At 33.2% G+C, this 144,179-nt stretch overlaps 2 protein-coding genes across 2 annotated transcripts; one reads left to right on the forward strand and one right to left on the reverse strand.

The window, feature by feature from the left end:
* Positions 1-2,221: 2,221 nt before the first annotated feature.
* On the reverse strand, positions 2,222-81,734 carry LOC129228466 (eukaryotic translation initiation factor 4E-binding protein Mextli-like). Its single transcript, XM_054863147.1, has 17 exons — positions 81,648-81,734; positions 73,458-73,594; positions 68,178-68,312; positions 66,929-67,095; positions 65,321-65,469; positions 55,524-55,585; positions 55,361-55,432; positions 44,999-45,059; positions 44,180-44,234; positions 43,007-43,219; positions 36,185-36,238; positions 33,004-33,059; positions 25,967-26,132; positions 24,389-24,464; positions 17,489-17,574; positions 2,341-2,511; positions 2,222-2,281 (listed from the first exon to the last, which is right to left on the reverse strand). The coding sequence occupies exons 2-17, from the start codon at positions 73,591-73,593 to the stop codon at positions 2,222-2,224; spliced, it is 1,719 nt and encodes a 572-aa protein (XP_054719122.1). The 5' UTR covers position 73,594; positions 81,648-81,734.
* A 23,897-nt stretch (positions 81,735-105,631) lies between these two features.
* On the forward strand, positions 105,632-122,152 carry LOC129227608 (kelch-like protein diablo). Its single transcript, XM_054862196.1, has 9 exons — positions 105,632-105,883; positions 106,670-106,942; positions 108,711-108,869; positions 111,498-111,708; positions 113,012-113,195; positions 115,081-115,224; positions 118,258-118,391; positions 120,063-120,271; positions 121,527-122,152. Exons 1-9 carry the CDS (start codon positions 105,632-105,634, stop codon positions 121,716-121,718), a joined length of 1,758 nt encoding a protein of 585 aa, XP_054718171.1. The 3' UTR covers positions 121,719-122,152.
* The last annotated feature ends 22,027 nt before the right edge of the window (positions 122,153-144,179 follow it).

The following is a 144,179-nucleotide window of genomic DNA, read 5'->3' on the forward strand; positions in this document are numbered from 1 at the left end:
TGCAGTTACTGAAAAAAAAAATGACAGTTAACTGAATTAAAGTATTCTTTTTTAAAGTAGGAATGTGGGGCAAAGTGAAATTAAGATCACTTACCTTTTCCAAAAGAAAATTGGAAATTTGTTTTGAAAATTACAGTACATAAAGAAAGAACAATGTGTTTCATAAAAAAACTTGCATTGAAAATTATTTTTCATTTTTGGCTAAAAATTTGAACCTTCAAAAAAAAAGGTGGAAAATCCCCCCGCCCCCTCCTTTTTTTCTTCATGGGGCAAAGTGAAAAATAAAATATTTTTCTAATGAAATATTTTCTACTTGATTATTAAAATATTTTTGATCAAATGAATGTTCAATAGACGAAAGAATAAATAAATTAAAGACTAATGAAACAATAAATGAATGAATAAATAAATGTAAATTTTTATGAGAAAAAAATAATGAGTGAATAAAATAGTGAATGAGTAAGAAAATCAATAAATGAAGGAAAGAAAATCAATTAATAAATGAATACATGAGTGATGGATAAATGACTGAATAAGTAAACAAAGTGAATTATTTCACTTGACTAATTGTACTTAACATTTAAAATAAAAATCAGCTTAATATTAAAAAAATAAATACTGCACCCAGTATTAGTAGGTCTCAATTAATATTTAAAATTTTAATAACAAGACCTTTCATTATATAATAACAAAAATTGACATAAAACAAAGAATTACAAAATAATTACTGATTTTTAAAAATTGCTAAAAACAGCAAATATTCCACCACTTTACTTTGCCCCATATTTCTTACTTTTCCATACATTTTGTTTTGATAATACTTTCCAAAGCTGTAGTCTAACAGGTCTAGTTATAAATTTCAACTTAACCAAAATTCTCAATTCTTTTAATTACACAAGATATGTATATTCAATTATTCTGAAACCTAAACTTGTACAGTTATTGTTAAAAATGAAAATTTTGAATATGAACTTGCAAAAGTTTCAATCTTAGCACAATGATAAATAGAATACCTAAAATGTTTTCCAAAAAGTTACTCATTTTAAATTTATATACAAATGCCTGGCATTTGTGTAAAAAAAGTAGAGATACATGCCATTTTCTTTTCCTAAATATATCTAATAAGATCACCTTTTGATAACCTGAAATGTTTTCTAAAAAATACTCAGTTGAAATTCATATAAAAATGCCTGGTATTTGTGTAAAAAAAATAGAGGCACGTGTTATTTTCTTTTCCTAGATATAACTAATAAAATCACATTTTAATATTCAATATTTTTTTAACTTCAGAAAATGCAGACTGAAAGAGCTTCAGCTCTTAAGCTTCCCCCCCCCCCCCCCCCCCTAACATTTAACGTAATTTTTTCACTTGGAAGTCTTGACATTTCAAGTCCGTTATCAACTTTAATATAGTTACAGACATGAAGAAATTTTTTGAAAATTATTCATAATCCAAATAATTTTCTCATATTAACCATACTTTTATTAAGGTGTTCATAAAAACCATGGCTTTTCTAAAGAAATTGAGTTGTGAGTTACAATTATGGGGAACAATACAGTATTTTTTTTTTTAATAATAACTCAGAAAAATTGGAGACTGAAGGTCAGTAAGAAGTCATTGTAGAAAAAGTTTCAGAGAAAAGCACTGATCCACACTAGGCTGTCAAATAGAAGCATGTTTATTACTAAATCATGATTGATTCTAAATAATTCTGAACTTAAACAGTAAATTAAATAAGCAAATTTCAGAATTATTGTTAGTGTTTTCCTCCGAAGATCTTTTCCAATATGACTTCTTTCTTGAATTCTTCTCAGGAACTGATAGATAAATCTGATTGCATTATATCAACACGTCTGAGTACTGGCTGGCCACTCGTTCCAGTTACAGTAAATTAAAATTACAGTAATTTCATATTAATATCAAATGGGCCATCTAAAATGCAATCAATTTATTTATTTATTTGGGATGACAAGTTGTTTATATTGTCTGCATCTTCAAAGTTACATCTCTTTCCCCAAATGCTCGTATTCAAATCACAAAGGACCCTTCATTTAATTTATTTTAAAAGTTGTATTAATTTTCCTCGAGTTTACTTATTTGCAAATCTCAAAAACAAACTTATCTTTTCTAAAACTAGGGCAAATTACTTTTATTCTCTACATAGTTGTGCGGTTAGAGTTTACTTCAATATATTTTTAAGAAGCTACGCTGGCTAAAATATCAACAGTATTCAAGACAAAGCTGGTAGTATGCTGCAAGACTGAACATATGTTTTGATTCCTATAATGAATATTTCATAATGACAATATATCATCCATTTAAAAATGACTTTGGTTTACCTGGCATATGATTTCAGGAAAACTCTGATGAATCTCAACATAATCAGCAGGTTGCTTATGACTGAAAGGCGAATTTGCACATTGTAAAAGGTACTCTCTGCTATAGATGTGCTTCTTATAGGAAGGTGGAGGAATTGGAGGGGCCTCTGCATCCAATGAAGGTGAAAGTAGCTATAAAAATGCAATAGATTTAAAATTAAAATACAATAGATATTGGAAAAGAATATAAATGTTTACATAGTCAACATATTCAACAATTATTTATAACATATTTCTAAGAAAGTTCTCCAACAAATGTCTCGCTTATTTTATCTTATTTCTTCTCAGATTTAAACTTTTAAATGACATAAAGTGAGTGGGGGAGGGCAGGGGCGTAGCTAGGGGGGGGGTTGGGGACAACCCCCCCCCCAAACGTTAGTCTCAAAAAAAAAGGGAAAAAGAAGAGAGAAAAAAAAGAAAAAAAGAAGAAAAAGAAAAAAAATCAAAACAACTTTTTTCTGAGTAACAAAGGTCAAAAATTCACTTCGCTCCCCCCCCCCCCCCAATGCCATTGAAAATCTGCTCCATGTGTGACCCTCAAGCATAAAGACGCCTCCCTCTGCTGCGACAATTTTTTGATAATTGAGTGAAATTTGACACTTCGCTTTAGAAATGAGATTGATTTATTAAATCCACGTATATGCAGCCTTTCTTTGTCATAGATTCTGCAAATCGTTAAATATGTTTAATTTTATGAGCCGCGCAGTGGGAATATTGCATACAGTCGAATCTATATATATCGAATTTCACATTAAAGAAAAAAAATCGAGATAAAGAGATTTTGAGATACGGGGGCTTTAAGAAACTTTTTATAGAAGTTTGAAATATGATGGTGAAAATTTGAAATCGATACTAAAGACAATATGGGCTCTTGATTAAAATTCCTCTTTATTAGGTTTGTTAGGTATTTATTCTATTATACATTATTAAGTGCTTTATTGCGAGTTTAAGGAATCATTTTGACATTAAAAGAAACTATAAGCATATCTTTTTCAAGAAAGTCTTTTATTGCTTTTTGATCCCTGATTTTTTTTTTTTTTTTTTGATTCATTATTTATCCTCTTGAGGTTAGCAATTGTTGCAAATCTAACTTGGCCAGTATTCTATGGTTTTCCTTTTTTCATCACTTGAAAAAAAACTTATACTTTCTTTTCACTCCTATCGTTTCGATTTTCTAAGGAATCACAATTTTAAGAAAGAGAGCAACCAAAGAACAGTATTAATCCAGATAACAGAGCGAAATGGCTTTTAACTTGAATGACTTTTAACCATGAACTTGAAATGTTCATCTTACATGTCAAACCTGTGAATATCACCCATTTACTCTTCTTCCAAGAAAGTGCACGAAACGACTGCCCTTTGGTTAATCTTCCTGGAAAGCTTATTCGTGGAACGCATTTCTCCCTTTTTTCCACTGCCTCCTCAGCTCTTGAAGACAATTCCTCTGTTTCTGAGTTGAAGAAAATGTTTTTGTTTGCTTCTTTAAAGATCATTGGGCTTTGAAACCGAAAGTGATAGCATAACCGGAATTCGAGATGATAGAGGTTTTTGTTGGTCTGGTCTTGTGTGTGTCATAGATCATAGTCAAAACGACCTTTGCTAACCAGAGTATCCATTGCAATCACATTGATTTTTCAGCCAGTATTTACTACGTATTCCTTTGGAAACGTACAGTCTGTTTAAAATAGTACATTCTAAGTGAAAGTTGTTGCATAATGAAGCGAGCAAAACCGATAACAAGCTTTTTTAAACCCAAACAATTAAAATGACGAAAAGGATTACTCTAAAAAGAAAGTTAACGTCGTCTGAAAAGTACAGTCTGCAAAGCAGCATTAGACCCATCGGACCCTTCTGAAGGTAATTTTATTTTAATTCAAAAGAAAAACTGCGTAGCATTACATGAATAAAATGTTTAAAAACGAAATGAATCTAGATTATTTCTGTTGAAGTATGAAGTGAAAAGGGGGGCGCTTGAAACCAGCGCGAGCACCGAGACCACAGGTCTATTGTACTATCCCCGCTTAGGCTACTAAAGGAGCCCAGTAACAGAAGTAATAGAGATTATTTATAAGTAACAGAGATTATTTCTGTTAGCTTGGTTCGTTTTAAAAAGTAGAAAATAAAAAATACTTCTGTTTATAATACTCGAAAATTGATGTTGCTCTCTTAAATAGATATTTTTGTAAATTCTAAAGCAGCTAATAAAATTAAAAATAAAGACTTGAATGGAGAACAGATGGTATGCATTTGAGCGAATAACTTTCTACCGCCTATATTTCTTCCCTAACTTTTTTTATTCAAATTTTATTAACTGCTTTAGAATTAGCATAAATGTAAATACATAAAAAGCAACATATAAATATAACGATATGAAAAGCAATTTCCTTTTTTGCTGTTTATAATTCAAGAAGTCTTTTTTTTATTATTATTATTTCATACTTTTAGTGCAAACCAAGTTGGGTAAAAATAGTCTTTATAGTCTAACCACCAATGAGATTGAAAGTCAAACATCCAGTTTACAGGCGGAAATGAAAATATCTATTAGCTTTCAGGGATGCCAGCTTTTGTAGATGTGTGTTAGCCTCTAACTTAAGCAGTCATACTGAAATGAACGGCACACGCTCATCAGATATGTGATTTAACCTTGATTTGGATAGACTAGTTTTGACAAGACGCTGCTAGAAAATTTCACTTTAAATTAAATGGAGGGAAAAGAAAAAAAAAAGTTGAATTTTCCAGAACATTAAAAAAAAAAAAGAAAAAAAGGAAATCTTTGCTCCTGTTTCTTTTGACACAAGTATCGGAATTGGGGCACCCCATTCCAAAGTATGTAAGATTCACCTCCCTCTTATTTTTTTTAATACTAAAAAATGTATATATATATATAATATATATATATATATATATATATATATATATATATATATATATATATATATATATATATATATATATATATATATGAAGAAGTAACCCCCCCCCCCCCGAAAGTCGGGTCTAGCTACGCCTCTGGGGGAGGGGAAACTAAATATAACAAGGAGAACAAGGGACCTAGGATGCAAGTATAAAATAAGGATAACTTTTTTTAGCATAGCTTTTAATGGAGTTCCTCAGAAACCACTACAATTAAGTCTATTTTTGTATATTCATTTTCTGAAACTTGTAAACTTTAAAGAAATAAAAATTAATAGGAGTGTTCTTAGCTAAACCAAATTTTGATTTTTGTTAAGATCATTCATACTTGAAATACACCGCCAGCTTAGTCATTCCAGTCAAGGACTGCAGTTTTGTGCTTATTAGCACTCATCAGCCCGGCATAGGAAGTGACTGAGCTGGAGGCGGAAAACCTCTTAAGGAAGCCAAGAGTTCCAAGCAAAATCCTATGCCGTGCTCATGACTGCTAATAAGCACGAAACTGCAGTCCTCGGCTGGAATGACTGAGCTGGCGGTGTATTTCCTGTATTTCTGCCTTAGCCCTGGCTATAGGGTGGTAACTTACTGAAAATACCATTCTACTGACTAAATTGTTTCTTTCTTTCACATGCATATTTTATGTGACATTTAAAAAGGGTTTTAACTTGGTACTAATAAAGTACAGCTGCTTTAACCCAGTAACGCCCACTGTCCTCGTTTGAGGACAGCCAATAAATCATTATTTAAAAGCTTTATAACTAACTTAAAACTGTAATTTCATTTTTCTGGGGGTAGATGACAGCACTTTAGATATTCCATTCCAGTTCCACATTTTTGTGGTTATTGTTCAGTATTGTTATTTGGATCGTCATTTTTAGATTTTTCTAATGCTACATGTGCCTGCTCTTTTTGAATTTTTACACTGAAAATTATCAAGGTAAGTTTTAATATTATTTATAGTTTTTTTCTTTACTTTAGAGTTGTATTGAACATATAAAATATAATTAAATATTTTCCCGCTCATTTTTTGTTTTATTTATTACATAACATATTGCTGTCCTCAATTGAGGACGCTGGGCGTTGAAGGCAAAATCAAAAGAATTTTTCCCGACGCTAATTATTCTTCTTTGATTGGAGGTTTTAAGCACATATTTGCATTCTGTTTAGATTTAAAACACCTTAGACATCAAAAATAAGTTTTCTTTCTATTTTCAGATTGTTATCCCAATTACTCGCGAATATTATAAAATAGTATGCCTCGTAAATTTTTTACAATTGAAGAAGCTCATGAATATTTGTTCTCAGAACAAATTGAAGCAGACATAATTTCAATTCCCCCTGAAGTTGATGAGCTCACAGATAAAGAGAATATTGATGATGAAGGCACAAATGTACCGGAAATATCTGATATCACTAGTTCTGTGGAGATTGAAATTGCAGATTAAGACTACAGCGATGTAGAAGAGAACTATGGTATGCCTTCACCAACCAAAAAAAAAAATGCAAGGAAAAGAAGAAAAAAGTTAATTGGATAAAAAGTCAACCACAGTACACAAAATTGAAAGAAGAAATAAAAGCAAAGGAATTTTTAGGGGACGACACAGACATATGGCAACTAAGTGTGTTAGAAACATTTGAAAAATTTTTTACTTCAGAAGTTTCTGACCTCATTCTAAGGGAAACCCTTAGGAATGCTGCTGAAATAAAAAATATTCCGGACTATGATCTATCTAAAAATGATTTGATGGTATTTATAGGATTTTTAATATTTTCTGGATACCACGTACTGCCAAGTGAAAGAGACTACTGGTTTGACCATGAGGACTTGGGGATTGACTTAGTAAAAAAAAGCATAAGCCGTAATTCTTACATTAAATTGAAATCCCTAATACATTTCAATGACAATAGAAAAGCAAAAGAAAACACAACAGACAGATCCTTCAAAATTAGGCCTTTACTAGATTTGTTGAATAAAAATTTTCAACAATGGGGAGTTTTTCAAACTCATTTATCTATAGATGAAATGATTGTTCCCTATTATGGCCATAATTCTTTGAAGCAGTATATGAAGGGTAAGCCCATTATGTTTGGATATAAGCTTTGGGCAATGTGTGGAAAAAATGGTTATTGCTTCAATTTTTCTCTCTATGGGGGTAAAAAAAGATAGAAATGGTGACCATACTCTTCCTCTAGGAAGTCAAGTTGTGTTAGAAATGCTTCAAATAGTTCCGAATCCCTCAAATCATGTTGTACTTTTTCATAACTTTTTTGCCAGTTACCAATTACTTGTTAGGCTGAAGGAATCTGGGTTTCGTTCTTGTGGAACCATACGAGAAAATAGAATGGCTGCATGTCCTTTGAAGCCTCAGAAAGTAATCGAGAAGGAGAAAAGAGGTTCTTTTGACCATAGCTTTGATAAGGAAAATGAAATTTTAATTCTAAGATAGAATGACAACAAATCTGTCACAATGGCTACATATTTTGAAACTATAAATCCTGTGGGGCAAACAATGCGTTGGTGCAATGGTCAAAAAGAAAGAGTGTCTGTCCGTCAACCAAAGATAATACGAAAATACAACATGTTTATGGGAGGTGTTGATCAGCATGACTGGTACTAGGAAAAACATACAATATCCATAAGGGGAAAGAAATGGTGTTTGTTTACCCGAATGATTGACATGGCAGTTGTAAATGCTTATATTTTGTATAAGACTCTGCACAAAAAGGATACTAAGAAACAAATGTTGATCAAGAACTTTGGACGTGAGATCACTGTGGCTTATCTGAAAAAGGGTCAAAGCAATCGTGTAGAAAGAGGTCGACCAGCTAAAAATTCTTTATCATCTGGTGCAGTTTTTGAGGATGTAAGATATGATCCTATAGGGCACAATATCTCAAAAAGGGATAAACAAAGGGGATGTCAGATGGATGAATGTAATTCGAAACCAGACATTTTGTAATAAGTGTAATGTTACTTTATGCATACCCTGTTTCCCAAAATTCCATTCTAAATAAAGCAAATATTAGGTTCTTTTATTACCTAATTCCAAATTTTAACTTCTTTATATTGCATTTTTAAAAATATTTTATACTTATATGCTCTAAATACTTTTATTGTATTAAAACATATTTACGTGTATATATATATATATATATATATATATATATATATATATATATATATATATATACATAAAAGTAAATACAAATGAAAGCATTTTTCACTAATTTGTAGTCAATAGTCTTTTTTTTCATATTGTTACTTGTACATTTTAATAGTTTGAATTAATTTTGCAATTTATAATTTTTATTTAGAGTGCATGTTGCATAGCTATTTAAATATAATTTTAAGAAATTCTTTTAAAAAACTTAAGATAAGATGCAAATCGCATATTTTTACATGTTAAACCAAAGTTTATTTACTTCTTCTACAAAGAAGATTTTATATCCCTGAATGCCCAGCGTCCTCAAATGAGGACAGGCTGTAATTTTAAAATGAATTTAAAATATGTTTTAATTTCAGGTTATGTACTCTCAAGAGACAACAATAAGTCAAATTTATTAGATTCGTTAAAATATATTCGGCAGAAATAATTTGGGCATTAATGGGTTAAAAAAGGTAATTATACCTTTTCTGGGGAAAGTTCCAATCATTTTAATTTTCCTAATGGCATTCTGAATTATACCTTAATTTTTGTAATCTTCAGTACCAATTACAGCATTATTGGTAATGAAGATTACAACAATTGAGGCATGATTCAAAATAGTTTCATTTAGAAGGTTCTTCTGCCTTTATATAGAAGTTTGGTAAGACCTCATTTGGAGTATACTGTTCAGTTTTGGTTTCTTTATCTTAAGAAAGATATTTCTTTATTGGAAATGGTTAAAAGAAGGGCTACTTGAATAGTAAGGGAACTTTCAGATTTAGATTATGACGCCAGACTTAAAAGGCTAAATATGTATAGCCTGGAGCAAAGGAAAGTCAGAGGGGATATATCTTGTTTAAATTGATCAATATAAAAGATGTTAATGGGTTACATTTTTGCACAGAAAGCAGGACAAGGAATCCTTCTTTTGAGCTATTTAAATCTCAAGCTGATCTGGAAATTAGGAACAATTATTACTTTAGTAGGGTTGTGGACACTTGGAACAGCTTACCAGAAGATGCTGTAATGAGAAAGGGGGTGGATAAGCTTTCAGAGGGCCGTTGATCTTCATTGGGGACTAATAAACTGACTAGAACCAGCCTAGCTGGTCCCAGAGCCTGTTGTTGCTTGTCACATTTGTATTTGTATTATTTATCTAGATGTCTTAACACCTTTGACATCGTGACTCACATACTGGGCAATTGAGAATAAATTTTCTAGTTGTAGTTTAGCACTAATCATGCTATTTTTTTTTTAATTGGATGTGTTTCTTGGTAGGATGCATATTTATTGTTAAAGAAATCTTCACAGGTTGTTTTTGCCTGGAAACAACTTAAGATATTTTTCCTTTGAATAACTAGCAAAGGCATTACGTGCGTGCACAGGGGAGAGGGGAAAACCTGCCGGCTAAATTGAGTTTTAATTATACATTTATAAATGCAGTCGTGTATATAATGAAGTTAAAGGGACAAAACAAAAATTTTGTAATAACCATAATTTTGTTACAGAACGCTAAAAAATACACACTAAAACGTGAAGGGAAATTGAATCTTTTATATTATATAATACATTTGCCAGAGGCGTAGGAACTTTGTAGAAGTAGGGGGAGCTGGGACACAGTATAAGAAGTGTCTGGAATCTAAGGGGCAGAAGCAGAGACGCAACCAGAAAATAATTTTTTGGGGGGGGGATGGCGGGAGGAGGGAGGCTTTTAAACGTTTTTCCCCATAAAAAATTAACTTCGAAGCTTCCATCTCTTATTGAATATTGTATATATACAATTGTTTATGGAGAGAATGAGGTGATTAAACTTCTGGTTTTGAAAAGGAGTTGGTTAGTACTTGAAGATGAGCACGTAGAAATAGAGGTGTTTGGGGTCTCTCCCGGAAAATTTTCAAAATTCTTGTTCTGAAATCGAACTTATATGTGATCTTTGATAATGTTAAGGGGAGAAAAGGTTCGAATACCCTCCCTTAAAAATTTTCGAAATTAATGTCTTAAAACGCGATTATATACCATATTTGTTGCCTTTAGTGAAAATATGACTCGAAAGATTGTCCTCGATCGATTTTTCGAACGATTTACATCTCCGTCCCAATATTTCGAATTGAAGTCCTAAAAACGTAATTGCAGACAACCTTCAATGATGGCAGGGGAAAAGGCTGTACTAGGGCTCTACTCTGGAAATTTTTCAAAATTGAAGTCCTAATAGAGAGCGTTTTTCAATGATGTAATCAGAAAAGGTTCAGAGGTTTCTTCTTAATTTTTTCGAAATTGTAGTTGCTGAAAAACGCGACTGCGGATCATATTTGTTGGCGTTAGGGGTCCAATAAGGAGGGGCTCTAGGGGGTCCAGCAATTTTTTTGAAATTGAAGTCCCAAAAACAGAATATTACATAATCTCCCATGTTGTTGGAGGGCAAGGCATTCAAAGGACTCTCTTCCGGAAATTTTCAGGGAATTGAGCCTTGAAAACAAAATTTGAGGCGCTCTGTAATGATTTTGGAGGAAAGGGGAGGCTTCGACAGCGTAGCATTTAGAAGACTTTCTTGTTTTCTGAGAACTAGAAAAAGGGGAATAGATGAAACAGGAGGGCGGAAAAACAGAACGTTGGATATGTGTTAAAATGAATTGTTCACTACATATTATATTGTTCAGATAAATTTTTGGTTTAAAATCTTTGAGTCTTTGATAGAAACTATAAAATATTGTTGGCTTTTTTTCTGCAATAATAGATGAAAGGTAACAATTTTGGCATAAAAATATATCTGTAAGTGATGAAAAAATCGTAATTTTGAGAAAGCAAAAAAAAAAAATAATAATAATTTGAATTTTGACATCAGGAATTCAAATTATGTTTTTCGCAATCACGAGTGTGTGTGTGTGTGTGTATGTAGGTGTGTGTATTTGTGTCTGTGTGCAGGTATGAGAGTGTGTGAGTAGTTGTGTGTATGAGTGTTTGTGGTAGGGGGATGTGTATGTGTGTAGGTATATGTGTTTGTGTCTGTGTGCAGGCATGAGTGTGTGGGTAGTTGTGTGTAGGTGTGTGTGTATATGTCCATATGTATGCGTGTGTGTGTGTATGTGTGTAGTTGTGTGTATGTGTTTGTTTGTACGTGCGTGTAAGTGTAGGATATTGACGCTAGCTGGAGATGGTTTTCGCTAGAGGAGCAGCATCGTGAGGCCGGTCGACGGTGGTGCTGCAGAGGGTGCTGGCGGGAAAATAAAATGATAGCACATCAAAATAGTCAAATGAAAGCAATAAGCAATCGTGATTGCTCAAAAAACAAGAATAACTGTAACTTCGTAAAGTATAATCTGAGGGGTCAGATAACTTAAAATGAGATACAGTGGCTCCCAAAAGTGTTCGTACACCTTGAAATTTTGTAGTAAAATCAAAATAACGCGAAACTGAATTCGAATATGAAGTCCTTTTTTTTTCACACCATTCCTATGCCATTCTGAATAAAACCCAGTAATTTTTTTCAATATATTGCCAGATTTTATTTTTGAAATTTGTCAAAAGACGAAGGGTCAAAGAAAAAAATACGCCAGAAAAGTCATCGCACACTGAAATATTTTCGAATAAATTCATGATTAAAATTATCAGAAGTTGTTTTTTTATTATTTTTGCATTGTGATGACACACTGTAAAGTCATTTGACTTTAATTTTTTGTTTATTTATGCCCTAATATTCTGCTTATTATTTTAAAATGGCAGCGCATAAGCCAAAAACACAATTCGAAATTTGATGTTTTTTCTCTCTCAATAGCCGTAAATTGGTTTGAAATGTCTCTAAAAATTAGTTAATTTATACCATTCTATAGTGAACTGCTTGATAAAATGCTTTAAAGACAAGAGTCGGATCGAAAACAAGGTAAGAAATTGTCAAATGCAAAGTTAACAAATCGTGATCGGAGATTTACAGTTAAAAAAAATGATGAAAAATACACCTTTGAGTGATGAAAAATTTTCTGCAGAATTGAATGAAACATTTTCGTTTAATTTTCCCCCAAAATTATTCGCCAAGTTCTCTGATTACCTGGATTAAATGGGACCTCTTCCTGCCGAAATTTTCTTGTTCGTCCGAAAAACAGAAAGCTTACGTTTTCCGCCGTAAAATCAATGATAAATAAGCTCAAAACATTTTGGAACAACGTCTTACTTAAAAATAAAAATAAATTCAACATTTTGGGTTAAATTGTTGCATAACTGTAAATAGAAAAAAAATGAGAAATTAAATCTAAAGAACTTAGTTAGGATGAGTTAATCAGGACGGTGAAATTGTTCTTGTGTGAGGGTGCAGGACTTGGGAATTTGAAATTTTTTGATGAATCATGCTGTTCAGTGAAATATTTTTAAAAACAATTTTAAATTAGCCCAAAATTTGGCAATCGGAAACAACTTTTTTTTTAATCAAGATAACGATAAGAAGCACACGTTTGCGTTTGGTGCCTCAAATATTGTCATTAAGCTTAGAAATATCTCCTCAATCGCCAGATTTAAACTTAATAGAACATATTTGGAGATATATGGTGGATATATTACGAAAATACACTATTGAAACGGAAAACGAATTAGAAACAGTAAGACTCGAAGTGCGGCTGAACACTTTACTCAGAAATTGTTCAAAAAAAAAAAAAAAAGAAAGAAAGAAAGAAAAAAAAACCAATGAAATCTATTCCCAGACGGTTTAAAAGCTGTTGCTGATACTGCATGATATTCTACTAAATCAGCGGTTCCCAACCTTTTCCCCTATGCGAACCCCTTCCGAACTCCGAAAGAAGTTAGCGAACCCCTTGGGTACTAAGTTAATAAGTAACAAGCAAAAAAAAAAAAAAAAAAAAAACGCGTGCACGCACACACATAGACAATAAAATTTGGGAGATTTTTCTTTTAGTTTGATGCTGCTCCATAGTTTATAACAAGAGTGAAAACATAATTATAAAATATAGAATTACAAATATTTTTACGAACTAAAATGATCGTTAAAAATGAATGCAAAACAAATTCACCAAAAAATAAACACATTAATTGTTCTACGTCGAGCTTCAATCAACTTTTTAAAAAGAACTTGAAAATGGGACATTTGTGGAATAAAGAGGCCAAAGCTTGGCTGAAATTTTTTTCTGAATAGGGGTACTTTCATCTCTATTATCACTAAATCAGAAATCAAATAAAGAATGATCTTTAAAATACCTTTCAGGGGACCGTCTCAGATTAAGTAAATGATTTTTTTTCTTACAGCAAAATGAGAAAGATCTGAATGTTTAAGTCTTCTTGAAAGGGACTACGAACCTAGCTGATTGATAAAGATATATTACGTGCATCAGTCGTTTGATTGCTGAAGAGTTTTCTTGCAATTAGTGCATAAGTGAGGAGTAAAATGCGTATATTGAAAAATAATAGAAGCATCTATGCTCAAAATACGCATTTACTGTAATTTTTGCACAAATAAGGTAATTTTTAACAAAAGAAATATTTTTTTGCTCACTTACCTCAAAAGACACTTTCTTCACAAATTTCAAATTCCTCATTTACGTGGAGTGCAGATTAAGTTGCATAATTAAATTCCGCTGATCCTTTTTTTTTTTTTTTTACTGCGTAAACAGTACAGAAAGTTTTGCAATGTAAAACAGAAAGTTTTACATTGCAAAACTTTTTATAGTAAGTAATTTTTATACTTCTTGTGCTGTTTTTGGGTTGCTAGCCATTCTTTCCCTTTTCCGACGATAAAGCTCGAAGTAAATTGTAGAATATGTAGTGTGAAAGTTATAGCAACAAACAACAGAGTGATCTCACTTCTATGCATTTCTATGCATTTTTGGCTCAACACAACAGCAAAGAAATAGCTCTTCCTCGGACTCAAATTAATGGTCAAGAAACTTAACATCAAAATATTTTAGATATTTATACGTATATTCATAATTTGCTTGAAATCGCTTGAACCATGAGACTTCATCAGAAACAGGCATATTTAAACTCCGCCATTACAATATTTTTTTCCCAAATCCCCTGAAAACCTCTCGCGAACCCCCAGGGGTTCGCGAACCATCGGTTGGGAATCGCTGTTAAATAATAACTCAGTAAAAAGTTAGATTATTTACTCGTTTTTTGACATTTTTTCAAAGTGTACGAAGACTTTTGTGAGATTAAGTTTCTGGCACTTTTTGATTACTGATTTCTTAAAAATCAAGTTTTATTATGTTATTAACAATTTTCATGTAGTTTTGTTAAAAAATAAATCATAGATCTTATAATTAAGTATCCGTTCCAAAATATTAATTTCAGCGAATCGATAATGGCGTATTTCATTGAAAATCGTAAGTGTACGAATACTTTTGGGAGCCACTGTAAGTTTTTGGAAAGTTGAAATTATTTGAACAAGTTCAACATTATTTGAACAAGTACAAACAACCTTAGTAACCTTTTTTCAGCCATTTCTGGAGCACCTTCTATGTGATTCATATTTAAAAGGCCAAACTGGCTCATTATTAGCTCTTTTTGTGATCCATTGGACTAATGGCGAATCCAGGGGGGGGGGGGCGACTATGAGGCTGCAGCTACCCCCATACCAGAAATAAATTCTTTCGCCCTCTGTCTATGCATCTTAATGTTAAAAAATATACATATAATTTCCTACATCCATTCTATCTTTATCAATTAATTTGTTTTCGCTCTCCTTAAGGTACAAATTTGCGATAGCAACAAGAGTGTTAGTTTTCCGAAATTTCCCTTCAAATTTCTGAACTTTTTCCCTACCTGTTCCAAATATTTATACATTTACTCACTGAAAGAAGGAAAGGAGAAAAAAGTGTAGATATAATATAGCTACTTGTTTTTCTTTCTTTCTCTCTTTAATTTTCGTGTTTAATATTAATTCTTAAAGTTTTCTCTTCTTTCTCGCTGTTTTTCACTATTTGTTTAACATCTTTCAGCTTTTCTTTCTTCTATTTCATTTACATCACCTTGTCAGCGTAATTGTTTTGCATCCTATTCCTATTCAGAGTCACAACTGACTACAACTGTATTTATGTCGAGGACTGCATACTAAGTGCCTTTTGCCTCCATTATTTTATGTACCGATAGATGGCAGCACCATCACCGGATCGAACAGTTAATGTGAATTTAGAACTAGTCCAGGAGCTAATAGCTACCTGGTGCTAGCACCCCCAAAGGTATCGTTTCACTTGGAGGACATTGAGACCACTAGCATATTTAACGTCGCCCAGTCCCCTTTAATGACGACGGTGGGTCTTCGACCATCGAGGTTTGAACTCAGGACCCTCCGGCCCCGAATCCGACACACTACCGATCGGGCTACTACGGCCCTTTTGCATCCTTAACAAGAATTGAAAATTTTGCCTTCAAATTGCATAACAAATATGTCTAAACGAAAGAAAAAACTTTGAATATACATTTAAAATTTAGAATTTTAACACTGAATACCAAATTTTAGATAATTTCAAATGTAACTCAGAAAGATTCATTAGTCATTAACACTCCTAGATAGCAGATAATGATACAGAACAATTTCGTTTACATCGATAAACTTTGGTAATGACAAGGAGACCTCAGCAAGAATTTTAACTACCTCAGCCGCCCCCAGAACAAAATTCTGGATTCGACACCGCATTGGACAAAAAAACTGCATGCAAAACTAATAAGAATATGAACTGAACTGCAATGCCGCTCTCGAAAGCCGAAACACGAGCTCAAGGTGGGGAGCAAATCCATATTGGTACTGGTACTGATGTTCGCAGGCCGTGGGGTAGTGCCCACTTTTCCGCATTTCTGGAATCAAGAGATGCTTTAACTGTAAAAAAAAGGGTGAAGGTGAATTCAAAAGCACTGACCACTCCGTCTGCCCCCTGCTTTTGTTGCTTATTGGGTGGAAATTCCGAAATTCCTAGAAAAGGCAGATCACATTTTTGAAATCAGGTTTGAGGAAATTAATGTACGGCAATAAGCTGCAGTGCTAGAATTTTCCGGGGGAGCTGAGCCGGTTTGAAATATTCCAGGGGAAGCTCAAGCTCCCCCAGCTCCCCCGGTTCCGACGCCTATGACATTTGCGATAAACAGCTTCACTTTATATGGGCGCGACTGTATTATGCTTTTTCACATATTTAAGAAAAATTACCAACTATTTTTAAGTAGACTTCATTAAGTGTCGATCTTTATTCACAAACAATTTTCACCACAGCAGAAAGTTGCTCAACAGAGGTTTCATAGTACATAAAATTATATTTCTCTTCCCAATATATGTTTTCTCTAAGCTGTCAGAACACCTGCTGTTTAAAGATTTACCATTATTAATTCAAAAGTAGCATAAACCAAACATTGAAACTGCAGATTTTTTCCAATTTCCCTGATTTATTTGCAATTTCATAGGTCTGTATGTAATCATAAAAATCATAAAAGGAAAAAAAATGCATTTTTAAATGTATTCTAGAAACATTTCAAATATGTCTAGTAAACAGCAGATTGTTTATCATACAGCAAGTACATGTTAAGAATCACTTAACTTAACCCACAAAGTATTTTTTTATAACAATAATATGACATACAGTTAACTCTCAATTATCTGCGCGCAGATTATCCGGGGTGGGGGGGATTCACTGCAAGTCAATCAACAATCAGGAGCATGTACTTTTGCAGCAAAAGAACCAATACTAACGGCTGTTTTATTATTTTTTTTCTCCAAAATTGTAAATTTAAACTTTTATTTATTTATTTATTTATTTATTGTGTTTTCTTTAATCGTACATACACTTTTTCTTTATTGATGTTAAGTTCTGTTGTATAAAAATACAAAACATTTTTACTGTTCTGTGTATATTTTCACTGCTTGTAGAAAAAATCATGCATCAATATATACAGCCAAGTTTTTGAGAAAGCACAATTTTTACCTTATTAGTCCCTCCCTTTACCTTTTTTACGATTTATCCACGATTTTCTTAATCTCTGGCACTTACACCACCAATTCTGCCGATAATCGGGAGTTTACTGTACGATGAAAGTCTCACAAAATAAAATCGTGTATTACTCACCTCTTCGGACGGAGGTAGAAAATCATCCTTGGAACTTGAAATGGGAACAAATTCCGTTGGCAGTGATGTGCTTAGTGTTGATTTATCTACAAATAAATATATTTTTAAATATTTAAATGAAAAATCACTTCAGTATGAATGTATTTTTCAAAATTAATCAACAGTTACAATTTTTCCCTATGGTATAAAAATTGTCCACTCAAATTCATTTGAATTAAAAACCTATGTTAGTGCCTATCAAATATTTAATTAAAGATTCATAATCTACTTGACCCACTAGTGAAAAATTGTTATGAGTATGCAAAGCTTAAAAACTTCAGTGGCAGAATATTTGAACAGCAAATAAAGGTCCAAAAACAAAAGGTTTTAATAATTATGTATTATTTTATGTAAGTGTAAGATAATTATCACTGTATCGTAAAATACAGTCAAAGTAGTCAGTACGAATCTCTGTTGAAAATACAGCTTCTCACAATCTGGAAAGCATTAAATACTAAAACAATTCATTGAAATTAATAATGGTAAAATGAAATAAAACAAGAGTTATGTGCCGTAAAGACAAAGGATAGAAGCAAGACATTTTTTTTTTCTACATTCTGAAGTATGATTTCACCTGCACGTTTTGTCTTATGCCACGCTCTTGTTCTTTCTGTTCCCGACTTCAGCATATTCACAACAAAATTGTACATTTTAATGAAGAAAATAGATAACAAACAACGAGAAAACTAAACAATGCTTGAAATCCACTTTTTAACTGTTACCAAAAACAATGAAAAGTAATAGTAATTATAAAGTTAATTTTGTTAATAAAATTAACAAACTAATTTTAAGGCTGAACTTCAGAAATGTAAATTAAACTTTTAAACTGATGACTTATCTTGAATCATGGCCCCACTTAATTCTTTTAGGCCGTGACAATCATTGAAACTCATGGCTACAAAGAGGGTGCTACAGGGGATCCCCGTTTCAATTACATTGTCATTGATTGCTGATGCAGGGGTTCCTATCAGTGCTTCTTGTGGTCAAAATGTGCGACGTCCAATCAAAAATAAACTTTGAAGTGTTGACATTGATTGGTAATGCATGAGCTGCATCGGTTTAACACAGAAAAGTCATAAATTGTCTAGACCCGTTAAGCATCAGTATAGTGCCTAGAAAGAGTAGTGTGCCGACCGCCGCTGTTTTCCCCGCGATTGTTGAAGACAAACTTTGACGATCCGCTAGAGGGCAGTGCGGTTAGGGAGCACGCTATTTTAGACGGAGTTTACACTAGTCAATGCGGGCTTTAGTTATAATTCGGTTATGGGTTAATGTTTTTCTTCCCGCATTTCGTAAAAAAATTATGAAAGAGATTTAAAATATTTTAATGGATACATCAAAGTTGATTATTAAGAGAAAAAAAGCTACATCTTGTTTTATACCAGCGTGCAAAAGTGGTTACGGATCAGGAAAAGAAAATGTTTCGCTTTTCAAAGTTCCCGAAGATGAGGAGAAACTTAAGAAATGGAACTCTTTGATATCTTCTAAAAATTTCAATGGTGTAGTCAGCGCCATAACCCCTCCCCCTTCTCGGCACCCCTGCGCAGAGTAAATTGCTGAAATCGCTGGTTTATTAAGATGACCGATATCTTTTCTTATTGCAGATCTAAACATGCAGATTTAGCTTTGGTGTGTCCCCCTCCCCAAGAACGACAGAAGAGCACTCCCCCCCCCCAAATTTTATGGAGCCTCACTGCACCCAAAAAAATTCCCTAATGACACATAAAGTTTTTAAACACCTCTAAAAATTTTAATGGCTAAATCTGCCCCCCCCCCCCTGGCATCCCTGTTTTAGCTTTAGCTGCAGTTATTAAAATTAATTACTGGAACATTTACTTTCTGAGATGGCCGATAGATTTCGAAAATTGCAGATGGTTTTGCTGTAGGTGCTCCCCCTCCCCTCAGAGCAAACGCGCAACCCATCCCCAAATTTTATGAAGCACCCCACCCCACAGAAGTGTTATCCCCTAAAAATGAGACTTTAATCTTTTTAAAGCACTCTTTGTAAAAATTTGAATGGCATAAACAGAACCATACCCCCCCCCCCCCTTCTTTAGTAAAATTATTAGAATTAAATTGCTGAAATGTTTACCTACCGAGATGGCCGACTGATTTTCTACATAACAGATATGCTGATAGTTAATTTATGGATGTTTCCCAAAATTGATGGCACAAAGTCATCAAAGATGCCCCCCCCCCCCCAACATTTTACTAGGCCTTCTTCCAGTAGTGCTTTTTCCCGATAATGAGACTAAAATCATTTTAAAACATCTTCTTTAGAAATTTCAATAGTGTACCTCCTCTCCACCATGAACCATAATCCCCCCCCTGGGCTCGGGGTCGCACCCTTGCTTTAGCTAAAATTATAATGAAAAAATACTGAAACATTTAATTAACAAAATGATCACTGGCTGTTCTATGCAAAATCTTTAGTTAGGAAAACTCACCCCAAGGGCGATAGCATCGCCTCCCACAATTTTGCAGAGCCTCCCCCCCCCCCCAAAAAAAATGGTTTTCCTTAAATTGAGACTGAAATTCGTTTAAAATGCCTTCCTTTGAAAATTTTGCTAGTGTAGTATCCATCATGAGCCCCCCCGCCCCAACTTCCTTTTTCCCCGACGGCATCCCTGCTTTTGCTATTAATACAGTCGACTCCCTCTACAATGCGATCCGACCAAGGACAGATCCAGAAAATGTTCAAGGAAGGGACGATTGTTTTTTACTGTTCACTCTTTGGAACTTTAATCTCTTAAAACTTTCGAAGGAGTTTACTGAACCCCATCGCTTACCCTTATGTGAACAAAGGTGTCCTATAGTTGTGTTTCTTTCAAAAGATATCCAGGGTGAGCCTTTGAACCTATCCCTAATTATCATCTAAGATTGTCTAAAATTGAGATTTTAGAACTTCAATTTCAAAAAGAAATCCTATTGAAAGTTCTAGTCCCTATCCCCAGAGTAACAAGAGATGGGCTACGGGTTTTCAAAATTTCAATCCCGGAATAGCTCCCTTTCTTCTAACACCATCGAAGATTATGTAAAATTGCGTTTTTGGAACTCTAATATCGAAAATATACTTGAAGAAAGTACAAGTTTCTCAGCTCAAGGAGGGGGCGATCGCCCCCATCGCCCCTCCCTTGTATCCGTCCTTGGATCTGACTTATGCAAAATGGCTATAACGCAAGCTTTTCAGGAGCAACGAATTTTGGAGCTAAAGCAAATTTCTCGCTCTCAACACGAAAACATTTGGAAAGGAATGTGATGCTAAGTTTTGGCTTTGTTATTGACTACTAAATATTGACTTTGTGAATGTACTTTCAGCCTTTCAGCATCACTAAAATGCACAAGCTCCCACACAACGCACTATAAACATAGCTTTATATTAGTGTGTACGTATCACCACTCCTCATTCTTCATTTATTTACTCTAAATATGAAATATTGTGGCACCTAGAGACACTGTTTCATCTAAAGTTTGAAGATGGAAACAAAAAGCGAAAGTTTGCGACAATTTTAAAAAGAGTAAAGATTCTTGATACGAGTGAACAAATTAAAAGCGGGTTGAAGGGAACACGACAATTAGGTATGAGTGAATCTTTCATACACATAATTAAATGTCAAGAGAAGGCGATCCGTATAAGTCTAGACCTTAGTTTTAATATGACGCTCGCTGAGTAGTGTTTTAACTCTATAATCTACAATACAAGAGCAGATTCCAATTTCAAAATGCAAACAATATGAAATTGGAATCTGCTCTTGTATTGTAGATTATAGAGACCCTGAAAGAGGGGTATTACCATCGATGTAAATGTTATAAAAATTAATGCGAAGCTACTGTATTTAAAAATATATTAGAATGAGGATCAGATTGCGCAGCATAAATCATCATCTTCAATTTTTAAGTTATGAATGTAACTTATTGTACCTACTGTATAGTGCCCTTACAGTGCAATACTTTATTATTACTACATACTGTACATACCATACTGTTTTATTTTTATATATTTCTCTCCCATTGATCATTGATTTTGTGCATTGTAACAGTATTTCATGTTGAATAATGTAGCTTTTTTAAAATTACGGAACAAATTCAGATCTTTATGTTAGAAATAAATATATAGTTAAAAAACAATTTTAAAATGTTTAAAATGAATGGGTATGTTAATAAGAAAATCATATACACAACACTTTTCCACAACGCGAAATTTCAACTTAGGCGAGAAGTATTGGAACGCATCCCTCACGTAAGTCGGGTTCCGACTGTATTTGAATAAATTACCGTAATATTTATTCACCGAGTAGAATGCAGAAACTTTAGCAAGAGGTACCCACCCCGAAAAGTCATGTTCCCCCCTGCAATTTTAACAAACACCCCCCAAAATTCGGGTTTTGCTCTCATGGCTTTTGCCCTCATAATTGTTGGCAAAAGCCATTTTTTTTGGTTCTTGGAGAGATTTGTAAAAAGCTTGACTGTATTTTAACTTGTTTCAAACTTGCCTGTAAATTCAAACCTATCCGAGAAAAATAGATTCCCGGTTTTAAAAGACGTAATTTATCCGGCGGGCGTATGAATAAAATCCCCAAGTGACTAAGCACCCAACAAGTCGATCACGTGTTTTGTCCATGGGCGGACGTGACGTTAGGCCTCAAGAGTTGAGAATCTTTCTGCTGAAAGCAGTGAAGAAGATAATTTAAAAATAGCAACAGTTAAAATAGTAACTGTGTTGAGTTGCTTTGAGATGCAACAGATGCAAATTTTGATGACGTCACGTCATTGCGTCGGGAAAACAGATGGTTTAAATACAAAGTCAATCAATCGAGCTCTTATGGTTTGCTTCCGTTCTGCAGACGGTTTGTTTTGATGTGAGCATGTGAGCTCTGGTTGATTTGTCTACGCAGGGGACGTGGAAGTTTGTTCAAGAAATGGGAAATTAAATTCGTTTTGCCTGCTAGTAGTGCAGGATAAGTTCTAAAACAGTGCCCTATGTTTAGAAGGCGGTTTTGTGAAAATAAAATTAAAAGAAATAAAGAGTTGATGTATAAGAATTAGGCTTAACAGGACCGGAGGACCGAAGCTGCTCATCCTAGGTTCCGAGCTGGTCGGACTGTACGGGTTCAGTGTGGGGTGAGGCATTTCTTCGAATGGTGAGGTGACTTCAAATAGACTCTGCTACTGAATGTTCTCCTGTTTGGCAAAGAAACCAGGTAGATAATTTCCTGTACTGCACATGGTGAGGAGTCCTCTACTGTGGTATGGGTGTGCCTGGAATGCAGTGACCATTGACAGAGGATGGTCTGTCGTCCACGAATGGACGTGTGGTTTTTTCAACTCAAAAGTTCATCCTTTTGATGGATGTGGCCTTCATGTTTTGTGTGCCAAGTGCTTGTGAGTGGACTTACAAGGGTATGAAATTTTTCCAATAGTTTTTTTCTTGGAAATGTGGCATGCTGTTTAGGGTTGTTTATTGAGGACGTTTTAGAACTGAAATTTAGAGAAAACGAATAATGTGATATTTCTTGTTGATATATGTTGGGGGGAAATATATTTAATTTGTTTATGGGGATTTGATTTTATAAATGTTGAATGTTTGTTTTTCCTATTTATACTTATACATATGTTTTAAATAAAATGTTATTTAAATTGAAATTCAGTTTCCATTGCTTCATTTCTCCCAAACTTACCATTCCACAACCGTTGGTCCTTTTAACGAGGGCCAACAATAATGAGACAAAATCTTTTAAAAACAACTTCTAAACTTTTTTTATTATCATAAAATAAATCCTAAATTTACTAACTTCTCTATTTTATATCAGATTTTCAAATTGAGACTGCATATTTTAGCAAATGATGTTTTAATTCGCTGAAATAATTCAGAAGCAGTTTTAATAAGGAAACAAGACACGCAGTTCTTCAAAAATCTTTGACAAATTTTACCATCCAGTTTCTTTTTTCTTTCAAAAAAGATGTTTAGGTCAAGTGCTGTTATGAAATTTCTGAAGAAATAAAGTAAAATACGAAACCATTATTATTAACAAACTAGTGCTAAAGTTTAATAAATTATTTTTAATAAATTGCTTTAAAGCTTATAATGTACTATATTCATTAAAGAGGAGTCAAGTAATGTTTGCGCGGCTTCGAAAAATAAATAAACACCCTTGGCACATATAGAACTTGTTCGAGAATCTATCTTTTAGGTTGAAATAAGTTCGATCCAAAAAACGGGGCTTTTTAGCTGTGAAATTAGCATGTAATCGCCCATTTAAAACAAGTCTGATTGAGAAACAAAGTGTCCCTGGGTGCAGCGCCATCTGCATTTTCTGCCTGTCGATCGGCACACTACTCTTTCTAGGCACTATAACATTAGGGCCATCTAGTGGGGACCATGCTTGAATTGAAAATATCCTGCTTTATTTGAAAAGTTAAAATCCGCAAATGTATGTCTGCTCAAGTTCAATCTTGAAATTAATGTGTTATGTTTATTAACAAAACTTTATAATTACTATCATTCTTTAATTTTGGCAAGAATTAAAACAACTATGTTATTTCTGTCGCACAAAAAGTTTGTTGATCAGAATTTTCAATTCCTCGCATAAAAAGTTTTACTTCAAAAAATGGTAATAAATATTAGGAAAAAATGAAAAAAATCAGTGCAAATAAAAAAAGAATTGTCAAGAAAATTGATTATTTGACAATATTTTTTCATTTACATTTTTTTCTTTCATTTTCCCCAAAATTAGCTAAGATGCTTAAAATATCTGGTAAAAATACATATTGAAAATAAGAATCATGCTGAAATTAAAAGATTTAGAGAACTTACTATCTGGTATTGCATGATTTATGAGCAATAATAGTTATTTTACTAACCTTGAACAGTGGGGATTCTATCAGAAATTGGAACAGGAGAGCTGTATGCTGAACTTTGCACAGAGTAATCTTTCATCTAAAAAAAGAATGGTAGATATAATAATGGACGACTGAACAAAAAAGTTGATTATTTAATACTTAAATCTTTGACCTATTTGCAAAAAAAGAAAAAGAAAAAAACTTTAAGAACACAGCTTTATTAAGTTTCTTATTTCTTACAAATAATTAAACTCTATTAATACAAAATGTCAAAAATTCATGAATTTGCTCATATCAGCCAACATTCAGAACAACCTTGAATAAGTGAATTTGGCGATTATTGAGACAGCTGTGAAAAACTACCGAAAACATATTTGCATTTAAGAAAGGATAGTTATAACTTATTATTAACGTTATATATTGTAACTTAATAACTAGTACATTCAGAAAAATTTAGCGTATTGCTTAAATTGCAATGCTAATAGATAACATTTTTGGAAAAGAAGAATGATAATCAACAATGCCAATGGGGGGCATGTGGTAATCTCCAATAGAAAATACATGAAATCCCATTACAACAAAATATCTGTTTCAACAAACAAAGTTTTCAGTCCCAATTTAATTTCTAAATCACTGTTTGAATTCCATTACAACCAAATTCCCGTTACAACAAACAAAATTTACGGTCCCTTGAAGCTGAAGCTTGTTATAATGGAATTTCACTGAAGTTTTATCTCCAAGCGAACTGAAATACAAAAGTTAAACAGAAATATGAGCTCTATTCACTATGGGCTATATTCTCTTTTTAAAAGCGTCATTCTACTTCTGTGTGAAGAGGTTCACAATTTTTGTTCATTGTTTGTGGCAATGCATAAATAAGCGTTTTGCTTAATTGTACAGCAATCTTTTACCATCCACATACTATATCAATATATAATGAAAATAAAATACAAAATAAGTAGGTATCGGGTAGCACATGTTAAGACATCTGCAAACTATCAAAATAATTAAAATATTTTAAAGATACAAAAAGATTGAAATCTGCTGCAATTTTCGGCAAAGCATGTGCTTTGTTGAACATGCAATGCGGAAAGCTTCCAAAAAATTAATTTTTACTAAATGAGTTAAAAATTGTAAAAAATCTTATTCCCTGACATTGGTAGACTAGAAAAGAGCGCCATCTATTGAGAAGAAAGTGAAACTTTTTAATGATTGCCAGAAAAAAAAAATGCAAAAACGGAAGAAAATTGTAAAAACAGGAAATCAGGAGATAAAAGCAAAACACAGGAGAGTTGGCAAGTATGCATCCACTTTCAGAAAACAATTTTTTTTTCTTCTCAAAAGTAGGCCTGTTGAACAAAGGTCAAAATTATTTTTAGCAAAAACATGATTTATTTATTGTATCAATTGGCACATTGCATAATAATAACATCTGCGAACTATATGCTGCTGCAAATTATATCCAACTTTTGTGTTAGTCACCCTTATTACCATTTTCCGGGCTTTTGTTAGCTTTCGTAGTTTATACAAAAGTCAAGTACTCCGAAAAGATTACAATGCAATTTGGCTTTTAAAAGTTTTTTTAAAATAGCTTATTACAAGTTTTGCTTGATCAGCTGATCCACTTCTTTCCTCTTTACCAACATCATCTTCAGATGAGCTGAATGGTGAAACTGAGTCTCGTCTAAAATTCGCACCTGTCCAGCCAGCTGTAGAAGAATTATGGAGATTATCCTTCAGAGAAGACTGCTTTTTCAACTCAAATCTAAAATAGAAGGTTTCATATTATTACTTTTTTAAAAATCTAATCAACTTATGTGCCCACCCCTCTAAAGGACAATGGCACCCACTGCCCCCAAGTACCATGAAAATTCTCTCCCCCCCCCAAAAAAAAAAGAGAAAATTACCTCACTAAATATTCAACAGCACAATCTGCATCATGACCCTATGCTGCTTAGCTGAGTACCCATGTGCGTGTGTATTGTCGCCTCAGAGCAGCATCACTAAGATATCCCACTGTTGCTCTGAGGCGATGATATATATACAGATATATATACACACACATATGACCCTAGGGTGTTCAAAATTACACGTAAAAAAAAAAGTTTCTCCTAGATAACAGGACATCCCTCAATATTTTTAGACTTGTGGATAGTAATATACTGTAAGAATTTTAGCTTCCTATTTCAACTGAAAGAGGGTGCTCAACCCCCTCCACCAAACTTCATAAGTATGAGGAAGGAGGGTTAAAAAAATACATTGAACTGGGAAAAAAATTCAACATATTATAATATATATGAGTAATATGAATATACATTGCAATAAAATAATTATTTACAAAAAAACAGCTGCGGAAATTAAATGTTTCTAAATTTGTGATATTTTCTATGCTACGGCTAATGTTAAATTAAGGGGTCATTGAGCACCTCTTAAAATTTGAGTAAGATGCTAAAACTTTTACAGCATAATACTATTAGTAAGTAAAAAAATAGGGGTGTCCTGGACTCTAGCTGAAAAAAAATTTGAACCAAACCCTAATGTGCCCCATATATGTGTTAAATTTCTCAGCTCTCAAACATGTAGTTTGCAGAATATTTGGTTCATTCACATGTTTAATACTTTAATGTGATTGTTTGACAGTTTATTGTTTTAACTGAACTTTTAGTCTTTTAAATGACTTGTTACCTTAAAAGTTAATTTAAAAAGACAAAATAATGTACAGCATTTACTTTATCTACCAATTCGTTGGCACTCCCAGCTTCAATGAGATGACATCTGCCTTCAGCTCAGCTATTCACTAATCCAGACTGTTGGGTTCTAATAAGAACGAAACTGCAGTCTCTGGATAGGATAACTGGGCTTCTGGTATATTGAATGTAGTAGTGAATATTACTGTGAAATCTGTGTAAGTTGACCCCCTGCGGTGCACTTTAGTGGTTAACTTAAATTGGTGGTCAACTTACAAAGGTTGATTTATATGATAAGGGCTAATTCCATGCCTGAAAAAAGCGGTCAACTTAGACAGATGGTCAACTTGCAAGGGTGGTCAACTTAACAGGTTTTACTGTATTGCTAAATAAGGAGCTTCATGTAACTTGGACCAAACATAGTAGCAATAAATTAAATGAAAAATAATCGGCAAGACTAAAGATGTGCCAAATGATGTACCTAAATGGAAAATACCAAATATTTTAACTCAATTTTTGTAAAACATTTTCTGCTAATAAACACAGTTAATAAGTTTTGAGAGCAAATGAACGTCAGTTGGTGATAAGTTTGTGTTTCAGGAGAAAGTAACAGAGTTCCCTAATGAACTTTGCTAATAGTTGTAGTTTTACAACTGCAATCCACACTGAGCCCCCCGGGCATTTACCCTCATTAAAATTTCAGCACCAATGATGCTCAAATAATTCATGCAGTCTTTGTATACTGCTATGATTTGATGATACATTTTACTTGGTTGCACATTTTGAGCACTAAGAAATAGAATCACTAACTGCTTTGGGTGATTTTCAAAACTATTGACAGTTTGGTGTCCTGACTTTATCCGTTCATTTTCATGTTGATAAAATTATTTTTTTGGTATTGTGAAAGCATGTAGTAAGGTATTGTTTTACACTTAATTCATTGCACTCAGTGCTTTTTTTTTTCATGATCATAGATTAATAAGTCTTTTCTATTACTTTAGTTAGCTAGTAACAGAAATTTCCTTGTCCTCACTAGAAAATTCAAATTTCCGAAATCTTTTTTGTACGTTTCCATGCAGCTTTTTTACTTTTTGTGCATTGAAGAAGGAAGTAATATTTGTTAATTACACACAGCTGAAATAGATTTTACTGAACTGCTCATCCAACAGTTTAAAACTTCAATGCAATTTGTGTCCTTATCTGCAACTCATGAGTGTTAGTTACCCCAGGGAATTAAATCTTTTTTATGTGATAAAATATTTCTTTATCATAGTTGGGAGTAGTGTGAAGCCATATTTGTTTTTTCTTAGAACGTGTAAGTCTAAAAATAGATATATTTATTCCTTTTTTATACAACATTGTATATTGAAATGTACAATTCAAAGTGAAGAGTATTTTAATCATCTCTCATAAGTGTTACCCATCTATTTTGTAATATATTTTTAAGTACAGACATATACAGTTAGGCAGTAGTGTATTTTTGTTAAGGAAACAAGAGACCTAATTAAATTTTCAAAATCGCCAATAGAATTTCTTCCAGCGAAGAACTCTTCTATAAGTCTCATGAATGTTACCGCTCAAGAGTGTTACTTTTAACAGGTAACATTCATGAGAAGGGAGTAACACTCATGATAAAAGTAGGGCTCCCAAGTGGTGCACTTTTCCCGCCTAAGTCCATTTTTAAGGGTAAAGTCTGCTTTCGGCCGCTTTTTAACATTTTGGTCCGTTTAGTCCGTTTTTATATTGTTTTTATCTAAAAATTAGGTTTTAAAAACTTTCATTACATTAAAAGATAGTGTGTGCTGATGTTTGTTACGCCCAAACATGTGGCCCGCGGCGCCTTATTTCTAATTCAACATGACTTTCCCCTATTATTTTTCTTTAGATTGACATCATTACTCCTTTAACCGCTGCAGCATGGAAATTAACAAATGGAGAGGTTTAGGGAGGAGTTATGACGTCTTTGTACGCCATTGAAAAACCTTGAAAAGTGCTTCAAGGTTTTCAAGTGCAAAAGTGCTTCAAGGTTTTCAAGTGCAAAAGTGCTTCAAGGTTTTCAAGTGCTTGAAAACCTTGAAAAAAATGTGAAAGTTTTTTTTTTTTTTCCTTCCTGTGTTTGCAAGTTCAATCTTTCTGCATCTTATTAATATTTTGATATTTTTGGCAATCAGAAGTTATTTCAACACACATTACCTTAGATTAGCTTATTTTATGTTTAATTTCAATAGATAATAAAGCCTTCAATATTCGAGTTGAACCGAACCATTGTTTCGGTCACTCGTCTGGTCAGTGCTAATTCTGCATTAGCTACCAGTTTGTTTGGCACTCTTGGCTTCCTTAAGAGGTTTTCCACCTCCAGCTCAGTCACTCCTATGCCGGGCTGATGAGTGCTAATAAGCACGAAACTGCAGTCCTTGGCTGGAATTGACTGAGCTAGCAGTTATTTCATGTATTTCTGCCTTAGCCCTGGCTATAGGGCGGTACCTTACTGAAGATAATAAAGTACTTTTTTTCCGGAACCATGGCAATATCAAACTTACACGGATTTCACCGAAAATAGCTTGTAAAGTTTGAGATTTCAATCTCTTTGCATCTTGTAAATATTTGCTATTTTTGGCAATCTAAAGTTATTTTGACATACGCCACCTTAGATTAGCTTATTTTATGCTTAATTTTAATAGATAATAAACTTTCTTATTTTTGGAGCAGTAGCAACATTGCACTTACTTGGACTTTGCGGAAAATTGCTTCTCGTGTTTGAGATTTCAATCTTTTTGTATCTTGTAAATATTTTGACATTTTTTGGCAATCGCAAGTTATTTCGACATACGCCACCATAGATAGGCATATTTTTTGTTTTATATTAATAGAAAGTAAATTTACTTTCTTTTTTTTGGAACATTTAGCATTGCACTTACTCAAACTTCATGAAAAATTGCTTCTTGTGTTTGAGATTTCAATCTTTTTGCATCTTGATAACATTTTAATATTTTGGACAATCAAATGTTATTTTTACGTATGTTATCATAGACTAGTGTCTACAGGAAAAAAGAAGAAAGTGTCATACATTTCACTCGGATGAAAACAAATCAAAAGTTTCTTTTCTTTCAAAAAAAATTGCCAAAACAATGAATTACTTTTACGGTTGCTTTAAAACAATAATTCTAGATTGAACTACTCAGCGCCTAACGCGCCAAGCGACCACGCTACCGGAACCCAGCCCTTTTGCGAGTGACGCGGGTGTTTTTTCTTTGGCAATAATAAATGTTTTGCCAAACAAACAAAAAAGGATAAAATCACATTAACAGTAGCTTTCAAATCTTAATATATTAGGAGTTGCGTTGCCCGGCTTTGCCCGGTCTACCTTGAGAATAAAAATTGTGTCAAGTGACATATATTCAACAAGCACCTTTCATATAGTGAAGGAATTTTTCAAATAGGTGCAGTGGTTCCGGAGATTACCTCGAACATGTAAACACACAAAAGTCCGCTCTCTCTCTTTATGATATTAGTATAGATTGAAAATAAAGTTCTGTGAATCTGAACTTGCACATTAATTGATTACATCAAGTTATTCAGTAAATCAGGCTCAAATTTACGTTCAATGTATTTATCACTTAAGTAACATTTGCATATTTTTGGATGTGGTGCATCAAGAAAATATCTTCTTTCTTAGTAATTTTTATATATACTTGAAGACAGTTAAAATACCTTGGTGGGGCAGAACAATTAATACATAAATATGAAGAAATGATTTGGATACTTAGTTTACTAAGAAATGATTTGCAAACATCTAATAATTTTGAGCTTAGGCAGTAGCGTTGCCGGAAATTACCTCCTGAGTTGGGTGTTTGCTGTTTGGTCATAAACTGATATGCATATAAATTACCATATTAGGGTTGGAAATATGTGTTAAAAACAAGGGCTCCGGGGGGGGGGGACACCTTCACGGCCTCCAAAATAGATCGTCTTTCAGAACCTCATATCAAAACGAATTCTTTTTAAACTGGTTATGTGAAAATTCCTGTAAATGTGCTACAATGTTTACTGTAAAAACTGTATCTAAAAAGTCTTAACAAGGTATGCACTGTTTCATCGGTCACTTAGCTTTTACCTATCAATAATCAGCCAGCTTTTACCTGTTAATTAGTAGAAAATTTATTTTTCAGTTGAAATTACTCTATAAGATAGTTACATGCTTGCTTGTCACTACCCCCCCCCCCCCCCAATGCAGATGTTTGTAAATAGCATAATTCAATGGATAAAAAGTTCAGTTGTACAGAAGGTGATAAGGAATTGTATCCTTAAAAATCATTATTATGGTTAATTAACAAATTATCTTCACTGATTTAGCCAGCATGCAGCTAATTTGCCTTTGGGAGCTTCCCTGTGTTTAAATAGGGCTGATCATCCCAAGGTTCTCTTTTTAATACTAACTGGTCCTCTTTAGTCCCGTTTTTGATTGCAAGTGGTCCTCTTTTACCCTTTGTATGGCTAAAATGTGTTGGGAGCCCTGTAAAAGAGACCCAAGTAATGAGTGGATCTATAGTTATGGGAATATTAGCACAAAACACTAAAACAAGAGACAAATCAGGACAAAATATTATTTATGAGGAATATCAGGATAACTTTGAATTGGACTTCTCAAAGTATAAGAAAAAATAAGTACCAGAAACAAGTTGGCCAACACGAATTTTTGATTGTGTACGATAAGTGTATACAAAACAAGTACAGTATACTCCCGATTATCCGTGTACGGATTATCAGGTTTGCGGATTAACCGTGCATCATTTCGGAATCACACATTTTTAAAGCTTCTTTTAGGAGCTAAAATCAAGGTAATACGAAGCATACCCTACTATCCGTGCACAGATGTCAAATCGGACACGTGTTCTACCCGTATATTGGATGCAGTGCATGGTATAGCAGCTGCATGGGTCAAAGGTAAAATCAGTTACCCTTCCACGATCTTGGAGAAAAGTCTTGCCACAAGAGTCATTGGATGAAGAAACCGTCTTCGATTGCCGAAGATAATATCGATAACATCATTGAAGAAGTTAAAGAAATCGAAGGTTTCGAATCAGTTGAAGCTGAAAATGTTGAAGAGTGGTTTAAAAGTGACGAATGTGAATCAGGATTTCAAGGTCTAACTGACGAAAATATCGTAGAACTTGTTACTGAATCAAATGCAAGTGATGATACCGAAAACGAAGAACATGAAGAAAATACAATTTCACATTCTACTGCTCTACAATCTGAGGAACATTTATTGGATTGCATGAGTGAAAGAGGTTACGATTACGGAGAATTAATTGCAGTAAGAAAAAATTCGTACAGACATACGCAACAATTTAAAACAAACAAAGAAAACAAAAATGTATCGCCGATTTTTTAAGCAATAAATTTCGAAGAAAGGTTCCTGGTCTGTGTTAGTATGTGTATATATATATATATATATATATATATATATATATATATATTATATATATATACATATATAATATATATATATATATATATATATATATATATATATATATATATATTATTTAGTTTTTTCTAATTTCCCCTTAAATAGTTCGCCTGCATATTCCTTAAAGGATTTTTCGGATTATCTGTGTTTTTCGATTATCCGTGCTACACCGCCCGGTGATTAGCACGGATAATCGGGTGTATACTGTACATAAATTTAATATCTTTTTAAGCACAATTCTGCTTTGATATTTTTCTTTATGGAAAAAAAAGAAAAGCAAATTGTATAACTACAAAGTGTGCAAAGAAAAAATGCATGCCAGATTCAAGGGTTTGTGTTTTTTATGGAAAATATTCAGAACACAATTCACATAAGTTAAACTGAGAACAAAACTATGCCGTATTTTTGCCATGAAGAATTTCATTTGGAAAATATTACCCGACACCTTTATGCATATTACATGTTAAAAAACTCACCTCTGCTGAATATTCTCGCCATTTTGAGCATGTACAGTTGATGTAACTTCTCTATGCTGATTTGAGAATAAAAAGTTTTTATTACTTCAGAACTAGAAATATACAGTACATGACAATGCTTCCACAGCCCTTACATGTTCTATTGAATTTTGGAGAAGATAAAGCCTCAAAAATACCTTTTAATTTTATATTAGTCTTGGAAAAGATGAAGTATGATAGGAATCAATCAAAGAGCAGAACAATATATATATATATATATATATATATATATATATATATATATATATATATATATATATATATATATAATTAAGCAAACAGAATTACAAATATTATTTGTCACAAAGCGAATTATTAACATTTTAAGACCAAACCAAATGTTTAAAATATAACACAAGACATAATTTGAAAAAGAGCAGTTCTGTTATCCTTATAACACCAAAACGGGACTATTTTAGTGTTTTTCCTATTTTTGAAAAAATAGCTTCAAATCATACATATTATTAGACTTCCCCCTTTTAAAAATTATTTAATCTCAGCTAAAAGCGTTTTCCCGAGCAGCAAAGTCTCCGTAAGTGAAACTTTGTATCATCAATTAAAATTTATTTTTTAGGTGCTACTTTTTAATATTTTGATCAGAATCAAACTCCAGGTTAAACTATTATGACAGCAGTAATAATACAATTTAAACCAAATTGAATCTAAATTTAATATTTTAATAAAAGTGTTCACACCAAAATTACTCTGTTGTAATGATAATATTCAAAATACAGTTGGATCTTTGTTTAACGATGCTCGATTTAACGACTTTTCTCTATTTAAAGACGACTCTCACGATCCCAGATGCTCCACTGTAGTTCTGTTTCAGGACACATTCTACTTAAGATCGATTTTGAGGTCCCTCAAAAGACATTAAATAGAGAATCAACTCTATATTTAATTTATAATACATAGTTTTTTTTTTTTTTGAACGATAAATGTATTAATTTGAATTTAAATTTTTGATATATAATATACTTCAATACACTTATACTCATTTAGACAGTCTTTTTTTTTTACACAATTTTGGTTTTACAAAGTAATAAATTAACATATTTAAAAATTGGCATATTTTTGTATGCACATATATACATTTATTTGAAGTTGTTTTTTAATTCTTCGACAACAATGTTTTCATTTACAACGATTCAAGTTAAAGGCATTTAATCTAGATTTAACGTTTTCAGGAATGAAAATGCAATTAAATACACTAATGAAACATCTTTCTCACTAAAAAAATCTCATAAAATTCTATTTCTGCAACATTTTTTAGTGGAATAGTGGCTTAATGATAGTGGGCTACTTAAAAAGAATTGGCAAATAACAAATAAAAGTGTCAAGTACACCTTGACGCAGAAGCAAGCACAAAAATCAGCAAAATTATAAATTACACTAACACTCGAGCCAAAAAACCTTTTTTGTTTTGAATTTGAAACAATTAAATTAGTACTGATATTATCTACACATTATATTTATTTATTTTTATGAACGAAGTAAAATTTTATGCTTTTCAAGATGTCTTACTTCTTTTCTACAAAAGAAAAATTAAATTATTCTCATTTTAGTGTTTTTTTTTCTTTCTTTTTTTTTTTTTTTTTTTCTAACATAGTTTTACATTGAAACATACAAGATATGGATTTAAACATTTTTGGGTCGAATTTATCTTTAGTGTAACTCAAGGGATAGGTGTACTTTCATAATTGTTATTGCTAAAAATTGGCCATTTTATTTTCATTGCTTGAAGGCAAGAAAAGAACTGTTTCAAATCATATTTTTTCAGCTCTGTAGAAAATTTTTTAAAAAAAATTATTTTGTGTGTTCAGAATTTAATTTAATAATTTAAATTTATCTGTAATATTTTTTTTCTTTCAATTTATTGCTACAGTTCTCAAAAACCATATAATAGTTATAATTTTCATATCTTAAACTAATTCTTATTTTCAAATAAGAAATTTATCGTCATTTAAAAGTTGTATGAAGTATCAGGACTTTTAAAATTACAAGAATTGTAAGGAAATCATACTTTAAGAAAATGTAAAAAGTAATCAGTACTGTTGATAAAAATTCTATACATTCAAAACTAATCAAAATAAACCATAGTTTTAATTAAGAAGCAAATATAAAATTTTTACTAGTTCAAACTAATGTTCATTAGCAAAAAAAAAATAATTTTTGAAAAAAAAATATTAACATGTTACTATTGCAAGCACACACTCACAAATATTTAAGTTTGGGACGTGCATGCTTTCATACCCAAAACTAGTTTAACCACATTAGTAAAAAATAAAATAAATGACTAAGATTTTGGGAAGTAAAAAAGATTTTGAAACCAAAATCCAACTTCAAGTTGTAAAAAAAATCGCAATTAGCTACACATTTTCAAAATAAGTTGTACAGCAAAAGGTGGTAAAAAAAAAAAAAAAAAAAAAAAAAAAAAAAAAAAAAAAAATTGTTTTCGCATAATTTTGCAAAGCTGTGGAAGCACTGGAATATCCATTTGAAATTTGAAGAAAATTTATATTGTTTTGTATAAGACAAATGAATCTTGTCCAATAATTTGAAACTCTTTACAAGTACAATAAAAACTGCTAGTTTAGATAATTAAAACAAAAAATTTTTAAGGTTTAAATTTTTAGGAAAAAAAAGCACTTTAGCATCCTTGTCCCGAAATGAATAATAGTTCATACCAAAAAATACTCTCAGTAATTTGTACAAATTATTAGCTCAATGATATCAAATGAAGTAGTTTCAAATAAAATGAATCAATATGCTTTCAAAGAATAATCTTTAAAATGGTAGGTATTTTAGAAAAAAACTGAAGGGAAAGAGGGAAACACAGTATGACAAAAGAGCTGAAATGTAAAACAAAAACTTTTTTTTAAAAAACAGTACCACAATTCTCTTATATTCTTATTAAATATTTTTACACTTGATACCTATAAAATTATGTGTTAGGATATGGCATAACAGTAAACTTAAAATAAAACAAAAATAGTAGAAATTAGAAACTTTATTAATTTTAAAAATTACAAAACACAGATGTTAAAGAATTGAAAAATTTAGAAAAATATAAATCAATGTTCAACTCAAGTTAAATCACACTGGCTCACAAAAGTCCTTTGCATTTTAAACTTGCTCATACCTTTTCAAGTTCATTCTGCCCAGCAAAATATTCATTTAACACCAATCTTGCAGTCTAGAAAGAAAAAATAACATAGAGAGCAGGTCTTCTTTTCCATACAATTTTTAAAGAAATACAGTAATAAATAAAGAAATACAGTAAGATAAAAAAATTATCTTAATGATTGCTAAGAAATTAAAAATACTAAAAGCAGAACTTTACAGAAGCACTGTTCTACACAATAATGGAAGAAAAGTCACATTAAATAGCCCCAAAGTGATCTCCGTAAATTGTTATTTTCTCTTTGACTTGAATGGCAACAGAATCAAACCATATAAGACAATCTACAGTTAATGAATACACCTAGAGTGTGAAAGGGTGGTTGGGGGAGGGGGGGTGGAGAAGTGGCATCTGTTGCCCCAGGCCTCAAGTTCGAAAGAGCTACAGATTTCAAAAATGATTGAACAAGCAAACTTTTTTTTACATTATTCAAAAGTAAACCTAGTGAAAGAGGTAAATAAATTTTTAAACGGTTATAATAAAATATTAGTGAATATAAGAAATGTGTATTTAGAATGAAGAATAAGTGGCTGGAACTTATTAGGGTCCAGCCCCACGAATTATGATGACAAAGAAAGGGCTATTTGGTCGCCATTTAAAAAGGACACTCCACCAATAGAACTATAAACAAGAATTTATTTTAGTTTTGACCCCATCAGCAGGGCCTGATAGATGAATAGGATGAAAATGCTACGGCCAAAGGTTTCTGATTTTTAGGGGCTCCAAAACAGTGGCAGATCCCCAGGGGGCTTGATTGGGACGATCCCTCTCCCCCCCTCCCCGAAGATTTGTAAGTTCAAATAATTTCCGGGAAAAGGTCACCAAATTCTCCCCCACCCCCCTTCACATCATAAAAAATTGCCTACAACTGTATTTTTACAACTTTAATTCCAAAAAATTTCCCAAGGAGAGTTCCTCAACCCGCACTCTCCAATGTCATTGAAGGTCTTTTGAATTTTTAGAGCTTCAATTTCGAAAAAAAACGCCGGAATCGAACACTTTTTCGAAAATGTCGTTAATGAGGGCCTTCGATTACGTTTTTAGAACTTCAATTCCAAAAAAAATGGGGGGGAGAGCCCTTGATCTTGAATCCTTCCATAACGTCAATGAAGATCCGCTAACCTTATGTTTTTGAAGTTTCAATATTGAAAAATTGAGGAATAACTCCTGACTCCACCCCATCTTTTAACACTACCAAAGATGGCTAACTATTGCATTTCAAGGCTCCAATTTCAAACAATATATGATGAAAAGTTCCAAACCCCCTACGTCATAAAAGATGGCTTACAACGGCATTTTTAAGACTTCAATTTTGAAAAATTTGAAGGAACCCCCATGTCCCTCTTTCCTTCTCTTTCAACATCAAAGATCATCTAAAACGGCGTTTTTGAATTTTCTACATCAAAAAGTTTCTGGGGTAAAGTTCTGAACCCCATGTCTTCTGCTACGTCATCAAAAATGGCCTATAATAGCGTTTTTAGGACCAATTCCAAAATATTTTACGGGGGAAAGTCCCCAAACCCCCTGGTTTTTAGCATTATTAAAGATATCTAAAATTGCGTTTTTGAAGCTTAAATATCATAAAATGACTGTGGAGAAAATTCCAGAATCTCATCCTTTCTCTTCAAGATCACAAAGACAGCAAATAATTGTGTTTTCGAAAATATACTCTTAAATTTCAAAAAAAAATCCGGAAAGGGACCTCCAAACCTCCCTTCCTTTTATTAACCACCAAATAGACTAAAAATGCGTTCCTAACAAAAAAAATTTGGGCGAAAACTTGCAAATACTCCTACCTCTGTGCGAGTATAAAACAACTCAGACAACAAACAAATCCATAACTATCTTCAAATTATATTTACAAATGCAATTTTAGTACTTCATTATGTTTGTTACGGAAACTGGTAAAAAGAGATGCCATCTTAACTGCAACCTTTCTTTTATAAGGAAAATAGTACAATTGAGAACCTGAATAGCTACTGAAAAAACTTCACAAGTCCTGAAACGAATATAAAGTTGAAAGGTTTAATCAAGATAACAGATCCAGAATGTCAGTAGAAACTGTTATTTTCAATTTTTTATTCTTATATAATATATACATAGCTGCCAACCTCAAGAGAAAAAAAATAGGAGCACTTAAGGGAAAAAATAGGAGCAATGAGGGTTAAAATAGGAGCACCAAATCGTGGCCTGTGCTAAACCTTCCTTCTGTACCGTAAACTTCTATAAGTTCTAAGCACCATTACAATGCGTTTCTGAATTTCCATGTTAAATTTTCAATAAAACTACAACCAAGTATAAACCAAGTATAAAATAAAAATATTTTACATTAAAAAAGCATCATTACGTAGGTACATATTGAAAATTTAAAAAAAAAAAAAAAAAACATGACTCCTGTTTGATTTAATAAAACTGCAACCCTTTTTAAAAATATTCCTTTATACATATCCTACATGTATTGAAAATGCAGATGGGGCAGTTTTAAACAACTTTTATGAAAAAAAATATAGATGAATAGGACTTCACACATTTTAAAATAGAGTCATTCAATACTTTTTTTGTACATGGAAAATTCAAGTTAAAAAAGGTTTCTGATTTATTTAAAAAAATAAATAAATAAATAAATAAAATAAATAAATAAATGAGAAGTCAGCAGAAACCTTCATTTTAGATGAAATGGTTTCAGCTTATAACAAAGCCTCCGAGGCAATAAAGATCAAAATACAGATAAAATTTCTCTTTCAAAAAAATAATTTAAAAAAAACCATAACTTTTTGCCTTTTGTTATTTTTAATAGTTTGCATTGAGACAAACAACCAAATCTGTTTTCGGAAACTTAGGCTATTAATAGTCTTGTCTACTTCCATGTTGCAAATGACCAAACCTGGCAACAATGCAATAAATTTCAGATGATAGATTTTTGAATTTGTTGCATTAAAAGTAATTATAAATAATTAATAATCCTTAAAAAAAACTAAAATTTAGATGAAATAGACAGTTTTTAGCACATTAGCATCCAAACAATGAGGATAACATAATATTCTAAAGAAATTTTTTTTTTCATTTTTCAAGAAAAAAATTAAGAATTCTCTGAAAAAAAAAAAACAAGCCCATTTCGCATTATTTTCAATAGTTTGCATTGCAATTAACATCTAATTCCGATTTTGAAAACTTGGTCACTTTAAGAGTTTTGTGTACTTATATCTCGCAAATGACCAAATATGGCGACTAAGTCAAAAATTCAGATATAAAGTTTTGAATTTGTTGCATGAAAATAATTTGAAAATAAAAAATCCCCATGAAACTACAATTTAATTGAGAATCTTTAGCACATTCCTGTCCAAAACAATAGGGATAAGATGAAATTTTAAATAGTATACTTGTTTTCATTTCTTAATAAAATTATTTAAAATAACCAAAAAAAAAACATTTTGCAGCACATTTTGCTGATTTTCATTAGTTTGCAGTTAAAAGAAACCCCCCAATTCTGCTTTGTCTTTGAAAACGAAAGCACTTAAGCATCGTCTACTTCCATCTTCTGAATGACCAAACATGGCGGCTACGTTTTGCACGTAGCTGAAATGTTCAATGAAAAAACGATGTTCTCCGATCGATTGGCGCTCCCACTCAGTGTTTATCTTGACACTAATGCTTCCAAGGCATCAAATTGCCTCCTCTTTTGTTGGACTAACCTACCTTTGTATTCCTACCTTCCAGGATAGGGAAATTTCTTCTTTTTCCTCAGAAATCGAAAAGTGTACTACAAGCAAAGTCAAAAAACGGAGTTTTTTGGAATAAATCGGATTTTCGGAGTACGCAATAAAAATCGGAGAAACTCTGGGAAAAACGGAGCACTTGGCAGCTATGTATATATATACAGTAGTCCCTCACTACTTCAAGATTCGACTTTCGCAGTTTCCCTACATCGCGGTTTTTCTCCTTTTTTTTTTTCTTTCAATTATAGCAATGAGCCTTATTTATGTTCTTGTGCAAACTTTTTTTACAAGAGAATTACAAATTATGTCTTTTAAGTAAGGTAAGCTCTTCTTAGGGACTCAATTTAATCTTAAACGCTAACTGAAAAGCATAAATCACTGTATTACTACTAGGGGATAAATACATCTCTAAAGGTGTTCAACAACGTACTAGCTTTTTAAGCTGTATGCGTAATACCTTTGATGAGGATAAATATAGAGGAAGAAAGGGGGCACATATGGTCACTAACTGGAAATTAATTCATCATTGAATTAGTTGAAGTTAAGCTATTTTCATAGGTTAGTAGTAGGAAGGAAGAACTGCAAGTGTGTGTGTGTACTTTATTTCCCAATAATTAATGTGATATCGATTCTGTCTAATATATCTCGTTTTCTTATATTCTGTGCAATATATTAAGTAATACAAATATAATGTTGGATGAGGGTGCTGTTTCGTGTCTAGGGGATATGTTTAAAACCTATTTAAATTGTCGTCAGCAAGTTTTATGTCCTCTAATTAGGAAAGTATTCGGTTTATAATCCTACTTTACAGAAATTCAGTTATCGCGGTGAAGTCTGGAACGAATTAACCGCGATAAACGAGGGTTAACTGTATAGCACTCGAAACACTTATAACTTTCAGTCTAACTCTTTGATTGATACACATCATTCGGGGAAAAAAAAAACGTGCTCCAATTTTTTTAACCTTTTTTTTTAGTTTTTCATTGAGTCTCCCCTCTCCCCCCCCCCTTAATGCATCACTCACTGCTCCCCAATGACTAAATTGTTTTGAATTCAAGTCTCTTATTTAAGAAAAAGGAAGAAAATTAAGCTTTTCTCCTTTATTTCCTTTTTTTTCTGCTTACTTAAGGTGTGCATGAAATTATAACAAATATTTTGAGAAAGTACATTTAACTTCTAAAGTTGGCTCTCCAAGTTCATCTTAACATGTACGTTCTTAAGGTTTAACAAAAGAAGCATACTTTTAAGTTGAGGAGGGGGAGAGGATATTTGAAACTTAGAATAATGCTTGATTTGATGGTTGCAGGGGACTCTGAGGATGAAAAAAGTGATTTAATGGAAAGATACAACTTTTTACTTCCATTAAGATTCCATAATTCCATTCTTAAGATCTTTTAATGGTCTTATTATTGCGCACGTAAATTGGAACTTTGCCTAGGAACCCCAAATTGCTCAGAGTCACTCCCATTTGCAAATATTTGGATTGGCAGCTCTGCTTCATCGTTGCATCTCACTATCAAGCCCAACAATCTGACAAACTAACTCTATTCAATACTTTTCTGCTGTTAACCTTTCCAGTTTCTTGTCAAAATTGAAAATTTTATAACCGCTAATTAGAGTAAATGTGCGGATATTTAAAATGATCTAAGAAAACACAAAAAATTGCTATTTTACTGCAAAGTTCTTTCTACAAACCATCAGTTGCATTTTTCAGACTTTAATGACGAAAAATGTACATTTAAAAGGGAATTAAATGGACCAAAATGTTTAAAAGCAGACAAAAATGAACTTTGAAGGAAAAGAGGACAATTTGAAAGTCCTGGTTTTAAAACTAAGCTTTCCTGCAATAATTCTTAAGCTTCTTTTTTTTAATACAGTCGACGCTCGATATAACGACCATCTCCGTGCCAGAGAAAAAGGTCTTTATAATGAGTGGTCATTATAAGAGATAGAATTTTTTAAAAATATACACATGCATCATGTATGTTCCGTTGTTCCAATACAATTGGCACTTTTTTAAAGATTCCAGTAAAATGTCCAAATTATTTTTTATCATGGGATTTTTCAGTTTTAATTATGGGTGCAAAATATGACAAAATATTTCTAAGTAGAAAATATAGGAAAAATTGTATCACAGTACTTACAAATCATTTATTTTCTGAAGATAAAATCAGAAAGAGTTGCTTTCCTTTTTAGCACATATGATTTTTGCAAAACATAATTTTCCATTCAAAGAAACTAAAAAGTCTCTCGAGCATTTGAAACATTTTTCATACTGGGAACTTTGGTCTCAATTTCTTCTTCTTCATCTGATCATGATACATTAATTTGTTTTTGTGCACAATATCGAGAGGTACTTCATTTTCTGACAGACTCGTGTTTGACACATTCTAAATCATAATTGATTTTAGCATAACAGTTAAAGTTTAACACTTCTACCAATTTCATTTTTTTTTAGAAATTTTATACATCATTTCATTTTTTTCGTCGAAATTTTCATCTTGGATTGCCTGAAAAATCGTTTAAGCATTTTTCCTCTGCTTTTCAAAATCAACATGGTGGAGGCAATTCTTGATGGTCTTTTCTGAATTCCATGCTGATTTAGAAAGATGCAAATCTGTAAGGATACCCACTTTGTAATCTTCACCTTCTTCCAGTCCGTAGACGGTAATGAAGGTCATTTCAAGTTACATATTAGTAGCATTGGAAAAAACACCAGGAATAGTGTGAATCGCTGAATTCGGTCGCTGTATTCGATTAAATGATGCAGAGCGGTCGTTATAGCGGAAGCAAATTAACATAGAGTTCATTGGAACAAAGTTGGGACAATTACCACTGGTCGTTATAATGGATTGGTCTTTATAATGAGTGGTCGTTATAATGAGCGCCGACTGTATAAATAAAAATAAATATTGAGTTTTAAATTAGCTCATCAATTGTACATTTCAACATGTTTCAATTAAATCATACAGGTAAAATCCATATCCCGCAAATTGCACTAATTGAAAAACGTATTTTTAAACACAAAATATAACAGAATTGAATTTTACTTTAATTTTTTCAATACCTTTAGCAATTCTAGCCTAGTACCAGAGAGCCTCAAGACATCTTGCCCAATATATACAGGTAAATTGTATTCTCGAACAGTAGCATCACTCATGCTGTAACTGTGCATCAGCTGGGGTTTGTTACCAAAAGGCTGATTGTCCAACACCTGATGTGAGCTAGTATAATCAGAAATAACTCTCTCTCCATCTAAATGTACTGCATCACTAATCTCCTACAAAAAAAAAAAAAAAAAAATCGAAACAAACCAAATATTTTAAAAAAAATAAATAACTAAAAATCATGATTAGTTTCTGTTTGAAAAATTTAACCATAATTCAAAACAAATGTTTTTACAAATATTTTTTCTTTGACGGAATCCGTTTCCAACAAGTGCTTATAAATGCAGCTATTTCAAATTTTCATTGTTGTTCAATTATGTTTATAGTTTAATGAATCACTCAAATTTATTATGAGTGCTAGCTGTTAAACACTTGATTACAATATAAAGATTGGTCAATTAAAAAGGATTTTCCCCTTAGATTACTTATATAAGTTTTAAAACATATGAATGAGCATATGGAAAACAGACCATGAAAATAAAACTGATAACTGCATATGTTTAAAGCATAAAATATTTTAATTTAAAAAGCATTATAATGACCTTTTTATTAAAATTTCATTTTTAAAAGTGACCATGCTGCTTATTTAACAAAAAAGTTTTTTTCTATATAAAAAACAAACAAAAAAAGTTAGGAGATTATATACTGGTAAATTTAAATGATTTTGCAGCCATAATTAAATTTTACAACCAGCAATTAGTCTTTCTACAAATTTGGCAATTATGTCATACTGAGAAAAAAAAGGAAAAAGATGAATTTCAAGTGATTGTTTAGGTTTGTATTTTTATCCCTCCCTAAAACTTTTGTTAACAATGCAGTTCAATAGCAAAACTAAGAAGTTCTTTTTACTAACCACTTGTCAGGCATTTATACAATTGATATTTTACCAGATTCACTATCTCTAACGCAAACAGTCATTGAACTTCCAAGAAGGCCATAAAACAGATAGGAAGATTCTTGTGCATGATAAAAATTCATTTTCAAAATAACATATTGATATATAGTTCAAATGGAAAAGCAATTTTTCTTTTAAGTGTATCTTCAATACATTGCTGCTGAGGTAAAAAACTTACTCTAACAGGAGAGGCATTCCTTCTAATAGTGTCTTCTACAAGTATTTTGGCATGACTAGAAAATAACAGAATAAAAAATAATTCATGATTCTTATGTTTGTGAAAAACTCATATCAATTGCAACTGCTTTTTAATTTAATGTTAAAACCACTTCTAAATATAAGGAATGCAATTTACATGAAAAGTTGTATATATACAGTCAACACTTTATAACTCAAAGACTTATAACTCAAATATCCCTTATCTCGAAGCTTTCAGCTGGTCCCTTGGGACTTTGAGCTATCAAGAGTTGACTGTATACAAGGGTGTGCACAGAGGGAGAGGGGAGAAGGGACACCTGTTGGGATACCTGTAATGTCAACAATTGGTAGACGCGAAAGTGGGTTCATTTAGTTGTGGACGGAACTTCTTGTCTTTGATTTTCTTTGTTTGACAGAATATATTTATTTTAATGAACTTGTTATTTTTCATTCTTTCTTTATTTTATGTTTTTCTTTTTGAAAGCAATTGAAGATTTTTTTAATGGAAAAAAATATATTAGCGGCTTTGTTTAAAATGCGATACTATCCTAATTGTTCGTTTATTTATTTTTTATGCATCTATTTCTTCAGATGAGGGAAGCATATTTTTTGCGATTTTAGCTAATTTTGAGAGTATTAATCAAATACTAGAAAGTCGATATTGGTATAGGGGAAAGTAGGCTCGTTCAGTTCCTAACAGAAATTCTTGTTATTTTTGCATTTAAACAGCTGCTCAACTAAGCTCATGGGGTGAGAAATTAGAAAATACATTTTTCTCATAAAAAGATAAACAGAATACCCAATAGCTTCTTCATGAGGGCCTGTAATTTGAACCAATCTGTCACGAGCTCCAGGATTAACTGCAAAATATTACAGCAGATATTCAGCAATGTTTTCAAACTAAAAGCATTATAGACATTTTCAATATTGAAATGAGCACCATTTAATGCACAAAATTTAACAGACACAAAATATTTTAAAATATACTTCAAACATTCATAAAAGTTACTTTTATTTGGATTAACAATTTTTTTTCTGTTATTTATTCAATATAAATTAAAAATGAATAAATTAGTTGATGAAATTAAACATATAAGCTGTAAAATACCACAGGTTACTGCATTTTTGAAAAGCAGAAGATCATTCAAAAATTGAAACATTTGAGCAGTCAAATTATTATGAAGACAAAACTTTGGAATTAACAACATGGTTTAATAATATTCCTACAGGTTAAAAAAAAGCAGATTACCAATTTAATAATTTAAAAAGTTATAAACATTCACAAAATGAAAACAAAATTACATATCTTACAATGCTTTGCTGCTCTCAGGGTTGAATGCAAGATTAAGTTTTAGAAAAATAAGTAGATGGTGATTTTCTATAAGTTCTCCGATTTGAACTTAGGAGAATTACATAAAATTTTTATTTCTACAGGGGTAGAAGTGATCGACTTGTTACATATAGGACATTTTCCACAAAAAATATAGGACAAATATAGGACACATTATACGAATAATTTTGCTTCAAACAAAATTATAACTTACATCTGAAATGACTTTCCTGTAGTTGAAAGAATATTTTTTGAAAAAACAGTGTACTTTAGAGACTAAATAACTAAACAAAATTTGAACAAAGATAATTTTATTATTTATTCCTCACTCATGACCCAAGAACTAATTCCACTGTTCTTTGATTTTATATCTAAACTGAACCCTTTACCACTTGTATTAAGACTGTCCCATTTTATGAAAAAAACTTCCTTTACCCAATAGATGGCGCAAAATGTTGCACCCTGGTTGTGACGAAAGCATCATGCTCGTTGTACGTTTTAGCCGCAAACTAGTTTTACAACTGACAGGATTTACGCGACATCCAGAAAAGGGGACAAACCGGAATTTGTGTGGAGGAGATATTGTTCTTCAGAGGAGTCAGTGAGGAATGTCTTTCATTGTTCGAAACACACCCCTCAAGTGCCTTCAGGCATTGACAGCGCGAAGGAATCGGAAAAGCAAACAAAACCGCTGCAGAGAAATGAGATGAGAGCATTTTTGCTTCGATTTGAAGTTTAGATCAGAAATGATTTCGTTATACCAAGGGTTCATCTTTTTAACCGCGGAAACTTCGGTAAATTTATCGCAACATATTTTAGAAATGTCTTCTTTTTGGCTATTAAATCTACTAATAAAAGTTGTCAATCTAATGTAGTTTTTTTTTTTAAATATTAATCTTTAGAAGCTTTGTTTCTTTCATGCTGCATTTATAGAAATTGCTAAATAGTAATAGAAAAGTCTGGAAAGTTTGTTAAATCAGACTTGGACAGTTTAAAAGAAAATTGTCTTTGAAAGGTCACATTTTTTTAATCTTTACGAGGAATTTCACCTTTTGTTCATGACAAAGGTCCACAAAAATTACCATGGAATTACAGAGAAAACTTGGTGGTACGAATCTTTTAAAATTTTGAAGAAGAAAACATAGTTTTTTACGGCATTTAACAGGGCCCAGTCGTGCAAAGAGGGGGAGGAACAGCCCCCCCCCCGAGATCGATCTTAGTTTTCGCCTAACTTGGAAATAGTCGGGGGGCTACGGGGGAAGAAACTGCAAATTGTGATAAAATTATGAAACTCGGCATGCTTGTAGACATTGTATAAACAAAAATTTTACAAAGGGGAGGCATTCCAAAATCCCCCCCCCCCCCGGCTGCCATTTCTGGTCCAGAACCAAAAACGGCGATTCTTTTTAAATTTTCGTTATTATAATTTTTTTAATCATTGGTTGTGTCATTCCATGGATGTTTATTACATTTTTTATTATTTAAAACTCCAAAAAAATCTAATTTCAGAAATAACTTCACAAAAAATGGTTTTTTAAAAATAAAATCAATATTTTTAAATTATGAGTTCTCTGAAGTGAATTTTTCCCCCATAACAGAATTACAGGTTTCTGAGTTTGAAGATACATTACATTTGTGTTATATCAAAGTAGGATTCCAGTTATCCAAACTCTAATTGCCCGAACTGTCCAATTATCCGGTCATGATGCCCCTCGTTTTAAATGACTGAGCACGCATAATTGAAACTATTTGAGAAGGGTATAATAGAATAAGGACTTGAAGAAAAAAGAGAGAAAAAAAATTAATTTTCAGACAACATAATTCTAATAGAAAGAAATTTAAAGTTAATTTTAAATTTCTGTTCATTATTATTATCGCTATTGTTGCTGTTTTTAATTCTCCGTCACCCAATTGATCATCAGTAAGCTTTTTCTCATTTTATAATTAAAAAAAAACAAAAACATATATATATATATATATAAACAAATTCAAGTTTTGGAGCACCGTATGAAAGCTGGTGCTTTTTAACCGACTTCAAAAAGGAGGCGGTTATCAATTCATACCGTATGTATGTTTTTTTTTTGTTTGTCCACTCATAGCGTCTCACCTAGTGAACCGATTTTGATGATTCATTTTTTAATGGATAGGGGATGGCTCAACTTAGATCCCATTACTTTGTTTGATCATATTTGTTCTTTAGAAAAAAAGTTATGGGCAAAAAACAGTAAATTTTATGCAATTTCCCGATTAAATGTTTTTGTAGCGAAGTTCGCACTTTTCATTCGTGGATAACGGTGGCTCAGTGGTAGAATTCTCGCCTCCCACACGAGCGACCCGGGTTCAAATCCCGACTAGGACAAAGTGAATTTTACTAAAATTTCGTTTCTACTGTTTCCCGTATTTTCTCGAATCTTCTATTAATTTCTGTATCTTTCCAAGTCTGGAAAGTTCCAGCACTTTCTCAAGTTGTATATAAGGAGATGTAACGTTCATTCGTGGTTCTGAATAAAGATCTCGAGTTGAGACTAACGAGTATTCGCTTCATTTTGCTTTCACATTGTCTTCGCTATCTTCATCTACGCGACAATAGGAAACTCATTGTTATAAAAGTTTGGTGCCATATAACAGTAACATTAATAGTAATTGTAATGATAATTTTGAATGAAGGCCTCTCTGAAGCAAGCATCAAATTTCTTCAAGGGACATTTCGATAATGGGGAATCTGGCGCTGTCGTCTCATTTTTGGCGTAAATAATTTTATTTTAGTAACCCTGCTGATTTATAGTAACCCTATGTGAATTATCAAAATCTTCCTTTCTTCAGCGTATTGCTCCATAGTAGGGGTAAACCTAACCTGGAAGCGAGGTGATGCAGTGATTAGGATCTGCTTAGCCTTCACAATGCTACCATTAGGTTTGACTCAACTACTCTGTAGTATTTTTATCGTTATCATCTATGCCGATAACAGATGATCCGGGCTAAGTAAGAAAATACAGGATTGCATCATGAGCAACTTAGATGCTGTGGAATGTAAATTAGTTAGGAAAAACGTAATACTTAAATGGTTATAATTAAATTAACTACGCATGATTTCCAGAGAGGAACAAAGATAAGTTTTTAGTGCCAATAGTTTAAAGTTTAACGCGTGCCAATAGTTTTTTTTTTTTAGTATGGAGCATTTTTAAGAAAAAATGTGAAGTTTCGTGATGGTAACTTCTTATTATTTCTGAAATACCTACATTTACACTAAAAAGAATGAAATAAAAAAAATTTTGAAAAAAAATAGAACCGACTTCAAAATTTCTCTAAAAAGTGAAAAATAATTTTATTCTTTAAACACCATCGATAATGCTTTTAAACATAATTTTTGAAGTTGGCGCAAAAACGATAGATAAAATCATTCACAGTCATAACTCAACTACAACTATAAATTTAACCAGGCCCAGTTTCTTCACTATCACATACATTATGCATTGACGACAGCATATTTGAATAGCGATATAAATGTTTCGTTCGTAACTTTGGATGCTTTTCTCAAAAAAATATGAACGAAGCATGGTTACACTGGATTTTACGTTTTGTTTTTGCGCCAACTTCAAAAATTATGTTTAAAAGCATTATCGATGGTGTTTAAAGAATAAAATTATTTTTCACTTTTTAGAGCAATTTTGAAGTCGGTTCTATTTTTTTTTAAATTAAAGTTTATTAGATCATAGATTTCAACTAACTTTAGTATCGTTACTGAAACTTTGAAGGAGTTGATTTTGTGTGTGTGTTATATACAAATATACGTGTACAATATACGAATTTTGTATTAACTTATCCAATTATTTAAGACATTTTTAAACACCCTTTAAACTGTTCCAGACCATTTCTTAACAATATATTACCGTTTCTTGCATAAACAGCTGCATTTTTACCGTATTTTAAAAAAAACAGCAGTATTCAAACGATGCACAATATCAGTTATCAATGGGAGAGAGAGACATGAAAAAAAAAAAAAAACAGTACGGTACATATACAGTATGCAGTAATAATAAAGCACTACACTGTAATAGTACTATACAGTATTGCTGTGCTATCTTCGATCAGTGGCGGATTTACATTCTTTTCAAGGGGGTGGCGGTTGAAAAACGTGGAAGCCATATTTCTCCCCTCAACCCACTATGTAGGGGGAGGGAATCAATTGCCCACTTTTAGCCTGTATTTTAAATTTTAATCACCCCCTATCGCCCCTCACAAACTTATCGCTCCCCTCAAGAGTTAAATCTCCCTTTTGGTGGCTATCACCCCCAGGTTTAGAAACCACTGTTCTAAATCATAGCAAAATGTATCATCATACCAGTATAGTGTAGTCCATGGAAGAAAAAGGTTGGAAGATACATATAGAAATATAAAAATTATTAATGTTCAAAAAAGAGGGGAGGGGCGAGCTTCGGTTTCAAATTAAAAAGTGGGTAATGCTGTCCATCTTCGACTACACTGTCTGAACTTAATTTAAAGCAAATTTGTGGAATGTACTTGATTGAAATTAATAGCAAAAGCTAGTAATTCCTTTAATTCTATATTATTGGTTTTCGAAAATGACAGTTACGGAGGGGGCGGTCGTCTCCACCACCCCCCTGGTAAATCCGCCACTGCCTTCGAACCATTTTTTAGAGTTTCAAGCGTTCAAGAATTCCTTATCTTGTCACAAATTTTCACTTTTTCTATCTTCACAAACATAGCATGAAACAGCGTGCTTTGGTGCAGAATATTTCATCACCTTTCATATTTAGAATTTAAAATATTAAAAGAAAATTGTGGAGTTGTTATTTATACACACTAACAAAGCGATGTTTTGACTAGCGCTGGGTGGGAACTAGAGCAGTTAGTGATGCTAAAAGGATGAAAGTATATTCACGAAACTAATATTTAGTAGTAAATAGCGAAGCCGTCATTTTGCGCCACGATTCCTTTCCAAAAGTTTTCGTGTTGTGGGTGAGAAATTTGCGTTAGCTCTAACATTCGTTACTCGAGAAAAACTCGCGTTATAGGCATTTGGCGTAAGTTGAATCGCTTTGGAGCGGAAGCCGACTGTATATGAGAGATATAAATGTTCAATTTTGATTGGGGAAAATGTAAATTTATCATACATTTCACGACAGTATATTTTTGAGTATTATAGTTTAAAGTTGGTTGTATTCAAAACGTTGATCAGAATAAAACATGCGTCTTGTTTTGCCACAATGACTTGAGCAGAAAACGGACAACCAAGTTAGAAAAGTTACTTATTGGATTTAGTTCAAGCACTTCTCTGCTTCCCAAACGTGATGAAATTTTAACTAAATACTGATTTTTTTTCCTTTTGTTTTAGCAAGATTAGTGAACTCCCCCCCCCCCCCCTTCGATGATGAGTAGTCATTTGATTGTCATCATTTTTATTTGGAGGAGAATGGAATATATACTATGACTACGAGCATTCTTCGGAAGGGCTAGAGAGGTGAAAACCAGGAAAATATGTAGCAAAAGAGAGATCCAATGGGGTATTCCCCCAAAAATATTTTAAAAATCAATTAAACGATCTATCCTTCCTGGATTTCGTTTCAAAGTTTATTTCAGGTCCGTCATTTGGGAAATCAGGGTGAGGAGGGGCCATTGGAACCCCCTGGATTTTAGAAATATTTTTAAAAAAAGTAGTCTTTTTGTTCGTATTTTTTGTTTGTTCCTTTAAATATTAGGCAAATGTTTGGATAGGTATCCTCTCCCCCGGAATTTTTCCGGAATTGAAGTTACCAAAACGTATTTTAATCAAGTTTTAGTGATTGGGGGGGGGGGAGAAATGATTGGGGGTAATATGAAGGAAACTTTGGAAATTTAAGTTTCAGAAATAGAATAGTAGATTATCTTTGATGGCAAGGCGAAACGATCGGAGACCCTCACCCGGAATTTTTTTTTAAATTTAAATCCTGAAAAGGAATGTTTGTACGGTCTTTAATTATGCAAAAGGAATAGAAGGCACTCCTGTGAAATATTTCCGAAATTGAAAGCTTAAAAATCCATTTCTTTGCTATTTTTAGGGAATGGGATAGGGTTCTAGGAACTTCTCGAAATATTTCCAAAATTAAGTCCTGAAAACGCAATTACATGACATCTTTCAGGATGAGGGTTGGGGTTAAGAGACTGTCTCACAAAAAAATTCGATATTGAAGTTCCAAAAACGAACTTTCAGACAATTTTAGATAATGTTATAGTGAGGTTTTTTTCGACTCTTTCGCGGCAATTTGTAGGGATGCAAGTCCGTAAACCAAAATGTAATAATGCTGAGGGATCATCAGGCTCTTTAAATTCGCCACTACGCTCAAGTATTGATGCTTCTCTAAAATGATTTTTTTCCTCTACATATTTTAGTTTTTAAACTGTTTAATGATATGTTTTTGAATGTGTTCTCTTATAAGAAATTCTTCGCGACTCCCTTGGAAGTCACAACATGCTGGTTGGGAACCGCTGATCTGGAGCATTAGTAATTAACCAAGCTAGTCAATTAATGGTTAAAATATTTTTTTACTCAATAAAAGTTGTACTATACACATTCATATCTTTAGCATAAAAATGTTTGTAATTACTTTGGTATAAAGAAAAAAGCTTTAAAACTAGCATTTAACTATGTCATTACTACAGGTAGATCGTGTTTGTTAATTACTGGCGTTGAAGGCATTTTAGATCAATGCATGTAATCGACCAACCTTCAATAACAAACAGCATAAATGGATAGTTATTAAATGCATTTTTTTTCCTTCACTGAGAATAAGCATTGATCAGCATATCTCAGTAAATGAACCTGTAAAATTAAATTTAACCTAGAAAAAGGTGATTCAACATTTTATCTGATAACAATTTGCACCAGTAAGAAAAGTGACTTCCTTGAAAACTTCTAGATGTCTCTGTAAGTATATCGTACGTAACCTTCATAATGGTCAAATCAAAACCTTTGTTACAACTTAGTTCAACTTACTGGCTGATGGTCAGTAACTCGCGGATCACACTATGATACTTCCTGTGCAATTTAAATAAACGCTTATCAATATCATGTTTACTTAATCTGTTACTTTTCCAAGTCTAAAACTTTAAAGTATAAAATTGAGATGAAGATTTACTTAATCCATTTGCACAAATTTGACATTTTTATGCTTGTATTTGCAATTTATTCCCAGAATTTTAAGCTTTGTCTTAAAATTTTGATACATTCAAATATAAAAACCATTAAACGTTACATAATATATGAAGTACCTACTTTCTAAAAAAGTTTCGTGTCTACAAGGTAATGATTTGAGCCTATTACGCGTACGCACACAATATGTAAAAATCTTTACTTTTCAAGTTCATTTTTTTTTTTTTTGAAAGTTCATATATTATCATACATAATACTTTGCTCTTTGTTATAAAGGGCAAATATATGCACAAAGATGTCACACCTGCGCAAATGGATTGAGCAAGGTTTTTTTACTTAAATAAGAACTATTTTCAGATCATCTTTGTCCTTCGTTAACATTAGAAAATATTAATTACTTCTTGAAAAATAGTTAAAATCGTTGTTGAAATAAAATATCACGAAATTTTAATGATCTCTGTTGCGTCAATTTAGAAAGATATTCATTGCGGATTAGGAAAGATTGTGTGGCGAGCACTCGTAGGCCAACCCTCCAATTCTAGTTCACCCACCTGTTTCTAATAACACGGAAAATACACACGGGGACGTCCTCCCTCCCCCCTTTCTCTTTCCTTGACTACAATCACTGCCGCCTCGAGCCCAAGCTACAAGCACTGACATCCGATACCACTGGCCATCACTTCGGGCACACTCATGGAAAGCCTCACTTTTTCGCAAAAATCTAGTTCATCTGCAAAACTGACTGATGGCGATATTTGTCCGGCGGGATCTCCACGCGATCACGAACAATTGGTTTTAGAGAAAAAAAATCTAGACTGATTTATGAAGAATATGAAGGAATGAAACTTGTTACAGAAAGTTTATGGTCCATATGGAATCATTTATTAGCATAAAAATGAGAAAAAAGCCGAGCTATTAATAAAATAGACCTTAATTTCGCGTATCCTTACTTATTCGAGTTTTTGACGCCATCTATTGGCACTTTAGGCAACTATAAGATTAGTGGACAGAATCGAGTAAGTTTCAGAACACGTGAGCATTGAAAAATTTTTTAATGATATTTACAAAATATTTCAATTGCAATGCGTCTACATTGTTTCTATGGTTCAGAGAAAAAAATCTCGAATCTCTGTGTTTAGATGATTTTTCATGAATGTGTTTAAGAGAAATATTTCATATTTGACAAAAAGTACTATTTAATATCATTTTGTGATAAATGTAGGTAACTCAGCAGCAATTTACATCATGCACGTTGTTTTTTACACATTCATCTGATATAGTAAAAAGTTTCATTGCAATCCGGCGATTAGATTTTTTTTGTCGCTGTTCCCAAAGAGTCAAGTTTAGCATGTTTTTCTACCGGAACAGCCTTAAGAACAAACACAGCTTAAGAAGGATCCTTCTGACGTTTTTCAGAGTTTTCTTTATGCTTGAATGTTTCAGCATGCTGCCTCAATTGCGAAAATCCACTATTGCTTATGAGCACTGAACAGTTGCAAAATGCAGAAAAAATCATCTTTTCCTTTAGTGCACCATGCACCAAAATTTGTACTATTAATGTCCTCCTGGTCCAACCACTCCATACCAAATTTTCTTAAGTGATGCGATTTCACCATTATAATTCCACTTAACGGCTGTTGCCCAAACGCAAAATTTTAAAACCAACTTCAGATTTAGTTCTCGAAACTCCACCCCACTATAATGACGTCACATTGCTGTAGCCAATGAGCGAAGATGTCTGTTGCAGGATTTAGTCAGTTTTGTTTTTTAATTTGAAATTCGTTTGGGGACGTACTTTCAGCTATATTTCAGCGAAAAATCCGATGTCAGAAAGTTTATTTACTGTTCTTTTTAAAAGATAGATAGGGTAAAAAACAGGAATATAGGAAATATAGGACATTTTCAAAAAATATAGGAAATATAGGACGGTTTTGATGCTTTTTTGAAAATATAGGATATATAGGACTACTTCGACCCCTCTTTCTAGTAAATAAATGAAAACTTATTATACTAAAAAAAAATGTAATTCACTCATTGATAAAATCATGAAAAAAAAGTTATAAATATATTTATGTTGATGAGATAATATGTAGGTACCAAAACATTTTCCTGTTTCTTTTTTTAATTAATCATCTTCATTAATGGAAGATTTAAAATCCTAACATTTCCTTTATGGACTTTTATATACTATTTATGTTAAGAAGCACAAAGCTGTTGTTTTTCAATATTGTAAGCATTTCTTTTCAACTCAGCCTCAAAACTAGAGTTAAATGAAATCATGAATTAGAAATGCAAGTTTCCCACTTTCTGACACGTTAATTCCACTTTGCTGTTTGAATGAGTTCATAGGTCTCTTCCAAGTGTTTGCTCTGCATTGAGCCTAGACTTAATTTTTCTTGGCATTCCAATTAAACATTGCATCAGATATCAAGCTTTAAATATTTCAACATGCCAACTTTTGATTATAAAAAATAGCTATTAACAGTTTTAAATTTTTATCGAGCAAGCAGAAACAAATTTTAAGGAAGTAAATATTAGTTTTGGAACTAGTCTATTGCAAAATCATCACATTTGTTAGGATTAATTGTTTAGTCCCAAAAGTTAATCACACACTTTTTATGGTTTTTATTCTGGTTTTTAAGCATTTGTGCATGCAAGACACGCAGAAATGCATACATCACCTCGCTGGAATGAAATTACGGTGTCACTCAATTCCTCTATCATATGCACTCGACGGCCTTTGATACCCATCACTTGAAAAAATATTTATAATTAACAAAATATATTTTTAATAATATGTGTTAATAGGTTCAGAGCATGAGAAATAAGAGCTAAAACAGTTACCTTTCCCAGAGTCAGAATTTCTGATAAGGATTTCATCTTTGAAGTAATTTTTGCCAGCAATCCTGGAAGATGTTTTAGAAACAAAATTATATATATAAATATATATATAACATGCAATGAAAACATAATACATAGGGTTGTGCTTTTTTTTTCTTTTTAATTTTTAAGTTTTTTTTTTTTTATAAAATAACTTTTGGTAAGATTGGAGACAGATAGAAAATGGGTGTTTTCATGTTCCGCACACATTTTATTCTAAGATTACGTAAAACATGCAATTTTTTTTTTCCACACAATTTATGCAAACGGCTCATTGAAATGAAATGAAAGAAAGGGGGGTTCAACCGAACCAAGCACTGCGACCATAGGTCTATTGTACTAGTCTCGAAACAGAAGTCTTAAAACAGACCAGCAGCTGAAGCAAAATTCAACGAACACCTAATAGAAATGTTATGAATCTCCTGTGGTTTAAGCAAATGACGACCAAGGTGTTCAAACCATAGGCAAAAAACATTTCAGAATCACATATGATGTGAATAACAGTTTTTTCAAGAAAGGGGCAAAAGAAAGTTGGATCCTTATTGACAAGGGTGCCCACAGGGGGGGGATTATGGCGCATGTTGCGCCATCAAAATTTTTGGGGGGATTTTTTTTCAGAAGCTTTTTTTTTTTAGAACATGAAATTTTTGATTTTCGGAAGGAAAAAATATTTATAATTATTCAACACGAAATAAATGTATAAATAATACCTTTTGGACGTACTCATTCCAAAATTTATTAGCCGTGTCTCTTCTTTATCTTTACTAATAATAAAGCTGAAAGTCTGTGTCTCTGGATATCTGGATCTTTGTCTCTCTGGATGTCTGTTACGCGCCTAGCGCCTAGACCGTTCGGCCGATTTTCACGAAATTTGGCACAAAATTAGTTCATAGCATAGGGGTGAGCACCTCGAAGCGATTTTTTAAAAATTCAAATTTTGTTCTTTTTCTTTTCTAATATTCCGAGCAAATCCTCATGACGTGGACGAGTAAATTACCAAATTATCATAGCGAGGAATCGTAACATGGGCGAACAAATTAACATAGCACATTGGCAAGAATTTCATCATCCATTTAAAAATATGCAGGCGAATCAAACGATCTTTTAATTTTCTACTACGGGCCAAGGCCAAGCCATGCGGGTAACGCTAGTTTTGAATAAAGGGATCATGAAAGACGGGATGGAGTCAGTGCCCGTTGCAAATCAGAATCAGACGATTTGATTTCTTTTTAATTTATTATAAACTAGCTGTGTCCTCCGCTTTGCAAGATCTACCTCGAAAATAAGTTATTTCAATTGATGTGTGTTTAACAATCAGGCTTGAAAAAAAAGAAAAAGAAAATCTGTAAAATTTCCGGACAGATGGTGGAAAAATTTCGTATTCCCCGATTACAGGAAAAGTCTCAAAACAAAAGCAAGAATTATATTTGTTCACAGGCAAGAAAAAAAATGGCAACAGATCTTTCTTCTCACTGATTTTATTGACGACTAGTGGTACCTGCACGGCTTTGCTCGTAGTAGAAAATTGAAAGATCTTTTGGTTCGCCTGTATGTGTATATTTAAAAATAATGTAAGGTGAATTTCTTGCCTATTGGGTTGCCCATGTTACGGTTCCAAGTTATGATAAATTGGTAATTTATTCGTCCATTTTATGATAATTTTGCAAGGGAAAATGTTCTTAAAATTGGAATAGAAAAAGAACAAAAATGAGGTTCACACCCCCATGCTACAAACAAACTTTGTGCCAAATTTCATGAAAATCCGCCGAACGATCTAGGCGTTATGCGCATCGCAGAGATCCAGATATCCAGACAGAGACTTTCAGCTTTATTATTAGTAAAGATAACTGAGCTTGGTAGAAGACGATAAATTTCCGATCTGATACTAATGTTCCTTTACTTAAAAATGCGTACAACTTTTCTCCTGTTGATTTTACAGCCTTGTTGATGGTTTTAAAATCCAAGGAAAGTAAATCTACTTCAGCGGTATATACGTGTAACAGAGGGAGGTCAAAAATGGCTAAATAAAAAGTTTTTTAATTTTTTTTCCCCCTGTTATTTATAAATTGTTTGTAAGAATATTGACCACTATGCTCCAGCCTTTCATGGATTCATTTGCACCAAAACAATCGCTAAAAACTAATTTTGAAATTTTCGAATAACATATTTTAAGCCCATCACTTGAAAAAATTAGCTTAAGTTTATGTAGAGTTTTTCATTTCACTTTACTCTCGTTTTTCTACCATTTTTAAATTGACTGTTCTTTCAATTTATCATTAGATGATTTTTATAAAACTTTCAATGATGTTACTTGTTCTACTGTTGGAAGTAGAACAGTTTGTTCTTAAGCTATTTTAATTATTTTTCTTAAATCATTTTTATTTTCTTCTGTATCTGATATGTGTATATAGAAGGAAGTATTCTATTCATGAAAATTTTCGAGTTCTTTCGATATGTGCTGCATAGCTGGATCAATTTTTAGGATTTCCGAAAAATATCTGTCATAGTGAATTTGCGTGTGATCCACCTTTTTTGGATATGCGACTTCTATTTTGGTAAAATTCCAAACGCCCAAAAACGTCCTCTTTGTTATTAAAATTATCTAAAACTGACTACCAAACGGCACGACCGGTCACAGATTTGGACCAAATTCCAGATATAGGTCAATTTCAACTAGATATGAGCCTAGTTATAGCGGTTTGACTGCATAAGCCCTAGTTCCGACTGCAACGGGGGTCGAAAGTTGATAATTTGGACCCAAAGATGCAATGGAGTTACCTTTAAAATTATCAGTTTTATCGCTTTTTATACTATTGTACTGCAGTATGAGCCGTTTGTAAGCTTACCTTTAAATTAATTACGTTGAATACTAATTTTTAATAAACGATTCTCAAATTTAAATTGTCTACTACTTTTAATTTCACCAACTTGAACGCCAACATAACATAGTTACATTATATTTATCGTTTTCCAATTAAACTAATTATTTTCGTTTTATATTCATCGCTTGCAAGTAAAAAGTATTTATCGTTTGCTTATAAAAACATTTACTTTAACTGGATATTTATTGTCTGCTATCAAAGGTATCCCACATTGATAAGCAAAAATAGGGAGAAGAGAAAAAATCCTGATTTATTGCACATGGCACACAAAAGAACAAAAATACAGGATCATATCGACTTTTCAAATAACTTAGAAAATGCCCATAAATAAATATGTGTTTTCCCTTATACTCAATTTACTAAAAAAGATGCAAAGGTGTTGGGAGATCGAACATAGTGTCGAATTCTGAAATTCCAATGGAAACGCCATTGCATTTCTGGGGCAAAACTAGCAACTTTGGACCCTCGTTACAGAAAAACTATTGCCTATGCAGTCAAACCGCTTTATATGCGCTCGTATCTCATGAGAATGGACCTATACCTAGAATTTTGTCCAAATCTGTGACCCTCAAGGCTGTGCCGTTTGGTCGTGAGTCTCCAGAACTGCAATTTCGAAAAATTTATGGGGAGATCCGATTAGCTTTCCCTTTTCTTAACACACAATCAAGGACAATCTGCAGTTGCCTTTTTGGAGTTTCAATTACGAAAAATCGCCGGGAGAATGCCACCGAACTTCTCTTTCCACTAACATTACCAAAGATCTATCAAAATTGCATTTCTAAAGCAACAGGAGCGCCAATCTCCTTTCCCCCACGCTCGTCAAAATCATTAAGGATCGTCTTAAATTTCGCGAAAACTGCCTGTCCCCTAACCATAGATAGCCTGAAATCACAATTTAAAGACTTCAATTTCGAAAATTTTCGGAGGGAGACCTCCCGAATCTCTTCTCTACCTAACATTACCACATATAGTTTAAAACTGCGTTTTTAGAACTACTATTTTGAAAGCGTTTCGGGGGAAAGTCCCCAAACCCGCACCCCCCTCTCTCCCTTACATAACAGATGAGTATCTACAGATTTTTTTTTTTTTTTTTTGATATTTCAATTTTAAAAAATATACCCGGGAGGGACCACCGAATCGTTCCAATCGAAGCCACCGAACCTTCCCAATTAATGTCTAAAACTGTGTTCTTATAACAACAATTTAAAAAAAATTCCGGGGGAGAAACCCACGGATCCCATCTGACTGAATATTATACTTCCGACAAGGTTCAACTTGCTTACATCCAGTAATGACTCCATACCAACACAAGAAAGGTGAATCCACTCTCTGTATTTTTTTCCATATGTTTGAAAAAAAAATATCTCTAGGCTTTTTTACTGAAGGGCCATATTGTAAAGTTTTGAGAGGTGAAACGTGTGACCATTCCAACACTATTTCGGTTCAAATGGCAGTAGTTAGCGTTATCCCCCCCCCCCCCCCCCCCGCCCTTCCCGTTAATTTGCCTGGGAATTAGAAACTCTAAAATGTGTTATCTTTAACGTTACTTGAAAGTGAGAAAATTTTTGGGGGGAATTTGCGCCATTGAGCTTGGGGGGGGGGGGGCACCCCTGCTTATTGACACTAATTAAAGCAAGGTTCCGCTTTAAGGTGCAATGACCAATAAGAAGACTAAAAGTCTTCCTAATACTATTCATGTTAAGAAGCTTTTTGCATGTGATTCTCAGAAAGAATTAGGACTCCTTCTTAGGATGACCAGCTGAATACGTTTTATGTCATTGTGAGATAACTTCTCTGAAGGGAAGGTTTCTCTTACAACAGCCATCATAAACATACTCCCTGCTTGAGCATAGGACTGTGGTTGACCTATCCTTATTCATAAAGATGCAGCAGTTTGTGCAGGGGAAGGAGTTGAAACCTCCGACCAAAAATGTTTGGTTTCTCCTACCTCCTCGGGAAAGACTGGCCCAGTGGCTTTTCCCTCCTGTACCAACCTCCCCCTCTCCTGCCGTCATCTGTTGCATTTTTGTGCAAAATTGAGCACTCCCTGCACCCTTACTGCAGAGTTTGTGGATTGCAGACCCACAATCTCACCTCCTCCAAGATCAAGGTTGCCGGTTTTCTCCTTCAAACCAGCCGCCAACTCCACAGGAGTTGGGAACAGTGAGGTGGTAAAACGTCAACACCCGCACAACCACCCTGTACGAGTATAAGGGTAAGTACAACAAAACTTCACCCAGTTCCTTGAGAGGACCATTTAAGACATCATACAAGCCAGATGCCATCCATCTATCCGCACGGTGACTCACACATTAGATTGGGTGTCCATTTTAGTCACTTCTTACGACACACATGGGCTACGTTCAGCCTATTCTACTCTGAAAGGGCTCATTAATTCTGACCCTAGAATATTTTATTATTTTTGTTATTTTTTAAGTTGGCAATATTGTCATATTATTTAGATAAAAATCATTTGTGTTGAGCTAGCTTCATAGTAGATCAATCCTATTTTTCTATTTTTTATTCAAATTTCAATTAAGTTCACATTATTTCTCATCATTGAGCTACATACTAGCCAGTAAAGTAAAAAAAGACAAGTGCAATGGCGACAGCGGGGATTGAGCTGATTTTAAGGAAAAACAGGTATTGGTCTGCAGTTTTTTACCTGATTGAGACGGATTCATTCCAAATCACTCCTGGCATGAGAGTAAAGACAAAGTATCAAATTATACAAAAAAAAAAACTTTTGAATTGAGCTGGTTTTGGCACTTAACACCTTTTATCAGAACAATATTATTCAAAAATGTTATAGACTAACTGCTCGTTATAACGCGCTTGACCGAAGACGACAAAAAAGTGTGACATAAGGGGCCATTCATTAATTACGTAAGGATGATTTTGGGGAATTTCGACCTCCCCTACTACATGCAAGGGCGCCCATATAGGGGGGCAAGTGGGGGCTCAACCCCCCCCCCTTAGAAATTAGAACTTCCTTGCTTTTCGTACTTCTTTTCTTAGTAAAAATGTAAAAACATTTCTTATCCAGCCATTAATGAATAAGTTATTAAAAATGTCTAACTTCAATAACTATTATCTGTACTGAAATTGGTTTCCATGGAGAAAATATCCCACTAAACCCTCATAGGGAAATATCTGAGCCCCCTAACCTTAAAAATTTGCATATGGGCGCCCGTAACCCCATGTATGGGCACGTAAGATTTTTCAAACCTTTCCCCCCTATTCTTACATAAGATTCCATTTTGTTTTTCAAAAAAAGAAAGTGTTGTGAGGAAAGAATCAGTTACATTAAAACTCCCAGTTTGACGTAAATGAAAGATTTTTTTTATTTTTCAAGTACATTATATTTAAAATTTCTAATTAAAAATGGAACATGCCATACATAGTTCGATTATTTGATTATATTTTACACCATTCATTCTTTGGAAAACAAATAAAAAACAGCTTATCTCAATACTTTTTTACACTCCAGACGCAAATGAAATATGATCCCTGCCAAACATTTGACAGCTGTGTTTCTAATATAAATTCAGACTTGCCAACCTTATGAAAAGAAAAAACGGGAGATCCAGTCAAAGCTTTAAGGGAGAAAAAGGGAGATTTTAAACGATGCTATAATAAGTAAAAAACGCTGTTAAAACAAGTATTTATTTAATTTTTTCATGAAAGAGAATTCACTCGTATAATCGCTCTTTTTGTTTGTAGATATTTCTTTTTTTCAGACATCGCTAAAGATGAATGTTAAACTACAACGCACGCTGTAGATCAAGATGAAAACACGCGGCGCAGTTAGCATGCGTCTGAAAACTGAACGATACCGCGAAAACGGCAACGGTGCATGCATGAGATAGAAGTGGAAGTGCGAACATAGAGTTAAACCAAAATACCATCTCCGGTAAAGGCCAAGATTCAGAAAATTTCTAAGTGGCCAGTGGCCACTAGACCCAAAACACTTAGTGGCCACCATCTCGCCGAGTTTTGAAGAATAAAATGGGGGGAGGGGGTATTTTTGCTGCTTTTATAAAATATATATATATATATATATATATATATATAAAGCTTTACAAAGTAAATTTTAAAAGCTATAAACATGCATTTTGCAAAATTTAAGTTAAAATACGTTTTTATTTCTTTATTTTTCTTTTTTCAAAATCAATTGATAAACAAATCCATGAGAAGAACTGCATTTTAGATGAAATAGTTTTAGTTTATCGGCAAAGCCTCTAAAGCAGTGAGAATCAAATATAATTTTGCTGATAAAATTTCCCTTTTCCAGAAAATAACTAAGTTAAAAAAAAAAAAAAACATTATTTCCGGCACTTTTTATGTTATTTTTAATAGTTTGGATTGAGATTAGCATCCAATTCTGTTTTTGGAAACTTAGGCAATTAATATTCTTGTCTTCTTCCATCTTGCGAATGACCAAACATGGCGACTATGCGAAAAATTTCAGATAATAGATTTTTGAATTTATTGCATAAAAGTAATTATTAATAATTAAAAACCCTCAAAAAACAATAATTTAGATGAAAAAATCAGCTTTTAGCCCATTAGCGTCCAAAGCATTAAGGATAAAATATGAAGAAAAAATGTGAAGGAAAAGATTTTGAATTTTTCAAGAAAATAATTAATTATCCAGGGGGAAACAATACGGAACTTTTTGTGGGATGTTCAATAGTTTGAATTGTATTGCAATAGACATTTAATTCTATTTTTGGAAACTTAGGCACTTAGAGAATCTTGTCTACTTCCATCTTGGAAGTGACCAAATATGGCGACTGCGCTAAAAATAAAGATTTAGGTTTTTGAATTTGTAGTATAAAAATAATTATAAAATAAAAAATCCTCATTAAACATCAATTTAATTGAACTGTTATAGTTTTTAGCACAGTAGCGTCCAATGCAATAAGGATAAGATGAAATTTTAAATACAAAATTTTTCATTTCTCAATAAATCTATTTTAAATAATTAAAATAATAATAATAAATAAATAAAATGCTTCACAGCACAATTTGCATTATTTTCATAAGTTTGCATTTGAATAAACACCAAATTCTAGTTTGTTTTTGGCAACTAAAGCGCTGAAGTATCTTGCCTACTTCCATCTTGTGAGTGACCAAATATGGTGCCTATGTTTCACTTGTAACTTGAAAGTATTGCCGTTCTGGTCAACAACAAAAAAAAAAAACGATCTTCCCTTGATCACTTCCTCCCCTCCTCTCAGTGTTTATTCTCAGGAGTATGCTTCCAAAGTGATTTATTTTCTTCTACCCTATTGAGTTTGCATAATTCTTGTTCATCCCAAGATTTTTTTTGTTAGGAATAACATGGGGAAAAATGGCGACTGAGGACGTTTTTTTAAGTCGCCACTTTTTCAAACTAGGTCGCCACGTGGCGAGTGGCGACCGTGAATCATGACCTTTAATCTCTGGAAGCATTTCGGTCGACACTCCGAACGCACCCATCGGATGTTTGACGCTCACCTTGCGTTCGACGAACCTCACCGGTCGATCGGTAAGTAACCGGTTACTGACCGCAGCATTTTATGATCAACCGGTTATCGCATCCGTTACCATTCTAAGCAGTTGATTGATTGATTGGAGCACGTGATCATTAGCTGTCACGTGATTAACTAACCGGTCGTGCTCATCGAACGTGAGCTCACTGAGCAGTGCGGGTTTGCTCTGCTAGCCACGCCATCTATTAGGGCTGTGAGTAACTATTTTAAGGAAGAAAATTAAGTTTAATTTAAAAAAAATAAATAAAAAAACCCGAAAAAAATAAAAAAACGGGAGAAATGGATACTCAAACGTACAACCGGGAGAATGGAGTAAAAAACGGGAGTCTCCAGTGAAAAACGGGAGAGTTGGCAGGTCTGTAAATTATCCACTTGGAAAACATTACGTAAGAATGGGTTTGACCCCCCCCCCCAAGGTTACGTAGAGATTTTTGTAACCCCCCTTCCTCTAGGGACCCTACGTAATTAATGAATGGCCCCTAACCAAAGTCATAAAAAGTAACGATTCAACTATTTTACAAGTTGATGACATGTGCACCCACATAAAGATTACTTTATTGTCAAATAAAAGTGAAAATTTCCTTTGAGCAGAAGAAACATAGCTTTACTTTTTAAAAAAAATCAACAGTTTAAAATATTTCCATTGTTTTAGGGTAAAACACAAATCAAAAGATGCCGCTTGAATTGCAACTAATTTGATGTATGGAATACATACCAGTTTTGTACATTGGCTTAAAAAAGAAAAATATACTTTTTCTGTGAAACATTACTTTTGATTTTATGTGAGGTCAAATGTAAAGCAACATTTTTTTAATATAATTTCTCAGGAGACAAAGTAAAAGCACGTTATATCCGAATGAGCTTTATAACAAAGCACGATATAATGAGGAGTTACTACTGTATTGAGGTATTTTCTCAAAATCACAGTAAGAGATTTTAGTTTTTTCTCTCCGAGAACTTTCCTAATTTTTAACTGCCACAAAGAATGTATTCAATTACAAGAGAAACATAATTTATGCCAGGTTTATTGGCAAAGTTATGTTTGTTGTCTCCCAGATTAATCAGTAAGAATAGTACATTTTGATTTCAGATTTGCTTTACTACTTTGCTTATAAATAATTTTATGAAAGTTTCATTTTGATTGATCAGAATTTTATGAAAGGTAAGTTTTTCTTAGAATTTTGGGAAAAGCTCATAAGCGGACCTAAATTTCCACTGGCTGGACCCTTGAATACTACTATGACATTATGCTTAAAGAAATATGAAAAGTTAACAGTCACTACTTCAAAAAACAAGATCTTTTCGAGGTAAATGCATTTGAAAAACTATGAAATAAAAATACTTGGTAGGTTTGGCAAATTTCCCAGAAGACCTCAGAATTTCACCAGGTGCAAGAGGAATTCCACCAGAGGTTGGATAGTGTTGAGCCTGAGTAGGATATGGAGAACTGGGTGAAGTTGTACCGGAAATGCTCATTTTTTCCACACCTTGCTGTACATAGAAATTAAAAAATGAGGTAGTGGTTATCATTTTTTATTTATTTTATTTTTTTTAACAAATAGAAATTTGAAAAAAAAATTAATGATTCATTTGAGTTTCATTCTGTTTAGTTAAAATGCACATCGAAAGTAAAAGTTCAGTGTAATAAGTGGCAAAATATGGGGCAAAAGTTAACTTACAAACAAATCTTTCCAGTTCCAGTACAATTTTCATTTAAATTTTGTGCAATTCATCTAAACATTACTGTAGCATATTCTGTGGAATTACAATATATGCAAACATTTTTTTTTTTTTTTTTTTTTTTGTAACCAAGAGAAAAAAAAATATCCTACAATATTCTGTTCAAAGTATGATGATTTAAACAATTTTAAAAGAGCATTATTAGCTTCTATTGGCTTGTTTTAAAAAGAAAATTTTAACAGAACATTTTAATTAGTTTGAGGTAGCATATTTATCTCTATGAACAATACAAATATAAATTTTGTATGTGGAACAGAATGCAAAATTTTGTGTTAATTATAAACTGAAATTCCTTCAGATTAGACTGCAGTTAGATTTGGAAATAGTTTTAACTTTAGCATAGCATTACACAGAAATAAATAAATACAAAAACTAAAATTAAAAATGGCATAGTATAAATGGTAGGTATAATTCAAAAGTCTGGTATTAGAGCTTTTTGATATGTTAGTGACACAATTTCTTTTTAGGCTGCAAGAGTAATAAATAGCATAAAATACTGTTGGAATTAGTTTTTTAACGTTTGGCAAACTTTTACTATAAAGTATTCCACATTTACAATCTGTACAAAAAAAAGCAAGTTTACGTACAATTGTACAATCAAATAAAAATGCATGCAATGCACATAAGAATTATACAAGTTGGCAGCTCTGAATATATATGCAGAAAACAAATTACAAAGGGGCTTTTAAAAAAAAGCATTAAAACGAACAGCTGATGAAGGTTTTATATGCATATAGATTAATCAAGAATCTAACACTAAACACCATTCCCCACATTTGTTTTTTTCCATTTGTATACATATAATACCATTTGTATACATACAAATACCATTTGTATACATACAAACTATTACATGTAATAGTTTTAAGCATACTTTAAGATTTAATTATTAAAAAAAAATAATTGAAGGGTTTGCAGCAAAAAAGAGTTAACTCCATTTTTTTTTATTCTTGGGAAATCTTCTGGAGTTAACTGGATGTCGCTTCAAGCGAATGATCAGCTAACTCATTCTAGCGAATAACTTGAGAATTATCAATAGGAGGTAACTCCTTGTTGAACCAAACAAACTTGAGAACTACTAACTGGAGAATATCTCTTTGTTGAACCAAACAACCAAAAAATGGAGTTAACTCTTCATTGCTGCGAATCCTTCAATTGATGTTCACATTACTTTACGGAAAAAAGACAGAACTCTTTCTGTTGAACAAACCTCTAATTCTTGAAATTTTTGATTGAAATAATTAGTGAGATTTTCATTCATTTTCCAGTGCATGGCTCTCATTTCGATGATTTCAAGTAACTTTAATCGAGAGATTAAATCTAGACGTTCTTCTCGAGATGCATTTCGTAAAGTACAGAAATATCGGTCCAGAGCATCTATAAAACAAAAGGATGAAGTTATTCAAAAATTGTATTCATGAATTTTCAGAACTAAGCTGAAGAAAAATTAATAAAAAATTGAACACAACGAAAAATCCAAACTTTGTTTTAAGATTTAAGCTGCTAATTTGGGAAATTCCTGAATAAGTCGTTGACGAAATTGCATCAATTTTGATCTGTGATAATCCCAAAGTGTTTTCAAGGAGTATTTTTATAATCTAAGCTTTGTTAAATTAGCAATTTTTTTTTTAAAGGAGTTTCCAAAGCATCTGTAACAGAGTTCTTACAGTTCAAGAACTTATATTTTGTAATGCCATTTTAGGGTTTGAAATTAATGGTGGTCTGCTGGTCTGAGATGAGAAAAACACCTATTGAACTTGCATAATACAAACTTTAGTGGTCCATGGGACCAGAAAAGTTTCATTCTATTTTCCCGTTCCTTTCAAAAATTTTAAGCATCATCATTTTTCGAAATTGTTGAGAAAAACTTTGCACCATTGTTTCAATGTTTAAGACTTTATAAGAAAAATATTATGTTTTGAAATTTTTACAGCACTCTAAAACACTTCATTTCAACCAATTCTGTCCTTCCCAAATCAACAACAGAGATAAAATTTTGTTGACAACAGATACTTGTTGTCAATTTTTCTTTCCCCAATTGCTCAAAAATGTCTACTGAAAACAGTTGATTGATTTAATTTGCAGCCTCAAGTCTGTTTTACCTATTTATGTTATGCTTACCAATTAATTTTTTACTATTGAAAACCAGGTTGCTAAAAAAACCACTAAAAGTGTACGGACCAGTGAAATTTTGAAGTTACTGGTCCATTGGACAAGTGCCTCTTTTTAAAAAACTTCTACCACTGTAACTTTGTTATGCTCTGCTTGTTTCTGTTTGGAAAAAAACTTCCTTGTAATCAAACATAATGAAACTTATTTCAAAGTGTTTTGCTCATACTCGGCATCAATGATTAACTTTAGTAGAGGGAAACAAAGGTTTTGTTTTTGAAAATTAAATTACACAGTAAAATGAACATAATTGACTAGGGAACATTCAACATAAAATTTCTGTGACTTACCCTTGTTTGTAGAATCTAATTCCTCACCACGCTTCTTTAAAATGGTACACATCCTCGATATATCAGCTACTGTGACTTCATCAAAATTGCAATTGCTTATACTAACATTCAAGATCTCAAGATCAGCTAGAATATCTGAAATTGTACGTTAAGATACATTAAAGCAGACAGTAAAAACAGTGAGGAGATTCAAATCACTCAAGAACTCAAGGCACAGTAACTGCGGATAATACACGAAATAAGCAAAAAACCATTCTGGTGCATGCAATACCTTTTAAAACTCAAAAACATTTGCATACATTTAAACTATAGACAAAAATGATATCAATGCATATAAAAATTTATGTAAAAGTTAAAAAAATATCATTCATCATTGCAAACGGATTATACACATATGCCAGTAAATCCTGCAAGTACATTAAATGAAACAGATCAAACTACGTTACATGAAAAACATGTAGTATTGAGGGGACTTTTTGAATAAAACTGGTCTGATCACTCGTTTACCAGCATAAGTAGTACCGATCTAAAAATCAGTAAGTAGTGCAGATCTAAAAATCAGTACGTAGCGCAAATATTAAGCAGTAAGATGTGTAGACATAAAAATCAGATCTCACTAGTCAGGTTACGGTGATCTTGGTATGTTTGATATCTTTGGAAGGGAGGAGCAAGAAAGATACAGAAAATCTAAAAATGCCTTTTGAGTTAAAATGAATGCATTTATCTACATTCAGTTATACCTCACCAAAAAAATTTTTTATCGAAAGTAAGAAGCAGGGTTGGCAAGGTTTTGGACACTACGGTAAAAACCCTTGGGTCCAAAACTGTCTGAAAGTGTCCAAAACTATATTTTTAGAGATATTGTATTTTGTGAGAAAACAAACATCGAAAACAGAATAAAATGCATCAATGTTTTTTTTTTTTTTTTTTGAACATTCATTTAATGTGACCATTCAACTTATTTATGCAGCTGATTTTAATTTAGTTTCATAGAAGTTGAATTGTTAATGTAAAATTTCAATTTGTATGCACAAGTTCAATTTTATTTATTTTCTTTTTGATAATGGTAACCATATTTTCCTATGTTTATGCATGTGTGCAAATGAAGCAGGGTTGGCAAGTGTTTTACCATTCTGTTCAAAACCCATGTGTTGAAAACTGTCCGAAAGTGTCCCAAACTGTTATTTGAGAAACAATACTTTGTGAGAAAATATCAAAAACAGAACAAAATGTGTCAAAATTATTTTATTTATTTATTTATTATTAACTATTTAATATATTTACTCAATGTGAACATTCAAGTGTACATATATAGCTGATTTTAATCTAGTTACGTAGAAATTAGAGACGTACCGAGTAGCACTTTCGCCGAGTACCGAGTACTCGGCCTTTCACTACTCGGCCGAGTTACCAAGTACCAATTACGTTTTAAGAAGAACCACCGACACACATGTGATGAATTTTGAACTCATTTTAATAGTAGTATAGACCTCCTTGTCCATATAATAGTTTTTAAAACTAAATTCCTGCTGTAATTCAGTTACGCATTATATAAACAATTTTGTTTGTGTCAAAAATTTTACAAAAAAATTATTTTTAAAATTAAAAATAAATAAATAAAAGGTATGATTAATCAAGTTGGAATTAAAACAAATTACAGTAAAATCCCTCTAATGCGGACACTAACAGGACAATTTTTTTTGTCCGCAACAGAGAGGTGTTCGCAGGATAGGGGTTTAATAATGTTACTTGCATTGGAACTGGGGAATTAAAAATTGTCAGCATAAGAGGGGTGTCCGTTAGGAGGGGTTTCACTGTATACCAATCAATTATAGCTTTAGTCCGCCAAACATAAATAATTTTTTTAATACAACAAATGTGCAGGAACACTTCAGACACGTGTTTCTCCCCCCCCCCCTCCCCGTTACAAGGAACGTCTTTTTCAGTGCATAACATGTGAGCTAAAGAATGTAAAGACATTCTACAAAAAAAATCCGACTTTTGTCGGATGCCTTTAAATCCACGAGCTCCCATTTTGTGCATTGTAGAAGGAATTCCTTGTAATGCCAAAACACGTGTCTGCAGTGCTCCTGCACTGTACTTTTAACGTTGTTTTATTTCCTTTTATTTTTTAAGCAAAGATATTTTTATATTTTTTATAACTAATTTTTGTTTGTAGCAAAAATTCATTTTTAATATAAAAATTCCATATTTTCTATACTTACCTTTTTTGCATAATTTTTAAAAAATAAGTTTTATTAACTTTGGGGACATTAAAATAAAGAGTTATTCCATTAAAGCATTACAAACTTCATTATTCTCAAAATTTAAATTTGACTTATAAATTTTAATTGTAAATGATTGCAGAATACAATGCTTGCTCTTTTTTTTATATAAATTTTAATCTGCCTTGGAGAATATTCAATTTTTTGCAACTACTCGGTATTGGCCGAGTATCTGATCAGAATTTGGCCGAGTACCGAGTACTCGGCAAATTGGCCGAGTAGGCCGAGTAGGCCGAGTAGTTACCGAGTACTCGGTACGTCTCTAGTAAAAATTAAATTCTTAACACCCATTGAGTTCAAAATAACCGATTGTACTAATATTAAAAACGTACACATGAAGACCCTACTTTCTCATGTAAAAACAAAGGTTAACTTAACAGCTTATCTGGTGAATAAAGCGTAAATATACACTGGCAGCATTGAAAAAGCCTAATCATTAGCTGGAGAAATAAAGCTAAATCATCATTAAAAGGTGATGTGACTGCACTGCAAAGCAGTCATGGAGAGGCGGGTATTAAAATAGTACTGGACTATCTTCATGCTTCTAGAGAAAGAACAACCAGTGCTCATATATATTCGCCTGACACCAATGTATTTTTGCTAGCATTGTTCTGGTTAAAATCATTTCACTGTCCATGCATATTTGTGACTGGGGTAGGTAACAACCGAAGAATGACCAGCATTATGACCGTATTAGGACTAGATAAAACAAAAGGAATATTATGACTCTATGATCTGCCAGGAAGTAATATAACAAGCTCACTTGCTTAGAAGGGAAAACCTTCTTTTTGGAAAATTTATAAGACGGCTGACAAAGATACTGTCGATGCTCTGACTCATCTGGGGGTCAACTGAAGAATTCGGTACAAATGATTAAATTGTTATTAAAAGAAGGCTTTATTTGTTCTGTATATGTGCCACTGACAAAGATTTCTGATATTGGAGAATTTCTTTGATTCATGTTTTCCAAGCAGGAGATTAAAAATGAAAATTTGCCTCCTGCAAGAGCGTCTTTGTCCCCTTAGATTTTAAGAGCGCATTATCAGGTATTGGAACGGCATCTTGCTGACCAGCAGCACCCGAATTTAACATCACCGTCAGACTTCGGATGGGAAGAGAAAGACAACTTCTATGTTCCAGTTATGTTTACACTTTTTTGTACTCCTGAGTTCATTTTGAAACTAGTTTGATGCAGCTGCATAAAGGAAAAATGCATTGTTTCATGTAAATGCAAATCTCAAAATATTTCATGCACTCTACTTTGTGTGTGAAGATGATGAGGACTTATGTGAAAATCATAGCCAACAAAGTGATACTGATAACACTTCAGATGAAGATCTTTAAGTAAGAACTGTTTGTTTACCTTTAAATCTATATTTTGAATTAAAATCAGAGTTTAGGTAATGAAATCAGTCATTCGTTACTTGAGTACATAAATAAAAGTATCATTATATCTAATATTAAGTAACGGAAGTCATAATTTTTTTCTGCATTGAAAAAAAAATGCTTCTTATAACCCCGAAACGCGTGTATGCAAATTATTTTACAGGTTTTTTGGAATAATAAAATTGATTTTATCGTACAAGCTTTTCAAAACATTTTTTAACTGTTACTGGTTACTAAAAATCTGCATCTAAAAATTAAAAAAAAAACTAAATGAATAACTTATTTTAAATTGGCAATTAGTTTTCAAATTTGAAATATAATAGTATTAAAATATTAAACATATAAGATAAGTTGAAAAAGTGTTATAATATGCCTCAAAAATTAGTTAAAACTGAACATTTTCATCAATATCTAATGCAGCCACCATCTTGGATTAATGACATCATACAGACCGTCTGACACAAGTTCAAGCAAAACACCTGGTGAGGCATAGTTACATAGGCCATAAGGAATGTATTAGAATTGGTCTCACAATTTCCTCACGAAATTTCCCACGGAGGGTCTTTTTCCTTAAGTATGCTACTGGACTAACAAAAATTTTGTATTAAATATTTATTTCAAAAAAGTGTTTTAACCGTAACAGGGGAGGTAAAAAATTGGGACGTAACAGGGGACGTGAGGTCCAGAGATCATTCTATTAATATTTTTTTTTAAATCATGTAATTTAAATACATTCTTGTAACTTTCCTTAGATGTTCTTTGAATTTTTATTAGCATAGGGAAAAATTATTTTTGAATTTTGAATCGAAATATACCTTTTCCGAGGAAATTTTGCTGGAGTCTTATTAATGATTTAACTTTGGTTCTTTTATATATACAGAACATTTTAGTATCAGAAAATTGATTATATCACGTTACGGGAAAAATTTGACAGTCCTTTAACTATTAGTATTTTGCGTCGTATTTTGAGGAATAATAAAGTCTTCATTGCCCCTAAAACATCATTGTGTAACGTTTGTGAACATTTTAAACTACCTTTACCTCATCTAGAATTTTTTGCACCTCTTCCGCATAATACGGATAAGATAGATAACTCTTTATCCCCAGTTCTAACGTTATAAGAGCTATGTCTACTACTGCCAAAAATTGTAACACTGAAGGCTAGATGCAGTCTCAAGACTGCTTCTAAGGAATGCAATGAAATTTAAACCAGATGCACTTGCCTAAAGATACCGATAAGCATGGGGGGGGTGTTCAAGGTCACAAAACAAAAAGCTATTGGGAAAAACCATTCAATCAGAGTGAAAATGAAGTAGGGGTGATCGGATGAACTTTTGAGCGGTCTGTGAGACCATACCTCCCCTGTTAAAGGTTAACTATCAGACATCAAAGTAAAAAAAAAACGGTTATTCTTCTCAATTAAGAGCTATACATTTTAAATATGAGAGTGGACTTACCATTTTGAAATGCACTGTATATTGAAAAAGAATAAATATTAAAAACATTTTTCTTTGTTAAGTGAGTTTTTTTGAAAAAAAAAGACTGGAATGACAGAAACAAATATATTTAAGATTAATACTTAAATTTTAAATATTTCACAAAACATTACCAGTTCTTGATTTTTGAACTACTGTCTCCTTTGGGTCTTGAATATGCAATTTAAACTGCTCCGAGCTAGGAGTTGACTTTAAGGGCCGAGGCTTCTTCAGAGGCTCTCGCACATTTCTAACCGTTTTAGCACTCATTCTAGATAAAAAAGTAAAAATGTCAATTAATGTTACATTTCACTAATAGAATTTACTTCAAACACAATATAGCACATAGAGAGGTAGTTTTTATTTATGGTATAAAAAAAAGGAAAACATTCAAAAGGTTTTAAAAGTCAAAATAAGTTTAATCAAAAAGACTTGATGAGCATGAGATATATATTTTAATACATTTTTTGCAATTTGATATTAAAAATACAGCAATAATACTATGTTTGACCCCTTTTTTGTTCACTTTTTTCAACACTCATAAGATTATGCAGTTTAAATAGAAAAGAAACAAAACAGGAGCAATGCATACAAAATAATTATAGCACATTAGTCCTTGCTAAAGAAATGGTGATGCTACATCAATCAAATCAACTTAAGATAATAAAAACGAATGGAATTAAATTTGTTTTTATAATTATTGTATTATCCTGCATTAGCTGGCATGCCAAAAAATAAAAGGAGGTTGACTAGTATGCCGGATAATTTGGTGTTCATTTTGCAACAAAAAATGAAGTAAAATTTCCTACTTAGTTTCTATTTAAAAGCAAACCACAATAAGGAAAAAGCTAAATAAGAGAACTGAATTGCTAGTAAACAGAGAACGAGTTCACTAAATCCAGCATTTGTTGATTTGTATCATATTCTACAGTTGCATAATAAGTAAAACTTGATTGAAAAGCAGGGTTTGTGATGTTTTTGATTTTGTTAAATAAAAAAAGTTGGATTTTTTATTTAAATCAGATGTTTTTTTTTTTTTTTTAATGTTTAAAAGTTTGTAGATAGCAATTACTTTTACATAGATGAAAAGTAATATTTTTGTCATTTTCATTTTATGGTACTAGCTATTTTTTAATAATAGTTATAAGTAGAACAGCTTTAATACAAATGCATAATTCAAATTAAGTTCAGCATTTAATTCCCCCCCCCCCTCCATCTACAACCACAAATCCTTCAACTATAATTCTAGGAAACAGTTGTACTATTATTTCCTAGAGAATTATAACTTTAATTCTTTTCAAGAGAAACATTTCTTAAAATTTAGCAGTTTTATCTTTATCAGTGTAGAGTCAACAAAAGTTCTAAAACGGATTCAAGTGTTCAACTGGGATGAAGAAGGAAAAAAGCCTTGAAAATAAAGCAATCTGAACTAATAAATCCATTCAGTTTACTCTTAAAATTAGGATAAGTTCTCTAAATCTTCAATAAATATTTAAGATTTAGGTATACATGTGTTAGAATGTTTACATAAGATGTGATTTTGTTTTATGCTTTGCTTAAAGATAAGGTTTCCATCATCAAGTATGTTTTTAGTGTTAAAATAATATGTTGAACAATTATTTTTCTTAACTTTTTATTAGTCATGGGGTATTAGAAAAACAGCAAGTTTTCATTTGTTCTGAACTTATTATGGAGTAAAAGCAATATTTGAAGAGTTTGAAAACCCTCGCTTTACACACAGAAAGAGGGATCTATATAGTTTTGCCAGTTGAAGTTAAGATTGTCGAATGCAGAATACTTAAATTTAGAGCAACACATTTTTAAAATGCAAAATTCATTTATAAAAATTAAATCAACTGATTTTAATTAATGGTTTTGTTAAAAATCATTTAAATTAAATCAATTGATTTAAATCAATGATTTAAAAAAAAATTCTTGATTCAAATCATGATTTAAATTAAGACTATTTAAATCAACACACCCACTGGAAAAGCCCACTGGAACCACTGGAAAGATGAGCAATAGGGTGAGCCAAAAAACAACTTTTTTTTTTATTTCGATGATGGGTAGGTAATGCGGAAACGGTGACCTTGGTTGAATAAAGTCCACACAAAATATTTGAATTTTTTTTGCACTACTTCTTGATCTGCCGCAATTGGGTTGAAGTTTTAAAAAATGCTATTTTTTCATGTTTTTAGCAAAAAATTAGTAAAAATAGTATGTTTCTATTTTTGATATTGAGTTGCGTGGAAAAGGTGCCATTGGTGGCACTAAATTCCCATAAAAATTTTGAGGTGTGTGGTATGGTTCTTTCCTTTGTCACAAATGAGTAGAAAGTTTGGCATTTTTCAGTTTTTTTTTAAGGTTTTCGATACATTTTCTCATATAGTAAAAGTTTTGTTTTTGCCATATTTATATAGTTTTATCACATCTGATTTATTTTTAGATGCATGGTGTGTCATAAATTAACTACTTATTGCGCATAAAATTTGAAATGTGCTATTCGAAAACTTTGTGCTGCTTCGTTCAAAATTAAGGTTAAACACAGAACTCAACAAAGAACTAAATATAGAACATTTCTACTCCAGGGTGGCGACAGGAACTGTGAAAAAAAGTTCCCTGACTTTTCCCTGATTTCCCTGATTAAGTTCACCAAATTTCCCTGATTTACGTTACCAATGATAATGGTTTTCTTTCTTTGCTTTACTTGAAATCCATTGTAGGTTTGTACAAAATGCAGTATTTCAAACGTTTTAAGTTATGTAAAGTTGTTGAACTAAAGATATATTTTAAAAAGATACTACTTTTTTTAATAAAATGGTTCAAAAAAAAAATACGACAATTTGGGGGGGGGGGAATGACCATACAAAACAGTATATTAAATTTTCATACAATGGAAAGATTATAGAAAATTAAAAAAAAAAAACTTTACTTCCAGAAACCACTTAGCAAAAGAATTTAAGAAACTATTAAAATTACTTTTAAAAACATGTGTATTTATGATAGTTCAAAATAATTTCAATTACTTTTTAGTTCTAAGTTTTCAAACAGTATAATAATTGTTGCAAGAATAACAAGTAATAGTAAAAGAATAGAAGTAATGTAGTTATTCTTATATAACTAATTGACATATTTATGCAAAACAGATGAAACCCTTTGACAACCATTCATAGGGAGCTTTTCTCTAATCAAGAACATAGGTTTTAATGAATGAATACAGCATTTTAACAATAAAAAAATAAAGATATTTTCTTAAGTACACAAGTTAACTCTATTTCAAATGATTTCAGTATGTAACAGAGAAAAAAAAATCTTAGATTGCTTTTGTAACAAACAACTTTGAAATGCAAGGAAAAAAAAGCAATTAATTAATTTCAAAATATATAAAAGAAGAATACAGCTTGGTTATAAAATCAAAGAATCACTAAACTCTGAAGAAAAGAAAACCTCTATAATCTGCGGTGACAACAAATAGTATAATGGCAAAAAACAAAGTTTTTTTAATTGAAAGTTCAATTTTAGCTATGTTTATTTCAGTTTCTTGTGATAAAAGACTTTTCGTGATTCGAGGTTGGCTGATATTGGTTGAGAACCAAACCGGAGCATATCGTCGTATTCAGTTAACCTAAACCTTTAACACTCGAATTTCTTGATCCTTGTATCTTCCTTTAATTGCTATCTATTTATTCAATACTCATCACAATGTTTTGATACCTTGGTTTTTGTCAGTTTCCATTTCTGAGGTAGCATTGTTATGAATTCTTAGGATAGCCCCTGTTATTTACTTTTTTAAATCCCTTTTGCATACCCTGGTCGTTTCTTTAGACAAATCATACGGGCAAATACATTCATATTATGAACAGGGGCAAGACATCATAACGAATCTTAGGGTTTCAAGGCATTAAGTGAAAGCAAAAAGTTCTGTGGGCAGCTGCGAGCCACCTAGACTATGTACGACTGTCTTGAAACTCTGCAGTCCAGTTGAAACAGTTACACAGCTATCTGTTACGTGTTTTTGGTCTGTGAGCGGGGGGGGGGGGACCAACAGCGGTCTCTTAAGGGATAAAAGTCTTGGTGACATTGTGTTGCCATAGCAACACCCCTTCAATTCTTCTTGTGCATGGGTGTAGTGTGGTTTCTTCTTTCCTTTGCCTGGGAATACGTTTTCTGGGTAAAGCTTCATTTGAGAGACTAATGAATGTTTTTTAACTTATTTTCAGTGAAAGCCAAGACAAGAAATGACTTTTAATTCATACTTCCTGTCAATTATGAGCATAAAAATGATAAATGAAAATCACTTCTGGAATGCCCAAGCTTGGCTTGGGCGGACCTCACGTCATTGCCATAACCGCACACTGGACAACCCCCCCCCCCCCTCTTCGAAAAAAAAAAATTTAACCACTGTTTGTTTTTTACTGCTTCAATATTTCTACTTAAATTTTGAATTCCTTAGTTTAAATGTTTTATTTGTTGTTTTTATCCTGATTTTTTAAAAACTCTTCTTTTTTATAAGATAGGTCAGCAAGAAAACAAGCTTCCCATAACTTCATACTGCCTCCCCCCTACCCTTTCATTTATGGTCATTAGTAATATTGAGCGTCTATTTTTCCTCACATTTTTACCAAAACATTACAAATTATATTTAACTATTAAAGCTTGAATATGGTTTTTAAAATTTATTTTGTAGTTTTTTTTCCTTGGGCCGTGGGCCCTTCAAAGCCCCCTCCCCGCTGCACCGCAACAGGTACTTAGATCTGGGCCTGCTACAATCATGTCTTCATTTAAGTTAATTTATAAATTATTCTTAAAAATATAGTTTCTTCAAAACTCTACATGTACTTTAAAACAATAATGCCTACATAAGTTTTATAATGCTATTTAATCTCAGTTAAATTTAAATTAAAATGAAAGGTTTATTTTTCAATTTTGTTAAAACCTTTTAATGTTCCTCCTAAGGAAGTAGTCAATTTTTACTTTGTGTCCTTCTTTGTCTTATGGTACAATATATCATGAAACATAAATATGAGTGATATTTTCTAACGCTGATAATAGCTGTGTGAATAGAAACTTAAAAATTATTGTATGAATGAATAGTTAAGATTTTTAAAAATAAGCTTAAACTGTTTAGAGTATAGTGGCTAGAAAGAATAGTGTGCCGATCGGCGCTTTTTCCCCTTCGATTCTTGAAGACAAAATGTATGAAAACCGCTAGAGGGCAGTGCGGTCGAGGTATACGTTCAATTTCGCGGTGTTTACATTAGTAGACGCGGGATTTTGTTACAATTTAGTTCCGCGTTTCTCTTTTTTACCTTTATTTCGTGAATATTTCATGAAACAGCGTTTAAGGCTTTTAATGGAGGCATCAAAGTTTAATATTAGAAGAAGTAAAGCTTCATCTTGTTTCGTACCAGGGTGCAAAAGTGGATACAAAACATGCAAAGAAAAAGTTCGCTTTTTAAAGCTCCAGCAGATGAAGAAAAACTAAAGAAGTGGAACTCGTTAATTCCCAGGTTAGATAAAGTTTTTGATAAATATTGCTGAATTTGTGCTCTGCATTTCGAAAAACATTTTATTGAAACGCATTATAAGCATATTATAAATGGGGAGGAAGTTTTAATTCCTCGAGGAAGACCTTTTTTGAAAGATGAGGCAATTCCGACAATTTTCCCAAATCTGCCAACATACTTTACTAAAAAAATACCAAAGCAAAGGTCCATCAGGAATTATGCAGTTAAGAAAAATGTTCCCTGTTTGAAAAAAATAAAACTTGATCTTTCCGCAGATGAAACTGAAATAACCACGTATAAATCTATTATAGATGAAATTGTTCATATTAATTTGCCTAACGAATATTGGGTTTGTATGAAATTTAAAAAATCTCCAAATATTGTAGTTTTTGTATATAATGAAAATTATGTGGAAAATAATATTAACGATAAAAAGAGCATTATTGAAGTAGAAGAAAATTTACAAATCAATGCTACTATTTTAGTCAAAGGTGTAAAAGTAGATTATCCTGTTCTTAAATCAGTGTCGGATGTCAGAAAACTTTTTATTGACGTTGATGCTAGAATCGTGTGCAATGGGATGGGTACATCAGAGGAATTCAAATTTGTGTTGCCTGTAATGAAACGAACTGAATATTTTGCTGATGGTTCATCTTTAAGACACTGTAAATGTCAAGGTTTTGTATTGAGTGAAAAATTAAGTTGTAATTTTTGTAAAAAGAAACGTAAATATTTGTTGACACAGAGAGCTCTGAAAAACAAAAGAAATATAGCAAATTTACAAAGAAGTATGGTTGCGGAAAAATTAAAAACATGCATCAAGTAACTTACCGTCTGAAGAAAAAATCAATGGATTTATCAAACAAATTAAAAGTTAAGGAAATTAAGAATAAGGCGAAACTTTCGAAACCTTTACAGTTAACTTCGGAAACTGTTTTTAAAATTTAAAAATAAAAAAAGAACAAAATCGAATTTTCGATAAATCGCTTCGAGGTGCACACCCCCATGCTACAAACTAACTTTGTACTAAATTTCATGAAAATCGGCCGAACGGTATAGGCGCTGTGCGCATCACAGGGATCCAGACAGAATTCCGGACAGAAATCCAGACAAAAATCCAGACAGAAATCCAGACAGAGAGACTCATTTTTATTATTAGTAGAGAAATAAGAGACGCGCTGTTATTGAATACTTAAGGGCCATTCATTAATTACGTAAGGATGATTTTGGCAATTTTTGACCCCCCCCCCATGTAAGGGTACGTAAGAATTTTCACCCCCCCCCCCCATTTTTATGTAAGATTCCATTTTGTTTTTCAAAATGATAAAATAACAAATCTTGAATCGTTACATCACTGGAATCGTTATTAAATTCACATTATTAAATTAAACCTTTTGCGTAAAGAAATAGTTACTGAAAAGAATCTAAACTGAATGTTTTTTCGACTTTTTTTTTGATGTAATATTAATTACAAATAAAACATGCCGTACGCAATGCGACTCCTTTATTATATTTTACACTATAAATTCTTTGTAAAACAAATAAAAAAACATCTTATCCTAACACGTTTCTTACCTTCCAGACGCAAATGGAACATAATCTCTGCCAAATCACTTGACCGCGCGCAATTTCTAATGTGAAATATCGACTTGGAAAATATTATGTAAGAATGAGTTTGACCCTCCCCCCCAAGTAAGGGTACGTAGAGGCTTTTCCAACCCCCCTCCCCCTCGGGACCCTTACGTATTTAATGAATGGACCCTTATAGTCTAATATTTTCATTGAAGTAAGGTAGTTTTATAATAAGGTAATAAGGTAATTTTATATGCTTCAAAAAATAAACGAACACCCATGTAACAATTAGCACTTATTACAGAATTTGTCTTATGCGCAAAAATAAGTTTAATCCGAAAAACGGGGCTTTTAAACTGCGAAATCAGCATGCAATCGCTGATTTAAAACGAGTCTGATTGAGGAGCATAACGTACTACTCGAGTGTAGCGCCACCTGAATTTTCCTCAGATCTGACCTCACTTTTTCCCCGCCGATCGGCACACTACTCTTTCTAGGCACTATAGTTTAGAGTATGGCACTTTGAGGATCTTCTATGCTTCAGAACTTAATTTGAATAATAAGAAATTATACCAACATACCAGGGGATCTAGCTTCTTGTTTCATGACCCCTACAACCCACACTTGCCAGCATCAAAAGGATTCAGAAACATGAGCCCATAAATTAATCTAATTGTTTGAAACTTGACCAAATTCAAGGTTGACTTTTTTCCTTATATAGGTGTATAAAATCAGTTTGGAAACTGTTTGGTAGCAATAAACTTATTTTTCTATCATTTTTAATGCCTTTAACAGCCATTTTTTTTTATTAATATTCGAAAAAAAGATACAAAATATTCGAACTGTTTAGAGAAATCCTGTAGCGAAGGAATCGATGAAATAAAATGACATAAAGAAATAGAAAATAAGTGCGATCGTGCAATAGCACTTATGCATACATTTAAATAAATGAAAAATATACCGAAGTTTTCAAGGGGGAAAAAAAGCTATTAGGTTACACTTTCACAATAAAACTGAAAATGAAAACTATCAATCAAAGCATAAAAGATTTAGTGTAACATCCATTGCTGAAATATATCGGGAAAATAATAACTTCATTTGAAATGTGTCATAAGAGAAGGAGTAGAGAGTTCTGTGTACGATTTTTTTTTTGCAAATACACACGGAAGACATAAGACAAGTTTATTAATTATCGTACACATATCCATATAAGTTAATATAAGCTTCAAAAAATTAAAAACTAACTTTGGACAAAAGTTTTTTTCCTCCTTTTCTTAGACAAAACAACGACAGTCGAATTTGTTCCAGATTCAATTTCGAGCGAAGAGCATGGTAGAATGGAAAACATTCGTGGCATTAAAGAGCGAAAGTATTTAGGTCCGAAAATTTCTGTCAATTACCCTTTTGGGGAACGTGATTGGTTCAAATTTTTGCTCTTATTAATGCGTTCAAAACAGCCTGCTAAAAATTAAAGAAAATTATAAAAGAAAAAGAGTTTAAAAAAATTTAATTTTAAAACTTTAAAATTAGGAAAATATTTGACCAGTTCTTCTTTCAAACAAAGTAGTTTCCTTTAAGCTGTCCCTTCTGGAAGTGTCTGCTACTCCTCGATTTTTCTAGCAACCTTTGTAGTAACTTGGCGTGGTTTCAGACGTCCTCGATATTTGGCGATCACGTTCGCGTTGTTTATTCCAGAGAGCAACAACTGCGCCTCGTGCTTTTCTCAGCATACTTTCCTCTATGGATAGTATTTTAATGATCTAATTATTGTAATTATAGAGGAATGACTATTGAAGTAGGGGCGAAGTTTTCTTCATTTGAAAGCTTACAAATAAATTACGGAAGAAGAGAATTTTGTGCATTTTTATGTGCAAGATTCTGCTAAATTGACGAGTGATGTTCATATTCGACACGTTACAAACATGGAAATGCTGAATTGGTGTATTACAAATCAAAATACACCAATGTTTTTAGCCAAAAAAAAGGAAAGAAAACAAAAGTGAAAGGAAATCTAAATGAGTATAAGTTTTGTGTGTTGATCAGTACACGGAACTGACATGTAAGAAATTTAATCTAACTTTCTTGCAAGTTGCTTCCTCTTTAAAAAGTGATACTACGTTGCATATATTAGCTGTTTTATAAGGTTATAAATAAATATATTGCTCAAAATGTGTCGCAATTCATTTATGATCCTAAGTTTGCCGATGATTGGTTTTATAAACCGTTGCCACCAAGGAAGCTTTCTGGTGTTTTTGGGACCTCTATTTGGTGTATTTTTAATCAACATAAATGCTGCTTTCTGTTTGATGATGCATTTATAGTATTAACAGCCATTTTTTATGCTAAGAGCTCCTACAGCTCAACACGCAATTAAAATAGCTATGGGTTATTATTTTATACTTATTGACAAATTTCTTCATGTAATATCTTTTCAATAATGTTTTTGTAGCTCTTTTACGATGTATCATTCTTGTTGCACTGTAATGTTTGTATTATATGCCTGGCTTCTTTTTTCTTTTCATGGCAATGCATACTGGTCTACTTTTTGTGAGGCTACTTTTATCTAAAGATAGACTGCATCTTGTCGAGTGAAAATAAATAACAGCTAAATCATTGGTGATTTTGACCTGGAGTTTTGGGCAAATGCAATGGTTTGACGTGCATGAACGAATAGAAAGGTACCCAAGGATAATTTGGTAAGGGAAATTTTACTAATTAAATTTAATTTATGTTTCACAAAAGAACTAGATAACAGTGCCCAAAAAAACTTCAATTATTAAAGAATCTAATATTTATTCAAAAATTGATGCACCTAGTTAATCTATTACATAATTGTTTCGCTCGACCTTGCATGTCGTTAATGTCGCATACGTCACACTTGTGCCTATTGCGCATGTGCCAGTTGTGTCTCTACACAGTCGGCGGTTCCCGCCCGCGTAGTATGTGATCGTCCGTAGTCGAATAAACATGTCTGGTTTGTATCCGCCTCGAGTCATTGTATTACGCACATCGCTACATGGTGTCAGAAGTAATAATTAAAATAAAAAAATGACACAGCAAGAGGCAGGAATGAGTGGTTTAAAACCACCGATGTCGCTCAAAATTCGCCAAGATAATATGGCAGATGTTTGGAATGACTTCAAGCAACAGTTTCAATGGTATTCCGTAGCTTCTAATCTGAAAGCAAAACCAGCAGAAGTTCAAGCGGCGGTGCTTATGACAACAATAGGTCATGAAGCGATAAGTATATTTAATACTTTCAAATTAAGTGATGAAGATTCCAAAAATATAGATGTTATTTTGCAGAACTTCGAAGATTATTTCGCTCCGAAGAAAAATGAATCCTTCACAAGATGGAATTTCTTTAAATTGAAGCAAAGCGAAAGCGAAACGTTCGATGAATTCGTCACCGAAGCTAAAAAAAGAATTCAAGGCTGCAACTTTAACGAACTGACTGACGGTCTCTTGCGAGATAAGATTGTTTTCGGTATCATTAATGACAACGTGCGAGAAAAATTATTAGCAGAGGAAGATCTAATATTAACGAAAGCTATACAAATTTGTCGTATTTCGGAACAAGCGTCAAAACAGCTAAAAGAATTAAAGAACGATCCGAAATTAGAAGTTGATCGTATCAAATCGAAACAAAACTTCGAAAAAATCAAGAAATCCGGCTCATACAGAAACAACAGGAGTGGATTTTACAAAAATCAAGAGTTCGACTGCCAGCGTTGTGGTACAAAACACGGAGTTAAATCGTGTCCGGCATTTAACAAGCGCTGTAGAAAATGTAATAAGGTAGGTCACTTCTCTAAAGTTTGTAAATCTAAGAATATTCATGTTTTGAATAATTTTGAGAACAGCAATAATGAGAATGATAAATGTTATTCTAGTGGTGAGTCTAAAGTATACTTAGACAGTGTGCAAGTAAATTTCAATATAAATTCTATTGATAATGATTGGCATGAAATTGTTCATTTTTCTAATAAATCTGTTAAATTTAAGTTAGATACGGGGGCTCAGTGTAACGTTGTTAGCTATGAATTAGCTAAAGAACTGGAAGTCCCGATTCTCAAAACAAAAGTGAAAAAATTGATTTCGTTTAGTAATCATGAAATGAACGTTAAAGGTGAAATTAATGTTACTTGTAAAATTAAGAACAAAAGTGTTAATTTAAAATTTATTGTAGCTAATGGTAATGTAAAACCTGTTATTGGTGGTAACACTTGTGTAAAACTAGGCTTAATAAAAAGAGTGCTGTCTGCTGAGAACGAAATGGTTCCAGTAAATTGGAAAACAAAAATTTATGAGGGGCTAGGTTGTTTAAAAGACTTTGAATATGATATTGATGTTGATGAAAAAGCTCAATTTGATGTATGCCCGCCTAGAAAAATTCCTTATGCCATTGAAAACAGTGTAAAACAAGAAATTGATCGAATGATAGAATTGGGTGTAATTGAATCAATAACTGAACCTAGTTTGTGTGTAAGTCCATTAGTAATTGTTAGAAAAAATGGTAAATTAAGAGTGTGTATTGATCCTTCCAGATTAAATAAGCATGTAAAAAGACGTCATTTTCCGTTAAGAACTGTTGAGGAAATTGCTGTAAAAATTAAAGGAGCAAAATGTTTTGCATTATTAGATTGTAAACGAGGTTTTTGGCAAATACGAGTCACTGATAAAACTTCAAAATACCTAACAGTTAATACCCCCTGGGGAAGGTACGCTTACAAAAGAATTCCATTTGGGTTAGTTTCTGCACCTGAAATTTATCAGCAGAAAATGTCAGAATTATTGAAAGATTTTGAGAATGTCGAATGTTCTATGGATGATATTTTGTTATACGCTGAAAATGAAAAACAATTGAATGGCATAGTAGAAAAAGTTATGAAAAAACTTTATTTGGCAGGGTTACGTTTAAATAAAGAAAAATGTATTTTGTTTTCTAACGAAGTTAAATTCTTAGGACATGTTCTTAATGAAAATGGTATTGCTCCGGACCCCGATAAAGTTAAAGCTATTGAAAACATCAAAACACCCACTGATATTAAAGAATTGCGTAGATTTCTCGGGATGGCAAATTATCTGGGGAAATTTCTTCCAAATTTTTCGCATGTTACCGAACCATTAAGAAAACTTTTAGAGAAAGACATTGTGTGGGAATGGGCTAAAGAACAAAATGATGCATTCATTAAAATAAAAAAACTAGTATCGTCTGCACCTGTATTAGGTTATTATAATGTTAATGACCCGGTTACTGTAACCGTTGATGCGAGTTTATCAGCACTCGGTGCGGTGTTAAGTCAAAATAGTAAACCAATCGCTTATGCCACTAAATCTTTGACAAAAACTCAAAGAAATTACCCCCAAATTGAAAAAGAGGCGTTAGCCATTTTATTTGGGTGCGAAAAATTCCACCAGTACATTTATGGGAAAGAAGTAACAATTGAAACTGATCACAAACCGTTAGAAATTATTGGAAAAAAAACAATTAATCAGGGCCCACCACGGCTTCAAAGAATTTTCTACGATATCTTACAATATAACCCTAAAATAATTTACAAAGAGGGTAAATCCATTCCTGTTGCAGACGTATTGAGTCGAGATTGTCTAGAAACTAAAGATGATAATGATGATAATGATACTTACGTAGTACATATCGTAATGCCTATGTCTGAAAAGGCATTAACAGATTTTAAAACTGAGACAGAAAATGACTTTGAATTAAATGAACTTAAAAAAATTATCGAATTTGGGTGGCCCGATGAAAAAGCTAGGGTGCCACCAGAGTTGCAAAAGTACTGGAACTTTAGAGAGGAACTATCAATTTATGATGAACTAATTTTCAAAGGTGAAAGAATAGTTGTACCAAAATCTTTGCAGAATAAATTGCTAAATCAACTTCATCAGGGGCACATGGGTATCCAAAGCTCGCTTCGAAGAGCAAGAGAATCTTTTTATTGGTACATGATGTGCCATGACATTGAAGAAATGATTAAAAAGTGTACGATTTGTCAGTCACATCAACCAAACAAACAAAAAGAACCGGTTTTGATGAAGCCTATACCTGAATACCCATTTCAAAGGGTTGGTTCAGATCTTTTCGAGTTTAATAAAAAAATATATATTGTTATCGCAGATAGTTATTCCGGGTTCTACGACTTTCAAAAATTGAAAAGTTCTACTTCTTACGATTGCATAAAAGTGTTAAAAAGGTGGTTTTCTGTACACGGAATTCCCGAAGTCTTGGAATCAGATAATGGACCCCAATTTTCTTCCAGACCTTTCAAAGCATTTCTAAAAGACTGGGATATAAAAAGAGAAACCTCCAGTCCATATCATGCTCAATCGAATGGCTTAGCAGAAAGAGCTGTTCAAGCAGCAAAAACTGTTCTTCAAAAATGTTATAAAAATAACACAGACATTGCTTTAGCTCTGTTAAATATCCGTAACACTCCAAGAGAAAACAATCTCATGTCCACCAATCAACGCTTAATGAGCAGAAAAACCAGATCACTTCTGCCCACTACTAAAGAAGCTCTAATGCCAAAAGTTGTTGAAAATGCGTCTGCATTAAGCGCTTATCACACGATCCAACATGAGACAAGTCCAAGCAACGCTGAAGTTCGAGCTATCCTCTATACCAGCCAACACTGGCAGAGCTCAGACTTGTTTCTAAACCATGACGTCATCGTTACTATTGTGGGTTGCCGTAAAAGTTCGGATCGTCTGCTCTCAAAACAAATACCTGGTTTGCTAAAATAAGTTTTTATCTCTTCATGCGGGCTTTTTTTTTACTTGTTTCATCGCCGATAGTTTTAGTAAATAATGTTTGAAAAAAAGGACTTTATTTTGATACATTTTTTTTTGTTCCGTATGCTATTTTTTTACTTCCTTCCTTTTTTCAATAAAAATCTTGTCTTGTTCACTTTCAAGTAAAAAAAGGTGCTAAATTTTAACTGCATAAAAATTGTCTTTTTTGTCTTCATTTGTTTGATTATTAATTTTTCCCTATGCAGATTCAAAATAATGCCTTATGAAAAATGGCTTTTATAATTTAGTTCCATGATTTTTTTTTCACCTCGTTTGTGCGCAGAAATGCAGAAGAAATTTATTGAATTTAAAATTTTCCTAAAAAAGTGCTATTAATGTAGGTTTAATTAACTAAAGACTAACAGCTGAAGTAAATTAATTTTATATCAATTTTATAATAACAAAAAGGCTTTTTTTCCCACAGAATACATTTAGAAATCTGCTGCCCCCCTCCCCCCCACACACATAACTTTTGAGTGAATAGTCAGATTTGAACAAACTTTCTGTTTGAAAAATTTCAGCGAGCACACCTCATTTCCAGATTTTACTTTTTGATTTGAAATATATTTTGTTCCATTTTTTACGCATCAAAGGAATGTAACATTAGCCTCTAAGGGAAAATTTAAGGCAAAGATAAATCCCTAACTTAAAGGTGAATTTGCTTCAAACAAACAGTTGGAAAAAGTTCTTGGTGATGAACATGTATATAGAAAAGGTATTTGTCAATTTAACTATTTTAAAAGTATTTTTTGAACAACTGAAAATTTTTTAACATTCAGAATGACAGAAAACATTATTTTTTATCACCTAAAAAAATTAAGAGGGGGGGGGATTTGTGCAGATTTTGAATACATTCTCAATTTTTGGTATCAAGGAATAGATAAAAAAGCTATCACTAAAATTGAAATGCCATATCTCGTAGACCTGAATATTGACACAAGAGATAAACATGACTGAACCAAAATGAAAGGAATATGAAATGCAAATGCAGGGTTCGCGTTTACGCGCTATAGCGGGTTTTTTACGCAAATTTGCGGGAAAGGGACGCAACTTCCGCGAAAATTCGGGTCCTAGGGACCCAGAACACCCAAAAGATAAAAACCAGAAAAAATATTGTGGAAAATGCTGAAGATCTATCTAGTGAATGCTTTTAAGCTTCAATGACCAGGAGAATCAACAGAAAAGGATTAAAATGACCCTATCTCTTTATCAGCTATTCAAACACACCCCTACTGTTGACCAGTCAATGGAATTTTAGTGATAAGACTGGAGCTTACAGTGACCTCCTGGGCAGAGCTCAAGGAGCAAAATATTGCAAGTTCATAAATAGCCCATTGTACTGTATTCTAAGAAAAAGTTCTCCCTCAACTTTTATCTTGCGGAAATTCCTGAAAACAACAATAAAGATCAAAAGTAAGAGTGGTTTCAATGCAATCTTCAGGATTGATACAGGACAACTGAGTAGTAAAAGCTTATCTATTTTGCGTTCACCTAACCAGAATTACTTTTGAAAATTATTATCTTGCATCCTCAATAAAAGGATGGGTGAAAAAAAAATGGCGAACATTTTCCCGATCGCGCAAAACACAAAGTTCTGAACTTAACATTTTTCTTGTTAAATTACTTATGAATATAAATTTTATACAAAAGCACTTTAACCTTGTTCATTTTCTAGTAATTCACCTATTTCTGAGGGGCTATTTTTATTTGGACTTGCAAAAGTCACGTATTAATCGATCGCGCCATTTTGAAAATGGCGAAATTTTTAAAGTAGCACCAAAGCCAACACAGATATTTTAAAAGAGTCAAAATGAAGTCAAATTTTCTAATTTAAGATTGCAAATGAGCAATTTTCATACTCATGTGAGAAAATGTTTCGTTTTTGCGATCGCGATTTTTGCATTGGGTTAATTCGCTTGCGATTTTTTTCTATTTCTATGAAATTGCTAATGATAATTAATGGAGGGGGAAGGACGTTTGCTTTTTTTCACCTAGAAAAATGTTCATGAAAGCAAAGGTTAAGGGAGTGCTTTCTGCTTGATCAATCAAAGGGATTTATTTTTTATTTTATGGTAAAAGCCAACTTTAAAGTAAATTTTGAGTTTACCTCATTGTAACTGACTAAATAGTTTCTCAAATAACTAAATCTTGCACCTGTATTATTTGAACATATGATAATCACAGAAAAAAGGGCGAAATTAACCAATGTAGTTTATTTCATACCTTTTTCAAATAACTATGTGGATAGTTTCTTTTCCCTAAGTATAAATAGTTGTATATTATTCAATTATGTGCTAAGATTTTCTGTTTAAAATTTAAGGGACTCATTTTTTCCGCCAAAGGACCCAAATCTATTTTATTAATGGGTCCTTGGGACCCAAGTTACGGATAGTTGAGCGCGAACACTGCAAATGGTTTTACTAATGCTGCGGAATTGAAGGGAAATGCCTAGCTACCAATTCTGACTCCTGTACCATACAATTAGTCGTAATCCGACTCCCCAGCTGTGGCAGGAATTCATTACTTCCATCTTTTTTTTTTTTTTTTTGCTTTACTTCATAAGTTAATTTATTATATTTTCCCTATTCAGATTAAAAATGTACATTATGAAAAATTGTTTGAATAATTTAGTTCTATGATTTTCTTTCTCCATGCATGTACAAAGAAATGCTAGAGAAAATTTTAGGGCCTCCAACTCCTGCACCCCCAAAATTAGTCGCACTCCCACTCTGCAGCTTCGACAGAAATTCCTTATTTTTATCAGTTTTGTCTTACTTTATTGAGTACCGGTACTGGCACGGCTTTGCCAGTAGTAGAAAAATAAAAGGTGGTTTGGTTTGCCTGTATATTTACAAATAATGGATGATGAATTTCTCGCCAATTTGCTGTGTTCATTTGCTCTCAAATGTTACGGTTCCATGTTATGATAAATTGGAAATTTATTTGTCCAGGTTATGATAATTTCCTTGGTAAAATATTCTTAACATTGGAATAGTAAAAGAACAAAATGGAATTTTCGAAAAATTTCTTCAAGGTGCTCACCCCTATGCTACAAACTAATTCTGCGCCAAATTTCATAAAAATCAGCCGAGCAGTCTACAGCTATGCGCGTAACAGACGTACAGAGATCCAGAGACAGACACAGACTTTCATCTTTATTATTAGTAAAAGATTATTTTTTCCCTATTCAGGTCAAAAATTTTACGAAATGAAAAAGTTTAAATTACTAATTCAATGATTTTCTTTCTCCATGCTTGTACACAGAATTTTTTGAAAACATTTTAGGTCCTCTGACTCCTGTATCCCAAAACTAATTGTACTCCGACACCAGTACGTAGTTTTCAACCCTAATACTACCCTAATATTAATATCTGTACCTCAGGTCAGAACAACGTAAGTCATATAATTGTAACTTTAGAGGCGAGAGGAAAAACTTTTGTCTGCCGCATGCAAAAGATTGAACATCCGCTCAACACAGGCACAAATGCCTACATACACACACACGAACTCCTACACACACAGCACTGCATACACAACATGCACACACATGCATACATACACATATACACGCACCCACATACATGCGCCTACACAAACACACACGAGCATTCATACACACACACGCTCGTGATTGCGAAAAACATAATTTGAATTCAAGATGCCAAAAATTTAAATCAATATAATTTTTTTTTTAGAATTGCATTCACATGGCTCGATGCGGAATGAATAGGATTCTACGTACAATATAAATAATGAACGAATTGAAAATCACAATTTTTGGACTTACATCAGTCTGGCTCTGAGGTACAGGTATTATGGAAGAGGTATGGAAAGTGTTCACATATGCAGGAAGATGTTATATTCACAAGTACCCCATCTTATCTACCTTACAGCTGACTTTCAAAAGAAGTTGATTCAATTTAAAAAGTTATGTCATAAATTCACTTGCAATGTTCATATAATGGTTTGCAACAGCTAAGTTTAGCTCCATAATTAGTTTAAAATATGTCTTTACAAGGAAAGGACATATTGGTAAAATTATATACAACACCCGCTAAAACAAAGATTATGTCACCAAGAGGTAGGACTGCTACTGTCATATTTTGAGAATTTTAAATATTTTTTGCTTGAGGTTATCTTAGTAAAACATGCCATGTACACATGTGACCCATGTGCAAATGTGCCCCTTTTTCCCCTACATAGTCATAGAAAATGCAAATTAACATCTAAAATACATCATTAAGAGTTGTGCTAAAAATGTTTATTTTTTTAAAAAAGAAATTAATAAACTCATAATTAAAAAATCAACTTTAAGAAATCTTACTGTGTTCAAAAAATTCAGGTAGAGTCTTAAAACATGCAAATTATTATCTTAACTACTAAAGGCAAAACTTGATGAAGGAAACATGAAAAGTTATTACATCATCCCATTTAATTGAAAATTTTCCATCAAACCCCACTTCATACCGGATAACCCCCATATCAATATCAGATTAACTACTGGATATCCTGCAAAAATCTGTCAGATATCCCGTACAGTGTAGGCTGGCTGGATCAGATACCGGATTGTTAAAAAAAAAATAGCCGGAAACCGAATAGTTCCCAAATAATTGGTGCAACATTGTTAACATATTCGCAAAGTAATGACATGAACAGCAAGTACACCAAATTGAATAACAATGTTTATTTTAAATATAAAAACTATAGCAAATGTTCTAATCATGCTTTACTCAGGTAAAGAACTATTCGTTAAAAAAATAGCATAAACTTTAATAAAAGAACAGAATAAAAAAATACTATGAAATCGTAATAAAAATTGGTAGAGGGAATACATTTCTAGGTTTTTCAAAGTAATGATGCTTGCGTTCAAATCTTCATTTCTTCTTGGCTAAATGCAGTGAATTCTCTTCAAATGGGAGAAACTTGGTTTTTTTTTCTTGAATTAAAACATAGCCATCACCAACTGAACTATTACAATTGTAAATGCCTCAGTGACTTGTGGTTTTCTTCAATTACTTTGGCACCGGAACTCAAAGGATGAAAAGATTAACCAGCAAGTTAACCAATATGACAGATAATTTAATTTATTTAACCTGTCAATATCGACAAACCAGCTAGCGTTTAATGGTAAGACTTCACTAAAAGGTCTTTCTCATATCCTTCTTCATTCATTTGCACAGATGAATGGCTGAAAGGGATCCTTGTAACTGAGAAGCAAAAATTATGTACAGCTCTCTTACAAAATGATTCAGAAACTCACTTTTAAATCATGATAAAGCAATAACATAGATTAATTTTAATTTTTTTTAACACTAAAAGCAAGACAAAATGATAATTATTTGCAAGCAGGATTAATACTGATTTATTAGCACTGCAAAATGAAAAGTTGTTTTTGAATCTTATGAAATTAAGAATTTCTCACTATTCTAGAACACCTCAAAAACTATTTTACAAACATTTAATATAAAAATTATGTATCAAGCATCAGCCTACTTTTTATATGATACTGTTTTATGTAAACAGTTTTACATTTCGCACATACGCACTATAAGAAATAATACGGCAAATAATCAAATTAAGATTATTGTTATTTTTTCCAGTAATTTGACAAAGATTCAGTAAAATGTAAACAATCATTTGGCGTCGATATGTACCGGTACTGTCGCCAATGTACCTTTAACCAAAACTACGAATTAATGTAAGAATTAGCCAAATTTACAGGCGAAATTTCAGCACGAACAACAATAAAACTAAAGGTATCACAGCATTTAAGATTTTTCTTTCACGCACTATATCAAGCAAATAAATAAACATCGAAAAGGATATCTTTACCGTATGTAAGGAGTATGCATGCTTTCGGCAATCGCTGATTAATCATTTCCTTGAAAATACTCCCTCATTAACCATATCCTATAAATCTTCATGCAGTACAAGGGGCTTTTAACATCCCATAGACATTTTTTCTCGCTAATAAAGTCCATTATTTAATAAATTTCTTAGTCTTCTACTTCGGATTCAAGCAGTCAGCCATGTTGGATTTGCCCGTGCACTCAGATGCTTTCCTATTGGTCGAAAGACCAACTCTACCCAACTTTATTGCTCGGAAGCTATAATCTTGGACTAAACTCGCGTACGGGGGAACAATAGAAATGATGACGTCGATCTTGGCCGAAGCACCTGAGGTATATTGGACTAGTCCGGTATTGGATGGAATAGGGTGAAAAGTTGCATCGTGTGATAAGCGCTTTACTGGAAGCAGCACGGATGAAAAAGACAGAATTCGCTAATCGACATACAAAAGATCCCGCTTATACAATCAGTCCTGGTGATCACGTCAGAGTGCAAAAAGATCATAAAAGATGGATCGGAGGAGAGGTAGAAAAAATGGTAAATTCAAGATCCGCTATCATTAAAAGTGGAGAGCAAGTATTCCGACGAAACACTATTCAAGTAGCCCCAACATTAGCAGACCTTCCTGTTTCCCATAAAAGTTTTGTTGACTTTAAGTTCGACAAGTCACCTGCAGAAGTCCATTCATCGCCTCCACCTCCAGTAACTTCACCAGCTCTAAGACACACCTCACCAACAAAACTCTCCGAACTTTCTCCCAAACTTGTTCAAACCAAATCGGGTCGCATTGTCAGGCCACCTAATAGACTGGACTTATAAACTCTCTTTAATTGTTTCTTGTAATATTGTATGTTCTGTGCTTTTTTATTTTTACAGGGGAAGATGTCGCATACGTCACACTTGTGCCTATTGCGCATGTGCCAGTTGTGTCTCTACACAGTCGGCGGTTCCCGCCCGCGTAGTATGTGATCGTCCGTAGCTTAATAAACATGTCTGGTTTGTATCCGCCTCGAGTCATTGTATTACGCACATCGCTACAGTTAATATGATTTGATGCCGGTAAAATATTACAATGTATTTAATATTTCGCTATTGAGGTGAAATGAGGTTAGATGCACTTTTGAATCCATTGGGAGACCTGGAATCCTATTTTTTCAAGTATTAACCTTGAAGTGGCCACTACTGAAGCACTAGCCACAACTGATGTGTTTATCTTATGTGTCTGCGAGCACTCCAGGTTGAAATGCACTGTGCGCAAAGTATTTCCCCACTTGATATTTGGTATCCTTGATTTTTTTTCTATGCACAGATGGAAGAAAAATGTCTAATTCATATTACTTTATTATAATTGTTCTCCCTTTGGATGGTATTCTATATTGTTCATCTGAGTAAGTAGAAACCTGGTGTAATAAACAACAGAAATATAATATGTTTATGAAAACAGTGAAAACTTATGCATTGCGTACTACTCCATTATGATGCATTGTAATATTGTTGCAATTAAGATTTAAATTAAGTCGTTTTTTCCCCCACAGTTAAAGAAGTATTTTGGGCGTGCAGCTTCAGAAACTGAATTCCTGACTGAATGGTACATGGTAAAGAGATTTGGCTTCATTTGCTGTCAGTCATTTCCTCTGCTTGTGCTTTTCAGTTTAGCCTGAGCCTGACGAGTAACAACTGAATCAACAGAAGTATGGATCTGTGTGATGTTTCAAGGGTTTTCATCTGTAACAGGTGATCAAGTAGAAAATCATACAACTTTAAACTTTAAAAGTCGACAAATGAAATGAAACAAGCCTACATAAACTTTTTCCCATGTGTTCTAACTTTTGATTGTTTATTGATTTGTGTTCAAAAAAAAGTAAAACAGAGTAAGCTATTAAAAACAGCTTGTTAACCTATTAAAACTGTTAAATAAATAATTTAATTAGAAATAGATGAGAAATATAATACAGTTGACTCTATTTAACGACTTTGAGGGGACCACAAAAAAATCGTAGTTAAATAGAATGATTCTAAAACTGCAGTGGAGTATCTGGGACTGTGAAAGTCGTTAAACAGAGAACCAACTGCAATTTGATATTTGAAAAAGTAGAAAAAACAATGCATTGTGTATTATTCCAGTATGATTATGATGCATAGTAATATTGGTGCATTTAAGTTTTAAAATAATTTTTTTCCCCCGCAGTCCAAGAAGTATTTCAAATTTACAGCTGCAGGAACTTAAAATTCCTGACTGAATGGCACATAGTAGAGAGATTTGCTGTCATTTCCTCTGCTTATGCCTTTCAACTTAGTCTGAGCCTGAAGAGTAATAACTGATTCAACAGAAGTATGAATGTGTGTGATGTTTCAAGAGTTTTAATCTGTAATAAGTAATCAAGAAGGAAATTATTCAAATTTAAAATCATCAAATAACAAGTTTACATGATTTTTTTTTCCTTATATTCTAACTTTTTATTATTCATTGACTTGTGTTATGCAGTTGACTCTAACTCTAATATTTCCTTTTCTCATAGATTTCATTGGGTCCCTACTCTTAAGAAGGCTGTGGTTGCTTCATGTAACTCAAAGGTTACAGCCGGTTTTTCAGGACTTATGAGTACAGTAATTGAGAGTCAACTGTACTATGTAATATTTTGTCTACACATCTGAGGAGTGTTAGCAAAAGCTAATTGTGTTAGCTTTTGCTAACTGAACTGTTAGTGAAAGATAACAGCTCAGGCTCATTGATCCCTTGAATTTACAGTGATTGGCATAGCTAACCTAAATTAATTTTTACTGTGTATTTTTTAGTTAAGCAATTTTTATACCTTCTTAAACCTCTTTACACATCCCTGATGAAAAAGTGTTAAGCAATTTTACTCTTTCTTTAGATCACCTGTTTCTTTCACGTCTTGATATCTCTTACCCCAACTTTCTTAATAGAACCCATAATTTTTGTAAAATAGCTTAAATGAAAATTTAGAAAGTAAATTTTTAAGTTCCATGGAAGACTAAGTATGAACATATTCTTGAAGATTTAAAGCTTGGATCCTCCTTTTTCTAGATCTTTGCCTAGAAGCTTGTTACGTAGAACATTGAAGGAGCGGTGTGAAGCAAGATAATGGTAGAACTTACGAGACATTGGGGCAAAATATTGAAAGTATTTTGTGTAATTTGTCTGCTTGTCATTAAAGATGGGTGGAAGTATCTGAAAACATAACATGCCTCATAACAATTCATTTAATAGGAATTGGTTAATTTTTAAAGGTTTTTACTGTATTGTTTGGAGACTTGCTCCATTTCCCTTCAATTAGGATCTTTTGATCAAATCCAATTTGTTAAACAGTTATATTTCTGTTTCATTCATGAAGAAATAAATATTTGATAATTTGAATCGGTACCCAATATGCTTATATTTTTGGAAGCCATAAATAAAGTTCTTGTATCAAATCTGTGTCTGTATAGTTAATTTTTTCTACCAGATTGTTAAATTTTCTTCTGCAACCTCTCAAATTAGCTACTATGTATTTTTTAACAGCTACATCTAGCCATTTCATATAAATCTTACAAGTGTGGTAAAAAAAAAAAAAAAAAAAAAAAAAAAAAAAAAAAACATTTTAATATTTGAAGTTTGGTTGCTAATATTGCAAATAAGTGTTGGTTCAGTTATGTTAGGACAAATGATGAGTAAAAGAAATTCTCCCAGACATGCACTGCTCATGGATCCTTCAAGTGTGCGTATTAGAGAGGATATCCCTTTCTTTTTCAAATTAATACATGATTTATAATTATTTATCTATTTTTAGCTGATAGCCCTCACACATTTTCAGTTGTTTTAGTTTTAGCCATAATTTCTTAGGTTTCAAAATTTTGTTTCATTCCTCTTTTTTCCCCCAAGATTGTCATTTTTTTCAAGCATTTGCAGCGTAGCACATTCTGGCCAAGAGACCCCACGGTAATACAAAGACCACACAAACTTTGATTTCACAATTTTACTTGCAAACGTATAAATTGTTATCACTTCAAAAAAAAAATAAATAAAAGCTCCTTTCATTCATTTGAATTTTGACGTCTTGAATTCAAATTATGTTTTTCGAAATCACGGTGAATTAATTTCACTATTTTATTTATTACTTTTTAATTGACCTTTCTTTTGCATTTTTTACGTAGTTAATTAAAAAGAACACAAAATACACACAGCATATTTGCTTGCTAAAGAAATATTACTGGAGTCAGAGGCCCAGAGTTGCAGAATACATTTAACTCGCTGGTTTCGAATTCAAGGGACCGTAATATCGCGATTCGTCCACTAATTCTTCTTTCATAGAATCAATAATTAGCATTTTTTTAAAAAATTTCTAGGCGCACCTAAAAGAGTCATTTTGATCCAGGAACCTATTTGCGAAATAATAGATTTCTTTTTCAGCTTATAAAAAATGCAAAATGAAAGAAATCATATGGTAGTTTCTTGGAAAAACCATGATTTTTAATGGACACGGCATGTAGTATCAATATTTTATCTCAACTGTATCATGGTTTTAAGAACAAATCAGCAATTGTTTTGAAATTCACACAAAAATAGTTTCTGAATTCTTCAGTAAAACTTATATGTTATGAAGTTATGATTTTCTTTATAAATTAATTTAAAAAACTCAAGTGAGATATGGGTTTATTTAATAACCTTGCCCTTGTATTATAATCTTTATGGCAATTTTCCTGAGTAAAACCGCTCATTGTCTAGCATCTCGGTGACATTATATTGGGTTGAACGGCTTGAAACGTTAAAGATGCTTTCCGTCCGCATTAAAAGTATATTAGTGCATAATATTTATGTACTTCGAAGTAGATTCATTGATATAAAGGAGAAATAAACAACATGCACATTTAAAAATAAAGCCATTAAAACTTTGTTATGAAACATCGAAGGGAGGGGGAGCTATATTCAATTTTCCGTACCCCCTCCAAATGATTTTTCTGTATCCGCCCCTGCTGGCTGGTCGTCGTATTCATGTTAGTTAATCAGCACAAAGTATTTTTTTTTTATCAGGGACAATTGCAAACTGCATTGTTCACGATTATCACAATAAGGCCATATAGTCGTGGGGGGGGGAGTCAGGACCGTTATTTGGACAGTTTGGTATTAAAGGAGGGTAGTCTCCGATTGAAAAAAACCCATAAGATCTTGAAGAAAACTCAAGCTCTGGCGGCCCTATATTGGTGGTCCCAATTTTTTTCTTGAACGGACCTTCATCCCTTTAGAATCACTGAGAGCAGAAGTAACCACACTGTACTAGTCTTTTATCGCTTATATAAATAACTACTTATCATTTTCCATTATTTTTTTTCATTCTAAATGCAAACGTTAACAAAATATAACAACACCTAGGAGCGCTGCTTTTTTTAAAGTTGGTGAAGATAGAAAGAAAAAGAGAACGTTTCTGACAATTAAAGAAAAGGTAAAGTTTCTTGAAAAGCTGAAACTGAACCAAAAAATGCTTCGAAGGGTAGCACAACAATTAGGTATGACGGTATGAGTGAATCTTCCATACGTACAATTAAAAGTCAAGAAAAGGAAATCCATAGAAGTTCACCGAGTAATAGTACCCACGCAAAATGCAAAAATTATGAAAATGGAAGCTGTTTTTTATTGTAAATTAACGAAACCAGGAAGAGGGATAATGCCATAGATGGAAACTTGATAAAAGAACCAATGAAGCAACTGTATTTAAAAATATATCAGAATAACTGCAGCATAAATCATCATTTTCACTTTTTTTAAGTTACAAATATCATTACTGAATCAACTGTACAGTACAACTATAGGGCATTTGTTCTCCTTACTACATGCTGTACGTACAGTACTGGTTTATTTTATGTCTTTCTTACCCATTGATCATTGTTTTTGTGCATCATAGCAGTATTTTATGTTGAATAAAACGGTTTTTTTTAAATACAAATGAAAATTCAGTTCTTTATGTAAGAAACAGTAAGGTATGGTTAAGAAAAGATTTTTAACTGTTTAAGGTTGTGTTTACGCGTGTCTAAAATGATTGGTTATGTTTATAAAAGTTTTTACACATATCTTTTTCCACAAGGCGAAATTTCGACTTACGCGAGGGGTCTTGGAACACATCCCTCGCGTAAGTCGGGACTCGACTGTATATCAAAATATCGGATATTTTCGAACCCTGATCTTTACAGATAATCTCAAAACCCCATGATGACAGCCTTTATTTTAAAATACAATTCCACACCAGTTAAAATTTAACTCCACATTAATCGAGATAGGATTATTTAAAAATCATTTTCCCACCAAATATCGAAATTTTTACGAACTTGACGTGGGGTGAGTTCTATAAAAATCTCCGTAGGGATTCTATGGAATACTAGTTCGAAAACCCATGATAACTAGTACTAGTACATTCCCCCCCCCCTCCCCCAAAAAAAGGAAAAAAATAAATCCAAGGGGAGTCCTCATAGCATCCCACAAAATTCTCATACACATCAGCATTTCTTAAGAATAATAAAAAAGGAAACATTTCTATTCTATTCTATTCAAGAGTCACAACTGACTACAACTGCATTTATGCTTTTGCTTACGACAAAGCCTCAAAGCTTTTGTAACATTGATTCCGAGCAAATTTCTCTGCACGCAAGAAAAAAATGGCAACCGACAATATTACTCAACCGTATAATTCGTCATGTAATTTATTTCCTGTAGAATTAGAAGTTTTTTGCCAAAATAAGCGATTACTTTGCAAATAAGTAGTCCCTACTGGAGTAGACTTCGTTAGCCAATCACAGCTGCTTATTTTCGAGGAGTAGTAGCAACGTCCTTTTCTTCTTCTTTTTGAAATTCAAGCGGTTCTAAAAGAAAAATGTCTTCAAAATTCAGGGCTCAAATTTCAAAAATATGGTCGTTCTTTTACTAAAAAAATCAAAACTCAAAATTTGGAAAAATAAATAAATAAATAAAATTGACCACGCCTACTTTATCTCTTGACTCTCAGAATAATTGCGCTCGTTAAGTACATTCTATAAATAGCGAACAATTTCACTTCATCTTTAATCGTGAATTTCTCGTTAATAACAAATTACAATTTCCTTACTCGCGAACCTTTATGCCTTCCTCATATTAAAAGGTATGACTGATAGTTTTTAAAATTTCTAGTTGATTAATTAATAATTCTTGTCAATGAAAAATCCGAAAGTCATTCACAGATTTTGCTTGTGTAAATAATTGAATGTTAATCTATGTTTCAAGGGATTACTCCATGCAAATACTTGTAAAAAATATTTTTATTGCAATTTTTACTTTTAGATTGTGCCTTTTTTTATAGTTTGAAATAAAATATTTCATATGCTTTTAATGGTTTTTTCCCCCATTAAGAGTGAAATTGTGTTCATGCAACTTTCTTCGTAAAATTTCTTTATTTCATGAAAGCAATTTGAATTTATGAAATGAATACGAGTGTTTGAAAGTTTTTATTCATCTGGTGTATGAAAACACATTGAACAGAAAGAACTGAACTGCCAATAAAATGTGACATGTGTATGAAATCAACAGTGATTGACATTTTATAACTACGAACTCTTATTTTAGACTTCAACTTCGTTTTATCGTCGTTGCTGTATCTTAACTACTATGGTCATTCATATTACTTTGAACTGTGTTTATTATAAAATGTTACTGCTTTGTAAGCCAAACTAGGCATAGCAAGTTAATTAGATTTGAGAGCTTTGTCCAGTTCTAACCATGGATTTTACTATGTCAAACATCCTTTTTTGACATAGTTTGAGTCGGAGCCGGCTTTAATGAATGCGGGGCCCGATTGGAGAATTCTGGCGGGGCTCTTTACAGAATGATTGCATTTAATTTGAGACACAAGAAAAAAATGAGGGTGAATTTAAAAAAATTTGACAAGTTTTACAGAGAAGTTTTTGATGCGCAATTTAGTGCTTTGACAGAAAAGTTATGAACCACATGCTACAAGACTTAAAAACGAAGTTGAAGGGTCTTTGATGACGTTAGCAATAGGACAGAGATGGGAGGTCGACCTCCTCCGGAAAATTTTAGAAATTGAAGTCTTCAAACTTAGTTTCAGTCAAGTGAAAAAGGGAGAGGGGTTCAAATGCCTCTCCCGGAAAAATTTTGAGTAAAATAAAATTAACTGAATTTAAAAAACAGCTTTTAGGCCCCTAAAATTTGGATGCCTTGGGTCAATTTCCGCTTTGTATGCATGCAATAGTTAGGTCTGAGGTGGGGCCTTTACTTGATTACTCACTGTACTAATCAACGATAATCATTAAAAATTAGTTCCTTGTGGGATCACTACCTAGTTCACCTTTTCCTTGCCGTTTAGTATGGGGTACAGTCGGTAAGGTTGTTGATTTCAGATGTTCAACTAGACAGATAATTTAACTTTTTTCCAGAAATTTAGTTGACACAAGTAGTTTTGGAAATAAATTCTGCTAATTTTAACTCCGAATGCTTTTAACAAATTAAAAATTACCTAAAAGCTTCAGGAACCTCCTCAAAACCAATGATTGGACTAAAAGTAGCTCAGCATTCCCAGATCATCATTAATATGATCTGGTCATCAGTTAAATATTAAATTTCAACTTTTTATTTTCATACATTTTTTTTTCTTGTATATCTAAAGGGAGAAAAAAAAGTTTTTTTCTTTCGGTGCGGGCCCCTGACAGCGCAGGACCCGATTGGACCCTTTTGTTCTAATCGGCTTAAGGTCTGCTCTGGTTTGAGTCAACAACTGTCAGAAACCTAAATATCTGTATTACGCTTTTTTTTCTCTTTACAACTATTATTTACTTAGCTTTATATGATTTTAGACACTAATTTTAGGAGAGGTTTTGTCAATAAATTTCGCAAATACTATCCAAAATCAAAAATAAAATTTTGATTCAGCAAATTCCTCTGCAAGTAACAAATAATTTTAGATTGTTTTATCGCTAATGGACTTTTTTTTTGTTCAAAAACAATCATATACTGATACTTTTTAACTTTTTGAAATGGAATTTCATTATAGTTTGCACTTAATCTTGTTTAATATGTAAAACTGCAATAAATAGAGTATTTCAAGTTCTTTTTTGTTACGTATTGCTACTTTTAAAGTATTTTAGTCCTATTCAAGTTTGTTTTTCCCCAAATCATTTAAGTGTCCAAATATCACCTGTAGATTTTTCATCAAAACTTGTCTAGTTTTGTATGATCAGTCACTGAATACAAAATGCTATTCATAAGAAAAAACGAAGTACGTAAGAAACTCCTCCTTACTCGAAGCATGTGTAAAATTATGGAGAAAAAACTAGACAGTAGCAAAAAAAAAAAAATTGCCTTTCATAACTTGTAAATTTTATTACCAAATAAAATTACTATTATTCCAACTGTTGCTTTTTTATTTGAATTTGAGGACTGAAAAATCAAGGTTTCTTTGTGTATGTTTGCAAAGCAGCTAATTTGAATCTTTTTATTTGACAATTTTTAAGAAATTGTTAACGAAATCATAATTGCTCTTTGATTTAAAATAATATAGCAATTGATTATTCCTTAAACATCTGCTTCAAATCTTTTTTCAGTTTCTATTGTAGCAGTTGGTGTTCATATATGCAGTTGTACATATGTATGCATTCAAATATTAGTTTAAAAATGCAAGGATTATTTTCAGCACAAAGTGTTAACTTTCTTGTTTGAAGTGAAATTGTTGCTGCTCCAACTGAAGTGCATATACAAATACAAAAGTGACGACCAGCAACAGGCTCTGGTTATAGAAGGTTTTAAAGGATATGTTCAGTATTTTCTTTTGTTTAATATGACCATTTCTAACATTGGGAACATTTTAAATATTCCTCAAATCCATGTACCAATAGTAAAGTTTCAACATACTCCTTGAATTTATCAAGAAAACCCTAAATTTTATCACTTGAATTGTCTGGCGTCAATCCTTATGTTTTTATTCTTCAGCATAATTAACTCTTGAATGAGGTAGTAGGGTTTTGGGAACTTGGAACAGCTTACTAGAAGAGACTGTAATGAGCAAGGGGGCAGATAAGATACCTTTAAGAGGGCCATTGCGATCTTCATTGGGGACTAATTAGGACCAGCTGAGCCGCGCCCCCGAGCCTGTTGCTGATTGTTGCATTTGGGTCTAAAGGTATTTAGACCCAAGGGTCTAAAGGTATTGCTGGGAATTATAGACCTGTAAGTTTGACTTCGGTGATTTGTAAGATTTTCGAAACTTTGATCAAAATTAAGATCATGATGTTCTTAGAGACTAATAGTCTGTTGACTAGTTTGCAGTATGGTTTCAGGAAAGGTAAATCCTGTACTACTAATTTATTGCATTTCTACGACAAGGTTACCTCAGCTTTAGATAACAAAAAATGTGTGGATGTTGTTTATATTGATTTTCAAAAAGCTTTTGACAAGGTACCACATGTTGCTCTTCTCAGCAAGTTAGCTGACATTGGAATAGGAGGAAAAACTTTACTTTGGGTTAGAAATTGGCTTACTGGTAGGAAGCAAAGAGTAGTTGTGAGAGGAAGTCATTCTAATTGGAGCGATGTTTTAAGTGGGGTTCCTCAGGGATCAGTTTTAGGGCCTCTTTTGTTTATTATATTTATGAATGACATCAATGAAAATATTTCTGGAAGCATGAATTGTTTTGCTGACGATGTAAAAGTTATGGGGATTGTTGAAAATGAAGAACAAGTAAAACAGCTGCAAGAGGATTTAGATCATATTACTAAGTGGGCAGATAAATGGGGTATGGCAGTTAATGTAGGGAAATGTCAAGTGCTACACTTAGGTCATGGAAATAAGCGTATGAGATATCGTTTACAGGGTTCAGTCATAAATCAGGCAGAAAATTTTATGGATCTGGGTGTCTTTATAAATCAGGTCTTCAAGTTTAGTCAACAGTGCAGTATTGCTAGTAACAAAGCCAACAAAATGCTTGGGTTCATCAATAGATCTATTTCAAACAAATCTAAGAAAGTTCTTCTGCCTTTATATAGGAGTTTAGTAAGACCTCATTTGGAGTATGCTGTTCAGTTTTGGTCGCCTTATCTGAAGAAAGATATTTTTGTATTGGAAAGGGTTCAAAGAAGGCTAACTAAATTAGTAAGGGGACTCTCAGATTTAGATTATGATACCAGACTTAATAGGCTTAACATGTATAGCCTGGAGCAAAGGAGAGTCAGAGGGGACATGATTCAGTTATTTAAATTTATCAAAATGAAAGATGTAAATGGATTAAATTTTTGCTGGAAAAGCAGGACGAGGGGTCATTGTTTTAAGCTATTTAAACCTCAGGCTAACTTGGAAATCAGGAAAAACTACTACTTTAGCAGGGTCGTGGGCACTTGGAATAGCTTACCGGAAGAGGCGGTAATGAGCAAGGGAGTGGATAGCTTTAAGAGGGCCATTGATCTTCATTGGGGACTAATTAATTGACTAGGACCAGCCTAGCTGGGCCCAGAGCCTGTTGCTGGTCGTCACATTTGTATTTGTATTTATATTATTACGCTCACGTATAAATTTAAAATTAAGTAAGTATTATGAGAGAAAGGGAGGACTATGTTCTACACAATATAACACTAGACTACTTAAGTGTAGTGGTCTAACAACTCAATTTACATTCTATAATATAAATGTTTTGAATTATTGTGTAATTATATATATTATATAGAATAAAATTGTACCTCTTTTTTTTCGGACACTAGATATTTCTACAAATTATTAAAACTAATAAATTTAACTACCGTATATACTCGTGTATAAGTCGAGAAATTTATTACAAAAAATGATGTTTAAAGTTAGGAGGTCTTCTAATATGAGGGCAGAATTTCTGAAAATTTTCGCTGATTTTTTTTCTTAGAAAAGACACTTGAAAACGTTAACATTTTTCCGATTTTAGTCCATTCCTTTGAATCAGATGCTAAAGAAATAAATACGCTATGATTTTACATGGTCTGAGTGTGAAATAAAAGAATAAATAATTATCGTAAACGACTGACTACGCGAAAAGTGCGGGAATCGTTGTATTCGATATAAAAGCAACCAGTAAAAACAATTGTAACAGCAAAATTGAGATTGCAAAAGTGAACCCTTTTAAAGTAAAAGAGTAAAAATTGGACGTTTTTTAGCATAAAAATGTTCATTACATTTCATTTTCCTCCTTTTTTAGCTTTTAAATTCAAAATTAGCAGCAAAACGCTCCCGTTTTCTCCAAAAGTACGGACTTGACTTATACACGGGTTTTAGATTTTTTTCCCCGATTTTTCTCCTAAAAGTAGGGGTTCGACTTATGCGTGAGATCAACCCATACGCGAGTATATACAGTAGCAGTTCTTTACTGCTATCTTGATATTTCTATGTTTGTTAGGGAATACAAAATGATGTGAAGGATATTTTTGTTAATTGCAGTTTTATGTTTACTTAAGTAATGAATTTTAAGCATCTTTATTCTGCATCCGAATTTTTTCCTTAGTTTGTGTGACAAATGATTCTTCAGATAATTTTAAATATTTGTTTCCCCAATAATAGTGCATCTTCCACCATCATGGGAGAAATCTTACGTTCTGCAGAGCTGGAATGCCCATCCAGCCCCGCTCGTTTGGAATATACATCTGACAAACATCCACGACACACGCTGGAAGCTGTAAATCTGTTACGGAAACATCGTGAACTTTGTGATGTAGTACTCGTTGTTGGACAACGGAGATTGTTTGCACATCGTGTTGTTCTTTCTGCCTGTAGTCCGTATTTTCATGCTATGTTTACAGGAGAACTTGCAGAAAGTAGACAAACAGAGGTTTGTGTTATTTTTATTACAAAAATTTGTTGATTATTTTATATCTGCAATTAACTATTATTTTGTTAACTGGCTTCTCATTTAAAATGAAGCTTAGCTTAAAGTCATTTCAGTATTTTTAAATGTAGCTTTAGTCAGACACGATTGTGTACATTTGCATTATAATGACCAATTTTGTTTGGACATCAGTGGCTGTTATAACGAGCATCAACGGAAGCAGCAAGAAGCAAAGGGATGTAATTGGGCTGTTTAAAGTTTCGAGTAAATCCTGTTGAAATTTCAGATCCTAGTTAGGCTTTCATCAAAAAAAAAAAAAAATCAAAATCATGCTGTACAGCAGCAGTTACCAGGGCTACTAGTACTATTTCTGGCCTCCTAAGCGGAAGAGAGTTTCTCCTATCATTTATACTGGTTATCTCCAAATTTTTAATTTTGCCACTTACCTCCCTTTGCCTCTCACTACCTCGGCTATATTTGTCTAACAATACAAGGGCGTCATATTTCGATGTGATAATTAATGTCACTGCCGCTCTGCATGGATGATAAGGTGAACTCTTCACTATTCCTGTGCTATAAGGCAATCCTGTCATTTTGTGGCCATTCCATATTTATTATATCTATGGTTTTTTCAATTCTATTCCTAAAAACCTTGTAAAAGCATGTAATTTCATAATTTAGAAAAAAAAAATGGTTCTTTTCTGTCTTAAAAAAACTTTTTTTTTTTTTAGTAAATGGGAACAAGTTGATTGTTAACCAGTGCACTCAAATAGTGCTATATGTTTTCAGGTGACAATTCGTGACATAGATGAACATGCAATGGAACTTTTAATTGACTTTGCATACACTTCACATGTGGTGGTAGAAGAAGGCAATGTGCAAGTTCTCCTTCCCGCTGCCTGCCTTTTACAGATGGCGGAGATCCAAGAGGTGTGCTGTGAGTTTTTGAAGCGCCAATTGGATCCATCCAATTGCCTTGGCATCAGGGCTTTTGCTGATACACATTCTTGCAGGGAGCTGCTCAGAATTGCAGATAAATTCACTCAACACAACTTCCAAGAAGTGAGTTTAGAGTTTCCTCTGTTTGATATTTTTACTTTCTTCTATATCTAATATATAGAAGAAAGTATTGGATTCGTGCAAATTTTCGAATTTCGAATTTTGACGGATTCGAACGTTTTGAGGTGTGCTGAGTTCATTTCGACCATTTTTGGAAAATGTCTGTCTGTCTGTGTGTGTGTGTGTGTATGTGTGTGTGTGTATGTGTGTGTGTGTATGTATGTGTGTCTCAGTCTGTGTGTGACCAGTTTTTTGTGGCCGCTCTAAAACAAAAACTACCGCATGAAATCGAACGAAATTTAGTACACATATGTGCCCCTATGTGAACTTGTGCCCATTAGTTTTTGGCGCGAATTCCTCCAAGGGGGGGTGGAGCAATGGGACGTTTTTCGAGTTACGCGTGCTTGCTATTCCTCAGGAAGTAACTGGCGGAATCAAACAAAATTTGGTCCATATGTTGGTATTAACAGGAACAGGTGCTGATTCAATTTTGGTGTCAATAACTCAAACGGGGGTTGAGCTATAGAACGTTTTTTGTCGTCAATTGTGACTGCTGTATCTCAAGAAATAATGAACGGAATGAAAGAAAAATTTATCGGCAAGTAACCCTTAGTGGGTATAAGAACTGATTTTATTTTTGTGTCAACAGCTAAAAAGGGGGTAGCGCAATCACCCGTTCTTTTTTTCCATTTTGAGTACCCTATCTCAAGAAGAAATGCTACGTTCTGGTTGAAATTTGGAATATATGTGAATCCATATGTAAACAGGCTTTGGTTCGATTTTGACGCCGATCGCTCCAAGACGTATTGATTTTTTTTTTTTGCGAATAAAAATATTTTTATTAATGCAACAATAAGAAAGATAAATCGTAATAGATTGTCGTCTGCGTATTTCTCGTGATTTTAATTGTATGGAAATGATAGGAAATATTATCTCAATGATTTAAAATTTTTAACTGTTGCCATCTTATGTTTGTTAATAAATAAAATATTTGTAATTAATTCAAGTTAAGCTTTTAAAGTAACTTTCAATTTTCGCTCTTTGTTTTGTTTTTACAATAATTCAGACATTGGGATGGTCGTCAAGTTTTTGCATGTGTAATTTTGTTTTTGTTAGGAATATTGCTTCCTCGTCAAGCATGGGGAGGGATCAGAAAAAGGAAAAATATAGAAGAAAGTTTCGTGATGGCCACAACATACTAGTTATCTTTTGTAATGTGTGGCATTTTTCAGTTTAAAACTGAAAATTACTTAAGTATAATTGGATAGACCATCAATATGCACGAGGGAGAATGTTTTACTATTTGTATATACAGTTGGCTCTCTATTTAACGACATTCAAGGGACTGCAGAAAATCATCCTTGCGTAGAACGCGTCCTTAAATAGAATGCTTTTATAACTACAGTGAAGCATTTGGGACCGTGAAAAGTTGTCTTTAAATAGAGAAAGTTATTAGACTCAATAGAGCGTTGTTAAACATAGAGCAAACTGTAGTTCTATATTCTGAATTGGTATTCCAGCTGTGCTGTTTGTTGCAGTATGAATGACATTTGTTTTGTGAGGTTTGTTTTAATTGCATGTTTTATCTTGAAAAGAGCATATTTAATTTGGCTATGGTTAATAATTCTAGAAAAACACTTTGCTCATTAGCCAAAATCTTTTTCTATCATTTCTACAGTAATGCACTGAAATATTTTTTGTTGTACATGTCATTGAAATGCTGTAAAACATTTTTGTGATATTTTTTATTGAAATGATCATTTCTCAATAGGTTATGGAAAGTGAAGAATTCCTGTTACTTCCTGTCAATCAGCTTGTGGACATCATCTCAAGTGATGAACTTAATGTGCGGAGTGAAGAACAAGTTTTTAATGCAGTCATGGCTTGGGTTAAGTATGATGTTACCCAACGTAGACAACATCTTACTCAGGTATATATTATAATGCCTGGTCATTATTTATATTAGATGTTTTAATGCAACAGCTGTTGTAAGGAGTTGATATTAGATTTTATCAACTTCTTACATAGCCTTTGCATTGAAACATCTCTTGTGTATCTGAGAACTTAGATCTGAAAATTCAAAATTTTCAGTAGCCAGTCATCAGACGATACTTTTACTGTAGTAGCAATTAGGGCTGGGCGATGCATCAGAAAACACCAATGTATGCCCTAATTCATGACACCGCTTTAGAATTCTTCTCTAAATGGATGCATGGGCACCGCATTTATGGACGATACACTGATCCATGGTCCTGTTGCCTACTTAACCTCCGATCTCTCCACAACAGCATTGCATTGGCAGCGAGACAAACTAAATGCAGCATAATAACTAACAACAACGGTGTAAAAAATTCAGAAACTTTCCATGAGAGCCGATGTGAGGAGAGGTAATTGGATTGCCAACGAGCCAAATCAACATCAGCCACGTTTTACAGTTCTGATGTGAAACTGTGTGATTCATTATGGCAAACCTTTTGTACCGAGGTCATAAGTCAAAATGGGGAAGGGGGAGATGCTTGATGAGTTTTGGCTAAGTTTTGATCATACTTGGCTGGAGAAATTTCAAAAACATGAGCCAAACCGAACTATTTTTTTTTTGCTTAATATCGGACATGCATATAATGATTGATGCTAAGAAGTGTAAACTTTATTGATCAGAAAATTTAGAAAAAGTTCTAAAGCAGTTATTTAAACTATAGATTTAGAAAAATATCAAAGCATTTTAATATTGATTCAAAAAATCTAGGCAATTACGCAGTCACAGAAAATTGTGCAATAAGTTACCACCTTTGAGCCAAGGCTAAAACAGAATTACATATTGCATATAGGAAATGTTTTATAATTATTTTAGTATGGTTGCAATTGAAAATGTCTAGTGTATGCAGAAATGTTTCTGTAGATTCCTTTTTTTTAGTAATAAAATCTATTTGTAAGCATCTTGTATTTTCTTTTTTTATATATGTTGAAATATTTACTATTTGAAATTGAAATGAATGTGACAAATATTATGTATATTAAGCATTTCTGCATAAATAAAAAAACTGAAGCTATAGTGAACGTAAAGCATAATCGATAAGCCTTATCAAAAAAACTTAACGTTACACGCCAATGTTCCCAGACGGGAATATGCCCAAAATATTAGATTTTTTTTTTTGAAAAATTCTTCTTGCGTTGTTTAAAAGTGCATAACAGTCCTATTTTTATGAAGCAATTGAATATTTTACACTTGGATCATAGAGAGGTGGTTAAAGGGTTAAGTACCATAAACTCAACAGTAAAACATGTATTTACATCCAAATAAGCAAAAACGCTAACAAGTAACCCTACCCAAGTGTGAATCACCAATTGAAATAAAACTTTGCACATTGATGGAGCACTTAAAAATATTGAACCCGTGGTTTTTTTTATTATTATTTTTTTTTATTTTTATTGTCAACAAACACCTTTAATTATGTGAAATTTACCCCTAAATATTGGATAATTGGTAGGCTTGCTAGATGTTCCGGTTCAACCGGGATAGTCCCAGTTTTCAGATGAAATCCTGGTGTCCCGGTCGGTTTACTTCATGTCCCGGAAAATGATAAATTTGACTACAAAAGTCGGACAAAATTTTCCAGGGAAGGATTATTTAGGGTAATTACCTTTTCATTTGAAACATTAACTTGTAAAACCAATATCGCATTAGCTTTCGAGGATTTTTACAAGATTAAAACCAAAAAAAAAAGACCTAGCAAATGAAATAATTAGTTAGTTTAGCTCATAATTACTAACCATTTTTTTCATAGTATAAAGAATAAAATACCATTTACAACACTAAAAACCAGATAGGGGTGTGTATTTGAGGCTCATGCCAGATTTTATTGAAATCAGAAATGGTGAGGTCAATAAAGGTGGTTTTTTTCTGACATGGAATTGGTCATAGCTCAACAGAGTAAAATAGCAATTGATGGTTTATCCCTATAAATAGAATTTTCAGAAAAATCTTGATACACGTCAATTATAGTTTGCTTAGTTTTTCAAATTGTCATACACTCTGTAAGTTAGAGGGGCTGTCCATTAAGTTATTTTGATAAGGTTAAAGGTACAGTTTTCATGTTAGCTTCAAAATGTCTCCAAGTTTGGTGTCATTTGGCATTTCTTCCCAAATTTGCCGCCAAAAATAATGTCAACTTGCCGATATTTTTAAAATTTCTTGTCGATTCCATCACACAATGTTAAATGGTGGCAGGCAAAGTCAACATGCAGGTAAAGTTTCAAGAACTAAGGTAATTTTAAACAAAAATTAATGGAATAAATGCCAAATTGAGCCAGAGAACAACAAATTAAGCTAATATAAACATAAAAGTAATTGCTATTTACAAAATTCAACAATATACACTATCTTTTTTTTTTTTTTTATTTTTTTCAATTAAAAAGTTTTTTTACACTCGATGTACACTTTTTATTGCATGATAGTGTCACAAAATTTAACTTCTTTTTTTTTGTTAATATAAGTTGTTAAGCCTAATGAACTCATGAAACAAGACCTTTAATCGATCCAACATCTTCTTGTGTATAGGTTCTTCAGCATGTACGACTTCCTCTCCTCAGCCCAAAGTTTCTTGTCGGGAGTGTGGGAGCGGACCTACTGATTCGTGGGGATGAGGGTTGCCGAGATCTTGTAGACGAAGCCAAAAACTATCTTCTACTACCTCAGGAGAGACCTTTGATGCAAGGACCCAGGACTAGGCCACGAAAACCAGTGCGCAGAGGGGAGGTACTCTTTGCAGGTATATAATTAAATATTAGGCTTTGTTAATGAGTTAGGAATTTGTTTGTGCCTGAAAGGAAGCAACCACTAGAAAAATTAATGGATAATTTGTTGCTAGTGGAATATTAAAAATAAAATATTTAATAGATCTATGTTTAGAAAGTAATTAGTGATTTTTTTTACCTAAGCTTGATTGCACTTGGAGCTGACACTTGTTGGTGGTGTTAGGATTCCAGAATGCAGCATAATGTCAAGCAGCGATACACCATAAAATTTTGCTTTAAAATGTTAGACTAAAGCCTTTATTTTGGAGACATTTCATAAATTGTTACTAAAGTATTTTTTAAAGTAATAAGACTTACTGAATCATTCCATCTATCTGCCACTGTGAGTGAAGTGTCTAGCATGGAGACAGTGATCAAATGGATTCTCTCCATGTTTCTGTCCTCCAGTGATTGAATCATGTAATAGATTTTTTTGTGTAGCATCTTGCCTGAAATATAGAGAAAAATAGTTCAAAATAATGCCATGTTCATAAAACTCAATGCGTGGGGATGTTTTGACTCAATGCAGAAGTGTGTTGTGTCACATTGCGTAGCTTAACTGTAAGCATATATATAGTCGGTCCATAAGTCAATCAATCAATTCCTGTTTGAGTTCCTTTCATTTGGAGCTGTGCTCCTTCTTTTCAGCTGGGCTAGGTGCTATGGTGTGGTTTAATTTGCCAAGTGCTGATTACCTTGGGAAATTTATTTAATTCAAATGTGTGAAATGTGAAATAAATTTGGTGGAGGATAGGGTTTCTTTTTTAAGGTTATTCATTAAAACCCAAAAAATCCTGTCATCAAACCACATGCCCACTACTTGTTGTTTTACAGTGTTTGCTTTTAGAGCTTGCTTTTATTTAATATTACTTGTATAAATAAAAATATTATATACAGTGAAATTCCATTACAAGGAATACCAATGCAGTGAAATTCCATTACAAGGAATACCAATGCAGTGAAATTCCATTACAAGGAATACCAATACAGCGAAATTTCAGTTTCAACGAAATACATTTTCAGTCCCTGTATAATTGCCATTACAGTATTGGAATTCCATAACAACGAAATTCTCGTTGCAACGAACAAAATTTGTGGTCTTTTGAAATTCGTTGTAACAGGATTTTACTGTAGTCATGGCTTTTATTTACTAAATTTCTCTTTATGACTTAACCAAAATCACTCAGTACTTGGCTTTTTCTACTTAATCACATAATATATTTAAGTTCTAAAATTATAGAAATTATATGCTCCTCTTATCATCTCTTTTATTTTTAGTGGGTGGCTGGTGCAGTGGGGATGCAATTGCTAGTGTTGAAAGATATGACCCTCAAGGCAATGAGTGGCGCATGGCTGCACCCATGTCTAAGAGAAGATGTGGTGTGGGAGTAGCTGTTTTGAATGACCTTTTGTATGCAGTTGGAGGTCATGATGGTCAATCCTATCTCAATTCCATTGAAAGGTAATTTATTCTATTAACAAGAAATTTAAAATGTTTATATATATATAAAGGTTAAAGTTATAAAATGTTAACCTACTCAAAATGCAGCTAGATCATTAAATGTATTTAAATATATGTTGTGAATTATTTCACTGACATGATTAATTTTTAAATTATATTGCTGACATCTTCAGAACCCTGTACTGTGTAGTGATATAATCACTGCTTCTCTTCTCTGTCGACGAAGCAGTTTACTACCCATTGTCTAATTTTCATTGTTCAATGTTTTTCGAAAATTTCTCATTGTTGTTTACACTTTTGTGCATGCCTAATACCTATACATACTGTGAGCCTCTTCTTAATCGGGGTAACAGATAAACAAATACCCTGTTTAGAAGCATAAAACCATCCAGAGCCGAATATTTCCCCATAGACCCAATGTTACATATCCCTGTTTAAATCGAATAATGCCCCCCAGATAAGCCATTAAGACTAGTCTGCTTTTGTTAATATTTCTGCTAAGGAAATTTTTGAATGAATTAATCATTAATAATGAAGTAAAGAATTGTTTATATACTCCCCCTTGTTTATTTCGCTTCCATAAAGTTCCGATTATTTCCTAATCATTTTAAGACAAAAGTGCATAGTTTGTGTCATGAAATGTTTTTTGTCATTTTCTCCTCCCCCAAATTCCAAAAATGTCTGCTGGCCTATCTTTCTTGGTTTCTGTTGAAGAAGAAATAATTTCAGGTATGGAAGGTTAAATAAAAGGAGAGAAAGTTTATTTTGTTTGTCAAAGCATTGGCGAAAAGAATTGTCACAAAATGAATTCAATTCATAATCTTATAAATAATCCCTGTGAATTATAATCTTACAACTGTTATGTTTGAAAAAATTTGCATTAGTAGCTGGTTAACCTTGTGAAATCATAAAGATTTGGCATTGTTGCGATTTGGTCTTTTTCACTGATAGGATGAACCTTGTCAGTCCATTGAAAGACTTATAATTTAAAGTAATAAGTGAAGAAACAACATGCAAAGACATTTTAAAAAAATTATTAATATTATTATGCAGAATGCTGAAGCCCAAAGTTAAGTTCAAACTTATTTACATTTCTTAAAATTTACGTCTATATTTATAGTAAAAACGTGTATTTATATTAGTTCATTGAACTTATTTCAAAACGTTTTAGCCACTTACATTGATTACTTCTTTCAAATAGCTAGTGATTGATCAGTGTAATTTTTTAAAAATCAATACATTTCGAAGGATCATGATGTTTTATTTTACAGACTGCTCTCTCTCCAGCTTTTGTTCCCTTATTTCTAACTTTCAAAAGCCTGAAATCTCCATCCAGTTAGGTTTTGTCTTAAAATGATTCTTTCCATTTTCATCACTTAACAGCTGCTCGATTGGCATGATGTTTGTTTTTCACATGACCTATTCTCTTCTGGTTTTGACTAATAGCTTTGTAATAGAGAGTGAAAAATAGTTTGAGACAAAAAAATAGTAAATGTGCATGATTATTTTAGGACTGAACCAAAATTGGTTGGAGATACTTAATTTATATAGCATTAGTCATGTGGAATCTTTTGAATACTTCTGGTATAAATCATTCATAATTTTGTAAATAATATACTGAACAAGATTTTCTAATAGGATAATTTGTTTCCTATTATGTTGTATTACAATTCTATTTATTAAGTTAGTTTGAGTTTCATTTCCTGTAATTTGTATTGCAGTAATCATTTGATATTTTAATGATTAAATATAGCTTTATTTTAATATTTTTTGGAACCAAAAATTAAGATTTTTTAAAAGTAAAGTCTGCTTTTTCTGATGAAACCTTCCTCTTTTAGGTTAGTTTAAATAATAAGAGCCGTTTATTTGTTTATTTTCCTGATAGATATGACCCACAAACTAATCAGTGGAGCTGTGATGTTGCCCCTACAAGCTCTTGCCGTACAAGTGTTGGTGTAGCAGTTCTGGATGGATATTTGTATGCAGTTGGAGGGCAAGATGGCGTTTCTTGCTTGAACTTCGTTGAGCGGTAGAATATTTTCTTAGATAAATTCTACATTTGCAAAAAATAATTAAAATTTGAATTACGTACCTTCCATTTATCTGTAAAAATAATTTCGAAGAAAAAAAAAACATTGATCAAGGAGTAAAAGAGTGAAAAGTTGATAATACTCAGCAGCCTCTCTCATTCAAAAATCTTCTTTGTCATGTCTTGGTTTCTTAATGAATGTTTTGGTGTAGTATAAAAAACTCTCTTAGCTACAAAAATTGGGTGCAGTATAGTAAACTTTCTCTTAGCCGCAAAAATCCAATTAAAACAATAGAACAATAAAACCTTCTTGTTTGGAAAAAATAAAAAAAGAACCTGAATAGACTAATGTAATTATTTTAGTTGCCTACAAAGAAATTTGTTTGGTATAATATTTTTGCTCAATGTTTCGCAATAAATACTATAGATCATAGTGTTTTCAACTGTCTTGTCTTATTGCAAAAAAAATATTAAAATAATATTTTATTTGCAATATGCTAATGAAAACCACTCTTTTTATTCTAAAGTTTATGATTTTAACTTGAATTTATTTTGTTAGTCTCTATTTTTAAACAGTTTCATCTTCAGTTTCATATTAGGTTTAGACGTGCAATAAGTGAAATCTTAATTGTATGCAAATGTTGGCTAGTTACAAAAAGAAATACTTGTGAAATGATAGGATTTTGAAAATGCAATAATATTTATTGTTAAAAATATGATGAGCCCTAATTTTAGTGCAAAATTTTTTAAGACTTCAGTTCTTTAAGAAAAACAAAAAGTCAAACAGTAAAGTAATTAATGAATATTTTAAGTGATTGATTCTTTTACAATTATATTTATTTGCATTTTTTTTAAATATTTTATTTGGTAATCACATATATTTTATCTGGCATCTGCATAAAGTTTTGATATGTGAGTTTAAAGTTGGAATTCCAGAGGACTCAATATTCAAATTATGTTTGATTTTAGCTGTAAAATTCTAGCTGATTAAAAATGAACAGTAAATCACCATCATACTATCCAAAACTGTTTCAGTTTTTGATTATAGAAAAAAAGTTCCATTAATGTACATGGATGGCAATAAATCTGAAATCTTCTAATGTTATTTTTTTCTTCTCCTATTCCTGTACCCCTACCCTCTTGACAGTTTTGAGAATATTCATCAGAAATGTTTACAATATTATTAGAATGAATTCTGTATCAAGTAAAATGTGCCTTGAGCATGAATTTCAGTGTAATTTATCTTACATGGCAATCCCTCCATAAATATTAAGTTCTGACCTTAAATCTGAAAAATTCCTCGTTCAGAATTAATAATCCTTAATGTGCTTGATTTTTATCCTGTATTATATACTGGTTTCCAAGTACAACAAGCATTACATGTTTTTTTTTTTTTTTTTTTTTTTTGAGCAATCACGATTGCTTATTGTTCTCACTTGACCGTCCTTGATGTTCCGGTTCCTTTTTCAGCTTGGACTAGGGCTGCAGCACCACCGTCTACCGGCGGCGGAGCGGCTGGTCTTGAGCATTGTCCACCGGAATCCACTTTCCCCTGTACACACTCCCCTGTGCGCGCACGCCTTTACACACATACACACGCCTACGTGCACACACGTAAGCCTACACACACAATTATACACACGTAACCACCCAGGAGGAGGGACATGCTTGGGGGGGGGGAGCCATTTCTAGAAACAATAACTCTAACCAGTAGAGTCTTGTCGCAACTCGTGATTGCGAAAAACATAATTTGAATTCAAAGTTTCGGAATTCAAATTACAGTTTTATTTTTTTTTTTTTTATTTATTTATTTTTTTTTTTTTTTGAGCAATCACGATTGCTTATTGCTTTCATTTGACTGTTTTTGATGTCCTATCATTTTTACCACTGCCACCCTCCACAGCATCACCGTCGACTGGGGCCTCACGATGCTGCACCTCTAGCGAAAACCGTCTCCAGGTTTCGTCAATATCCTACACTTACACGCATACACACGCACCTACACACATATACATATATACACCTACACACATACACACACAAACACACACATTCACATACATGCAACTACCCACACACTCATGCCTGCACACAGACACAAACACATATGCCTACACACACATACACATATCCCCCACACACATACACACAACTACCCACACACTCATGCCTGCACACAGACACAAACACACATGCCTACACACACACACACACACCCTCCACACACAAACACACATGCTTACATATACACACACACTCGTGATTGCGAAAAACATAATTTGAATTCAAGATGACAAAATTCAAATTAATTTTTTTTTTTTTTTTTGAGCAATCACGATTGCTTATTGCTTTTATTTGACTGTTTTTGATGTCCTATCATTTTATTTTCCCACCGCCACCCTCTGCACCATCACCGTGGACAGGCGGGCTCCTCACGATGCTGCACCTATAGCGAAAGCCGTCTCCAGGTTGCATCCATGTCCTACACACACGCGCATACATACACAACTACACACACACTCGCGCACATACAAACACATACACCTATACACACATACACCTATACACACATACACCTATACACACATACACCTATACACACATACACCTATACACACATACACCTATACACACATACACCTACACACACAAACACATACACACACAAACACACACGCATACATATACACACAACTACCCAAACATTTATTCCTGCACACAGACACAAACACATATGCCGACAAACACATACGCATACATACACACACAACTACCCACACATTCCTGCCTGCACACAGACACAAACACATATGCCTACACATGCATACACATACCCCCCCCCACACTTAAGCCTGCACACAGACACAAACACACATACCTGGTACACACAAACACCCCCTCCCACAAACACACATGCCTACATACACACACTCGTGATTGCGAAAAACATAATTTGAATTCAAGATGTCAAAATTCAAATTAATTTTGCTTTTAATTTTTTTTTTTTAAATATAATGTTTAACTTTGTTACAGATATGATCCACAAACAAATCGTTGGACCAAAGTCGCTCCTATGAGCACTAAAAGATTAGGAGTGGCTGTTGCTGTATTGGGAGGATATCTGTATGCAGTAGGAGGCTCAGATGGATCTTCTCCCCTCAACTCAGGTATTGTATATCTTTGCATCATATGAATTGCTGTTGTCCAAAATGATCATATTGAGCAATAATGAACTTAATATTTCTTGTTTCTGAAATTTGACGGAATGTTAGTGTAGAAAAAAAGTGATAAAAAGCTGTGACATCACTCATTTAAATGACTCTTTTACTACGCCCTGTTTTGCAAACCTTTTTGTTGTACCCTTTCTCTTTCAGAGAATTTTTTGTCATCCATGCAAAAATTAACAGCTTTTAGAACTTTTATTTTCCATGGTTTCATAATTTGTTCGCCTGGTTCAATTTCTTCTGATTTGTATTACTTGAAGTGTGGAATTGAACAGGGAAGCTTTGAGTACGTCTAATTTTATTCACAGTAAATTAAAAAATACTTCCATTAATTATCAAAACTTTGTATGTTGAGGATTCTCATAGAATTATTGTCTTGAATTTTGGTCCAACAATTATAAAATCTCAAAAATCCTTTTACAGTCGAATTTTTTTACAAAAAAAAGGAAAGAAATTTGCCTTTTAATAAACCGCAGTTTTTGCATCTGGTGTATTTAGTTGGAAAACATGACTTATGGTGTATTTGCAGTATTTCTTGTCAGTATGGGTCATCTTAGATTGACAGAGTTAGGCTTGCTCTTAAGTTCTGGTTGAAAAAACATAAAAATTAGGTCAAAAGTCAGTATTTTGAATGCTCTTCCATCGTTTGGCATTGCAGGTCCTACAAAGACTCTTCTGCTAAAGTCATTCATGACTGTTCATCTGTTTCTAATTCTGATTTTTGGAAATGTCAACACATTTGAAAGGATTCTGCTTCAATTGTCAATGATTTGTCTAGTACCTTCTGTTTATTTCAGTTTGGAAATCTTTTCTATGGCATTCTCTTTCCTGCAACATTTCCTGAGGGCAGCTGTCCTTGCTTCTTTCTCGCCATCTGGGTTACCATAATGTTTCTGGCTTCCATTAATCTTATGTATACCCTCTTTCATCTTGATTAATTTCTCACTTGCCTATGTACAAGTTATCATGAACCTCTCCTTTTGTGTTCTGATGGAAAGACTTATGGTAACGAATATTTGCTGCATTTAACTCTCTGTACACCTGTAAATTTGTGTGTGACCGGCTGGTGGCGTGATGGTTAGGCTCTGGCTTTCTACGCTTGTGGACCCAGGTTCTGGCCTGCCTGAGGTGGCCAGTTGGTGGATTTTCAAGATGCAGAAAATCATCAGCGCCCATGTCGTATGATTATGCGGCATGTGAAAGATCCCTAGGGTATTCGTTTGGCTTAGAATCCCTTAGGCAAAATTAAATTCCTAGTGCAATTTTGCATCAAAAGAGAGCCCAGGTGCCTCCATCTGGTGGAAACTGGACATCAAAAAAACTACTGTGTCATGTATCAGCGCCTTAATGGTGACCAATGAAAGACTGATGCATTGTAGGGGAGTGCATTAGCTCTGGTTATGGCCCAGATGCCTCTTGTGGTGGATCGCTTATATAGCCAGCCCCATTGGAAACAAAAAACTAAAAGAAAAAAAAACCTTTTTATTGTGCTTTTACTAACATTGTCTCACTTTTCTTTTTAGTGGGTTTATTTGTTCATTTGAATTTTTTATTAAGTATTATATTGATTATTCTGTGTTTGAATCTTTCTCTTTTTGTTTTACATCACTTTAGTGGAACGTTTTGACCCTCGCACAAATCGTTGGAGCAATGTGGCTTGCATGGGCACAAGAAGAAAGCATCTTGGATGTGCCATCTACAACAATACCATCTATGCTGTTGGAGGAAGAGATGATACTACAGAGTTGAGTTCAGCTGAACGCTATAACCCACAGACCAACCAGTGGCAGCCTATTGTAGCCATGACTTCTCGGAGATCGGGAGTTAGTAATCAGTTTTATTGAAATGCTGTTGATTTTTTAGTTTTGTCTTTAATTGGTAATGTTTGTGTATAATTTAGTAGTGTTAAAAGTTTGAAGAATTTCTATCAAGCTTTCAACCAATTTTCCCCAAAAAAACTTCATTCTTTCAAAGAGAAAAATAATATTCAATGTTCTTAGATGTGATGTGGTACTAAAAGTTTATTTTAGAATTTTACAATCAATATCAAATTTATTGCAAGTAAAAAGTTTGTCTTAGTGCAAAAGTAGGAAAAAAAAGCTTTTTAAAGTATAGTACTGCCCTTTCTCAACTTATTTTCATCCTAAAACTTGCTGGTTTTCATTGATAAAGGAGTTTTATGCAATTCCGAAACATATGTAAACTGTCTGCAGTTTGAATTGAAGATGTATTGTTAAAAAGATAAGTTGAGAGATAATTTTACATCCCACTTCACACTCAACTTTCACCTTTAACATACAATTTGCTAAATTGAAATTTAGAAGTTTTAAAAAGTCCGTATAAAGAAAAAAAAATTATCAAAGAGATTAATTTGAAGTTTTAAGGAACTAAATTGTTGGTTCAGTTTATTTCATGTTTTGACTTACCCAAGTTTGAATTAAATATTGTTAGTGTATTCATTAAAAATTATTTATCAATTTAAGTGGTAGATCAAAATATATTCAAGTTACAACAGCCTTTTGAATTGCAATGTTGTTGTTAACCAGTTTCTTTTTCTTCTTTCTTTAATTTTTTTAATGTTTTGAGTGGTTCTGTTATTGAAAGTAGGGTATTTTTTTGTTTTTGAAAAAATGTGGCTCAGTGCTCAACAATAATCATAAACTAATAGTTCAACCGTTATCCATATTTATGGAGAAACTATTCATTTGACTAATATCTTATGAATTTGTGGATAAAGCAAGCTCCCAATTAATTGTACTCCTTTGTTCTGCAAACTTGCAAAACATCAGATATTATTTTATAAAAATAAAATTTTATTAAGTTCATTAAATATGATTAATAAAACATATAAACTAAGCTTTTCTTAAAGTAAAGATCATTTTTTCAACTTTGGAAATTCAATATCAATTCTGAATTGATTATTTAAGGACAGGTTATTTTTATTTATTCAAGAATTTCATTAGTTTTGTGGTGTTGAAGTGCATGTTTTTTTCATTGGAAATTAATTTTGATTTCAGAAAAGTTGTGTGTTCAGTGATTTGTGTAAGGGGAAACTAACAATGAACAAATCTTTTCTAGGTTGGGCTTGCTGTGGTAAATGGCCTTCTATATGCTGTTGGCGGCTTTGATGGAACTTCTTATCTGAAGACAATTGAAGTATATGATCCAGAACAGAATCAATGGCGACTATGTGGTTCAATGAACTACAGACGGCTTGGTGGGGGAGTAGGGGTGGTAAGATTACCCCACCATGAAGCGCACTATTGGTAAACAAATTCTGCTACAGCTGAAATGTGAATGCAATAACATTTTGTGAATATTTCTTTATGCCATCTGATACATTTAACTTCCTCAACAACTTATGGAAAAGATTAATTTGTTGATGTGTTAAATTGTGACTTCTTCAAAAATGATACGAAAACCTTGCCACTCTCGGCTAATTCAAGACTGAAAGAGGGTGTATTGTAAAATTTTTAAATATGTATGAAGCAAACTTGCTATTGCCAGTGTGATTTTTGGAATGGCTGTGGTGTATGTGTATTATAAATTCTCCTTGACAGGAAGAATGTTTGAGTTAATACTAAGGATGACAAATCAGTTTTTTCAAAGTAGGGACTAACTAAAAGCGAAAACTCTCTTGTGCCACACTAGAACAGTATTTGGTATCTTTAGAATATTTTGATACTTATGATCATGAAACTCATTGTTCAAAACAGCTTCAGGAACAGAACTGAGAAGATTTAGTCTTCATTTGAAGAAACTAGATGCTAAAATTTTGTTTGAAGTTTTTCACTTGGTATTCTAAAAAGTTCATTGATTACATTGGCACAGCTGCAAAACAGTTTAAAACCCTTTGAAAAGAAAAAGAAAGTTGTCCCAGTTTACTAGTACTACACATTAAGAGTTCAAAAACATTTGCATTTTTTTATAAAGTGACTTTTAGCCCACATGGTTGGACAAATACTTCCTATTCAAAGTTGATGTTGAAATATGTATGTCTTGTGCATTGCAATTGACCCACTACAAGCACATTTAACATGTTAGGAAACTTTTTATGAATTTTGGATTATAAAATTCTAGGTAGTTAAAAGCGAAATATGCATAGATGGCTTCAGTTTTACAACCGGGATTTATATGGACCATTTGTAATCAAAGATAAGAAAATATCAAGAAGCACAGATTCGTCACTGATAAAAAGATTGATGGTTAAAGTTGTGCCATGAAAACTTAATTGATAATTGTACTTTTGTAATGACAAATTCTGTTCTTTATTTTGAACTGTAGTGTTTTTGATGAGATCAAATCAAAAATCCATTGCTCAGGCATGAGATTCTTCAACATATTTCTGATTCTATGCTCCTCCCTCCCCTCTTTTATACAGTGGTTAATGTAAGGCTTGCAAACCATGCATAAAAATGAAATACATTTGATACTTCAAATTAATGTACTTTAGTGATAAGGCTAATGTTTGTTAAGGCCTCCAGTATGTGTGTGTATATACAGCTGGCTCTCTATTTAAAGACTTTCAAGGGACCACAAAAATCGTCCTTTAGTAGAATGTGTCCTTAAGTAGAATGCTTCTAACACTACAGTAGTGCATCTGGGACCGTGAAAAATCGTCGTTAAATAGAGCGTTGTTAAACGGAGAGCCAATTGTGTGTGTATATATATATATATATATATAATACACAATTACAAAGGAATTTTCATCAGCTTTTTTTTTAAACAGTAAGGGTTGCTCGTTTTTTTACAGGATAATGACAATTTAGTGTTGATTAAATTAAAATAATATGGTAAATTTTTAATTATTTAATATGTCTTAGTAGTTCATCAATACTTTTAAGACTTTTTACTTTAAGTGAACTGTTTGTAAAATTACATTGTAGTGTATAATTATTTACCTTTCAAATATTTTTTACTCTTTTTATAAATGTTAAACCTTTTTTTTTCCCATACAGCAGGTCTCAACTCAGAAACCTTTTAGGGTGTAAAAAAAAGCTATTTTTCTTGTAATGTGTGTAAATATGCTTGGAGTATTTCAAAAAAAAAAAGTTCAGCTGATATTTATTGCATTTCTATTTTTCTGTTTATGCTTTGTATTTCTTCATATGCACTGTATTATTTAAGTTTCCTCTTTTTTCACTCTCATGCCTGCTTGCTAGAATTTCTCTGGCCTTGTAATGCATTTCATTGTTTTTTCTGACTCAAATGGAGACTTATGAATTCTTTAAAAATGGGGCTGTAAATTCATACAAACCATGCCACAGATTGAAACGAGCATTATTACCCTTTGGTCGAAAATCTGTATAAGTTTATTTCATGTATATAATCTAAATCTGTCAGAGTAATATTTTTTTCAAGTCTAAAATTTTAAAAGGTTTTTATTTTTATAACTTTACCATACTATGGTTGATATGACTTTGTATATTGTAAGCTTTAATCTTAATTTATTTGTTGTGTCACCTTTTTTGTCATGTTATCGTGATGAAATATTGTGTCATTTTTTACATGTCACAGACTCAAAAGTTCAATTTTCCAAGATCACGGTTCACAGATTTTAACCATTTTTGATTTCATATTCATATCTTTTGTATTCCACAACAAATAAAATTTCTTTGAGATGGAAAATTCAAATATATTAATGATCACTTATTTTCTGTATGTTTTTAACAGTTCAGTACAAAGTGCTTTTGGTGCTCACTAGAAGCTTCTTTTTGATTATTATTTTAATATTTTCTAATTCTAAGTGGAAACCGTTGGAGTCCTTCACATTTTAAAACAAAAATTAGGAAATTCTGTTATCAGCTATTAATCCCCATTAAAAAGGAACCTTTTTATTTATTTATTTATTTATTTTTTTTAAAGGTTACTCTTCATTTTTCTTACCTCATTAATAATTTTTTATTTGCTTCGAAGTAAGGCATTTAATTCTGAAGGCAAACAGAAAAAATGCAAAAATTAATTTATTATAAAATAATAGAGGAGGAAAAATGGCTATATTTACAGTATTTTTACCACTGTAATGAAGTTTATGAAGACAGAATCTAATGACATTAAATTTTCTTCACATCTTGGTCACAAAAAAATTGGCTCAAATTTAAAAAAAAAAAAAAAAGCAAAATAGAACTGATGACTTCGGAAAACCAGAGAACTAACTAGTAGTGGAAAGTGAATTTAGAAAGGTCTTTTGCTAAATACTTTGCATTTACTCGCTATATATAGCAAGTGTCAACCACTAATTTGTATCTCTATTTCACTCTTTGTAAAACCTTGTGTATCGAAATCAAAAATGATAATTTTTACTAATATAATTTTGCCAGAACTGCCAGTTTTACAAATGTGATAGCTTTCGTTTGGTGTAGAGATGTACATATTTGACAAACTATCAATTGACATTTTTGTGTGGTGTGATAGTTTTTGTGTGATATGAATGGTACTCTGATGTTCGAAAATTTCAGTCTTCAGAAAATTTTATTTGAGTTCACTATCACCCTTGATATAAACTACCAAAAATAAATAATTTTCAAACAAATAAAGACAATAAAAATGGTAATATATTTATTTTTTTTCTTCTGTTTGTTTTAGTAAATATTAAAATGTCTATTATAAAAGCAAAAGTTTATTTAATGTAGAAGTAACAGTAAAGTTGACAGTGTAGAAAAAATAATTAACAGTAGTAATACTATGCAGTGGGAATAGAGAAGGAATTCTAAGAATGAGTTACAGGTATAAAAGGGTGGGAAAGCATTTCACAAAGAAACATTCTATGCCTATCAGCCTATTTACAGTAGAAATTCAGACCGGAAGGTAAGTGGCATCTCCCCCCCCCCTCTTTCCTTGAAGTATAAAAAAACATAGGAAAATCAAAATAGACAATATTTATGGAAGTGTTACATATGCTAGATCAGACTCAGTAAATTTTAAACATAAAAAAATTGCATTTTTATGTAACTCTTAAAGTATTTGGGGACAAGATAATACCTAGTACATGAAATTCAATGGTGCAAGAGGATTCTACAGTAATGACATGAAATTTCTCTGGTAAATCAACTCAGTAAGCAGCTAATAATATTTATGAACTTGCTAAAATGTATTTTATTTATATAAATAATCGGTTTTAATTAATAGTTTTTATATTGAATTTGCCAAGAGTTTTTGCCACTGACTTTATTAAGATTTTTTTTCCTGTAAAACTAGTTTCAATAGCAGTTTAGAAAAATTGGAAAATTGAATAATGTAATGAACTTTCTTATGTGTTATACTTATCTCCAGATATATATTATTTATTTGTATCAATGTTATTATTTATTTGTAAATATATTTATAGTATAATCATTTGTACATATATCATCTTTGCAATTTTTAATAAAGTATTTAATTTTTTCCCATTTTGTGGATTATTTAATATTTTTCAAGTTCTTGTTTATTTTTAAGCTTAATCAATAGTATTTGTTCTTTAGTTGAATAAAAGCTAGTGCACTCTTTATTTTGTATTGTAGTTGATGTGACAGTATAATAATTTAAAATACTAATGATAAGCTCAATAAGAAGATATTGGCAAAATTGGGTGTTTTCCAAAATAATCACTTCTTCAAATTAGAGTGCGTCTGTATGAAATGCACAGGTGAGTACAAATTTCAAGTTAGGAGGCTTTAAAAAATGTAAGGTTGAATCTTTAAGAAAAAATTTCAAATGCTGTGAAGTCAACTATGTGTAGGTGGAGGGGGGGGGGGTCTTTATTCAGAAGACACACATCAACTTTGATCACAAGCTAAAAGATGTTGGCAAGTGTTTGAAAAGAGTATTTTTGAATTGTGACCAAAATTTACATACAAATATAAACACAGGGCCGGATTCACCAATAAGCTAAACAAGCTATAGCATAGGGTCATCTCTTTGTTTTGGTGGTGGGCCCCAGCTCCCAAAAAATTGCATGATTTGTTCCTAAAAAGAATAAATTTCATTTTTAAGTGCTTGAAAATTAGGAAAAATGTGGCAATGAACCTTGAATTTTGAAATCTAAATCTGAAAGTCCCTTCAGTAACCTTTGAACCCTTTCTAAATAAAGAAATCTTTCTGGAGATAAAGATACCGAAACTGAACAGCATACTCCAAATTAACACCCTGAATCATAGAATGCAGTGACACATCCACCATCTTGGGGCTAAACGATGCTTTCTTCCTATATTTGCTATGGTGAATTAGCGTGTTTTAGTTCTTAATTGTGGTTTCTTATTGACTCCATTTTAATCCACAATCAAGAAATATAACTTCATTACTTACTTCATTATAGCAGGCAGAGGAAGAAAGCGACATTTAGTTCCAAGATGGTTTACGTATCGCTAGTTAAACTACACAGCTTGACAATTGCTAAGGAACAATTATGTTTTTTGGAATAGTTAAGAATAGATAATGATTAAAGAAACAGAACAAAATATATAGTTAGTAGGGAGGATGTGTCTTTATTATAAGTACAAAATATTACAGATATTACTGCATCAATAAAGTAAAAACTTAAAAATAATCCTGCGTACATGATTTTCCTACAGCCACAAAAAAATGATCTAGGTCAGAATGATGGAGACATGAGTACCTTAATATGATGTATGATTACCAGGGACACTAATGCACAATTTACATCTGTTTTCCATACTCCCCACTAATTTTTGAGGAGTGCTTGGGGAATGTTTTCCCACTCCTCTCTCAATGCGGATTTGAGTTCTTGTACTGTTCTAGGAGGGACGGTTCTCTGCGCAACACGTCTGCCAAGAGCCTCCCAGGCAAGTTCAATTGGATTTAAGTCGGGGGAAAGTAAGCAGGATACTGCATACGGAGAATGTTTTTACTTTGCAGTGTGTCTGACACTTCAATGCTCCAGTGTGGCCGTATATCGTCGTCCGTAAAGAGAAAGTCTCGACCTACAGCCCCCCTAAAAAGACGAACATGATCCAGCATAACATCTCTGCAATACATTTGCGACGTATCGCTTTCTTATTCAAAAATGTGAAGCAGGGTTCTGCCATTGTTCATGATGCCTGTCCAAACAATGACTCCTGGGCCGTACTGATCACGTTCACAAACAAATTTTTGTGCCTAACGTGTTCCACGCTCTATCCACAGTAGTTGGTGACCAGAATCACTTGTCACACTGAAACAAGATTCGTCAGAGAACATCACTCTAGACCAATTTTGGCGATCCCACCAACACGTTCCTTACACCAGCGTAATCTCTCTCGAGGACGGCATGGTTTAACTTGGATGCAACGTACGGGCTTCCATGCATACAAACCGACATTATTTACTCGCTGTGAGATGGTTCTTGCAGAAACATGCGTATCGGTAGTGGTTGTTAGATTTGCAGCTATCAGTCCAGGAGTGAAATTTCTGTTCCTTTTTGCCACGTGGGCTGCATGGCGATCCTCTGAAGGTGTGGTGCTCCTACCACCACCCCCGGCATGCTTTTGCAAAACAGTTCCACCTTCAGCGGCCTTCTTTAATCGGGCGATGCCACTTTTTGGTACACCCATTGCAGCAGCCACACTGGTGACACTTTGACCTGCTTCCAGTCGTCCAACCGCTCGTCCACGATCGTAGATACTCAAATAATGTCTTGCTGACATTTTACTCTTAAGTATTTCAAGAACCAAACAGAATTTCAGGGAAAATTCTTTTTTAATTTCCAGCACTATTTTTGTTAAAAACCAAACAGCGTAAATTTTCGTACAAATTTTGAGCGTGTATGCACTGTCTTTTATACAGATAACGAGTCTTGGTCTACCATGCTATCTGAACTTGAATTTATTTCCATTGGCCAGGTGGTTGAGGTACAAATTTGCATAAATCACTTGTTCCTTAGCAATTGTCAAGCAGTGTACGATCTATGGCTTGCTCGAAATGAGGTCTTACAATTCAAGCAACGAATATTCGACCCATCTGCCAAATATTTGGCTTACTATTCGGACTCAGCTAAATTCTGTGCAGACAATGCATTAAAAGTTGTATATATTTTTAACTATGCTAGGGTGGCCACAGACCTGGAAAATCAGGAAGTTTGGGAAATAACAAAGGAAAATTAAATCAAAGTCATTTTCAAACATTGGTGGCCAACTGATGCTGCAATTTTGACCTGTTCCTGTGTAAAATATTGTCCAGAACTTGATGAGTCAGAAAATTCTAGAAAACGCTGTTCTCGCATAGAGAGTGAGTTCGCATTTTTTTGAAACTGAAGTGTTAAAAATTATTATTTATCCTTGCTAATTTAAGGATATCCGGAAAGGGGGAGAGTTGAGGGCACTTTCTTGAAAATTTTTCAAAAGAGTCTGGGAAAATCTTGATAAAAAAGACGTGAAAACGCAATTCCCAATCCCATTTTTTGGAGTTATAAGTATAAACGTGGATGGTTTAGGATTTCTCTCCTGAAATGTTTTGAAAGAAGCTGAAGTTTTAAAAAAAGTTTAGACTATCTTTAATGATTTAAAAATGAAGGGGGGGGGGAGTTTTTGAAAGAATTACGAAACTGTAGTCTTGAAAGAGCAAATTTAGGCAGTCTTTGGTGAACTTAACAGAGGTTCGACTGTTGTAACCCGAAAGTTTTTTTGAATCTGATGCATTAAAAACTAAATTTTAGGTTATATTTGGATGACTTGAGAGAGGGGATTCGAGGTCTCTTTCCAGAGAAATATTTGTTGCTGAAGCCATCTTTAAATGAACTTAAGGGAAGAAGTTCAGAGGTACTCTTTCAAACATTTTTTGAAGCTGAAGTATTACACTGTAAAAAAAAAATCGAAACGTTACTGAGTATTTAAGTGTAACATTTCGGGATTTTAATGGTTTTTATGCACTTGCAGGAAAAATCAAGTATCATTGTCAAAAAGTTACCTGAATTGTTACAACTTGCACGAATGCAGACTTCTCAGTGGAGGAATGCAGACAATTAACAAAATTACTTCTTTGATATTAAATTGGCCTCTATTTTTAAATATTAAAAGATTTTTTCTTTTTTTTTTATTTAGGAGAGAAGCCATTTTTTAATTTTTTTATTTATGAGTAAAATAATGGAACTTAGCTGAGCCATTGTTTATGGTTGCTTCCAGTAGGTAACACTTTCATGTAAGAATAATAAAAAATGAAAAACAAAAGGTTTCGAAATTTAAAAATATTTGCGTTCAAAAGTTACGTTTCTGGAGAATGACCCTGATGTAAATATAGGAGGGAAGAAGAGACTGGTAAGAAAAATGCTTGGAACTGAAGTCTTTAAAACGCAAATTTCGGTCATATTTGGCAGTGGCGTATCCATGGAGGTCCAGCGCCTCTGATGAATGTTAGGGATGACGCCACCCCCTTTCCGCTACATTTCATGGAAATTCAAGTAGATCAATACCATTATCAATTTATCATGAAAAATTAATAGTGTTTGTTCTTTAACCACAGACAGAGAACATTTCTCAGTTCTATTCAATGCGTTTTTGTTTTGAAAGGATCATCAATTTTTGAATTTTTGTCTAGGAAAAGAATATGTGAACAATAAAAATGACATATACATTTACTCAGAGAAAGAAAAGAGAACTTTGGGAGAAAACGTAAAATCAAAATTAAAACAATATTAAAATTCTACTTTGGTTAGGAAATCAAAACAAGAAAAATGTGAAATGTGCTCTATTTCAGGTAGAGCTATGGCAAGGGCAAAAACCTGGAAGGTATGTGTATCGGGGACAGAGGCGTGCACAGAGATTTTTGGGATCTTCGCAAATGACTTTTACCCCCCTCCTCCATATTGTTCACCCTTACGTCCCTACACAAATTTCCCCCCTCCTTTTAAAAATCTTGGGCCCCGTACAGGCCCGGAATACAGCAGTTGTTCTTTCTCCCTCCTGTGCACGCCCCTGATGTGGATGGGGGGGGGGGTGACTGGACAGCCTTCAATGATGTAAAATGCATATATAAGAATTTCAGTGACATAAAGAATGTTACCAGGTTTAGGAGAGAGAAGGAAGTCATTGCTTAGATCGAGATCTAAGTATTAGCAATATGAACCTATTCGGGAGTAAAATGTTTACTCAGAAGTAGAGTGATTCTCCCTCTCCAATTTTTCAAAATTGGAACTCCAAAAGAAATTGCAAATTATATTCGACCATTTTTGGAAGAGTTTCCTTCAGAGAGAAGAACGAACCACAGTAGGTCTGCTATGGAGGTTTATGACTTTAAATGTGAATGGTTTTCTAGGCCTGGTATGACTTCGTCCTGGAGATAAGTGGAAGAAGATTCGCTTCGGGAAATTTTAGTTTAACCGTTTCATATTTTTTTCCTTTAATTTATTTTGCAATGATACCATAGGTTCCGATGTTTTGATTAATTGTTTTTAAATCACCTTTATGATCAAATATAGAGACAGTGAAGGGATGAAAGTGGACATTTACAAGTTTTGAGTAAAACGCGTTTACAGTTCCGACCCTAGGTAGACTTACATTGAAAAGTTTTTCTAAATCATGCTGTCTGGCAACACACGGGCGGACCCTTGAGCCGATGCACCCTCGAACGCCCTCTGGGCACTATCTTTTTTTTTTTTTTCACACTCAAACCTGTTCACCTGTCTCATATATTTTTATTTTTTGCCCCCCCCCCCTAACCTGTGCGACTTTTTTTTTTGCGCCTAGTGGTAGTCAAGGTTGATGCTCTCTTGGGGGACTCAGTCCACCCCTGTAGCAGCAACTTCCAGAGCTACTAGTACTATCTCTTGCCCCAAGACAGAGGAGAGGTTGAAATATCATTTGAACTTTTTATTTCCAAATTTTTAATTTTGGCACTTACATCCCTTTGCTTCTCACTACAATTGCTCTTTTACTGAAAACCTTGTCGGAGAATACATTGTTAGAATTACACACAAGAAAGCTCGCTACTAAAAGAAGTCAACTACATTTATGAAGTTGGCGATGCTATTTGTGGGAAAATATTGAAATTGTGTAACTGAAATTTCTGGAGAAGTTGTACTAAGTGATTGAGCAACGACTTTGAACTGTAAATAGAGTTTCACAAATTATTCGTTATTTGTTTATTCATTTTTCTGTCACGGCTTTCTTAAGAGTTGTTTTAGTTGCGTTTCTAGAACTTCTATTTCGAAAAATGGTCGGTCCTCTAAACTTATCTAATGATGCCCTACAAAAACATTTTTAAGAGTTCCATTTCGAAAATTCCCGGGGGTGGTCCCCCAAATCTCATCAACCCTTAACATTCACTAGAACGAAGATAGTCTAGAATGCCTTTTTATGACTTTTAATTAGAGGGTGGGCCCTCGAAACTCTCCTCCCGGAACATCACTAATAAAGTTTATCTAAAACTACATTTAAAGAGCAACAATTTTGAAAATTTTCCGGGGAACTTTCCCCGTGTGTGTTTCTCTTCCTAACATACTTGGAGATAACATTTGCGTTTTTAATACTTCAAATTCGAAAAATGTGTGAACGTGGGAACTCTCTCGAATCTCTTCTGGCCTTTTCTTTATGAAAGCTCATAAAAAATACATTTTTACGATGCAAACATGATCTCTCCTCGAGAAACACATATGAGTTACCGGCAAGTCATATAAAAAGCGCTTATAGTTTTTATTTGTCTTTTATACATTAGCCAGCTTAAAATTTCGAAGTAACACAAATGTAGCTTTTTCTGAAAATTGTATGGATTACATGTTTTCGTGCTTTCATATAACATTAAAACCTTTTTTTTTTCCTTTTGCGTTTGTAGGAGGGGGAGGGGATAACACCACAAATTATCGCCCCGGGTATCTCCCATGCTAGGTACGCCTCTGATATATTGTATCTTATTTGAAAAAGTGTATTAATTTTCCCATTGAGAGTTTAAAATGGCATCCCCTTCCAGAAAAAGAAAAATTGCCATCCGTGGCGGGGAGCCCAGATTCGCCACTGCTGTATCGAAATTTTAAGCCGATCCAAGAAACGTGCCACACATGTAAAATTCTCTAATTCTCTCTCTCTCTCTCTTTTTTTTTTTTTTTTTTTTTTGAACCATTATATTTTTGTTTTTCTTCTAGCTCTATTCTAACAAATTGTTCTATGTAAAAATCATTAAATTATTTAACTTAAAAATCATTATATATATATATATATATATATATATACATTCGGATCCCGACTTACGCGAGGGATGCGTTCCAAGACTTCTCGCGTAAGTCGAAATTTCGCATTGTGGAAAAGTGTTGTGTATATGTTTTTTTTATTAACATACCCTATACCCAATCACTTTAGGCTTTTTTTAACACCTTTTAAACTATTTTAGACCATTTTTTAACTATATATTACCGTTTCTTTCATAAAGAGCTGTATTTTTACCGTATTTTTTTAAAAAGCTGCAATTCAACATAAAATACTGTTCGATGCACAAAATCAATGACCAATGGGAGAGAGAGACATAAAAATAAAATAGTATACGGTACGTACAGTATGTAGTAATAATGAAAGACTGCACTGTAAGAGATACATGAGATACAATAAGTTACATTTATAACTTAAAAATCGAAGATGATGATTTATGCTGCGCAATCTGATCGTCATTCTAATATGATTTTAAATGCAGTAGCTTCGCATTTACTTTAATAATATTTAGACCTATGATAACATCCCTTTTTTTAGAGTCTCGAGAATATGCAATACAAGAGCCGACTCCAATTTCATATTGTTTGCATTTTGCTTAAACGCTACTCTGCGAGCTTCATTTTAAAGGAAGGTCAGTGCGTATTAAGAATCTTTATCTGTTCTTCAATTGCCGCTAACTTTCGCTTTTTGCTTCCATCTTCAAACTTTCGACAAAACAGCGTGCCTATGTGCTATTTCATCCCCTTTCATATTTAGAATAGATAAATGAAAAATATGAGGAGTGGTGACATATACACACTAAGCACTAATAAAGCTATGTTTATAGTGCGGTGTGTGGGAACGGGAACTTGCGCAGTCAGTGATGCTGGATGGTTGAAAGTACATCCGCGAAGTCAATGTTTAGTAGTCAATAACAAAGCCGAAACTTAGCATCAGCATTCCTTCCGAAATATTTTCGTGTTGAGAGCGAGAAATTAGATTTAGCTCTAAAATTCGGTGCTCCTGAAAAACTCTCGCGTTATAGCCATTTCGCGTAAGTCGGATCGCGTTGTAGCGGGCAAGAGTTTACCACCGCACATCCTATAAGCTTACTATCGGTTCTTTTTCCGCAATTTTTGCGGGGATTTTACAGTTTTGAAGTACCACGTTTAATGGAACATCTTACTTTTTGAAAAAAAAAAAGGTCTCAAAATTATTTTCTCTTGGAAATTCACTATTGGAGGTAATTCCAGAACAGAAAATAGATTTTGCATCTTCCTAATTTGTAACTTATTTGTAATTTGGCATTATGTGAAACATTAAAGTATATGGGTCACTCTTCAAAAAGTGTAACTTTTCTGTCACACGCCTTTTACAGTAAAAACTTTAAGGAACAATTCATTTAACAAGGATTTTTAATTTCATCAAAAATATATCTATTTAAACATGCCACACAGTTTCTTAGTAATAATTTTTATTTTAGTATTTTTTGGTTCACGACATGGTTTATCTTGCTTAATAACTTGCTTAGTTAAAAGTATATTCTTATTGATTATTCCTTTCACAAGTGTCTCAAATAGGGGAGACCGGGGCAAGATGACTATACTAACAATTTTCGTGGTTTATTAATTTATTTTTAAGGATAGAAAAATTAATTTTACATGAGCTGTTAGAGTAGTCCCTTGTAGTATTAAATATATTGCCATTTAATTTTTCAAATAAAAATAACGAAGGATATTTTTATTTTTTCATAACCTTAACAAATCGTCATCTTGCCCCAGTACTGGGGCAAGATGACTTTGACCTAGGGGCAAGATGACAAAGTTGAAAAAGGTTGAACATATTTTATGTTTTGAATATGTTACCTAGTTTTACAAATGATAACTGTGTTTTAACATCTTACTAAGTATCAAATTAAGCGTAATGCGTTGTAGCGTAATGTTCAAGTGTTAAGTTCTGCAGCTAAAAATAGACACAAATAAAAATACCATTTTCATGATTGGAACATTCCTCATGCCACCACTCTTGGCTTTTACAGTTCTGGACCCATTCTTCTGTTGGAGGGTCTCAAAATTCCACTTTCCAAGCAAGGCATCTTAGAACACTATTCTTTGAATTTGTTGCAACTGCATTGCTTGGCATGAATACGGGCCCGCACGGAATTTGGTCTGAGTTTTTTTTTTTACTCCCTTTTTAGCTTCACGAGCTTATTTTCCTTGTTTTTTTTAAATAATTCTTTTTTTTTTTTCCGCTTTGCTCCTTGTTCTGACATTTCTTTGATGGGTGTGCTTGTAAGAATGTTTGAGCTTCAGTTTTTATTTTCTCGCATTGTGTTTCCTTAGGCAATGCATTGAAATCAAAAACACTAACATGCTTCTTTGGTGTATCGGAATCAGCATGTGCCATAACTTCTGCTTCGTCTGGAGGGTTTATATGTTGGTTTTCTACTCCCAAGGTCTGAGGATTAGCACTATTATTCAGTTTCAGAGCCAACAACGTCATAGTCCTCTAAAAAACAAGAAAAGTATGAGACTCGATACCTCCTTCTTTAAACCCTTTATCGGCATTTCCAGCTATAGCTGCTTTGAAGTAAGCGGTGTTCAAAAGCTCACCAATTTTTTTTTCTGTGATAGTTTGTCCTAGATGAACGACCATAAAGTTGTCACATGCTTGGCTATAGTAGGTTTTTAATGGGTAGAAAAATGACGTATCAGGAGCTAGAGACGATGGGATGTGTGAAATGGCAACCCAACCATGATAATGTTTTTTCACTGCGATATAAGATAGCCTGCAAAGCTTTGTGAAATTTACGATTGTCAATAATCAGCAGAGCAGGAGATTCTTTGCTTGGTTTAATTCATTCAATTAGTCATTTAGTCAACTTGTTTATAAATAGCCCTTGGTAACTCACTTTCGAACGATACCTACCTTGATTCAATGCGTCCTTTAGCCCCAGAGGAGAAGCGCAAGGTCGCGTGGACAAACAGACAGCGTTTACAGGAATTTAATAAAGTGGACAACATAGTTAGTTTAATAAATTCCGAAACGCGGGCAATAGGCAAGCTCGTCATCTTGCCCCGCGTTGCTGCCCGTCATCTTGCCCCAGACTGCCTGTTTGAACTGATTCTTCTCCATTGCCATAACAGAAGGCGATTGATTGACATATATTAATGGTAATAGGTAGTATTTAAACTAAGTTACTCATAAATACTCAAGAGACACGATATATCATATATGTATTATGTATATGCCGCAGAGCTTATTTACACAGGCATAAAAGTTATATCGTGGCAACGGTAAACAATCAGAGCTTCAGAACTAACACAAATATGGCGATTTCAGCGTCTCTATACTATTGCTGAACGAACAGCGGATACGAGAGCCAGTAGCATGCAGTTGATGCAGTTACCTAGTTTAAAACGGAAAAATTAAGGCATTCGTCATCTTGCCCGTCTCGTCATCTTGCCCCGGTCTCCCCTACTAATTGTTTAAGTATATTTACCTTTTTAATATTGTGTTTTAGTTCGTTTTAGTAGTACAAGAAGACATGTCACGCAATGAACTCTCACCTCCGTTACCTAAACACAAAATGCCATTCCTCATTAACACGTGGCAATAATGACACCAAATTTTATTTTCCATGATACAAAGGAGCCCCCTTGTTTATTTTCAGCCATAATTGAAGTTGTGAGATTTTTGTCGAAACACAAAAAGATCGATTTTGCGTTAAAAACTTAGTATGGTTATTCTGACCTCACCTCCGTGAACTTGAATTTCAGGGATGTAAATTAATGTAAAAAAAGAAGTGAATTATGTTTTCATGTGCTTAGCATGTGCAGATCGTAGCAATGAAGAAAAAAAAAATTCCTGAAAAATGTATCTATTAGGCCTATATTAATGGAAAATTCCTCACCTCTGTGACAGACCTTATCAATGTCATTATTTCTGAGCTGAAAATAAATGATGGAGGTAAAATATATCAATAATAGGCATTCTACTAAAGTTATAAATTGCCCGGACATCCTCAAATTTACTAAATACTATTTTTAACACGCATTTGAAACTACTAATTAAGCCGTACTTTAATTAAGAGAGCTTAATATTATATTCCCACTAATCATTAAATTAGCTGATTGTTTGCACAATTAACAAAATTGCTACTTTGATATTAAATTGGCTTCTATTCAGCCCGGTCAATTTAGACATAAAAATAGTGATCAAATAACAAAAATTCCGGGAAAGCTAAATTTTTGTAGAGACCTTGGGTTTAGCATTATAAATAAAGTGCCAAAAGTCCCCGTCGATCCCATGTGCGCTAAAAAAGTTATTCGGGGTCAATGGTCAAAATTTTAGGTTTTTTGGATTTTTCTCAAAAACGGTAAGTTTTATCGAAAAGTACCTCCGACCAAAGTTGTAGATCTAAAAATTCTCTATAAAAATGGTTCTTATGATTTTTATCTCCAAGACCAAATCATTTCCCAGATATTGCGTACTCTCAAAAGACAGCCAGTCACTTACAGAATCCCCTCTACTCGCATGGCCTTGAATAACATCTGGCTATTCTTATTCCGTGTAGCATCGTTCACGTACCCGGAGGTGCCCAACCCACTAAGGGCATGGGCTCAATATCGTGGAGCCCCCCCCCCCCCCCCCCCCCCCAGGGCCGATCCTAGGGTATCGGCCGCCCGTGTGCAAAGAGCTAATGTGCCTCCCCTCAAGAGTAATTTGCATATTTTGACTACGCTTTAACGTCTATATAAATCTTTCTTTAAATTTCCATGCCAAGTTCGAATTCAAAAAGGGGCTCTTGCCCCGGGCGCCAGATTTTGGGGGCGCTAAACTAACTAAATAAATGCTTAAATTTATTTATTTTTTTTTTTTTTCAAAAAAAAAAAAGACAAGTCGTTAAAAGCCAAGCACAAAAAAAAAAAAAAAAAAACTCGCTGAGCAGGTGCTGGCGAAAGTTTGCATGGCTTAATGTATTAAAGAGTGGGAAGGATAGTCAGAGAGAGAGCAGAAGGGCGCAGTAAATAGCATGAATGTGTTTTCTCAGAGTAACCAATACTTGTTATATCTTATCTAAAGATTTTCTTCTCGGAGAAGGAATATAGGAGCTAAGCTGAGGGAAGTACACACCAATACAAAACAGAGGAAATGCTCGAATGTCCTTTCTCTGCAATTAAACATCATAAAGCTGTCAACATGATGTCTTCTTCTCAGCTTTTACAATGACGAGAACTTGTCTATCCCACCCCAAGGGCCTAAGGGAAAATCGTTACACTGTTCCCTTGGCCGTAGCCCATGGCGAAGGAATTGGAGCCATTATCTTTATCCAACAGAACCATTCTCTAAAGAGTTTCTTCTCGTACTACGTACTTTTTTTCTGCTTTTTACTCCGTTCTCATGATATTTTTTGCTCATCTTGTATAGTTTTAAATCAATTTTAAGATATGTCGAAAAAACTATTTGAAGCTGAATTCAGAAAGAGAGCGAAAGATCACGAAAAAGAGGCCCCCAACAATCTTCATCTTATTTTATCATCGTGGTTAAATGCTAAAGACGTTAGGGGAGTAGGTAAGGCATTGTTTACATAATTTGAATGATGTAATACAAATTTGTTAATTTTATAATTTTTCTCATTCTTGGAAAAAAAATCTCGCACTATAATAATGGAGGTTCAATTTAAAGTTCGGGAGGCTGCTAATTTTTCTTTAGAAAATACTAGGGTTATTTTGAGGATAAATTGAAGTAAAACGATAAATTTTCGACTTAGTTTCAATATATTTTTTCCACCCACACAATATTTTAAATATGCTTAAATCATCTACGTCAATCAATGTGTCAGAAATCAGCTATTTTTTACGGCTCTAAATTTGAATTTTTCTTTTGTACTTTTGATGCATACTTATAATTACAGTAGAACCTCATTTATCTTGCCCCCGTTTATCCAGATCTCCGGCTTATCCAGATCAAATTTTTAAAGTTAAAATATATATTCACTAAAATGATATAATTCTAAATTATGATAGTCGGAACGAAACTCTCAATGTACCAAATAGTTGCACTTTATTTTGATTAAATACACAACTCCTGCATAGGACGTGCAATAAATTATAGTCTTCTAATAAACAACATATGGCATATTTGGAGTGTCATTCCTACACCACAGCAGCTGAACTATAAATGATTAAGTGGTTGCGAGTAACAATCCTATGTAATTTTGTTACTCTCCATTTTTGCTGTTATAAAAGATAAGTCTGCTTATTTACGAATGTGTTTTTCAAATTACTTGGATTTTCGTTATCCGGATTGATTTTGATCCCCACTAGTTCCAAAAAATGAAGTTATATTGTAAATGAAAATAACCTGAACGGAAGCGCACTGAAAACATATAATATTTAACATTTTTAAGATATGTGTTAAAAAAAAAGGTTAACAGAAAGAGTTTTGATCTCAAGCACATTAGGTTTCTGTTTTTCTATTAACTGTTTCTCAAATGTATACTATATACCAGCATTAGGGGACGTGCGTCCTTTATAAAAATTAGCTCTTGTAATAATTAATATTTAACTGTACAGATTGCGAAAATTTAAAATGTGTCGCACATAAAATTATTAAGATAGAGTTTAAATAAGATAATCTGTCTTTTTGAACTACAGTAAGATGTCATCTTAAAGTCAGGATAAGCCAAGTATAGTAATATTCAATTAATTTCAAGTAAGAAACAAAAATAAACAACCTACTAAATTTTTTATCGGATTTAAAATTATTTCACGCATTATTGCGATATGTTGCTCTTTTGTAGCTGAATATTGTTATTTTTCTTGCGAATTTCTTCATAGTAGTATGTTAAAATACTGAAAAATAAACAATTGAAAATCTTTGTTTTATTGAAGTTATAATTTTTAATTATTTTTTTAATTTAAGCAATATTGCAACAAGTTGTTAATTACTCTCTTGTGGAAATACAAAAATATTTTTCCTTGAATAACTTCGTATGTAAAATTATAAATAAAATACTTAATGATTTTTATCCCCTATCACTATTATTAAAAAAGCAATACAGTGATGAAGCTATATAAAAACTTATAATTACGAAAAAGTCGCATTAATAAGGCTTATGGCATTATAGTCAGCGAACTCTTTTATAACTGCCTAATTCAAATATGGCTTCCAGCGGTGAAACGGTTCAAAAATGATATCAGATGGAATGTTATTTATCTATTTGTTCTACAGGTTAAAGAGCACTCCCTCACGGTGTAACGAAAAGTTACATTACAAGACATGTATAAATTTCAAATGCATTTTGTGTAAAATTTGTCGTTGGCTCATATGAGGCACTGAGAAGCAAAGGGGTGTAAGTGGACATTTTCAAGTTTTGAGTAAAACACGAATAGCCTAGGTAGGCTTTCATTGATTTTTTTTTTCTAAATCATGCTGTACAGCAGCACCTACCAGGGCTACTAGTACTATCTCTTGCCCCAAGACAGAGGAGGGGTTTACCTACTATGTGTATTGGTTATCTCCAAATTTTTAATTTTGCCACTTGCATCCCTTTGCTTCTCACTGCCTCAAATGTAACCATCTCCTCCGTGATTCTGCTCCATTTGAAATTTGATAGTTATAATTAAATTTAAGATTTATTCAAGATCTTAATTTTAGGTTTAAATTCCTGTTTATTGTATATTTACCATATGGTGCGTTTAACCTAATATGATAGTCTGCCGTGCATATACTGGAGCTTAAACACCTTCCAGTTTGTAGTTTAAGTTTTTGGTCTTTTGACCATACTTATTGAATCCTCCACTGCTGATGAGCTCTTGATTCAACCTTTCAACTTTTTCTATTAATGGCTGCTTGTATTTTTCTTTTTCTCATCATTATTAAAATTGTTTAAAACTTGTTATTTGGCTTGTATATTTTATATACTTAATTGTCTTTTTATTTTTGCTGCGTTGCGCATCTATGGGCTTTTGGTTTGGTCTTTTCAATATTCTTCACACATATATATATATATATATATATATATATATACCTACTTTACATTTCCTGCAATTTTCACAAACAGGAGTATATATATATATATATATATATGTATATATATATATATACTCCTGTTTGTGAAAATTGCAGGAAATGTAAAGTAGGGCATGATATGCAAATGATTAGAATTGCAGACCGGTAGCGCATGATGACCAGCGCCGTCTGAACGGCGGATCGAACCAAATATAAATAGACGCCTGTAGCGAGGCGTGTATGATTATCGGTCGTTATATGCTAGAGTAAACGTTAACTGAATCTTTACTATGCCTGTTCGACGAAAAAAAGCGAAATTTGAGCAAATTTCGGAGTTTCAACAGGGCAGAATCGTCGGCCTTCTTGGAGCTGGATTGTCTTATTGTGCAGTAGCTGCTCGTGTGCAGCGTAACAGTTGCACAATCATGCGTGTTTGGAAGCAGTGGACGGGCGAGAGTCGGACAGCTCGGAAATCCGGGAGTGGACCCCGAAATGTGACGTCATCTCGCGATGACAGACACCTGGTGCGTATGGCGCTGACGGACCGCACAGCTTCTTCTAGACAATTGGCAGCACGGTGGTCAACAGCTACAAGTGTTTCATTGTCTGCTTCATCAATTCGGAGACGTTTGTTGCAGCGTGAGCTGCGCTCAAGGACTCTTTACACAGGATTCCTCTCACGCAAAGCCATTGCTGCCTGCGGCTACAACGGGCCAATGTGCATAGGAGCTGGCGTGCTGATTGACAGCAGGTCGTCACTTCTGAGGAATCCCATTTCAATTTGTGGCATCATGATGGCCGAATTCGTGTCAGGCGCTATGCCGGTGAACGGCTCATTCTGGAGTGCATTATCGAACGCCACAGTGGACGAATACCCGGAGTTATTGTCTGGGGTGCCATAGCATATCATGGACGATCACAATTGCTACGAATTGTTGGCAATTTGAACAGTACCCGATACATAAACTAAGTTTTACAGCCCCAAGCTATTGCTTTCCTGCAAGGTATCCCAGCAGAATAATGCCCGTCCACATGTCGCCAGGACTGTCAAATCCTACTTTGATTAGCAGCAGGTACAGCTTCTTCCTTGGCCTGCATATTCCCCGGATATGTCACCAATTGAACATGTGTGGGATTTCGTTGGGCAGCGTTTCGTTCGTGATCTTCGTCCTGTTGCTTCGACAGAGAAACTTTGGTTGCGCATACAAGCAATATGGAATACTCTTCAGCAGGCAGATATTTTCAGCAGGCAAACTTTGTTTCACTCCATGCCGAGTCGTGTAGCAGCTCTTATTGCGGCGGGTGGTGGACACACGAAATACTAATTTCTATCTCTTTTTATTTTTGTTTGGTTTGAAAATGTAATCATTTATTTGTACCATTACCACTCAACTGTGTATTAAATTTTATGCAACTATGATGCTTTCTTCATGGTGTTGCATTTTATTTTGCTTTGTTTGTTTTGCATGGGGGGGGGGGGCGCCGAAACGAGATCTTGCCCCTGTTCGAAAATTACCTAGTTACGTCCCTGCTCCGGAATTCTTTAGTTTAGAACTATAAGTCCCAAAATCGTACTTTAACACCCCGTTTGCACTGCGAGCTAAGCGCGCTCAACCCATCAATGCACTTACGAGCTAAGCGCACTTACTTTAAAAGTCGTTTGCACTAGAGAACGCACTTAAAGTTTAACTGCAAACCCAGGGAGGCTAAAAGAGTCTTGTTGAGCGGCTTCCCAGTTCAACTGAAGCGGCTTTGAGATGCGCTAAGTGAATGCGCAGTAGGTTAGCTGAAAACTAAGCGGCTTAATTCCGCCAGTGCAAACGGGGTGTAAAAGCATTGTTTGATAACGATGGGACTAAGAGCGGGCGGGGTTCAGTGTGCCCTCACGAACTGTGTTTTTGAAACTGAAGTCAATTTCAGACTAGTTTAGGCAGGAAGCTGTGGCTTCACGGAACCGTCTAAAAACGAAATTTTCAGGTATAGTGATTGCGTTGGAGAAAATGGGGATCCGGGGTCTTTCCCCAAAAGTTCTTGAAACTGATGTTTGAAAAACGCAATTTTAGTTTGTTTTTCAATACGTTAAGTGAGAGGGGGTGGAATTAGGGGCTTCTCTAAAGACGCTGATTGAGACTGTCTTTGGTAGTAATGTTTGCGAATGGATTTCGGGGTATTTCACTGCAAAAAATTCGAAAAATGCCAAAGCAATTTTATATGATGTTTGATGATAGGAAGGGCTGTCGTCTGAAAACACGTTTCGGATTTTGGAGTCAACATTTTTAGGCTATGTTTGATTAAGTTAAGGTGGAAGAGGTGAATCAGAGACTTAATTGGGTCCTTAAGATCGATGGTTCAACCAGCGAAATTTTCCGAAAGTAAAGTCCTAGAAACGCAATTTTAAGCCTTCTTTAATTTCGTCAAGGAGGTCATGGCATCCTTTTGGATCTTCGTTTCGGAGCTGCATTTGCTTCCCGGGGCAAGGGCCATGTCCTCCTACCTGATGAAACCGGGCAGTTCATTCAAGATTTTAATCAGAAATATTGTCCTAAAGGGGGAAAAGTACATCATTTTAGTTCGTCATTCATATATGTTAATCTCAAGGGAGTCGTAATTTTCCACTTTCTCTCCACGCATCCACGACTGTTAAACACAGAGTTTGTTACATAGTTTGTTGTTTGAAATGCTTGCGAGAGTATCTAATCAGTATAGCTTTTTTTTTAAATAAATAAAATATGTCTTCATTGTTTAGGTCTATGAAAGCTTGGGGGGTAAACATTAGTGGCCGCCCTCGGTGCTCCTTTTAGACGGCACGATTTCATGCTTCAGAAGGGGCCTTTCCCCTCCCCTGTATCCATGCCTGATTACCGGTTCTGTCACAAACTTTGCAACCAAATGAAGCATGTGTGTTAAGAGCAGATATTAATGGACAATAAACCAACACAATTTTCCCTAACATTATATTTTTCTTAAATTATGCTATGCTGTCAGGAAATCGACACATACTTTGACAATTGAAATTTTAAAAATCAGCATATTTATTCTACTTATTATAAGTTATCTTGTGAGAAATTCTTGAGGAATTTTGCTTGATTATAAGAACTTTATGATTCGGCCTGCGGCCGCCCCTTGCTTTGGCCGCCCTTGTGCGGCGCACACTCTGCACACCTGCCAGGATCGGCCCTGCCCCCCCCCCTCAAAAACAAGAGCCTTCTCCAAAAACTGAGTAAAATACCCCTCAAAACAGCCCTTCTTTAAATGTTTTTTGAGCTCTCAAACTGTAACCACATTTCATACAATAAAACATAGTTTGGCTGGCGAGTCGCATAATTATCTTGACTCCTGACAATGTTTGGCCTTAGTGATACATTGTAGTTAAGATTTCTAGATTCTAAAATCCATCTCTCTTGATTGGACAACAAACTGTGGTTGACGCTTCTTCATCTAATTTTGAGCGTCGTCTCACTGCTTTAGTATAACGTGAGGTGTTCGAGGTAAGTACACTAGGAGAACGCACCGCTAGAGGGAGTGATCGTCGACGCATGCTCCGCAGTAACTATGTTTCAGTCTCTGTGTAGATCTCGTTAAGATAACCTAATGTAAATACTCGTGTGTGTAAATATAGTCGTTTATGTTT

Source organism: Uloborus diversus, chromosome 8, assembly GCF_026930045.1.
Source record: "Uloborus diversus isolate 005 chromosome 8, Udiv.v.3.1, whole genome shotgun sequence".
Classification (NCBI taxonomy): domain Eukaryota; kingdom Metazoa; phylum Arthropoda; class Arachnida; order Araneae; family Uloboridae; genus Uloborus; species Uloborus diversus.

Bases quoted from the DNA above. Each gene is read 5' to 3' on its own strand.
- LOC129228466 (XM_054863147.1), bottom strand. From the start codon at position 73,593: ATGAGTGCTAAAACGGTTAGAAATGTGCGAGAGCCTCTGAAGAAGCCT. The intron at 36,239-43,006 runs GTATTGAAAAAA...TTTTCTTTCTAG, and splicing joins CTAGGCTAGAATTGCTAAAG to ACTGCAAGATTGGTGTTAAA. The intron at 17,575-24,388 runs GTTAGTAAAATA...ATTTATTTGTAG, and splicing joins TAGAATCCCCACTGTTCAAG to ATAAATCAACACTAAGCACA.
- LOC129227608 (XM_054862196.1), top strand. From the start codon at position 105,632: ATGGGAGAAATCTTACGTTCTGCAGAGCTGGAATGCCCATCCAGCCCC. The intron at 106,943-108,710 runs GTGAGTTTAGAG...ATTTCTCAATAG, and splicing joins CTCAACACAACTTCCAAGAA to GTTATGGAAAGTGAAGAATT. The intron at 108,870-111,497 runs GTATATATTATA...TCTTGTGTATAG, and splicing joins GTAGACAACATCTTACTCAG to GTTCTTCAGCATGTACGACT.